This window comes from Musca domestica, unplaced genomic scaffold (assembly GCF_030504385.1).
Source record: "Musca domestica strain aabys unplaced genomic scaffold, Musca_domestica.polishedcontigs.V.1.1 5, whole genome shotgun sequence".
NCBI classification, from domain to species: domain Eukaryota; kingdom Metazoa; phylum Arthropoda; class Insecta; order Diptera; family Muscidae; genus Musca; species Musca domestica.
In genome coordinates this window covers 9728069-9872247 of record NW_026712346.1, presented here as the reverse complement: position 1 = coordinate 9872247, position 144179 = coordinate 9728069, and the positions used below count along the sequence as shown (strand labels likewise).

Here is a 144179-nt window from a genome sequence, read left to right as displayed (position 1 = left end):
GACACTCCCTTGAGGAACCCCACTGTTAACTGGACCTTGGATTGACTTGTCGTTTCTTATTTGTACAAAGAATTTACGATCGGAAAGGTAATTTTGTATTATTTTGATTAAAAATGGGTCCACACCCAGTTCAATGAGTTTATATACAATTGCTTTGTGGCACACGGAGTCAAAGGCTTTTTCTATGTCCAAGGATATGGCTACAGTACTGATACGGTTTTTCAAATTTGCTGTAGTGTCGTTGTGGAACTTTAAAAGCGCGTGCTGTGTTGAATGCTTTCGTTGGAAACCAAATTGAAAGTTAGATATATGATTTGTAATGAACTCATTTTCTATTTTTTCTTTTAGGACATGTTCAAAGATTTTACCGAGATTTGATAAGAGAGAGATCGGACGATAATCAGCAACACTTTCGCTATTGGCCTTTTTTTGGACTGGAACAATTTTTGCTAGCTTCCACATTTTGGGAAAGTAGCCATTATTGATGGAGTTATTACAAATGCATGTTATAATTCGCAGAGCAGTTTCAGGAAATTTGCGCATAACAAAATTTGAGATTCCATCAACTCCACTTGACTTTTTATTATTGGCCTTTTGCATAATTTCTTTGATTTTTTCAGGATTGGCGAAATGGTAATTATCTGTATTTGATATTGAGTTGAACTGTCTGTCGAATGAATATATACTTGGAGATATGGATGTGAGACAAGAAGAAATTCTAGATTGAAGAATATCCGTTGGAAGTCCAGTTATAGTTTCTTGAAAGGAAGACGTATAGTACTGGTGGAAATGATTTGCAATTTCAGAATTATAAAAAACAGTGGTGTTATTGACCTGCAATTGCTGGCAGAACGGGGATTTCTTTCTGCCGCTGAACTTATAAATCTCTTTAAAAGCAGATGGGCCAGGTTTAATATCTTGAAGACGATTGTTGAATGTGTCAGCTTGTTCGATGCTTATTGATTCTTTTATTACTACTTTCAGAAGCTGAATTTGTTTGGATAATATGCGGTAATCGCTGCTCATTCTATTTCCTGTTCTATGAAATATCTTTTTTAATTCTTTCTGCCATTGATGTTTTACTTTGTAAAGCCGTTTGGATCTCTCAGAGAGAGGAAAGAGGCCGTTGTTGATTGTGATTATCTGTGAGTGGGCATCGTGGATTGAGTTGAAACAGCTGTTGAAGGAGTCAACTAATCCATCAATATCTTCATTACTAAGATTAGTTTCTGCTGAAGGTAAGATGTGTTGAGAAGCGTTTTCAAGATCCCTACGGAAGTTCTCCCAATTTGTATTTTTGTAGGAAATATATGAAGGAGGAGCATTTAAAATCAAGTCGGTACAATCCATTTTTATTGACATTTTTAACGGGAAATGGTCCGAAAATGATGGTAATGAGGAAATTACGAAGTTTGGTGTTATGTTGTCCAACAGATTGGAGCTGACAAGAAAATGATCCAAATAGGAAGGGCCATTCGGATATGACGGTGACACATCGCATACTCGAACTACGTCTAATATGTTTGTTTGCAGCCAAGCTTTCAAAGATTTTCCGTTGGTATTCTCTGCAGAGTCACCCCAGTCTGGGTTTCTTGAATTTAAATCCCCACCAAAAATAAAGCCGTCATAACTTGCACACACTTGCATGAGTTTATCTAGATCAGCTTCCAGCTGCTGAGCAGGATAATTGCAAGGGACGTATAATGATCCCAACGCGATTTTTTTTCGAACTGAATTTTGTAGACATTCAATTTGAATCATGCATGTTTTTACGCCGACATCACTGATAACAATTTTTGTGTGTAATATGGACTTTTTTATTAAAACGGCTACGCCAATGGGTGAGTTATCATTAACAATATCATATCCATCTATTCTAACTTTCCTGCTTCTTCGTAGGTGGCACTCTTGGATAAATCCCACATCGATAACTCTCAGAGCAAAGGAAGCTATCTTTTAAATCATTGGTTACCTCAAATTTTGACTCCAAAGTCTTTCATTGTGACAACTGCTTTTTCAATACTTGTTGGTATCTGTGCGTACTACTACAAGAGCCAATACATGACTACGGGAATCAGTTGAGTGTATCTGAATTTACTGCAGCCGCCGACGACTACTTCGCTTCGGCATGCAACATTTCCATATTGTGGATTAATTGGATTTTCGTTATTTTAGTTTCTAGCGTAGGGGTGACGTTTAAACTACACTTCTCATTTGCACATTTTTCAATTAAACCATTATAAGCATTTAAATTAAGTAAATCGATGAATAGCGTATTTTTTAACTGTTGTTGGTGTCGTCGGTGTTAAATCTTTGTTTAATGTGTCTTGGTGACAATAGTTCACCAGGAATCAAACATCTAGCGTTTCGGATATGTTTTCAACTTACGATAAACCAGCTCATCTATTCGTAGAATGGAGGTATACTATTTATTCTTTGTTCTTTTTTATATTATTAGTCACAGATTGGTTGAGCTACCCTAATTTCGTAAATGTGATTCTATTTTAAGCTGAACATAGTTTTTAAATGTTGTTTTTGTAGCCAAGAAAACAATATTCTTATAAGTTTTGCAGTTGATTTTAACTTAATCGGTAATAAGTGAGTTATGTGAATCGTTAGTATATTCACATGAGAAATTGGTACTGACAGGAAGTCAATATATATTAATTTATAAAAATAAAACATATTAAAAAGTAATATCTTGAGTATATTTTTCTTCTCCATATACATGTTAAAAAAATTTAGGTACATATATATATCGTCACCAAAAATATCCAAAGGCGTGACCCACAAAACCATAACTACAGTAGAAGCAAAAAACAAAAACTGAAAGCTGATTTATAAAATACCGTGAATTTTTAGTATCATAATTTTAGACAGAAATAGATTTTTTATGTTTTCCTTTTTCGACTTTTTTATACCCTCCACCTTGGAAACGAGGGTATATTAACTTTGTAACATGTCTAAATATTCGTCGTAGACCCCATTATAATATATATATATATATATATATATATATATATATATATATATATATATATATATATATATATATATATATATGTCCGTCTTCCTGTCTGTCGGTTAAAATCACGATACAGGCCACATTATTTGACGTAGAGCGTCAACATTTAGCAGAATAATTTGTATTGTGTCTAGGATGGTTTGTATTGAAAATGAGATATATCGGTCCAAGTTTTGGTATAGTCCCCATATAAGGGTACCTCCCGATTTCGGTATTTTGATGATTTTTGCCGCATTTTTTCATGGATTTGTCTAAAAATTGGTATTTGTTGGTCATAGTGTGTTCTAGCTGCGGTGGCGAAACATTGCATGTATAGGTCCACGTTGTGATCAATATTCAGTATTTTGATGGTTTTTGTCACATTTTTTCACGGATTTGTCTAAAAATTGGAATTAGTTGGTCATAATAGGTTCTAGCTCCGAAACATTGTATGTATAGGTCCACGATATTCGGTATTTTGATGATTTTTGCCACATTTGAACACTTCGAAATTCGATAAATTTCATCTTCAGAGTAATGTTCTAAAATAAGAATAAACAAATATGCCGCAGTGATTCTTAATACTAAATTTTGGAGAAAAAATTAAATGATTTTCATAATTTCTGAAGCTGCGTGGGTTACATCTTCTGGTATTGTTTTTTTCTTTAATGTCAAAACATCTTCATATATGTTGAGTATTCATTTGAAGAAACTAGTGTGAATAAAAATTTATTTCAATTTACTACTGATCATATGCAGCCTTGATGAAGCCCTCATATATACTTCCCTCTCATTTTATGTAAATGATACACTACTTCTTTGTAGTTAGGTTTGATTTTGAATATGACCGACTAGAATACTGACAAGTTTTGAATAAATTGGATCGGTTATAGCCAACCTCTGATATATGTTCCGCCTGATTTTACATGAAAGTTCGTAGCATCCACTCTATAGCAATAATATTTGGTACAAAAGATCACATACAACATGAAAACCCATCCGTCAAATTTAGTGGAAAACAACTAAGATATAGATTTCGTATGTTAGTTCCATCCGAATTAAAATTTAAACCAAACTAAAGCCGTAACACGTAATCAATGCCGATAAAAGTTAATATGATTTACTTCACATAAATACTCAACATAAACGTTTATTCTACTAAATATGCATAGTGGTGTAGGGTATCACCACTTTTTCTTAGTTCTTTACTGATATTAAAATAGTTATAAAATTATCTGATATTTATATTGTTTGGGGACTTTTGATATCAGTAATCGACCGTCATAACTGAGAGAGGCAAATATCCATGGATCAACGTTGCTCCATTCCACACAATAGACTGAATCCTCGTGTTGTTCAAATGTCTGTAACAACCCATCTGATAGTACCCTCCCTGGGCACTCCCCTAACTCTGGGGCTTCTGAGCTTACTGAACTGGCGCAAGTAAGCAGAACTTTGCAGTCACTGGAGCTGCTCAGAACTAATTGGTCATGGAATGTATTGAAACGCACCGACCACACCCAATGGGAGTGATCATTCCTCATGAATACTGGTTCTTTTGGCATGCGACAATCCCAAATTTTTATGAAACCATCGTCGCCCCCCGTTACGAAATGACATTGTTTATTAGGATTACAGTCAATGTCTCGTACGAACTGTCCATGTGCGTCCTCTATGCTCCAGGCTAAATGTTGATCTCGTATATCATAAGCTTTCACACTGGTGTCATGTAGGGCAACGAATTGTTGACACTGATGATGATGGGACCATTTGCCCCCATTCAAGGGACTTATATGTTTTGTGGAGGTTCCTGTTGTAAGTTCAGCAATTTTACTTCCTCCGCCATTAACTCGATCGAATAAAATAATTTTATTGTCGACCACACAAGCCAGCTTTTCCTTTTGTGCGGGATGAAACTCAATGCATTTCACCTTATCTCCATACTTTAAGGTATTGAGGGTTTCGATAGTGTGCCATGACCGGTATTCAGACTTCAAGTTACCTGTGTCTTCAATATCGTCGCTATATTTCAACAAGGACGCCCTAGTTCTTATAGAGTTTCCATTCTGTTCATTGTAGCAGGTTGATATTTCATATATGTCATGAGGATTCGCTGTAATTTTCCATACTTCACCCATGGGATGTTCAAATATGTTAGCTTTAACATTGGATTGCTCTTCACTGTACTCCACTAAATGCACCTGATTTGTAGAGGGTTTTAGTGAATTTGTTGCAATGAAGAAACGAATTTCCTGTGTTTCTCCTAATTGAGATGCCAGGGACCGCGCCTGAAAATATTATTATACATAAATTGGCCATACTACAAATAAAAATTGCTACTTGAAGTTCCAGTCCATAAATTTGGCCATTAGATTCGTCCATTTATCCGCCAAGTTTACAACCCTAATCAGAAATATTATTTTATGGACTATTCAGCGAACTCCCTGTTATTGCAGAGAAACAGGTTGAGGATCCTATGGAAACAAGCCAGGTTGTAAGGCAGTGTTAGATATATTTACTTAACTAGAGGTGGAAAACCATTGAGTATCGATGCTTTATGCTAGGAACACAATTGGAGCGAACGACGAATTTCGCCCTACGAGGCGACAAAATGAGCCGCGAAAATTCGTCGTATGGAACACAATACCGACGAGATTATAAAACAGCTGATGAAGTTGTTTACTTTTTGCTCATTTGTTGACTACAATGAATTATACAAGAACACATAATTCTTTACGTTCTCTATTATAATTTCACTTATGTCCATCTTCTCTATTATAAATTCACTGATATCCATCTTCACTCAGGCGCAAGTACACAAATAAATAAACAAATTAATTATGTTTTTTTATACGAGTAACAGATAGTAGAGTGACCATAACAAATTTTAAAGTAAAAAGTAACTTTATTTACTAAAACACATAAAATTCGTACAAGTATGGCCACCTTGTACTGTTTTGTTCGCCGGTCGCCGGCGTATGAAATAGAAATAAAGCTAATGCTAGGAACACAATTGGAGCGAACGACGAATTTTTTCGCGGCGTATGTTCGTCGTCAAGTAAGTAAGTAAGTAAGTAATCGATTTATTGAGACTAATTTCATTTCGATAACAAGATATGTACAGAGAATGATTAGCTTAATTTAGAACTATTATTGTCTTATTCTAACACGTATGTATTGTGAGATGCTACTTGCAAAAGAGACATGTTAAAGTTATATATGTATAGAAACATGTACGAAAATGATTAAAGGCTTGCTCCCGGCCTGAACATTTGCTGACAGCGCTTCTGACGGCTGTCAAATAAATATTCTCTTAAAACTAAATAACAAAAACAATTCGAATGTGTCTGCTTTGCAATGGTAAACAGAGCGTTTACAATTATAAACATAAACAATTGTAAATAAATATAATAAATGAGTGATTAAAGTGTATATAGTAAAATAAGATAAATCACAGCGAATTCCAATTAAGCATAATTTGGATATTATAAAATATAAAAATTAATTTATCACAGTTATAACGAATTCTCACATGTGGAGACAACTCTAAGTTTTAAAAAATATTTTTTTTTGATTGTTAACCCCTATGGGTACCTGGTGTAGCTTTTATATAAAAATGTGGTGTTGTATTGCCTGGAACGGGCTCTATGTTTTCATTCAAGATTCCAATTGTTGACAGATACTGCGACGATGACCAAGAAATGTTTTTATCTCTGTCATAGATTTCATTCATCAATACGTTGTCGTGGTTGGGGAGTTTCTCAACAAATCTCTTTTGGATGTTTAGGGCGTATAGACAGATTGGTTCTATTCCTGAATTGCTATATATGTAAGTATTGGATAACATTTTCGTGGGATTTTTATATTTCTTATTTATGCATTTCCGTAGGATTTTTCGTTCGAAGATCTCCAATTCCTTCATGACCGATGGCGAGATGGAAAACCAAATTGGAAATCCATACAGCAGAATTGGACGAATGGCTGCCTTGTATAGTAGGAGTTTAGTCTTTTGTGGTAAGTACTTATTGTTAAATAAAAATGAAAATTGTCCAACTACTTTATTCGCTCTTTCTATGGTAGATCGAACGTGTGAATTAAATTTAAGCAGCATATTAAATGTTACTCCAAGGTACTGCATGTTTGCTTTAAAAGGGATTTCCACACCTTCTAACGCCGTTCGTAGCAGCTTACTTTCCGGTACCACATGTTTTGGACATTTTCCCGATGCGTTCCTTATGCAGATAGCTTGAGACTTGGCAGCATTAATGCATATACCCCATTTTTTATAATATTGGTGTATTATAAATAAGTGCTCCTCTACGTGACGTAGTGCATACTCCGGTGAAGCATTATGTGCATAAATTAGACAATCGTCAGCATAGAGAATTGCTTTTGAATGAGATGTTGAGTGAGGAAAGTCATTTAGAAATGTGTTGAACAGAAAAGGTGCTAAGACACTCCCTTGAGGAACCCCACTGTTAACTGGACCTTGGATTGACTTGTCGTTTCTTATTTGTACAAAGAATTTACGATCGGAAAGGTAATTTTGTATTATTTTGATTAAAAATGGGTCCACACCCAGTTCAATGAGTTTATATACAATTGCTTTGTGGCACACGGAGTCAAAGGCTTTTTCTATGTCCAAGGATATGGCTACAGTACTGATACGGTTTTTCAAATTTGCTGTAGTGTCGTTGTGGAACTTTAAAAGCGCGTGCTGTGTTGAATGCTTTCGTTGGAAACCAAATTGAAAGTTAGATATATGATTTGTAATGAACTCATTTTCTATTTTTTCTTTTAGGACATGTTCAAAGATTTTACCGAGATTTGATAAGAGAGAGATCGGACGATAATCAGCAACACTTTCGCTATTGGCCTTTTTTTGGACTGGAACAATTTTTGCTAGCTTCCACATTTTGGGAAAGTAGCCATTATTGATGGAGTTATTACAAATGCATGTTATAATTCGCAGAGCAGTTTCAGGAAATTTGCGCATAACAAAATTTGAGATTCCATCAACTCCACTTGACTTTTTATTATTGGCCTTTTGCATAATTTCTTTGATTTTTTCAGGATTGGCGAAATGGTAATTATCTGTATTTGATATTGAGTTGAACTGTCTGTCGAATGAATATATACTTGGAGATATGGATGTGAGACAAGAAGAAATTCTAGATTGAAGAATATCCGTTGGAAGTCCAGTTATAGTTTCTTGAAAGGAAGACGTATAGTACTGGTGGAAATGATTTGCAATTTCAGAATTATTAAAAACAGTGGTGTTATTGACCTGCAATTGCTGGCAGAACGGGGATTTCTTTCTGCCGCTGAACTTATAAATCTCTTTAAAAGCAGATGGGCCAGGTTTAATATCTTGAAGACGATTGTTGAATGTGTCAGCTTGTTCGATGCTTATTGATTCTTTTATTACTACTTTCAGAAGCTGAATTTGTTTGGATAATATGCGGTAATCGCTGCTCATTCTATTTCCTGTTCTATGAAATATCTTTTTTAATTCTTTCTGCCATTGATGTTTTACTTTGTAAAGCCGTTTGGATCTCTCAGAGAGAGGAAAGAGGCCGTTGTTGATTGTGATTATCTGTGAGTGGGCATCGTGGATTGAGTTGAAACAGCTGTTGAAGGAGTCAACTAATCCATCAATATCTTCATTACTAAGATTAGTTTCTGCTGAAGGTAAGATGTGTTGAGAAGCGTTTTCAAGATCCCTACGGAAGTTCTCCCAATTTGTATTTTTGTAGGAAATATATGAAGGAGGAGCATTTAAAATCAAGTCGGTACAATCCATTTTTATTGACATTTTTAACGGGAAATGGTCCGAAAATGATGGTAATGAGGAAATTACGAAGTTTGGTGTTATGTTGTCCAACAGATTGGAGCTGACAAGAAAATGATCCAAATAGGAAGGGCCATTCGGATATGACGGTGACACATCGCATACTCGAACTACGTCTAATATGTTTGTTTGCAGCCAAGCTTTCAAAGATTTTCCGTTGGTATTCTCTGCAGAGTCACCCCAGTCTGGGTTTCTTGAATTTAAATCCCCACCAAAAATAAAGCCGTCATAACTTGCACACACTTGCATGAGTTTATCTAGATCAGCTTCCAGCTGCTGAGCAGGATAATTGCAAGGGACGTATAATGATCCCAACGCGATTTTTTTTCGAACTGAATTTTGTAGACATTCAATTTGAATCATGCATGTTTTTACGCCGACATCACTGATAACAATTTTTGTGTGTAATATGGACTTTTTTATTAAAACGGCTACGCCAATGGGTGAGTTATCATTAACAATATCATATCCATCTATTCTAACTTTCCTGCTTCTTCGTAGGTGGCACTCTTGGATAAATCCCACATCGATGTTATTGGCCGAAAGCGTTCTTTGCAGGTCTATTTGTCTACTTTTGTCATTAATAGATCTAACATTGAATGTCAATAAATTAAACATTCTATGGATCATATTGCTGCTTGACTTTTTTAAGAATTCTAAGGAATTCTACTCTGGCTTTTGATTTTTCCATGTTTTTAAAATCTTTTAAAAATATAGAAATTTCTTGTTCAAGTGACATTTGTTCAGGTTCCAAAAAGTAATCAGCAAGTTTTAAGAAATCTGTCACTATTGGTGGTTTCTGAATGGTTGAGTTGTTTTCATTCTGTCTAAAATGACTAGCAAACGGTTTGTGTGGCGATGTATATGCCATACTAACGGCTTTAACATTTCTGATAGCTGTGGCTTTTTCTTCCTGCATTTTACTTATTTGAGTCTTTTTAGATGTAATATATTTTTTGTAAATTGGGCAACCCTTAAAATTCGCCGGGTGTCCAAAAGCTTGGCAATTTACGCAATATGGATCTGAAGATTCAGATCGTACTCTCTGGCAATTACCAGGCTCGTGGAGTTTGTCGCATTTAACGCATTTGAATTCAGAGTTGCAGTTACGCGAGATATGACCCCACCTCTGGCACCTGTGGCATTGGGTCTCGCTGTCTTTTCTGTTGGGTTTTTCCCAGTATAGGTCCTGGTACCAAATGCTTTCAATGTGATTAACATCTCCAGGTTTCTTTCCTGGCAACAATGACACTAAGAATAAACCTGTGTCAACTCCCTTTTTAACCGAAAGGGGAGTGGTGAAGTTTGTGACTGATGCCACAGTGTTTGGGACAAGTAAGTCTAACTCGGCTTTAATTTCATTTCCGTCCTTGTAACAATAAAGGCCTCTCAAAATTAAGCCAACCTGTTTTAATTCCTTTGGAGTAAATGAATACGAGTGAATACCTTTCTCTCTCAAGAGGGACATCATTGAAGTGTGCACCTTGTGGTCAGCAAAGTATAACTTGCTTTTGTTTTTGTTGACATTTTTCACTTTAAACCCAGATTCTGGGACTGATTCTTTGAGAGTATCAACTAGTGTTTTAATGTTGACGTTAAATACAAAAATGGGGGGACACCATTTTGTTTTTGGTTGTGGCTGTGGTTTTCCTTTTGGCGGGTTTGGTTTGATTTGTGTTTCATTGACAGTAGAGGAACCTTGTATATTGACATCAGCTAATACACTAAGGATGCCAAATCTGTTTTGGTCTAGAGGTTCGTGGTTAGTCAATTTTTCTTTCAGTTCAGAAATGTCGATGTTTAATGGTGAAATCTCGTTGTCAATTCGCATTCGTTTGCGTTCTTTTGCATTAACTAGGTTTGTTGTTGTTTTACCTGGCTGTGCCAAAAAATCAGTGTTGTTGGAAGTTGACGCCACCTCTTCCACCACGTCAAACTCCATATCTGGTAAAGATGTAGGCATCATTCATGCACAGGAGATGCAATTCTGATGCCCTAATGTTGAAATTTCAAAAAATTAATTTAATTTAAAATTTGATTTATTTTCCGCTTTAAAACAATGCGTCTGATTTGTTTAAGGGTTACCAGCTTTTTTTTTCGTTCGTCGTCAAAAATAAAACACATATGTGTATATGGAAGTGCACACAATCACGGCACCGGCGAAAATTTCGTCGGTCGCCGCGAACTCAATTAGCTTTATTTCTATTTCATACGCCGGCGACCGGCGAACAAAACAGTACAAGGTGGCCATACTTGTACGAATTTTATGTGTTTTAGTAAATAAAGTTACTTTTTACTTTAAAATGTGTTATGGTCACTCTACTATCTGTTACTCGTATAAAAAAAACATAATTAATTTGTTTATTTATTTGTGTACTTGCGCCTGAGTGAAGATGGATATCAGTGAATTTATAATAGAGAAGATGGACATAAGTGAAATTATAATAGAGAACGTAAAGAATTATGTGTTCTTGTATAATTCATTGTAGTCAACAAATGAGCAAAAAGTAAACAACTTCATCAGCTGTTTTATAATTACGTCAGTATTGTGTTCCATACGACGAATTTTCGCGGCTCATTTTGTCGCCGCGTAGGGCGAAATTCGTCGTTCGCTCCAATTGTGTTCCTAGCATAATTGAGTTCGCGGCGACCGACGAAATTTTCGCCGGTGCCGTGATTGTGTGCACTTCCATATACACATATGTGTTTTATTTTTGACGACGAACATACGCCGCGAAAAAATTCGTCGTTCGCTCCAATTGTGTTCCTAGCATTATGCTAGGAACACAATTGGAGCGAACGACGAATTTCGCCCTACGCGGCGACAAAATGAGCCGCGTAAATTTGTCATATCGAACACAATACCGACGAAATTATAAAACAGCTGATGAAGTGGTTTACTTTTTGCTCATTTGTTGACTACAATCATGGTAGAAGAATATAGGTAGACGCGTCGACACAGCTGCTGGGACAATGAACTGTCAAACCAATTTTGGAATTGAAAATGTTAAATGAAAAATTATTTAAATTTGCAAAAAATTTTGAAAAATCGCGAATTATAATAACCTCCTTTTGACTTAGAATAAGAAAACATATAAAAATCTACTTATATTTAAAAAAAACATTTCAATTTTTTGACATATCAATGCTCCCAAGCGTTGATGCATCTACCTGTATTCTTCTGCCATGACTAATGTGACCATTTATATTTTTCGTCAGAGCGGGACGCCTGCGGAATTTTGTAAAAAAAAAACAAATTATGCATTTAGAAACAAATTTTATTCAAAAACGGAGAGAATACGTATAAATCTAATTTATGAAATTAATCTTATGTCTAAGTATTTGTTTTATATTTGTCAGCAGAGCAAATTACTTTTAAAATATCGGGTCTAGTTTTCAAGTAGGAATGGAGCTGATTACATTGTTTGTTGATGTTAGTCTTAGTAATTAAAATAGCTTTTAAAACTGTCACACTTAACTGCGTTTTTTCACTTGTCCATATTTTATTCATTAGGGAAAAAACTCTTTCGACAGGTGCGTTACTTCCAGGCATACATAAAACATACTCAATAATTGTGCGAAAGTTTGTGCAGTTGAGATTATTAGCACGGAAGTGTTTAAACAGCTCCACCCAACGGCCTTCAGTAGCAACATTTTCATCGTTCCAGCTTTTGATTTTTTCAACTGTGACGTAACTGGAAATAAGCGAAAACTCATCGAACACCTCCGTATCTTGGCTACTGCTAAGAAATCTTTGTGTGATCAGCAAATCCGTCACATTCTGTACGTCTTCCTAAGTAGGGACTTTTCTCAAACTTGACCATTCAAATACTGCTAGTTGTGCATTGAACTGGCACCACTGTTCCAAGTATTCTTTACTTGTCTTATAAAAATCCGCTGCCGCAGTTTTCACATTCTGCTCATCAACAGCAACGTCAGTTTTTTTTTGTAATTTTACCAGTTGATTGCGGACGGAATGAGGAAGGAAAATCGAATTCTCTTTAAGTTCTAAGTTAACTCGGAGACGATTAATTTCATTCGCAGACTCTATTGCGGACACGTTTTGTCCCTCGATTTTCAACACGGCTTGATGAAAAATCGCTGTCTGTGCGTGCAAAAAATATAACGACAATTCAGAGCTGGGATTTTCGAAAAACTTTTTTAAAATAGTAGGGCATTTATCTATGCTCAGAAAATAGGTTTTCAAAGGCTGAAACATTTTTAAAATTCTTTCAAGCGCCGGCATTAAAGCAAGCCACCTTGTTTTACTGTAGCCCAACAGTTTCTGATACTCTGTGTCGGTGGAATCACAGAACTCTTAGAATTTCTACCCGAATGCTGTAGATGTAGAAGAATGAATAATTTTTCACAATGATGCATTCGAAGTCAGCAGGGAGACAATCTGCGGCTGTTTTGATAGCATTATGAATTATATGGGCTCCACACCCAATCCCAATGAGCTGCCTTCCGACGGATAGGTTAAATTTCGCGTAAACATTATTTATCCCTTTTCTATTCTTTCCTCCGAAATTGCAGTTTGTATTGTCTGCACAAAATGCCACAGTTTTCTTATTCAAATCATTGCAAGATAATACTTCTTTCAAATAATCCACAATTATATCAGATGATTCGCCTGGCTGCTTTTGAAACTCTAAAATCCTGACTCTCACGCCTTCGTATGGTACAAAATAGCGAACTAAAACAGGGAATAATTTTATTGAGCCATGATTGGAAGCATCGGTTAATAAAGATATGCAGTGGGCTTCGTGAAGGTGTTCTTTCAATTCGTCCATCGCCATAGGTGCCAGCACATTTACAACTATAGCTTGTGATTTTGTTCGGGCACATCTAAATTTTTGCTCAAAACATGTTTGTATTAGATTTGAAGCACAGTCATTCGAACGAAAACTGTGGTTTTCTTGCACTGTGTGGTACGCCCACGCACCCTCCGCTGCAGCTATATCCAAGTCTTTGGAAGTCGCCAAATTTGTTCTTTTAAAAAAAGAAAGCATTGACGAGCTTGAAGCGGCAGCTTGATCAGAAAGCTTGTGTTTTTCCGATTTTAAATGCTTCTCAATATCACTGGCACCACCATGTCTAACACTAAAATCAGTACGACATTTTTCACACGTAACGTCTGATTCACCACTTCTTTGTTTTATAAATGGATACTTATTTTGCAAAGAAATGTTAAAAGTACACTTGCGTTTAGGCATTATTGTAATGTTACAATCACTAACATTGAAAATAAATTGTTTGACCTTGCTCGCCTTCTCCGACTCCGCGATGAAAAGATACCAGAACAATTTAGAGCGTCTATGCTTAGGGTACTGACAGAGTGACAGAAACTTTTTCTGTTTTTATAAGCATTTTTAATTTGGTGATTTCCCTTGTTATGCTGGAGTTAATGTCAACGCCGTCGACGACGCCGAAAAAGTTGAAACAGATTGAACTTTTTCGGCATCGAATTTCTTACGGCGTTAAGATTAACTGCTCTCATAAAATTTCATACGATTCAATTTTGTTGACATTTGACGCCGTCGACGACGTCGACATTAACTCCAGCATTAGCATTATAAAATCTTTCGAGTTAATTTTAATGTTAATGTTGCTTGAAAAAAACTATGCAAATAAATTATATCTTCACTGGGAAAAAAATAACTCATGTATTTTTCATCAATATCAATATCCAGTATTTTCGAAAGCGGGACATTTTTGCTCTCGTTGGGGACAGCGGGACAGATAACCTCAAAGCGGGACGTATGGTCACGTTAGCCATGACTACAATGAATCAGAGAATTGTAAAGTTTATTAAAATTCTTAAAATGAGTAACATAATTTATATTATAGTAAGAGCTTATCTGCTGCCGATTTCCTCCCATACTTCCGTCTTTTTCTTGAACATTCTTGTAGTCTTTTGAGGCCAAATTATACAAGAACTCATGGCTTAACTCTAGTTTAGTAGAAACTCTTCAAATTTTTCGAAATTTTTTTCCAGTGGTAGGTATTTTTATAGGCAATATAGATATCGTTGAAAACAAGTGGTCATATGATGGGGTAAGATGTTACGGTTCGGAAGTTATAGTCAAATTATCGATTTTTTGGACCCGGATTTTTATAAAACCCCCAAAAAGTCAAAAAAGGGTCCATTATGGGGGACAACAAAATTGATGCCAAATTATAGCTGTCACTCTTACCTTTCAAAAATGCTAATCGAAGAAGAGTTTAGTAAGAACTAAACTAGAGTTGTTCCGAACTCATAATTCTTTACGTTCTCTATTATAATTTCACTGATATCCATCTTCACTCAGGCGCAAGTACGCAAATAAATAAACAAATTAATTATGTTTTTTTATACAACTAACAGATAGTAGAGTGACCATAACAACTTTTAAAGTAAAAGGTAACTTTATTTACCAAAAAAACACATAAAATTCGTGCAAGTATGGCCACCCTGTACTGTTTTGTTCGCCGTTCGGCGTATGAAATAGAAATAAAGCTAATTGAGTTCGCGGCGTCCGACGAAATTTTCGCCGGCGCCGTGATTGTGTGCATTTCCATATACACATATGTTTTTTATTTTTGACGACGAACATACCCCGCGAAAAATTCGTCCATGGTAGAGGAATATAGGTAGACGCATCGACACAGCTGTTGGGACAATGAACTGTCAAACCAATTTTGGAATGAAAAACGTTGAATGAAAAATTATTATTATTATAAATTATTTAAATTTGTAAAAATTGTTGAAAAACGCGTATTATAATAACCTCCGAGTGACGTCGTATAAGAAAACATATAAAAATCTACTTATATTTGAGAAAACATTTAAAATGTTTTAACATATGTCGTTCGCTCCAATTGTTTTCCTATCATTATGTGCGGAGAGAGTATCGATGAATAGTTTCACATATCGATATTATCGGGCGAAATGACAGTAATGCTATGGACCGATTTGCATTATTTTTTTATACAAACGTTCGCCATACCCCGATATAGGTTTTTCAAGAAAAAAATATATTTATCTAAATGATGAAGATATTGGTTTGAAAATTATTACATAAGATACTGTTGACTTTCCCTTAGTATTCATTTGGGGCTGAGGAAGTGACCACTACTATCTTTTTAATCTATATATATTAAAATCAATTGTTGTTCGTTAGTAACCAAATCAGCTAAGAACGGCTGGAAGAATTTGAATATTTTATAATGTTCGTCCTACCCCGATGTTGGATTTTATGCAAAGGAAAAGTGACCACTCCTACTTTTACGTCCATTTTTTCGATTTACCTAAAATCCTAATATTTGCCAAAATAATGAAGATATTTGTTCCATAGTTAGTATAAGACGTACTCTTGACTCTCCCTTCAACCCTAGGTATCTGTTTGGGGTCAGAGGAACTGGACACACATACTTCTTTAAATTTATATGCATACAATTTAAAAAATATAGTAACACATCAGTTGAGAACTGCTTGGCCGAATTGACTCAAATTTTCTTTTGGTTATTTGTAATTATAGTGGAAACGTCTTCACGAATGGAAATTTGAGAGAAGCCTCTAGAAAAGCGCGGAATTAAAAAAATTCTATACAATTTTGATTAAAAAATACTTCTCAAAGCATCAGAACATTTAAGACCCCAACGTACTTTAATATTGGGAATAGTAAATAGTTATTGTCGGTTTTGTTTTCACAATGCTAAGAGCTTTAAATTAAATTATAACAAAAAAAAAAACATACAAAAGGATGAATGTTTAGCGGTATTATTATAACTAAACGAAACAAATTTATTTTAACTTCATAGGAATATTGTATAAATGTTCAACAATTAACCTAAATATTTCGCCTTTATTGCGATTTTAACGAACGGCCACATTCACAGATGGATATAGATTAACTGACATAGGATTTTGAACAAACATGGTCTTCTAAAACTTACGAATTCAAAGTTACTTTTGATTTGGAAAATATTGCTAAGACCTTTATAATACTTTGAAGTTTGAGAATTTAATTAAATACGATAATATAGCGAATATAAAGAGGTACTGAAATAAATCATATAGTGTACTTTTCGTAATTTTTTTAACAAATGATTTATAACCTCGCAAATACTTTTGAGGCCTTCAAAATACCTCAAATCGGCAGGTTATATGGGAAATCGGTATTAAAGAACTACACTTAAGTGTACTGAAATCATAAAATGCCTCATTGGAGCACATGTAGTCGACGAATATTAAGAGATAATATTATACGAGGGCTATATCTAATTGAGAACAAATATATACCTTTCGTAACATCAATAATCCTAAGAATAACATGTGCTAAGTCTGAAAGACGCATATTAAGTTTGGTGAGCTCCATCGTAGTTGCAAATAGAGAACGGAGAGGCTAGGTTTTTATGCAACGAAAAAAGCGACCACGCCCAATTTTACGTCCATTTTTCGATTTACCTAAAACCCTATTTGCCAAAATAATGAAGATATCTGGTCCACAATTAGTATACAACGTAATCTTGACTCTCCCTGCAAGCCTAGGTATCTGTTTGGGTCAGAGGAGCTCCCACACCCACGTTTTTAGATCTATATGTAAAATTTTTTAAAAAAGCTTAGTAAAACTCCAGTTAAGGAATACTGGCCCGATTTAACTCATATTTTTTTAAATTATTTGTAATTAAACTGTAAACGTTTTCAAGAAAGAAAATTTTGAGAAAGGTCTCTAGAAAAATTGCAGAACTGTATTAACTGTTCTATTTGAATCTGGAATTTTGTGTAGAATTGTTTCAGAATGCCTTTTGGAATTGAAAATTCTTATTGAAAAAACCTGAGCAATGTTGCATATTTTGTGTACATGCCGTTATATGGTTGCAATAACAAAGTGTTCAATTACTTCTAGAAGCATCAAAACATTTAAAAACTCAACGTGCTTTTAAACTGTTATTGTCGGTATTGATTTCACAATACTCAAAATATTAAATGTCAAATTACAGTTCATTCGGTAGAAATTGGAACAAAAACATGCCATAATTTAATCGACAAAGATTTCTACTTTTTAACATAATATATGGGGTCCCTAACTTTTATAAACCAATGACACGTTATTTATGATAGTTAAATTAAAGTCATATTTCCAGGATTTCTATTAAGAAATTACTATCGATCTTGAGGTCGGAAACTCCAAACAATTGACTAGATATGGAAATAATCCATCCAATGCAAAAATCATTGGGACTGCAATCAGTGAACTACCGAATATGAAGAGGCAATGTAATATGCGTACTATACAAATAGTTGAGCGAATTGAAAATTTAGTAAGAAAAAGATTTATATTATCGGGAACTACGTGCTATCGTCAGTAATTACACAGCTTCCTTGACAATCATGAGGTTTTTCGGTTGGTAAATAAACATCCCAAAAGGTGGGGTTCCCGGGTCAAACTTTTTAGGGTCAATTTTATATAGCTTAGATATACACAAAGGGCCTCAAATATTTTCCTCTATACTCCGCAAAAGTTAAGATAGAGTTTTAAATTTGATGCAGTCCTATGGGTTACATAAAGAATCATTTGTGCAAAATATGTTTCAGGTTGGCCTGCATTGTGATATAGCCCTTTTTTAATTCCTTAAATGTTGGTTATTTGAGATTTAAGAAAGAACAAAACATTCTTCCAAATAATTATAGGTATAGGACCAAACCTTGGTATAACCCTTATATGAATTATATTGACATTTTTGAAATGCATATTAATTTTTCTTTAGTCAAGTCTGTGTGTAAAATTACAGACCGGCAACGCGGTCTGGGCCGAAAACCTCGTGTTTGTCTAGGGCGCTGTGTAATTACTGACGATAGTACATAGTCCCCGTATGACGTTACCTATGAGTTAAGGTTACGGGTTCGTTTAAAGGTTCGGAAGAATTTTCCGATAATATGAATTTTTTTCTTACTAAATTTTCAATTCGCTCAACTATTTTGTATAGTACGCATATTACATTACCTCTTCATATTCGGTAGTTCACTGATTGCAGTCGATTAAATTATGGCATGTTTTTGTTACAATTTCTACCGAATGAAATTTTCAATTCCAAAAGGCATTCGGAAACAATTCTACACAAAATTCCATATCCAAATAGAACAATTAATACAGTTCTACAATTTTTCTAGAGACTTTTCTCAAAATTTTCTTTCTTGAAAACGTTTTAAGTGTAATTACAAATGAAAAAAAAAATAATAATAAAAATACTAAGCTTTTTTAAAAAATTTTACATATAGATCTAAAAACGTGGGTGTGGGAGCTCCTCTGACCCACACAGACCTAGGCTTGCAGGGAGAGTCAAGATTACGTTGTATACTAACTGTGGAGCAGATATTTTCATTATTTTGGCAAATAGGGTTTTAGGTAAATCGAAAAATGGACGTAAAATTGGGCGTGGTCGCTTTTTTCGTTGCATAAAAACCTAACTCGTGGTAGGACGAACATTAAAAAAAATATCCCAATCGTTGCAGCCGTTCTCAACTGATTCAATTACCAACGAACAACAATTGATTATTTTATATATAGATTAGAAGTATGCGTGGTCAGTTCCTCAGCCCCCAAATAAATCCCTAGGGTTGGAGGGAAAGTCAACAGTATCTCGTGTAATAATTTCCAAATCGATCGTTCTCAACAGATTCTGTATAATTAAAATTATCCTAAAATATGGAATGTGTTCTTTCTTAGAATTTGCTCATCACTTACGCAAATGCAACTTTGTGTTTTCGCACAAAGTGAGTGATGTCAAATTCTAACGAATCACTTAGGTTTTTCCGCCACTTTGCAACACCTAGCGTACTCGTTGCTTTTTTCTTCCTTACTTTTTTTTACTTACTTGGCTTTGGACAAACAACTAAACGCTGTCCATCATCTCCACACTCATCATCCCTCATATTCATATTATTGATACAATTTTAAGGTGAGTACCGTCAATATAAAAGTGAGAATCCGCGAGTGTATTTTTTGTATTACTTAAAAAGAGAATATACCAGTGTTTTACACTTACGTCCGTCTTACAGCACCGTAGTTGTTGTTATTCTCTTCAAGAATAACTACAATTCATATTCTCGGTTTCGAAAAATATTAAAAATTGTTGGTGCCAGTATATTCTGTTTAAACTATTTACATTGTTGTTGGTGCTTTTTTAATTCATCGTCCAGTTGACGAAAAAGAAAAATAGAAAAAAAACACTAACAAATATACTGGCTAACCATCAGCACTGCTTGCTTGGATATCGTTGATCGTTTGATACAAGCACACATACATACATATCTTGTTAATATACTAGGTCCCCTCTGTAAGTTAATATACTTAGGGTGTGTGGAAAGTTTTTATTAAAAGTTCAATAATTTATATTATTATTTTTTGATTTTTTTTTTTGTAAAGCGGTAATCATTTTGAAGTTGATTAGTAGGATCAACTACGTTACACCCTACATTCGTCCCGAAAAGCGATTTCGAAAATTTTTTGCATATATATTAAAATCAAATATACAATTTTTATTTAATTTTTCCTAATTATATTTTGATTTGTTTGGAAATTTTGTTGTTGTTGTTGGACTGTAGAGTGCATTTTACAGTCCGTGCACCCTACATTCAGTCAAAATTGTTCTCCGTAAATAAATTCCTGGGTGTTTACCAAAACATTAAACAAAATCTGGTGATCTGAAAAAATTGTGCCTGTTCTGTAATACACTGGGAAAACATATTTTTTATATTCGACAGAGTTTTGCGAGTTTATTTTTACATACAATAAGATAAACCGTGGTTGTTTTTAGTACGGTTTTGTATATTCCGATTTTTTGCAATTTGTCTCCTTTAATTTTCACATATTACTAAAAGCTTAAAATTGATAATTATAACGAAAATTTTCTTGGAGTTTTTCTTTTTTTTTTTTTGATTTTTTTAAAAAAGAAACTAATTGGTGACAATTCCATTTCTTTATTCTTTTGCTCGGAGCGTTTTTATTGATTGTTATCATGTCGCTTACTCCGTTAGATTTTTTCATCAGAGCTGCAGATTCGCTTATTAAGTTTGAAGCCAATTTCATGTCTCTTCGAGAAGAAGACTTTGATATTTATGCACTTGTAGTTGTAGTTCAAGCCTATCGGAACAGGTGATGAAGCGAAAGATACCGTTTCAAAATTCCCTTAAACCATAAGAGTTTTAATTTAGCATGGAAGGCATTGAAGGCGACGTATGGCAATGTCCGCATACTTGTTCATAATCAATTGAGGTTGTTATTCAATATTCCTGTTCTATATAATGAGACTTGTTCCGGTTTAAAAAATATTCAACGAGTAGTAAATGGTTGTATTTCGGCAATGGCGATCTATAAGGTTTCGACAAAAGACTGGGATCCCATATTAGTTTTTATTTGCATTCAACGATTGCCTAAAAATACAGTGACTTTATGGGAACAAACAGTAAAAGATAAATCAGCATTGTCAACTTGGGAAGAATTGGATGTATTTCTTTCAGAGAGAATTCAGACACTTACGTGTCTCAAAGATATTCGGGGCATAGACTCATCTCAAAAGGTTGAAAAGAGGTTCGCTCCCACTTCTCCAAAATGATCTCTACTAAGACATGACGTTCCTCTGCGGGCAAAACTTGCATTCTTTGCCCTAAAATAGTTCACGCGTTGCGTTTGTGCCCCAAGTTTTTAAAATTATCAATTGAGAATGGTTATTCTGTACTTCGTCGATACAGTTGTTGCATGAACTGTTTAACTGTTGGACATGATGTGAAGAACTGTATAAGTAAGCACAGTTGTGGCATGTGTAACAAACGACATCACACGCTATTGCATCGTGAAAGGTCAAATTTCGAAACATCAGTAAGACACACGACTCCGTCTCAAACCCCTGCCAATGTGTCTGCCACAAGATCATCATCAGAACTTTATCCCAATATTCCCACAACTTCATCGGGAATTTCAAGTAGACAGGTCTTTCATGTTTCCCAGAATAGAAGTGTATTGCTAGGGACAGCAATTATACATATTATACATCATGGTGTCACATATCCAGCACGCGCCTTAATTGATCCAGCTTCTGAGGCTTCATTCATTACGGAAAAAATTCAGCGTCAACTAGGGATTTCGACCAATTCCACACTTGCTACGATCTCAGGTGTCAACCAGACTTTAACCACTACGTCGAGAAAAGTGTGTTCAATAAATATTGGTTCACCAATCAATGATTCCCTAAATTGCAATTAACTGCATTGGTAGTCTCCAATATCTCCGATAAGCTGCCATCATTTTCAGTGAGTTCAGACTTAATGTCCCGTCTACTCGATATTCGTCTGGCAGATACACAGTTATTCGACTGTAGACCAGTAGATATGCTGATAGGTGAAGACCTTTATCCAAAAATTATATTACCGGGTACGCATATCAATATCTTAGGTACTTTGGTTGCACAAAATACCATATTTGGGTGGATAGTTACAGGGCCACTTCCATATTCAAATGTCAGGGTATATTCTACGACCATAGCCTATTCGTACGCAGAAGATGTAGACAAAACTCTCCTTCGGTTTTGGGAAATAGAGGACTACCAAAGCGGACTATTCTGTCCCCTTCCGATAAGTTTTGTGAAGATAACTACAAATCTACGACAGTCCCGGACTCTGAAGGCAGGTATATTGTCACCCTGCCTGTTAAGCCAGAATATGTAAATCAGACTGCTTTGGGATATTCGCGAACAAATTGTTTGAAACAATTTCTTCGTAACGAGGCTTCACTTTTACGAAAGCCACATATCAAAAAAATTTACGATGGGGTGGTAAATAAATATTTAAACTTAGATCATATGAGGCCAGTTACGACTCCGTCAGCAAGCACAAATGTTTGCTACTTGCCTCATCATCCTGTAATAAATCCTGAGAAACCAACTACAAAGTTAAGGGTGGTTTTCAATGTCTCAAGTAAAACTTAATGTGGTAAAAGTCTTAACGACATTTTGTATGTGGGCCCTACTTTACAGTTAGACTTAGTTCCGCTTATATTAAGATGGAGGTTATTTAACTACGTGTTTAATTGTGATATAACACAGATGTATCGCCAAATTAGGGTTACTTCCAAACACACCCCTCTCCAAAGAATAGTTTTTAGGGATTCGCCCGATCAACCTGTTCAATATTATGAGCTCCAGACAGTTACTTTCGGTGTAAATTGTGCGCCATATTTGGCTATACGCACTTTGTTGCAACTAGCTGCTGATACAGAAAAAGAATTTCCTTTAGCTGCGCATATACTTAGAAGGTGTATGTATGTCGATGACGTGCTAGCAGGTTATCACGATTTATCCCTTGCTCAAAAGTCACGTGATGAATTAATAGAAGCATTATCGTTAGCTAAATTTGAATTGAGAAAATGGACATCGAATAATCGCACGATCTTAGAAAATTTGCCACTTGAACATTTGTATGACACCCAACTTCTTACCTTTGTAGAAGCCAGTAGCTCAAAGCCATTAGGAATTCGATGGAATGTTCTTTTTCAATGCAGACCCCCTTGTTCAAAAACCTAGTTATACTAAACGAGAAGTGTTATCCTGTATTGCTAAACTTTTTGACCCTGTTGGATGGTTGGGTCCCGTGATAATAGTAGCCAAAATCATAATGCAACGAATATGGCAGGATAAAATAGATTGTGACGAGTCACTACCGTCTGCGACGGCAAGTGAGTAGCAAAAGTTTGTTATAAGTTATAAAGATATCAATTCCATCCAAATTCCTCGTTGGGTTCGGTATGTTCAAACTGTCAGGTACAGCTTCACGTTTTTTTTGATGCCTCAGTAAAGGCATACGCGGGGGTAATATACATACGTGTTGTCGCTCCGAATGGGAACGTTTTCACTGATTTGCTTTCTTGTAAGACCAAGGTGGTTCCCCTTAAGTCGATTTCTTTTCCAAGGTTGGAACTCTGTGGGGCAGTTTTAGCGTCCGAGCTTTTAAAATCTATTATTTCTGAAATTGGAATAGAAGTGCATGTTGGACCGATTCCACGATTGTCCTCTCCTGGCTTAAAAAATCTCCTTCTACGTGGACATTTGTGGCTAATAGGGTGTGCAGAATACATGAGAACATACGTGAGGGAACCTGGTACCACGCGCGTTCGGAAGATAATCCAGCGGATTTAGGTAGTCGAGGGCTTTCGCCTGCTGAGTTGGCGATGTCTCAAATTTGGTGGCGTGGTCCTGAATGGCTTAGCGTAGACAGTTCCCATTGGAATCTTTCAGATTTATCCACCCTTGATACCGACTTAGAGATGCGCACCGTTAAGAGCCATGTAACACTTTTCTCTAACTATACGGATATTTAAGAAAGGTTTTCATCACTAAACACGGCGATACGTGTAGTTGGATATGTTTTTCGGTTTTTTTATAAAACCCACCCTCTGCATAAAGGCAAGCATAGTTTTGAAGAGAGAACTCTGTCAAGTTCTGAAATCAATAGGTTTAAATCACGTTTAGCGTTGTTATCCCAAAAGGTAGAATATAATTGTTTACTTAAAAATAGACAATTGGATTCTAAAAGTTCAATCTTGTCGTTAAATCCCTTTTTTGATGAGGTTGGAATTATGAGGTTAAATGGTCGTTTAGTAAGATCCCCTACTCTTTCCTATTCCGAACGTCATCCCATCTTGCTGCCGTATCACTGCAAATTTACTCATTTGCTAGTAAATGACGTTCACATAAGGTCCATTCATGGACAAAATCAACTAATGTTGCGAATTATTCGTAGTGAATATTGGATTCCTCGGCTAACGACTTTACTTCGAACTATAATCAGTAGATGTAAACGTTGCTCATTGTATAAAAATCGAGCTTGTACTCAAATTATGGCAGCTCTCCCCCCGGAGAGGACAAGCTTTACCAGGCCATTTGCTACGACCGGTGTAGACTTTGCTGGTCCAATTGAGATCAAATCCTTTACTGGTAGGTGCTGTAAGATAACCAAAGGTTTTGTATGCGTTTTCGTATGTTTTTCTACAAAAGCTATACATTTAGAAGCCGCTTCAGATTTGTCTACGACAACTTTCCTAGCTGCCTTCTACAGGTTTATTTCGCGTAGAGGCTGTCCTAAAACTTTTCTGATAACGGCACCAATTTCGTTGGAGCTTCTAGGAAATTAGAGAAAGATTTTAAAGTTATTTTGGAAGAAAGTCGTGAGCGTGAATGTTCCAAATTGCAATGTCAAGAGGTTTCATGGAATTTCATTGCTGCTGGGGCCCCACATATGGGCGGTGTGTGGGAGGCGGCCGTGAAGAGTTTCAAATTACATTTTAGGAAATGTGCTAATAACGCTAAATATACGTTCGAGGAGTTATCGACTCTTCTATCGAGAATTGAAGCATTCACAAGTGGCACTTACTCCAGGTCATTTTTTAATAGGCGCTCCGATTCTTGCTCCTCCGGAGCCATTGATAAACGAATGTCCCCTGCATATCGTGAATCGATTTAGAAAAATGAAAGCGTTAACTTAACAATTCTACCTCCGGTGGAAGGAAGAGTATTTAAAAAATCTTCATAAACGTTACAAATGGAAATTTCCGGAACACGATATACAGACGGATGATTTAGTGGTTATTCGTAATGAACAACTACCACCTACGTCGTGGAAACAATCGCGTGGCAGATATTCGCACAGAAAACGGTGTTGTAAGACGACCAATAGTAAAGTTGGTCATTCTGGCCAACGAATAGTTGTTTTTTGTAATTATTTTCGGCATCTCTCCCTTTTTCGCAGAATGGAAAACATGAGCAAGATTACCGCTACCCTCCCCAATATTGAGGACGAACTTTTAATGTCTGATGAGGAGAGGGACCTCCAAAACCAACTGGCTCCTGAAGCTAGCTCGGATACAAAGCCAATTAATAGTGATCAAATGGAGGCCACTCCTATCCGGGAGATTGCACAAAGCCCTCCTGTAGAAAATAGTGCCCTTCTGGCAAGTCGAGCCGAAGTGACTCCTATCCGGGAGATTGCACCCACACTTCGTGCCTCCAGTACAGTGGTAGAAGATACGGAAGCAGCTCCTATCCGGGAGATTGCACTTAAGTCTTCCGTTGAGGTTATTAATAATTCCGCATCCGCGGTTCAGAATAGGTCGACACCGTCGACCGCTCCGGCATGGAAAAACTCAGGTTCGAGTAGTAGCAATCAACGATGTGCCTTTTGCAATCAGGGCCATAAAATTCGGTACTGCCGTAAGTTCCGTAGACCACTTTTATAGAAATTGCCCAAGTCCTAGAAGATGTCAAATATGTCAGCGGGATCACCATACCCGTTTGCATCCTACCAACAATTCCCCAAATCCTGATCTTAGAAATCCAAACGGCAGACAAATTGTTCCTCATTGTTCCGTTCCCAATTCTTCCTCTGAAATGTCTCCGTTCCTTCCCTTTGACAATCCTATCTCCTTGTCCGTTCCTTTGTTTTCCTTTCAACCTACTGTAACATTAGCGCCCACCATTATATTAAATCTTCAATTGGGCAATAGAAAAATTCCTGTCCGAGCTCTGTTGGATACTTGCTCGGGGCATAGTAGAATTTGTCAGTCTCTTGTGCAGAAACTACAATTGGGTATGGTGCCAATGGGACAGGGAATGTTTTCCCAAATTAAAGTAGAGTCCAAGTATGAACGGACTCAAAACGTAATGCTGTTCGCTCAGATGATGCCATTACACCACATCGTAAAGCCTTCAGCGTCCGCACCGGAGAGCATTAAGGAACATTACGCGGGTCTGCAACTTGCGGTTGCTCACCATTTTTGGTTGCGTTATTATGGGCCCTTGTAGTATGTAGTCGTAGTTTTACCTTTAAGTCATATTGAGTCATCCTGACCAAGCTGTAGAAGGCAATTTTTCGTTGCCTGTGGCTCTCCGAGCCAATAGTATTAAGATACAATTGATTAATAAATGGATTTATAACGTACGCTCACTATTGACGGTTCTATCCTTGAATTTATTTTACACAGATAAAAATAGCTTATAAGTACTTCATAAGTTGCTGGATGTTCGAAGGCGGCCGGCAAATGTATAATTAAAATTATCCTAAAATATGGAATGTGTTCTTTCTTAGAATTTGCTCATCACTTGCGCAAATGCAACTTTGTGTTTTCGCACAAATTCTAACTAATCACTAAGGTTTTTCCGCCACTTTGCAACACCGTGCGTACTCGTTGCTTTTTTACTTACTTGGCTTTGGATATTCGTCCGCAAGAAACCACCACCAATTGTAATAAAGGTAAAAATATTGTTTTTCCGAACAATATTTGAATAAATTTTTTAAATTATTAGGAACAGTAAAACCTTTTGTTTTGTCTACGCAAACAGATATATATATATATATATATATATATATATATATATATATATATATATATATATATATATATATATATATATATATATATATATATATATATATATATATATATATATAAATAAGTTTGCCGAATTATATTGTAATCAGATTCAGATTTGGATATAGCTCCCATATATATTTTCGACCGATTTCGTTCATTTGATGCATCAAACACAATATGAATGTACGATTCCAATGAAATTTGGAATATGTGACGGGATTTTATCCGAAAATAAATTTGTCAAATTATATTGAAATCGGTTAAGATTTGGATATAGATCCTATATATATTTTCGGTCGATTTCAAGCATTTGATACACCAAACACGCTATGTATCCCCAATTTCAATGAAATTTGAAACGTGTGATAGATTTTAGCTAAAAAATTGATTTCCCAAATTATATTGAAATCGGTTCAGATTTCGATATAGCTCCCATATATATTTTCGACCGATTTCATGTATTTGATGCATCAAACACGCTATGTATCTCTAATTTCAATGAAATTTGGAATGTGTAGCGGAAATTAAAGCAAATATACATTTGTCAAATTATATTAAAATCGGTTCAGATTTGGATATAGCTCTCATATATATTTTCGAACGATTTCATGTATTTAATGCACCATACAGGATATGTATGTTCGATTCCAAAGAAATTTGGAATATGTAACGGGATTTTTATTAGAAAATAAATTAGTCAAATTATATTGAAATCGGTTCAGATTTGGATATATATATATAAATAAATATAAATATATATAAATATATATATATATATTTTCTGCCGATTTCAAGCATTTGATGCACCAAACACGATATGCATGTCGATTCCTATTAATTTTGAAATGTGTGACGGGATTTTGAGCAGAAAATAAATTAGTCTAATTATATACGGTTCAGATTTGGATATAGCTCCCATATATATTTTCGGTCGATTTCAGATATTTGATGCACCAAACACGATACGTATGTCCGATTCCAATGAAATTCGGCATGAGTGACTAAATTTGGAACAAAAATAAATTTGTCATCTATCTATACCTTCTATCTTCTTCTTCTATATATATAAAAATCAATTTTTGTTCGTTGGTAATGGAATCAGTTGGAAACGGCCGGACCGGTTTGCATTATTGCGATTTATCTAAAATCCTTATATTTGCCAAAATAATGAAGATTCCATCCAACCCTAAGTATTTATTTGGGGCAGAGGAACTGACCACGACTACTTTTTAATCTATATATATATATAAATCAATTGTTGTTCGTTAGTAATCAAATCAGATAAGAATGGCTGGACGGATTTGAATATTTTTTAAAATGTTCGTCCTACCCCGATGTTGGTTTTTATGCAAAGGAAAAATGACCACGCCTACTTTTACGTCCATGTTGCCAAAATAATGAAGATATTTGTTCCATAGTTAGTATATGACGTACTCTTGACTCACCCTTCAACCCTAGGTATCTGTTTGGTCAGAGGAACTGGCGTCACATACTTCTTTAAATTTATATGCATACAATTTAAAAATATAGTAACACATCAGTTGAGAACTGCTTGGCCGAATTGACTCAAATTTTCTTTTGGTTAGTTGTAATTATAGTGGAAACGTTTTCACGAATGAAAATTTTGAGCGAAGCCTCTAGAAAAGCGCGGAAGTAAAAAACTTGAATTTTCTATTTTGATAAGGAATTTTGTATAGAATTGTTTCAGAATGCCACATGAAATTGAAAATTCTTTTTGAAAAAAATCGAGGAATTTTGCATATTTTCTATACAATTTTGATTAAAAAATACTTCTCAAAGCATCAAAACATTTAAGACCCCAACGTACTTTAACATTGGGAATAGTAAATAGTCATTGCCGGTATTGTTTTCACAATGCTAAGAGCTTTAAATGTCAAATTACAGTTAATTCGGTAGAAATTATAACAGAAAAAAACATACAAAAGGATGAATGTTTAGTGGTACTGAAATAAATCATATAGTGGACTTTTCGTAAATTTTTTAACAAATGATTTATAACCTCGCAAATACTTTTGAGGCCTTCAAAATACCTCAAATCGGCAGGTTATATGGGAAATCAGTATTAAAGGACTACACTTAAGTGTACTGAAATCATAAAATGCCTCATGTGGCATTCTGAAACAATTCTATACAAAATTCCTTATCAAAATAGAAAATTCAAGTTTTTTACTTCCGCGCTTTTCTAGAGGCTTCGCTCAAAATTTTCATTCGTGAAAACGTTTCCACTATAATTACAACTAACCAAAAGAAAATTTGAGTCAATTCGGCCAAGCAGTTCTCAACTGATGTGTTACTATATTTTTAAATTGTATGCATATAAATTTAAAGAAGTATGTGACGCCAGTTCCTCTGACCAAACAGATACCTAGGGTTGAAGGGTGAGTCAAGAGTACGTCATATACTAACTATGGAACAAATATCTTCATTATTTTGGCAACATGGACGTAAAAGTAGGCGTGGTCATTTTTCCTTTGCATAAAAACCAACATCGGGGTAGGACGAACATTTTAAAAAATATTCAAATCCGTCCAGCCATTCTTATCTGATTTGATTACTAACGAACAACAATTGATTTATATATATATATAGATTAAAAAGTAGTCGTGGTCAGTTCCTCTGCCCCAAATAAATACTTAGGGTTGGATGGAATCTTCATTATTTTGGCAAATATAAGGATTTTAGATAAATCGCAATAATGCAAACCGGTCCGGCCGTTTCCAACTGATTCCATTACCAACGAACAAAAATTGATTTTTATATATATAGAAGAAGAAGATAGAAGGTATAGATAGATGACAAATTTATTTTTGTTCCAAATTTAGTCACTCATGCCGAATTTCATTGGAATCGGACATACGTATCGTGTTTGGTGCATCAAATATCTGAAATCGACCGAAAATATATATGGGAGCTATATCCAAATCTGAACCGTATATAATTAGACTAATTTATTTTCTGCTCAAAATCCCGTCACACATTTCAAAATTAATAGGAATCGACATGCATATCGTGTTTGGTGCATCAAATGCTTGAAATCGGCAGAAAATATATATATATATATTTATATATATTTATATTTATTTATATATATATATCCAAATCTGAACCGATTTCAATATAATTTGACTAATTTATTTTCTAATAAAAATCCCGTTACATATTCCAAATTTCTTTGGAATCGAACATACATATCCTGTATGGTGCATTAAATACATGAAATCGTTCGAAAATATATATGAGAGCTATATCCAAATCTGAACCGATTTTAATATAATTTGACAAATGTATATTTGTTTTAATTTCCGCTACACATTCCAAATTTCATTGAAATTAGAGATACATAGCGTGTTTGATGCATCAAATACATGAAATCGGTCGAAAATATATATGGGAGCTATATCCAAATCTGAACCGATTTCAATATAATTTGGGAAATCAATTTTTTAGCTAAAATCTATCACACGTTTCAAATTTCATTGAAATTGGGGATACATAGCGTGTTTGGTGTATCAAATGCTTGAAATCGACCGAAAATATATATAGGATCTATATCCAAATCTTAACCGATTTCAATATAATTTGACAAATTTATTTTCGGATAAAATCCCGTCACATATTCCAAATTTCATTGGAATCGTACATTCATATTGTGTTTGATGCATCAAATGAACGAAATCGGTCGAAAATATATATGGGAGCTATATCCAAATCTGAATCTGATTACAATATAATTCGGCAAACTTATTTTTGTTCCAAATTCCGTTACGTTTTCCAAATTTGGAGACTGTATCTGTAATCGATCAATATATATGTGTACATAAAATCTAAATTTTTGGGAGGTACCTCCGATTCTGATTCTATATCTCCAGTTCCAAGTGGAATTTCAAAAATATTTATAGCCTATGTTACTTTCATTCGATGTGGTATACTTGTAAATTTTCAGGAAAATCTAATCAGCAGTTTTCGAGTCCATAAATTACAAACATTTTCCTCTTTTATAGATATAGATACTGTTATTATTTCGATGAGTTACATACGGAATGACGAACTTAATATACCCTCCATACCATGTATGGTGGAGGGTATAATAAAGTGTAATTCATAGTAAAAACCAGCGTTCGAAAATAAACATTATGGTACAGTACCATAGTGTTCTGTACCGTACCGAGGTGGAGTGGTACACTACGATAGTGTACCGTACCGGAACACAACCCTTAAAAAATATTTTAGTGATACTGTACCGGAGCACAACGATAATCGTACTGTACCGCAGTCGGAGCACTAAAAAACGTAGTGTTCCGCAGTCGGAGCACTACAAAATCGTAGTGTTCCGCAGTCGGAGCACTACAAAATCGTAGTGTACCACATGGCGGAACATTAAAAAATAATGTACCGGTAGTGTACCACATGTGTGTTGTTTACGATTTGGGAAAAATTGAATGTTTGATGTTTTTATAATGTAAATATAAATAATACAATTCAATATTATGAAAATAATTGCTGGATTTATTTTCTTTGCGAAATTGAAGAAAGTATAAAAATATGAGATTAGGTAGAAAGGATAAAAAGGAAAATTAAATTGAAAATTTAAATTCTCCGTGAAAAAGGGTATTTTAGTGGTTGCCACAAGTCTTTATGGATACGCCTGAAATTCGGCCTATTGCGTTATATATGAACCAGTAAAAAGGTTCATTCATTTAAAAACAAAAATTCTACGAATGAATGCAAGAATATGGGAAATAAAAGTTAGTGCCATAAAATTGTATATTTTGGTAAAATGTCAAGTTTGTTTTATTATCTTAGGTGGGCCGCTAAATAAAATCAATGAATGGTTTTTATGCAGATTATGTACCTGTTACTTTGTGGTACCGAAAAATCAGTGAATGTAGGCGCAAAAAATTAAATATTTTTTAAAGTATGGCTGAGGGTTTAAAATCAGTTTTATGATTTAGCCTTAAATAAACCAAACATTGTACAGGTACCACATCAAAATATGTGCTGATATCCAGAATATAGTTTGCCACAATTTCGCATCGGAGTACAGGTAGTCTTTTATTATTAAGAACAATATTTGTTACAATATATGCAAAAAAGCCGATATCCTGCTGTTTAGTTCTTCTCAAACGTTCAGCAAATAATTACAAAAATGCAATACAAATGAATCAAACGAAGTTGTGTGTAATTTGCAAAGTTGTAAGAACAAGATTTTAAGTGTACATTCCGGAAATATAGAAAGACACTTAAAGAGATCACATCCTGAGCAATATGCAAACTATATTGAACAAAAACGTGCAATGAAATTACAAAATTGTGTTAACGAAGTATTACTGCGAAGAAATGTAAATCCGAGGAACATCGAACTAGCAATAGTGGAACTATTCACCAAAAATGGACGTCCTCTGCATATGGCCGAAGATAGGGCCTTCAAAATTCTTATGGAACCAGTTTTAAGTTTGCTCGGAATAACAGTCAATGAGCATAATATAATGGAGCGAATTATCGCATTTTCCACAAATATTAGAACGGAAATATCTAATGATTTAAAAGGGACATTGTTTTCTCTTAAGATTGATGTAGCAACCAGGTGGGATTTGAGCATGCTCGGTATAAATGTTCAATACATCAAAAATGGTAAAATCATTGTTAAAACATTGGCAGTAAAAGAGCTGAAATCAAGTCATACCGGTGAATATATAAAATCTATTATATTGGAAGTTCTAAGAGAATATGGTGTTGATGTACGCAACATTTTTACCATTACAACCGACAATGGATCTAACATGTTAAAAACGGTAAAAGTGCTGAATTCGGAGTTACAAATGCTTATGGAAGAGGAATCTCAGGATAGCGAAGAAGAAGTTGATTGTGAAATATCGATTTATGAAATTGAGTCAATCGACTTTAATGTATCCTCACACCATATTACTAACATTCGTTGTGGTGCCCATACGCTACAGCTGTGTGTAAATTATGTTCTAAAATAGCCTACAATAAAAGAAAAAACTGAAAACCTAAGACTCGTAGTGAAAAAACTTCGAAGTAAAACGTATATGAGTATTTTTAAAAATGGGCTCCACAAGAAACCTATAATTGACTGTATAACAAGATGGAATACAATATGATTGATATGACAACATACAATATGATTGAAAGACTGCTGGAAATAAGAGAAGTTGTAACTACATTAAGCAAGGATAATTCGAAATTCATTAGTTCTGCTGACTGGTCTTTCGCAAGTGAATTTATTGGAATATTTAAACCTATTTACACAGCTACAATGAAACTACAAACTGAACAGCTGTGTTATAGCGAACTATATATTGTAACAATGGATATTACATTCCAAATAGATGCTTTACCAAATACCGAAATGAAAGTGATACTGAAAGAATCATTGAAGACAGGAATGGATAAACTTTTTGATAACGAACTTTTCAACGCAGCCGTGTATTTGGATCCACGTATTAAAGTCTGTATGACAAGCGAACAGAAAACTAGAGCGCAGATGTACATAGTGTCGTTATATAAGCGAATATACTCAAAAGAAGGTACGTTTGCTATATTAATACCAAAAATACATACATATGTTTTTAACTATTACCCTTATTTCTTCAGATTCTACAACAGACAATACGGCCTGCACAATACTGGATGAAACTCCATCAACAAGTAATGCATGCACACCGAAATCCTTTTCCGATTACCTGCAAACTTTAGATCTTACCACGCCTACACAGAGTTCTTCAAACATTGATAATTTTGAATCCGATCTATCCACTTATGAAAGAAAATCTAGATTGCCACTAAATGCAAATGTTTTACAATATTGGGATTCTTCATTATTAGTGGCATTGCGAATATTTTACTGGCGATACCATCAACACAAGTAAGCGTGGAACGTTTATTTTCAGCTATGAAATATATGTTATCCGATCAGCGCAATCGATTGTCACCGTTAAATTTGGAGCATATATTAATGGTAAAAGCCAATGGGATTTTTAATTACCAATTGGGATCAGATTAATGTTCTTACTGGTGTACTTATATTTTTAGTTTATTACATTTCCTTTTTTACTTTCTATTTATATTATGTTTATTATATTTAACTTGTTTAATTAATTCAATTTTTATTAAAAAATACATTTATGTAATAACAATTAAATACTTATAAATAAATCAGTATTAAGTATGTTTCATTGACATATGACAGTACGTTGTTTTATTTGTTCTTTAATTTCCACTTATACAAAGAGTGATACTAACATCGAATTTTATGTAATTTTGCAAGGTTGGATAATCTTTAATTTCTTTTATTATAATCATTTTATTCATTTGCAATGCTACATACTAAAAAATCAAATCTTTAATATTATTTTCCCAAATCATAAAAAAGCGTATTGATGCCAGTACATTTTTTTAATGTGGTACACTACGATTTTTTAGTGCTCCGATTGCGGAACACTACGTTTTTTAGTGCTCCGACTCCGGAACACTACGATTTTTTAGTGCTCCGACTGCGGTACACTACGATTTTTTAGTGCTCCGACTGCGGTACAGTACGATTATCGTTGTGTTCCGGTACAGTATCACTAAAATATTTTTTAGTGGTAGTGTACCGGTACACTACCGCTAAAAATTTTTTTAGTGATACTGTACCGGTACAGTGCACTATGTTAGTGTACTGTTTATTTTCGAACGCTGGTAAAAACTGAATAAAAACTGGCCAGTAGTTACATGTATCACTATAGACTAAACATAATTGTTAACTGAGTTCATTCACAACCGGCAAAATGAGCGATCGCAATCAATCGCGTACGATCGTTTGTAATGTGTGCGCGAACATTTTGAGCACTGTGGAATAAAAAAAATGAGAAAATTAAATGAAATGCTAAATATTTCTTTTTAAATCACGTTCTATGTTTTTCTAAAGATTCATTTCGTCAGAAATGGTATGTCTTGTACATACATACTTTGTAATACGCATTTTGGTTAGAACTAAATTTTAATATTTTTTTTTTTAACAATTTACATATAATTGATAAGATCACAAACATAAAGCAGTGTTCTACCTTGATTCCATTGTACCATGGATACGAGGGCGATTCGGAAACTTCTTAGCCCACAACGAAAAAGAATAGTTTTTCAAAAATATTTGTACTTTTCAATATAATCTCCTGAAACGTCAATTTACTTAATCCAACGCTTTTCTAGCAAATTTATCCCTTGATTTAAATAGTTTTCCTCAAGGTCTTCAAAACAGTGGTTTATAACTGTGCTGCTGCGTTGTCTTAATGAAAAATATTTTTTTGTGTTGTAAGCCAGGGCATTTTTCTCGAATTTGTATTGATCCAAAGGCATTACTACTCTGAATTTATTGTTGTACCCTTTTGCAGATAGTCAATCAATAAAATACCTTTGAAGTCCCAAAAACCGTTTCCTGCCGATTGAATTGTTCCCAGATTGAAGGATTTCCCAAATCGAAACAAAACTTAACATGTGTTCATAACAGAGAGGGAAGTTTCCAAAACTCTTAACTTTTTTCTGTTTATACTGCGCGTTTTTTGCTAGGCTAGGAAGTTTCTGAACTGCCCTCGTAGATCATAAAAAATAACGGCCTAGGAATTTACATTGGAATTTATCTGAAAATAACTCAATAAACTTAAATCAACCAGTCACAATCGTAATGATGAAAAGGTGATGAAAATAGGGACTGGAAAAAGATCATTGATCAACAAGAATGAATCACTTACACTAGATTGGAAAGTATCCTCTGAGTGTTCCCTCTCGGATCACTGAAATATAGTTTTTATAGTAGAATGCATTAATCAGAAACCTCATAGAAACCCAATTGGGACAAATTTGATTCTTTATTTGAGATTCTACTTTATCAAGACTACACCGTTTGGGTGATTTGACTCGAACCTCAAACTTAGACGTAGACAACTGCTATTAGAATTGCTGTCCACTTACATACCTGGACACAATTAAAGGAGGGAGAGCAGACGATTATGTAATAGGCCTAACAAGACCAAACTGCGCACCTTTAACAAGCACAATTGTGAAGTCAAGAAGGCCCAGCGCAAGCCATGGATCTGCATCAATGAATTAAAAGAGAAGGTTAATTATGCTGCCAGATTCCGTAAAGTCCTTTCAAAGGATCCTTAATCTAAAGGAAGTATAAGCCGGATCGATGGCACGGCTGATTCCGGTCTAGAGACTCTTAAGGTGAGAATACATAAAACGCTTCTCTGACTGGCTTGAGTCAAAGGCTGGCTTTTCCGTAGAGGAATGAGTCTTAGGTTGACTTAGTTTGATTTAGGCCGTACACTCCTTTGTTCTTTTCCAAAGAAGCCATCCAATGACTTAAGCCATACAGAAGCGATAATCAATCGGCAACTTGATCGAATCGATCGCCATTGCACAGTGGAGTAAATCGATCTGATTGATACAATTATAAGCGTTCCCAAAATCAAGTGACCCACAGACACTTTCAAACCCCTTAAATAACCTGTCTACGCCTGCCGCACTTTCCGTAACATACATCCCTATTAGTCTCTCGTTGAAATCAAAGCTCAATTTCCTCCGATTCCCATCAGCACTGCTCAGCGTGTCTATATGAAAGGCAAATCTGTTGAGAGAGCGCAGCATGATGTCATGTATATTGCCTCCCACTGCCATCAGCACTGTTTGCTCAGCGTGCCTACATGAAATGCAAATCTGTTGAGAGAGCGCAGCATGATGTCATGGGCAGCTTTTCCCGATATTGAGGGACCCCTTAGCAATGTCACACTACATTCCATTTATAAATCCCTCTCAGAACTTGAGGTACCCAGCTCCTCGTAGAATAGATTCATGACATGATCAGTAGCAGGATAGACAATACGCACATTAAAGAGAGCTCTATTAGGAGATCGGTCTCCAGGGGAACATCGCAGGGCGGTGTTCTATCATCATAATTGTGGTTGATAGTCATCATGGATCTGGAACAAACTGAGACAAAGATCGTTGCTTATGCCGACGACGTTGTTCTATTGATTGAGTGGAAACTCTCCAAACAATTTCAGATTTAATTCAAGAAGCCTTCGTTAAACTATTAAGGTGGGCACTCAGCAATGGGCTAGACCATGGTATAATTATTACAGGTAGCAGCAAACAACAGCTTATTTGACTCCTTAGTGTCAAAATCCAATATGTCGTTTTGTGATTCAATTCCATTTCTTTATGTACAATAGGTATACATTTTTTGATATAAAATTTCACTCCAAGACAATGTGAGCATATTTTTTGAATAATAATAATAGAAACAATTGCTGTTGTACTAAAAAAATGCAAACGGCGGTGGTGCTGAAACTTTTTATTACTCTTATGGAACAGTGACTCCACACAAAATAATATAGTCGACTATTTCATGTTTTTTAACATTGTAAAATGTAGAATACTGTATAGAATGTATATATGCAGTTTGGTTTCAATTTGAATGGGATGTTGCTTTTTCATGAGAAAGCATTAAAATGAAATATTATAAGAACTATTCTTCTGCATTTTTAATTTAAAAATTCAATTTCCAAAAAATAACATATTTGGAATTAAAATAATTGATTGAAAATTAATTGTTTTGTTTACATTTTTGAACATATAACTCTGACACATGTATTATGTACAAAAACAAATATGTATGTGGTTGTTGTTACAATTGTTGTAGAACAACATTTGCTGTTACCTGTATTATTCTACCATGGGACTAGACCATGGCAGAAGAATGCAGGTAGATGCATCAACGCTTGGGAGCATTGATATGTATAAAAAAATTTAAATGTTTTTTTTTTTTCAAATATAACTAGATTTTTATATGTTTTCTTATACTACGTCATTCGGAGACAATTCGCGTTTTTCAACAATTTTAACAAATTTAAATAAATTTTCATTCAACATTTTCAACATTTCAGGAAAACTAATATTTTTCGTGCAAAAAACAAAAAGAGAAAATGTGGACCAAATGTCCAGCAATATAAATAATTATAGATGCGTAGCATCTGCTTTAAGATTTGGCATTCAAAACATTCCCCGTGAACAATATGGGATGCCTCTTTGAAAACGAAATACAGACGGCCGTGTAGCCAATGTTTATATGGGTTATTCACGTGGTAAATAAAAAGAATATGACGAAGTTAATATAATCGGTCGTTGACTAATATTTGCGTAGCAAGTAAAAATCAGAAGTGTAGGCGATGGAATCTTGAAGTTTTTTTATGGAAAAATAGCGTCCGAATGGAAAAATGTGAGCAGTAATGACTCGAAGTCCCCAGTCGTAATCTTATTTAAGAAGAATCCCTAAATAAAAGTTTGTAGATGGAAGTTAGACCATGGACCAGTAATGATCCAGTCGAAGACGGTGTTCCGTGCTATCAATGAACCTAACACATTTGTACAAGTAACCTGTAGCAGGATCTTCGGATAAATATCTGCACCTAGTAATAGGTCAACAGGACGGGAAGAAAAGGGATCAGGGTCGGCTAAACGAAGATTTGGCAATTGTGGAATGTTGTCACGTTTAATGGAAAATGATGGCAGATTTTCTGCAATCGTCGGCAGAATCAGAGCATTAGTTTCCATTGTCTGCGTAGCGTCCAATGGAGAAATGATATGAATGGGACATTGCTTATGGGAAATATGTGAAACGGACCCACAAACCCCCGTGATTGAAGCTTGAACGTTGTTCGCGCCTATACCCAATCGTTTTTGCATACGTTCAGAAACAAAAGATGCTTCTGAAGCAGGATCTATCAAGGCTCTAGCTGGGTACGAGTACCTTTGTGCAAAATATGCACCATAGCTGTGCCTAACAATATTTTTCTGCTCTTGGTGGAAGTATTGGTAGAATTACCTGATCTAGACTTCTAACATTTGAAGTCGTCGGAGACGATTGAGGCGTGGCCTCGATGTGTAAAGGGCTAAGTACATAAGAAGCTTGAAGTCATGGCTAGGCATAGTAATTTCAAATTATAATGGAAAACGACGGCTGGATTTTAGTGCGGCTCTGTAATCGCTTTGTGAAATGTCACAAAATATGCCTAGTCATGACTTCAAGCTTCTTATGTACTTAGCCCTTAACAGCGTGTGATGCCGTTTATTGCATATAGTGCAGTTGTAAATGCTTGTGCATTTTGAAGATTCACGCCCGTGAGACAAACAATTAAGACAACAGAAGTGTTGCTTAACTGTGCTGATTCTTTCAGAAAGTGAAAGTCTAAGGAATTTATGACAATCTCTTAGATGATGCCTTTGTCGTGAACAAAGCGCGCATGATTTTGGTGAGGATGTACGAGGTAACCTTAAGAAATGAGGGGCACTTTGGGTCGTGACGGAATTTGATGTATTCGTTGCACCATTCGTAGAAAGGGAACCTTAAGAAATGAGGGACACTTTGGGCCGTGACGGAATTTGATGTATTCGTTGCACCATTCGTAGAAAGGGAACATTTATCATTGTTTAGAGGTTCGACGTAATCGATGCCCCTAATGTCACGTAAGCAGGTCAGAGTTTGGATCCTTTCTGTAAGAAAGTGATCCAAATCATTCCACGAAGACAAAGTAGATTTGTTCTTTATGCTTTGTTCCCAAAGCACCACACAGTTCTTAGGTAACCTCTGAAGACACAGGTAAACTAGAATAGGATCCCAGTCTTTTGTCGACACATCATAATTAGACATGAAGGAAACACACCCGTTTATGCCTCTTTGTAATTTCTTTAACCCTGTTAGTTTCTTTGTCTAAAACTCGAAGGTCAAAGAGGAGCTTAAGTTGGTGGTTCACCAAAATTCGAGGGCATCACCACCAGTTTAATGGCATCACCACAAGTTTTGTTATTCAAATGACATAAACGCGCAATGTCGCTTATGCCGCTAGAACATTTAAAAAACATTTGTAGGCGACATCGTATTTGATGTCGGCGGCTGAAATGTCGTCCTCATTAGAATTTTTATCTTCATGTAGGTAATCGAGGCATTTTTAAAATTGGGATTTAACTTTATCCCATAGTGTCCTGACCTCAACTCCTTGTAATTCTAGGATGTAAACATCGAGCTCTTCGTCCCGTTGGGAACTGAAATTGGCATCAAATTTTACCAAAGCACTAGTAGCTCGGATGAATAAATCCAAAGGAGTGAGTGGCATTTTGAATGCGAATCAGAATCAAAACAAATGAATAATGTTTATTTAGACACGTAATGTCTTGTTTGAAAAACAAATGCAGGCGAAGAATACAAAACTGCAGCGAAAATACAAGAAATTGTAATTTAATTTGCACGAAAATGCGTAAAATATTTTTAGAACGACACGTAATGTCAAGAAATATTTATTTAATGAAAATACAGTGATTTTATAATAGTCGTGGACTATTCCCAATATTAATTGAGATTTAACGTGATTAAACCACAAGAAGTAAAATATTATTACACAAAAACTCGAAAATGTTAAATTTTTTCTTTCAGTGTATTTTATATTGTTTACAATGTATCGTAAAATACACACAGTGCGTGGTAGGGTATCATAAATACCACTTACCGACAAAAAAATCTAAAAGAAATGTGTAATAAGTCGAAAAACTCAAAAATGTGACGAAAATCACTTAAGCCGATGGTAGGGTGCACAGACCGTTAGTTGTACTCTTCCAATCGTTCAGAATAAAGTAGGAGACAAAACGGTTTGCAAATATAAATAGTAATATTTGCATTAAACGTTATTTAATAATATATTAATGTGCACATATATGTATGTATATACCGAATATAGGGTGTATTGTATCGGAGATACAAGCAACATTTTATTATTGGTTGATATTCGAAGAAATCAACACAAAATTTTATTGCAAATTGCACTTTCAATTTTTCAATAAATATATTATGATAAATGATCGTGAACACACCTATTGTATGGGATCAGCTATCATTTATCAGTGAGTGTCACTATTGTAATTTACACGAATATGTAAACAAAACGGAACCAACAATCAGCAGTGATGACAACTTTTACTCTTTTATATTGTTGTTGTTGTGTTTTACAAACTTACAAGAAGATGCAAAACACAAAAAGAACAATGAGAAAATAAAGTACAAATATAAAAGAAATATGACAAAAATTTAAAAGCTTTATTTTGTTTTACAAGCACAACAATAACAAAGTTTGGTATGTCACTTCAGAAGTAATTTAGAGTGTACATACCATTGCTGTGGCGGTTTAAATAAAATGAAAATTAAAATTATTTAGATGTGATGGTGGTGATCGCTGATCCCTTTGTTGTTGTTGACGACGAAGTCGTTGTATCCTCGCTGAGGCCAATAGACGGATCGTAGAATCCAATGTTTTTACTGCGAAACAGTCGTTCCTTTGTTGTTTTTCCTCGTGAAGGAATGAGACAGATCGTAAAATCCGGCTCGAAGGACCAATGTTTGCGTAGCAAAATGAAAATAAAGGAAATGGAAAAAAATAAAAACACAATCAATTAATATTTTTTTCCCACTGAGCAGTGGACTGTATATGTTTATAGGGTAGCTGTTCGTGGAACAATATTACCTTCGTACAAAGGGTTTTTAGCAGTAGGACGTAATCCTATGCTTCTTTGTACTCGTAGAGTCGGTAGAATACTGTAAAGGCGGCAATTACAAACGTCACTCCTTAGGAAATGTCATTACCTTTGATATTATGTACGAAGTACAAAGTCGTATTAAGAGGTAGTAGACATTACCTAAGGAGGAGAAAAATCACCCGTGTTACAAATATAAAATATTAACGCAATTTAATGAAAATTAAGTTTGAAATTAAACAGTTGTGTTACTATATCTTTTCAATTTTTTTACATATAAAGAAGTAGGTGGGCCAGTTCCTCTGACCCCAAACAGATGGCTAAGGTTGGAGGGAGAGTCAAGATTATGTCGTATACTAGCTGTGGAACAGATATCTTCATGATTTTGGCAAATATTAGGATTTTAGATAAATCGAAAAAACCTAAATCGGGGTAGGACGAACATTTAAAAAATATCCAAATAGTTCCAGCCGGTCCCAACTGATTCAATTACCAACGAACAAAAATTGGTTTATAAATAGATTAAAAACTAGGCTTGGTCTGTTCCTCAGCCCCCAAATAAATACTTAGGATTGGAGGGAAGGTCAACAGTATGTCGTGTAATAATTTCAAAACCTATATCTTCATTATTTGGCAAATATAAGGATTTTAGATAAGTCGCATTAGTGGGCGTTAAACTAGGGGTGGTCAATATTTTTAAAAACCTAACTCGGGGTATGAAGAGCGTTTGTACAAAAAATTATTCAAATCGGTTCTGCCGTTCTCAACTGATTCCATTTACAACGAACAACAATTGATTTTTATATATAGAGTAAGTGTACCAGTAGTCGGCACTTTTAGGATTTTCGCGTTTTTAATCGCTCACCATTCTGAGTGGAACTTTTCAATTATTACAATGTTAATTTATTCAGATTCGAAATTTTGTATAGTTTTTGCAATAATAAATAAAGTTTTAATAAGTTTTTATTAAATTTCATAAATTTGTAGTTTTATTAAAACAGTGTTTTTTTTGCCAGTAGTCGGCACCACTTGCCAATTGTCGGTATGGCATGTTCCAACAGTCGGCATACCATTTTTTTTTGTAAGAATAATCAAAATTAATAATAAATTAATTCATTAAAATATAATATTTTTGTTTAGTTAAACTGATTCGACGTCTTTATTGTACTTTTCTTAAGAATATGGATTGTTGAGGACCTTCACAGACAAAAATGTAATTTTTATTAGAATAAATCATCTTTTCTTAGTGAAATTGTACACAAAGATAGCTGACAATATATTTGAAGTAAGTTCTATTAATAGACAAGGCACGGTCAACGAAGGGGTTTTTGTTGTAACAGACAAAACCAACTTACATGGTTATGCTACTTCGTTCAGGTTGAACGAAAGCATAACAACGATCTCGTCACTTGGGTAAAAAAAAAATGTTTTTTGTCATAGAAGTTATTTTTAAAATAACTTCTGGGGAGAATATCCCAGACAAAAAACAAGGGAACTGATGAGGATTGGTGGCTCTTTCCGAAACCTAGGTATTCCCTGCCTTACCACCTGGTAAACTTTACCATCGTTCTCCACTAATAAACAAACGTTGTTTTTATAAAAACAACAATAAAGGGATAAAGCCTGACCATTTTGCAACAACAAAATACTACGGTATCCCGAACAAACAAGCCACACTGTTCTATTAATAGACATGGCACGGTCGACGAAGGGGTTTTTGTTGTAACAGACAAAACCACCTTACATGGTTATGCTACTTCGTTCAGGTTGAACGAAAGCATAACAAGTGGAGAAAGATGTAAATTTTTATAAGTGCGGTTGTAAGATTTAGAAGACTTTCCAAAAGAATTTTAGTTTTATTTAATTCTTTGGTTCCTCTTCTATTGAGTTTACGATCTCGTCACTTGGGTGAAAAAAAAAAAAATGTTTTTTGTCATAGAAGTTATTTTTAAAATAACTTCTGCGGAGAATATCCCAGACAAAAAACAAGGGAACTGATGAGGATTGGTGGCTCTTTCCGAAACCTAGGTATTCCCTGCCTTACCCCCTGGTAAACATTACCTTCGTTCTCCACTTGGCTGATTTGGGGGTAGAGAACCATTTTACATGGGGCTATTAAAAACAGTTAATGTCATGGTACAATGATATCAAGGTAGGACTATGATACCATATGATTTTAATTTTTTTATTTTCTTGGCTTAATATGTCATCTTTATTTGTTTATGTATGTGTTTTCTTTTCCATAACAAAAAAAATGTTCAGAAAACTTCAAATGCGGGTGTTTTCAAAATGTTTATTTCAACGTATGCATCGACAAAATCTAGAGTTTTTGTAGCGAAATAATCCTTTCATTCAATTATCGCGGTTTTAAAATATTTATTCAAAATCAATGCAACAAGTTGTATGCTTTTTTATTGTTTTGATACTAATTCTGACATTACAAGCCAAACAGGTAGACCTCTATACTTGCAATTTTTTCAAAGTTGACCTACCTTCTCTTCATTGTACCATGGTTAATGTATACTTTTTAATATATGTATGCAATTTTTTCAAAGTTGACCTATCTTCTCTTCATTGTACCATGGTTAATGTATACTTTTTAATATATGTAATTTATTATTAAGGTCTTTAACTCTCAAAGTAAAACCTCTGGCTGAAACATAGAGTCCATACCGTTGGATGTAGGATTTCAGACAAAAACAAATTGGTGAAGCTGCATTCAGACCTTCTAAGGCAATTTCTGGTATGGCAAATATGCAAAAATATCAAGTGATACCCCTAAATCTGCTTTGTTTTTATTTATTTTATTTACATTGCACAAAAACATTGCCGAACTTGACAAAACAGAAATTCGCCGCAATGTTATTCTGTCGAGGCGAAATACTTTTTTTTCGCCATAACAACTTTTGACAATATATGTAAGTAAAGAGTTGTATTTTTTTGCGAATTCGCTTTCTGGTCGACCTTATATTTGTTTTCTCATCGGAGAAAACCAAATTCGGCAGTTCACCACTTTCGGCCAAGCGAAGCAACTCTGTAGCTCTTTCTTTCTTTCTGTGTAAGTTCTTGCACTTTTTTGAATTTCAATGGCTTTACCCCGAGCTCATTTTTCAACATTTGCCGAATGGAATATTGCGATATGTTCAGCTCACGAGCCATTTTCCAGCCACTGCGACGCGGGTTCCGAGGAAGTCGCTTTTTAACTTTTCGAACCATTTCTGCTGATGTTGCTGTTTTCTTCCGTCCATTTTCTTGACGTCGAGCTACGCTACCAGTATCACAGTAAAGGGAGATGGTAAGAGACACAAAAGATTTATTCACATTTAAATGCTGCGGTGCTCAAACGATAGCAACTTGTGGTTTTTCAGCCAAATATAAAGAAATTGGTGTTGTTTCTATCATCCCAACATACCAAAATTTCTTGAGAATAATTTTGAAATAAACTTATGAACATAAGCCTTAAGCTTGAGAAAACATTGAGAAGCATCGATTTTGAATAAATAAACAAAAAAATCAAAAATTGAATGAAAAATTACAATTCCTTTTCAAGATCATGTTCTATATTTCTATTTCTCTAGAGATTTATTTCGCTATAAAAAGTGTAAATCTTGTCCATACATACATTGTAATACACATTCTGACTTTAAATATTTTCTCAAGAATTGTTCATATAATAGAAAAGAACACACACACGCAGTAAAGAAAGTCTTAAAGTCGGGCTGGACCCTACACCACTTTGCTAATTTAGTAAAGCTCCACAATTAAAAATTTTTATGGGAGAATTCAATCATACACGCTATGATTATAATTATAATTTAAATTCCAAAAGACTAAATATGCCGAAGCATTTGTATCATTTAAATTCGGACTTGTATTGCTCATTTGATATATATGGGAGCTATGTCCAAATCTGAACCGATCTTGATCAAATTTGGCAAAGATATTTCTGAGCTGTATTTCATATATTTCCCTTAATATCTTTGTTACGGAGGGCATATTACGGCTGTGGGTAACAAATATAACAAATCGGATGAACAATATATATGGGAGCTATAGCTATATCTGAACCGATCTTCACCAAATCTGACATACTAGCTTCTAGACTCAATTCGGTCGTAAGTGCCAAATTTCATTCCATTTGACGTTTAGACGTTTGGTGCACAATAAAATCGGAACCGATCTCGATAAAGTTAAGCAAAGGTATTTCTGAGCTGTATTTGATATATTTCCCCAAATATTTTTGTTACAGAATGCATATTACGGCTGCGGAGGACTAAAATTTTGGAAAAAGTACCAATATAAAACAATTAAAAGAATTAAGTGTGGAGTAAAAAAAAATTATTTGTTTTAACTTCCAATAACTGTAGGGGAAGTGACATCCACGATTATTAGAAGTAACACTGTATGCGCTATTTAGTTATGCTTAAAAACATCGCGGGCGTGGTTCATTTCTTCCCGAAGGATGCTCCTTGCGGGATGAAAAGCGATATCAAACGCGATGATGTTTATCGCTTAGGTGTGACTTCTAAGTTATTTTGGGGATATTTTTGCTTGCTGGGTTCCATGGAAACAAGTAAGCAAAATACAAGTGTAAGTACCCTGAAGGAACCCAACATACTAACATGGTTTGAGAATAACATTATTCTGATCTTAAGAAATTGAAACCTATTGTAAGACAGATATACTTTAGTTTGTGCTTTATTAATGTTTCTCAAGCATTGTTAAGAAAATGTTATGACAAACAATTTTCATATTATCTTCACGCTGTATTATCGTCCAATATGTTTTTGGTATGTTGGGAAACGTCAATGGTGAATAACTACTGACTTACTATTGACATTGTCAGCAGTACTACGGGCCAAGTGTAGACAATCAATGCATTTTCCTATAGACAATTTGTATGAGCTTGTCATTCGGAAGTCACTTGGAACATCGTCAGTAGTTCTTACTAAAGGCCTGCACAAGACGAATTGTATGAATTATGCTTTTTTCGATACACTGACTTTGTCTACTCAATCATGCGCTATGTATTTGATAGGCAATGACAACCAACAACATCCCCCATTTTGATTCATGTGTGCCATTGTCTAAGGTTCGATCGTGGCATGGCTGACTCGAATATTTGGATGGTGTTCTCCATAAATGCAGGGTGTCAACGATGACATCGAACCGTGTCATCGTCAAATTGTGTGCCATTTGTGTACGTGTGCTTAAATTGAGAGAGTGTGTGTGTGTTACTTTCGACGGTGAGGATGTGTTTTTGTGTGCGCTGTAATTTTGAAACACCGCGTAAATATAAAATTGAGTTCAATAACAAAATGTGCATAGACATCAACAAATGAATAGAAAAAATGAAATATTTACTGAACAATCCCAATTTATTGGTGATTATCATAAAATGTTGGTCATAAAAAAGAGGTAAATATTGTTTGCCTATTTTCTATCTACATAAAATGTTCTTTTAAAATTAAAGTTTGTGGGCAGAGATTTGACTCTTATTCAATAACAGAATATGCACAGAATTGAACAATGGAGGTATATAGTGTTGTTACGTGAATTACAGTAGCACTCATTCTCATTTACACATCACTACCGGAGGCAAACATTTACGAAATTATAATCAAAATAAGACATTTTTTCGGGAGATTATTGTTTTTTTTTATAAGGATTAACATTTTAGATTGTTTCGTCAATAACCACGAAATGTGAAAATTTTGTGTGGACCAATTAGAAGTACCTTCAATATTTTAGTATTTGCCAAGAAATTATTACAAAAAAATTATTCTTTCACATATCGGAAAAGCAGGTAGCGATTGCGCTTTGCCTTCATCACACGTGGGTCTTTTTCGTTGGCAGTTGTTTCATAATTGTTGTTGTTTTTTTGATAGAACATTTTTGTATGACACACTATTCAACATTCCCTTTTATTGGTCATTACATGTTATGACGATGGGTTTGAGTGTGACCGACATGACGAAACATCGAGCATTTGGTTGGATGTCACGTACTGTTATGCGTTTGATCAAACAGGGCACAACATGACGAGCGTTTTCTCTCCATGACATAAATAGAGAAAATTGTCACATTTGCAGCCCTTTAGTTCTTACCGCGAAATATGGAGATATTGGAACTAGTGTGTCATTCATGAGTGGTCATATGAAGACATTGGAATCAGGGAGTCAGCAGTCCTTGAGCGGTCATACGGAGATATTTGAGCCAGTGTTTAATGTTTAATCTGCATTCGAGAAACTATTTAGCGAATTTCATAACAAGTTGCATTGTATTGTGAAGTTACTTCAAGAATAGTTTTATAAATTTGATTCTGATAAGCCTTTCTCATGTTGAACTGCTAGCAACTTCTCCAAACATTTTTGAGAAGATACTGTTTCAATATGCTACCTTTTATTTTTTTCTTCCACCCTCTACCAATGTACTGGCATTGTTGGCATGTTTTTGAGCAACAAATCACAGGAACGGGGTAGTGCTTCTAAATTTCGTTTTCAGGTGCTAGTTATAATGAGAAGAACCTCTGCCAATTTTCTTTCGAATCCTATTTGAGATTTATGTCCATCAGTGTCGTAATATGAACTCTATAACAGCGATATTCCATACTAGGTGTCAGATACAGCTTAGAAATTCTTTCGACAAATTTGGTCGAAATCGGTCCAGCTTTTTTTGTAAATGATATACCAACCGTGCAACTTTTGTCCAATTAGGTTCCGTCAAAATTAAAATCTGTCATATTTGGACTAAATCAATTGCTTTATAGTTATAGCTCTCATATATATATTTCCTGCGATTTTATATCTAAGTCTTTTCAAAGTCATAATATACCCTCTGAAGCAAAGACATTTGGTACGAGAGGACACAACAGCATAAAAATATCCCCTTTAATATAGTGGAAAACAATTCAGATTAAGATGAGCTTCCTTATATAAATTTCATACGATTTATATCCATACGTTGCCGGCCCGTAGTTTTAATCTTTAATGCATAGTTTTAAAGCATAATAATTCACAAATCTGGCTCACATAAGTGACACCATTTTTAGTATAAATGATGACTCGATTAAATAGAAATAAATACGTCTTTCAAAAAACCTGATCCTATTTTTCAGTAAGAGGTTTTAGTTTGAGAGTTAAAAACCTAAATTATATAGCATATATATAAAAAAGTATACATTACCTTTAATTAAATATGCCCATGTAAGTTGGTTTTCTACCCTCAAAGTAGCCTAAACACACATTTTAAGTCAAATCGATTCGCAAATATAATCAAAACCCTCGAAATAGGTAAAATCAGGAGGTACTTTTATATGAGCCCTACTCCGAAACATGAAAAATTTCCGCGAAGAGGTCTTCTTATGGTTAAGCTATATAAAATGAACTCTAAAAAAGTTAGACCTGGGAACCCCTCTTTTGGAACTTTTTTACCAACCGAAAAATTTCCTAACCCGAAGATTGTCTGCGGCGCAGTGTAATTTTGACAATAGCGCATATTGCCCATAGAACGTTACCTATGATTTAAGGTTACTTTTAAGGGTTCGGAAGAATTTTCGGAGTATATGAATCCTTTTCTTACTATATTTTCAATTCACTCCACTATTTTGTATAGTCCGCATATTACAGAGCCTTACATATTCGGCATTTCACTGATTGCAGTCCCAATGAATTTTGCATTTTGATTTCTCATTGGACTTCTCAAAATTGAAAATTTGTGTATGGCAACCTTATAACAGCACGTATAGAAAATATGCAAACTTTGTCAATTGTTCGGTTTTTTAATAAAAATTTTCAATTCCAAAAGGAATTCTGAAACAATTCTACACAAAACTCCATATCATAATAGAACAGTAAATTTTTTCAGCTCCGCGATTTTTCTCAAAATTTTCTTTCATGACAACCTTTTCACTGTAATTACAAATAACCAAAAGAAAATTTGAGTCAAATCGGCCCAGCCCTTCACAGCAGATGTGTTACTATAACAGATATCTTCATGATTTTGGCAAATATTAGGATTTTAGATAATCGAAAAATGGGCGCAAAATTGGGCGTGGTCACTTTTTTGCATAAAACCCTAAATCGGAGTAGGGCGAACATTAAAACAAAAAATATCCAAATAGTTCCAGCCGATCTCAACTGATTCAATTACCAACGGACAACAATTGGTTTATATATAGATTAAAAAGTAGGCGTGGTCTATTCCTCAGCCCACAAATAAATACTTAGGATTGGAGGGAAAGTCTGCAGTATGTCGTGTAATAATTTTAAAACCGATATCTTCATTATTTGGCAAATATAAGGATTTTAGATAAATCGAAATAGTGGCGTGGTCAATATTTTTTCTTTAAAAACCTTATATATATATATATATATATATATATATATATATATATATATATATATATATATATATATATATATACATATATATAGATTGGGCATTCAATAAATATCATTGTTGACATTATTTACTTCAAACAATTACACAATATAAGCAATAGGTTTCTACCAGAACTCTGTCTGGAACCAAAAATACCTTTTTATAATACCTTCCATAATAGTATGGAGGGTATATTTAGTTTGTCATTCCGTTTGTAACACCTCGAAATATACATTTTAGACCCCACAAAGTATATAAATTCTTGATCAGCATAAAATTCTATGTCGATTTAACGATGTCCGTCCCTCTGTCCACCTGTGGAAATTACACTAGCTACCGAACGAAATGAAGTAGATTGATAAAATTTTACTGAAATGAATATTGTGTCTGCAGGACTTTTGGTATTGAAAACGGGCCATGGCCAAGTTTTGGTATAGTCCCCATATAACGGTACCTCCCGATATTCGGTATTTTGATGATTTTAGCGACATTATTCACAAGAATAGTTTCAAATTTGGCATTTGAAATTTATAATGGATACAACAGCTTATGACAGCAAATTGTCTGTGCAGTTCCACGTCCTCGTATAGCCTCGTATTTTGATGATTTTAGCGTCATTATTCACCGAAGTAGATTTAAATTACGTATTTAGAGTTCGTAATGGAAACTACTGTGACAGAAAATTGTCTATGCAAGTCTTCTTATAGGCCCCATAAATCAGTACCTCCCTATATTCGATTTTAGATACAATACTCACCGAAATTTTTTTACTGCTTTTTAACTTGTTATCTTTTAAAGAATACTTTTCGGTCCTTTGTTTCTTAGCCTCTTAGGGTTAGTTTGTACATAAATGTTATTAGTTAGCTTTTTCATTCTCATGTTTCATATTTGTCGACATTATGTAATTCAATATTGGTAAAATCTAGTCTATTACATTTGTGGGTTATCGCTGATTTTACAGCCAAATGTAACAAAAATATATGATTTTTTGGATTTTTTTTTTCGAAAAGGTGTAAACTATTTATTAAATAGTGCAAACTATTTACTAAAAATATGATAGAACGCTTTATTACTTTTCATCAAATGTATAATGTTTCTAAAAAGGTTCTACTCAAATGACACAAGAACGAATACAAAAACTATATTAACTATATTTTTTTTCTAATAGTAATATTGATTTAAATTCTTTTTCGCGTGTTTCCACTTGTTATTGTTAATAAAATGCAAACATTTTTTGTTTGGCACCAATAATAATATAAGGCTTGATTAAGTGTAAACTTTAGGAAACGGCGAAAAGAAAATATGGCATCTTTGACAACTTAGGGGCAAAATTTTATAAATTTTTTATTCAAACGACTTCAAAATATGATTTGTTGCCGGCTCCATAGTGCAATGTAAAGATTATGACAAAGTGCCATCCTTTGTAGTTGTAATAATCAGTAGTGTCTTCCTTGGATGGATGAACCTCCATGTGGCAACTGTCTGCAAACGTAAACTCTTATATAATATTCAATCAACTTTGCAGAACTCATCGAAATCCTAGGATTTAAAATTCTTGATTGAGTACTTCCATCTTCTTTTTAAATAAATTGGAGTTAGAATTTTCCAGACCTCATTACAAAATGCAAATAGTATTTGCAACCCGTGCTTTTTCAAAAGCCAAACATTGTGCTACACTCTGCAGAGGACCCCAAGGTATATAATCAACTCTTTTTATATCCTAGGGTTATATACCCTACCTTTCACATTCCGTTTGTAACACCACTAAATATTGGTCGTAGACCCCATCAAGTATATATATTCATGATGAGAATGAAATTCTAAGTCGACTTAAAGACTTAACGATCTGTTGAAATCACGATATAACACACATTATTTCAATAACATTTTACAGGACAATTTTTATTGTATCTAGGATGGTTGGTATTGAAAATGAGATATATCGGTATCATAATGGGCCCCCATATAACGGTACCAACGGATATTCAGAATTTTGATGATTTTTCTCATATTTTCCAACGGATTTGTCTAAAATTGGTATTTGTAGTTCACAAAGGGTTCAAGTTCCGGTGGGGGAACATTGAATATTTAGGGCCACGTTTTGCTTAATAAGTCTATGTTATTACCCTTTGCTAACACAATCGATCCATATAATGTTTTGATTTTCAAGGTCTTCAACACAGTTAAAAGCATAGATTTATATTTGAGTGACTTCAATATTTTCACCCAAACCCCTGAAACGGCTTAGACGACATCTGCGATGATAAGCGGTGTCTGTATATGCATTTGATAATGGAATATACAGACATCGGAATGCTATAAATTTATTTAAGATGTTGTGGTACATGTGAAAAAAGAGTTACTGCAAGATCAATTCGTATAAAGAGCATGGATGACGTGGACAAAATCTTAAAATCTGTTGTCCCCAAAAAAACAATTGTAACGAGAACTCGTGCTGCTGTGGTTTCCGATGAAGATGGTCTAAGTGATAATGATAATGTTGATGAGGAGGAGGAAGATGATGATGCTATTTTTTATCACCAAACGAATCTAAATATGTTTTCATTTTGTGCTTTATGTTTCAATATTACTTTTTTAAGGATTGAAATTATTTAAAAAAAAATAGAATTTTATAATTCTCAAATTCAGAGCATAAATCATATTCAGAGCCTAAAAAGCGTTTCTTCGATGACAATATTTAATAGATTTCTGAATGAAATAATAAATCTCCATAGACTTCCATCAGTAATAGCTGTCCAAGAGACTTGGTTTAGCAGTTAATTGTTAGTTTTGTATTCCATACAAGGGTTCAATGCAATTCATTATACTAGATATGATGCATTCGGTGGAACTACACTTTACATAAATTCAAATTTTAAAAATAAGAGTAATCATGCAGAGTAATCATGTTATCAATTTATTTCAAGGCTTTAATATGAAGTCTAGTCATAACCTAAATACAAGATCACAGAGAAAAGTATCCACAGACTGTGATGAGGTAGACTCCTAACCTCATCACAAAGCGGTGTAACTAACGAAAGAAAAAGAAAACGCCGCGAGATGATCTTTCTCGTTCCGTGGCTGGAAGGGAACTCAATTTATTTACAACATATTCTTAACACTAAGGCTTACATCTAATACATTAATACTTGCATTTTATTTACTAATGCACGCTGTGCATTAACGCACATATTACGTTGCGGGAGAAAACGAAACGTACCTAATTTGTGATCGACCCTTTCTTATCTTCTATTTATGGCCGTGACATTTATTACATTATTTATTACCGACCATAAACATAGCATATTTCACTAATTTACATTCTTCCGAAAAGACAAATAAAAATGAGATAAGAATTTAAAGAAGAATATTCTACTCACGAACTATATTTACAACATGATCTTAAGATTTTAAATTTTAAAAAATCTGAAAACTGATTAGCTCTTATAGATTAAAACAAGTAAAAAAGCTGTAAGTTCGGCCGGGCCAAACTTTGAATACCCTCCACCAATTGGAACAAGTTTGGCAATTCTCAACAACAATAAAACCCGTTAAAAATTCTGTTAAAATCTTAAAAATACCGAATGTAACTGTACATTAGGGTCTGTACGACGACATGGACCTGTATAGGTAACTTTTGTCATAAGCCATTACAATATTCAAATGCGAAACTTAGCTAAAATCATCAAAATACCGAATATCGGGAGGTACCGTTATATGGGGGCTATACCAAGACGTGGACATGCATAGGCAATTTTCTGTCTTAGGCTGTAGTATCCATTACGAACTTCACATAACAAATTTGAAACAATTCCAGTGAATAGTAGCAATAATCATCAATCATCAAAATACCGAATATCGGGAGGTAGCGTTATATGGGGGCTATTCCAAAACGTGGAACAACATGACCCATTTTCAATACCAAAAGTCCTGCAAACATAATATACACTTGTTAAATTCTATCAATCTACTTCAAATCGTTCGGAAGCTAGAGTAATTTCCACAGGCGGATAGACGGACAGACATCGCTAAATCATATACGTAGAATTTTATGTTGATCAAGAATATATATACTTTGTGGGGTCCAAAATGTATATTTCGAGGTGTTACAAACGGAATAACAAACTTAATATACCCTCCATACTATGGTGAAGGGTATAAAAAAGGATATTAAATAAATGATGGAAAAATCGGGATAAGACTTTTATAACAGAACAGTTGAAAAGAATCAGTAAAATCATAAAAATTTACAATAAAAGCTTGATTATAAGGTTAATATTAAAAAGCCATGGCAATTCCTAAATAAAAGGTTTGGTCGTACTAAAAATCGGGAAATTGAAATTATAATGGAAGACGGTAGACAGTTATCCACCGATTATGACAAAGACACTGTATTTCAACTATTCTGTACAGCAACTAAAGGATAATTTGCCCCAGTATCATGATAATATCAATATTTTTTCTACACTTCTTCCGGAACACAGTAATTTTTGTTTGCAAACTGTTGATTCGCCAAAAATACATGCAATTATTGAGTCTTTGGATGAAAGAAAAGGCTGTGGTTTCGACAATACATCGCCCAAAATGTTGATTTGTAACAAATCTGTTGTAGCAAACTGTCTAGCTGTTATTAAGGATAAAACCTTTGAAAAATTAATATTGAAGCAACTATCAGCATATTTATACGAAAATAATATTATATTTGAGAAACAGTTTGGGTTTAAGAAGGGTTCTGGCACCGAGGAGGAGGTTTTGAATGTTGTGGAGTACATATGTAGTAAGATTGATTTAGGTGCCAAAGCAGCTGCTGGAGTGTTTTTTGATCTGTCGAGAGCATTTGACTTGGTAGATCATCATATCTTGGTAAGAAAATTGCAAAACATAGGCATATGCGGTACGACTTTACAACTTTTAAGCGATTATTTGCGTAATAGAATTCAATATGTTGAAATTGTGGAGGCTAAAAGTTCTTCCAGTAAAGTGTGGTTTCCCCCAAGGCAGCGTATTAGGACCTCTTTTGTTCAAGATATATTTAAATGATCTTAAAAATTTGAAATTTTATGGTCAGTTGTTTCTATTTGCTGATAACATATGTCTCCTATACAGTTATAAATATTAGCAAGTAAAAAACATTAAGTTCGGCCGGGCTGAACTTTTAATACCCTCCCCCCTATGGTAATTGAAACACTAGAACCAATTATGACCCACAAATACCAATTTTTAGACATATTCGTGGGAAAGTGTGGCAAAAATCATCAAAATACCGAATATCGGGAGTTACAAAAACGTGGACCTATACATACAATATTTCGCCAACGAAGCTAGAACCTATTATGACCAACAAATTCCAATTTTTAGACAAATCCGTGATAAAATGTGACAAAAACCATCAAAATACTGAATATCGGAAGACGTCGTTATATGGAGCCTATACCAAAGCGTGGACCTATACATACAATGTTTCGCCACACGAACTAGGACCCATTATGACCTAAAAATACCAATTTTTAGACATATCCGTGGGAAAATGTGGAAAAATCATCAAAATACCGGAGGTACCATTATATGGGGGCTATTCCAAAACGTGGATCTATACATGCAAAGTTCCGCCACCGGAGCTAGAACCCATTATGACTAACAAATACCAATTTTGAGACAAATCCATAAAAAAATGTGGCAAAAGCTATCAAAATACCGAATATCGGGAGGTACCGTAATATGGGGGCTATACCAAAGCGTGGGCCTATACATGCAAAGTTTCGCCAGCAGAGTTAGAATATCGGGAGGTACCGTTATATGGGGGCTATACCAAAGCGTAGACCTGTACATACAATGTTTCGCCGCACGAACTAGGACCCATTATGACCTACAAATACCAAATTTCAGACAAATCCGTGAAAAGTGTGCAAAAATCATGAAAATACCGAATATCGGAATGTACTGTTATATGGGGACTATACCAAAACGTGGATCGATATATCTCATTTTCAATACCAACCATCCTAGACACAATACAAATTATTCTGCTAAATGTTGACGCTCTACGTCAAATAATGTGGCCTGTATCGTGATTTCAACAGACAGACAGACGGACAGACAGAAAGACGGACATCGTTAAATCGTCTTAGAATTGTATGCTGGTTATGAATACATAAGTCTGCTAAAATCGCAGCATCATATTCTATCTGCATTTGTTGGACTTTTTATACCCTCCACCTTAGAAAGGTATATATATATATATATATATATATATATATATATATATATATATATATATATCTATATATCTATATATATATATATATATATATATATATATATATATATATATATATATATATGTTTATTATGGGGTCTACGACGAATATTTAGGGATGTTACAAACGGAATGACAAAGTTAATATACACTCCTTTCCAAGGTGGAGGCTATAAAAAGTCCAACAAATGCAGACTTTGCAAAGGTCGACAAGTTAGTCATTAATCCGAATAAAACAAAGTTCGTTCGTTTTCAACCTCATAATTCAGACCTGCTAACGAAATGACAATGTGCGTTGAAAGTGCAAGAATTGCGGAGTCGCTTACTCACATTAATGTCATAAGAAAAAGGGTATCATCAGCTACATGGATTTTATATAAATTTAATTCTAAACTCAAAACGGAAAACGAAAAGAGTTGATTTATCATTCCCTTGTGCATTGGCATTTAACATACCTTCCGCTTACATATTCTTTTAAAAATAGCAATTCGTTGAAAATATTGCAGAGTGCTAAAAAAGCCCTTAAAGTTGTATATAATATCCCGATTAGATATCCAACTGTTTATAAAAACATCAACGGTTTATAAAAACGTTAAGTTCGGTCAGACTAAATCTTACCTCCTCCATTAGCTAAAGCATTTTATATAAAAGTATCTGGATGTAAACGTATTCCACTTTAAACTGCAAATGTCATTAAAATCGGTTGAAGAAAGCGGTAAAGTTTTCAAAAGACAATAAAGTGGGAGGAGTCGTTATATGGGGGCCATATCAAAACGGGAACCTATAAAGACAATTTTATGCCACAAATATTTTTTCTACTGCGAGTATAAATATCAAATTTGAAACAATTCCATCTGAAACCATTCTATGAAAACAATGGACGGAATATCGAGAGGTACTGTTATATGGGGGCTATACGAAAACGTGGACTATATATACAATGTTCCTTCGCCGGAACTAGAACCCATTTCGGGAAGTACCATTATATTAGGGACGTACGAAAGGTGTACCTATACATACAATGTTCCGCCAACGCAGTTTTAAATCGTCGCGAACTACAAATACCACTTTTTAGACAGAAACGTATTAAAAAGCGGCTATATCTTTTTCAATACCGAATATCGGGAGGTACCGTTATATGGAGGTTATTGTAAAACGTGGAACTATACAGCTAATGCTCTGCCACCGCAAGTAGAACCCGTTACAAACTCTTAACAATTCCATGGAAAATGTGGCAAAACTCATAAAAATACCCAATATCGAGAGGTATACCGAACATGGAGTCTACACCAAAACATGGACCGGTATATGGAGGGCTCACTGCTATACCGAACCAAGTCATGAAAAATAAAAAATGCCGAAATTAGTGCCAATGTCCCGTATATGGAAACTCTATTTACCCTGTAAAGCACAATGTCAAAAAGTATCTCGTTCCACAGATGACGGTAAAAAACCTAAGTCAACGACTGACAATATCGACTTTTTTCAAAGCAAAAATGAACCAAGTCAGTGTGTTTCACTTTGAATCAGTACTATTAGTGAGCACGTGTTTATTGTCGTTCAGTTTTCAGCAATATTAAAAGAATCAGTGTTGGAAAAATCAGAATGGATAGTAATAATAGCAGTGCTAGTGATTTTTCCAGTAATGAGGATGAGGAATATTTGCTAGCCCCAAAAATGATGAAGACGGATATGACGAATTTTTTATGTGTAAATATTTGTTAAAACCATTGTAAAATTAAGAAGGTAAAGTCATTTCAAATAAGCATATCCATCTCTGCATTTGTCTAATTTAATCTGTCAAATTTCTCTGCCTTGAAAGCAGGTTCCCATCTCTGATTTGTATGTACAATAGATTTATAAATATACATTTTGACAATGAGATGTTGTCAAATGCATAACTTTGAAAAAAAAAAACAAGTATGAAAGCTGTAAGTTCGGCCGGGCCGAACCATTTGGTACAAATTTGGCAATTTTCAAAAAATTAAAATCCATTAAAAATTCTGTTAAAATCAAAAAAATAAGGAATGTAGCCGTATATTAGAGGCTATACGAAGACGTGGACATGCACAGACAATTTGCCGTCATAGGCTGTAGTATTCATTACGAACTTCAAATACTAAATTTGAAATAGTTCCGGTAATAGTACCGGAGGTACCGTTATATGGGGGCTATACGAAGACGTGGACCTACATGGCCCATTTTCAATAGCAAAAGTCCTACAGACATAATACACATTTGAGTAAATGCTAGAGTGATTTCCACAGACGAACAGACGGACAGCCAGACGTACTTCGCTATAGAATTTTATGCTTATCAAGAATATATTATGGGTTCTAAAATGTATATTTCGAGGTATTACAAACGTAATATACCCTCCATACTCTGGTGGAGGGTACAAATGTAAACATATAATTGAATGTCTTTACCCTCTTATTTCCATCATAGTTGAAACCTTTAATTTTCCTTTGTCTTTGTTAACATTAATTTATTTAAAAAAAATGAATTTATTCTATTTTCCTAAAAATCACAATGATTGTCACTTACAATAGAAGCACCCACAGCTGCCAGCCGCCAAACCGAGACATGACTTAAAATAAAACTCCGAAACTAGTAGGAAATTAATCGCTAAAGTTAACTATATTTAGTCATATAACGAACACTTTATTTTATGCTTTTGACTTGGTTCGCTTTAGCTGTGAAACATTGAAATTTTATTCAGAGTAATAATGAACCAAAGTAGATTTTTTTGCTTTTGAATATTGTTTTAGTAATATATTTAATTTTTTTATTTTAAATTAATATCATTAGTTAATTTTGAATATAGACTTTTACATTTTCTTTTGGTAGACTAAAATATTCCTTCCAGAAATTAATGGCAGTGTATTTACTTTACCTCTAAATATCTTCGAATTATGTTTTTATGACTTAATTCGGTATAGCTGTGAGCCCTTCATATCTCATTTCCAATACCAACCATACTTTGCGCAATACAAACTATACAGACAGACAGGCGGTCATCGTTATATCGTTATGCTGATCATGAAAAATATAAATATGGGATCTACGACGAACATTTAAAGGTGTTACAAACGGAATGACAAATTTATTATACCCTCCTTTAAAAGGTGTAGGGCAAGGTGTATTTATAAGGTGTAAGCATCAGCTACAACAACTAACATTTTAAAAGAACAATATTGTTGTTATAGAAGCTATAAAGTCATGTTGACAAATAGATTCGAATTGAAAAACAAAACAAAAACTTTATTTTTAACATACAATTTGGAACAAATGCTGAATAAATTTGCATTAACATGTCACCAGGATCTCAATTCACAGCAATCAGCGTTACATCCACTGAGGTATATCATATGTTACGGCCAACATGTTCATCAAAATCAGTTTCAGGCGTCGATGTAGTGATGTCAGTCCGTCTGTTTGCTGGGGGGCATAATAACTATCAAGATCTAGGTACATTGAGTTTGGAGATGGACATTATCTGCCTAACTGTAATTTTCGAAGGGAGACCCGTATATGGCCCCTAGGTAATATCAGTCAACTACTCCTGGTACGGTCAGCATTTTATAGAAAAAGAATGTGATGCCCTATGTTTTAAACCATTGCATTCAGTAATATTTGAATCAGTTCCAGCTCATAGGCGAAATGGGGCTACTCCTTCCGGTAAAAACCCCAATAATAATAATGGCACAGGTCAATATTTGTTCAAATTAGTGTGAATGTGGGATATAAGGGCTGGAACATTTTGAATAACCACACTTCCCTTGAAACAAAAATGCTGTACTTTATACTTCCCTCTTTCAAATATTATATATCATCATTAGATTAGAGATCTGTTTTATTACCTTTTTGGTACCTTCCACACCAACTCCACACTCCGTCTGATACAGAATGCGTGTCTTGAGAAAATCCACATACACTACAACAAAAACAATTAAATTTGTATTCTTTTTCAACTTCTTATTTATTTATTCTAACATTGGAATTGTTATCCCTTTGTTTTAGGGCTAATCCTACTGAAATAGATGAAATAGGAAATAATCCAAAGCTCACTGTGCAACAAATGCGTAATTCTCAAAAACAATAAAATCCGTAAAAATTCTGGTAAAATCTTAAAAATACCGAATGTACTTGTTATACTATGGTCTATGCGATGAAATGGGCCTGCGTAGGTAACATTTGTCATAAGCCATTACAATATTCAAATGTGAAACTTAAAAAAAATTGGTGAATAATGTAGCTAAAATAATTAAAAAACCGAATATCGGGAGGTACCGTTATATGGGGGCTATACCATAACGTGGAATAGTTTCAAATTTGGTATTTGAATTTCTTAATGGATACTGCAGCCTAAGGCCGAAAAATTGTCTGTGCAGGTCCACATTTTGGTATAGCCCCCATATAATAATACCTCTCTATATTGATTATTTTAGCTACAATATTCACGGTTTTTTAAGATTCGCATTTGAATATTTTATTGGCTTATGACAAAAGTTGCCTGTGCCGGTCCACGTCGTCATTTAGACCCTAATTAACAGATTTTTTTTTTTTTGAAAATTGCCAAATTCGTTCCAAATGGTGGAGGGAATTCAAAGTTCGGCCCGGTCGAACTTACAGCTTTTTTAGCTTGTTATTATTAAAATCAACATTTTCTGATCCTTGTATATATTGTTCAGCATCACTTGTTGACTTTCCTGTCGATCGCAGCTTTGGAAAAAAAAACTTGATGTTAAACAACAATTCTTCCCATTTTCAAACAACTATTCTTAAGTAAATCTAGTCGATTAAAAATGACTAGTAAGCTTATACTTTTTCATATGCTTCAAAAGCAATGACAATAAACAAAGTTGCGTGCAAACCACTACTGCCACCGCCCTAAACAGCCATTGTAGCTACGGTAGCGATTTAAAGGAAAAATCACCCTGAGACATGGTACAATGAAATCAAGGTAGGACACTGCTACCAATCGATTTTAATTATTTTATTTGGCTGGACTAACATGTCAAATTAAGTTGTGCGTGTGTGTGTTCTTTTCAATTGTATGAAAACAGTTGAGAAAATATTCAAATTCAGTTGTAAACAAAATGCGTATTACAACGTATGTATGGAAAAACATATTTACACTTATTGTTAGCGAAATTAATCTTTAAAGAAATAAAGAAATTGATTTTGAAAAGAAATTTTAATCTTTTATTCAATTTTCTCGTTTTTTGTTTATTTGTTCATTATCAATGCAACAAGTTTAATTTTGTTTTTTGATTATAAACAACTTGTTGCATTAGTTTATAGTTTATATAAGCTTATACTTGTAATTGCAGAATAATATTATGTTAGTTTTATTTTTGTAACAGTTGCAGTTTTTACTTATTTTACACATTTCAGTTGTTACTGCTTCCTCTGGTTCCGTTACCTAGACGTTTTCTTTTGAGCTTCTGCATCTCTTCCATCAATACTACACTTTTATTGCGTTCCTGCAACTTTTTTGATGGCTCCAGTCTGTAACGTGGTTTTCTCGTCGGCTGAGGTAAGCTCAGCTGTATCCAGGTTCTCCATAAGGACCCACTAAACCTTATGAAATAATAAGAGTAGATTTCTCCCTTTCCTGGGGGTAAAAATCGGATGTTTTATTGATTAATTCTAAATTACAATCTACTCGGGTTGAAATACGATAAGATAAATATGGAATATAGGATGGCAAATGGACTTCGAAATGTTCGTGATTTCAAGGTACTGATGCTTAGTTGATGATAGGGAATTCGTTGTTTACTCGTATAGTAGGCAGGAGGGTGTACGACTCATGGACAATCGAGAACGATGATGTCGGGTGTACACAATGAGTACTCGGGTGGTTGATGTGAGGTGTGATTAGTCGACGACTTGAAGGCGATCGGATACTCGGGGATGGTCGTCGGAAATTGATTGTGGGGAAGATCTGGAATTACGGTGTTGCGTTCGGGTGACGCTTACGTTGACGATTTGAAGGTAATCGGGAACTTGTGTTCGTCGGTTGTCGATGATCAGGAATTACAATGATTGTGTTCGGTCGGTTGTCGACGATCAGGAATTACGATGTTGGTGTTCGGGTGATGAGGGTTGTTGACGATTAGAAGGTAATAGGTAGCAGCTGTCCAGGTCTTCGTGAGCGGATTGACATTCGTACTGGTTCGGCAGCTCGTTGAGGGTGGATTCGGCAACCGATGCGTTGGACGGGGCTCGTTCGTGTTCGGCAGCTCGTTGAGGGTAGATTCGGCAACCGATGCGTTACGCTGTGTAGATGGATCGTGGCTCGTTCGGCAGCTCGGGTTTTTGTTATTCGGGTCGGCTACAGGGGCGAGGTAACTAGCCGAGCTACTATTCTCTAACTACGTCTACTCCACTACCAACGTTTGACTATAATACGGAACAGCGAGCCGAAACTCCTGTGGAACAGCGAGCCGAAGCTCCTGTGGAACAGCGAACCGAAGTTCCTGTGGAACAGCGAGCCGAAGCTCCTGTGGAACAGCGAGCCGAAACTCCTGTGTAAATGAATTACCAGCCACTCAAATTAATGAGAGCCAGTCTTGGAAAAGTATTCTCGACTAACGCTTTTATTAGTCGGAGGACGTCCGATGATCTTTAGAAAATCACTAGCTACCCTTTGGCAAGCTCCTGCAATAGCGAGCCTTCCTTCATCGCACCTCAAACCGAAAACTATATGTGACCGGTTCTACCAAGTCATTGCGAATTTTTAGCCTTACGCTGTGAACAGCACACCACCGAAAACTACTTTGTTCACCACGCGCCCAATGAACGCTGCGTTTGCTGGCTAGTGCTGTTGTCGCCTTGCTGACTGCGTATGACCGAGTCGCGTGTGCATGGTGGTGGTGGTGGTTGGTTGGTGCTGTTAGCGTCGCACTTGCAGTGGTCGCTGTTGTTGTTCTCACTTGCAGTGGCCGCTGTTGTTGTTCTCACTTGCAGTGGCCGCTGTTGTTGTTCTCATTGTGTAATAGGTGCGGTTGTTTGTTCGTATAAATGTACGTGATGAAATCAGCAGGTTACATCCCCCCCTGCTTGGGAAAGTGATGCTTCACGGAGACAGTTGTGCTGGTTTTGTCGGGTTATTTGATAATGTGCTGGTGCTTCGGGCTGGCCAGCCTCGGTCGTGTGTTGTTGTGGATAGTTCTGCAAAAGTGGTTTAGATGGTGAATCCGTCTGTCTCTTCGATAAACTTGCTGGCGGGGACACCGATTTCGCTTTTATGGTGATTTGGTGTCTTGATTTCGGGGGTTTGCAAGTTCTAAGAAGCGATTGGACTGGAACTTCCAACAGCTTTGCCTTCGTAAAATCAGTGTGGTTGACTAATTTAGTATGAAATTGGACGGATCTTTGAGCTCTGGTGCGAAATCGTTGTATTTTTCATAGGCTCGTCGGTGAGGTAATGCTTCACTCTCGGATAACTTGTTCTTCTTTCGGGACGACAACACCTTGTCCGATATGCTGTGCAGGTAATGCGGACCGGAGCGATCACTAATCGCTGCCTTGGGGACGACCTTCCCGTCTAAGACGATATCCAGACCTCTCTTCAGCAGGAAATCCATCCCCAGAACTACAGGTTCGGCAAGCGTCGGTAGTACTGTCGCCTCTATCGCCACCGGGTATATCCTTCCACAGGTGGCCATATGTTGGTCGGCAAGCTGTACTCTTCGGGTTATCGTGATCGGTTTAATCCTTTTCATGTCCAAGAACTTGCCGACTGAGCTGTCGATGTAGGTAAGCGAAGCTCCGGTATCTACGAGAGCCCACAAACCTTTCCCATTGAGGGAGATCCAAATGTAATATCTCCCATGATGATCGGTGTCGACGGTCGTGTTCACTCGGCACTCGCATTTGCTGGATAATATACCCTCCTTGCCACAATGGGAGCAAAATAATTTTCCCTTTTCTTGGCACTGGTAGCGTATATGGCCTTGCTTGTTGCATCGCCAACAATGCGTTGACCTTTTATATCCTTCCGAGGTCTGCGATACCATGTGAGAGGTATGTGGACGTTCGACACGAGCTTCGTCATTCTTCAAGAGTTCGTAATCGTTTACCAGAGACATCAGTTCGTCTAAGTTCTGAAAATCTTTGCGACGAACATAATGGCGGTATTCGGGTCGGAGGCCGTCATAAATGCGGTCAAGATGGTCCATCTGTCGAAGGATGGGGTGTTGTTTTGCTGTAGTCAGCATTTGGAGGATAAAATCCTTTGCCTTTTCTCGATTATATTGTCGCCTGTTATAAAACGATTGTTCTAGTTGGGTTAAATGTCGATTTGATAAGAAAAATTTCTCGATCTCCCCCCGAAAGGAACTCCAGTTTGTAATATCCCCTTTCTTAACTCTGTACCATTGGAGGGCTTTACCTTCCAGCATACATGGCAGGGCGGATACGAGTCGGTCCAGGGGTATTCGGAAACACTCGGACAATTCTTCCAGTCGTTCCAAAAATTCCAGGAGATCCCCTCCGCCTCATGGTTTCGGAATCACACACCTCTCGGCGGGGAAGTCGCTCGGGAACATGCAGACATTCTTGGGTGATGACTGTTTTCTCTTCTGCCTTGACAGTACATCCTTCAGTCGGTATAGCTGCCGCCTGGCATTGTTCGACAAGTTGTTCCCTTCTCAGAAGGAAAATTCTTATCGTATTTCCGACTTGACTCGTCCTCGTTGGTGGATGTTTCGGTTTTGCCGCAGTGCGATTTCGAATCAGGTCCCTGCTCGGGCGCCATTTGTAACGTGGTTTTCTCGTCGACTGAGGTAAGCTCAGCTGTATCCAGGGTCTCCATAAGGACCCACTAAACCTTATGAAATAATAAGAGTACCACCTTTCCTGGGGGTAAAAATCGGATGTTTTATTGATCTTTAATTCTAAATTACAATCTACTCGGGTTGAAATACGATAAGATAAATATGGAATATAGGATGGCAAATGGACTTCGGAGATGTTAGTGATTTCAAGGTACTGATGCTTAGTTGATGATCGGGAATTCGTTGTTTACTCGTATAGTAGGCAGGAGGGTGTACGACTCATGGACAATCGAGAACGATGATGTCGGGTGTACACAATGAGTACTCGGGTGGTTGATGTGAGGTGTGATTAGTCGACGACTTGAAGGCGATTGGATACTCGGGGATGGCCGTTGGAAGTTGATTGTGGGAAAGATCTGGAATTACGGTGTTGCGTTCGGGTGACTCTTACGTTGACGATTTGAAGGTAATCGGGAACTTGTGTTCGTCGGTTGTCGACGATCAGGAATTACAATGATTGTGTTCGGGTGATGCGCTCTGTTGACGATTTGACGGTAATCGGGAACTTGTGGTCGTTGACGATTTGAAAATAATCGGGAACTTGTGGTCTTCGGTTGTCGACGATCGGGAATTTCGATGATTGAGTTCGGGTGATGACTGTTGTTGACGATTTGAAGGTAATCGGGAACTTGTGGTCTTCGGTTGTCGACGATCAGGAATTACGATGATTGTGTTCGGGTGATGCGTTCTGTTGACGGTAATCGGGAGCTCATGGTCGTTGACGATTTGAAGGTAATCGGGAACTTGTGGTCGTCGGTTGTCGACGATCAGGAATTACGATGTTGGTGTTAGGGTGGTGAGGGTTGTTGACGATTAGAAGGTAATAGGTAGCAGCTGTCCAGGTCTTCGTGAGCGGATGGACATTCGTACTGGTTCGGCAGCTCGTTGAGGGTAGATTCGGCAACCGATGCCTTGGACGGGGCTCGTTCGTGTTCGGCAGCTCGTTGAGGGTAGATTCGGCAACCGATGCGTTACGCTGTGTAGATGGATCGTGGCTCGTTCGGCAGCTCGGGTTTTTGTTATTCGGGTCGGCTACAGGGGCGAGGTACAGTGTGACCGCTGGAAATTTTCAAAAAGTATCACAAAAAGTATCATTTCTTGAAAAAAGTGGCACATATCATTTTAAATGGTGGCACATAAAGTGGCACAATCTATTTCACATTTTATTTAAAAAATAACAGTTTAGAACAAAACAACAAATTCATCTATATGTAATACTATATAGTAATAATATATGTATGTACATATTGCATATTTAACCAGTAAAGAAAGCCTTAAAGTCGAGCGGGGCCGACTTTCTGATACCCTACACCACTTTGCTAATTTAGTAGCGCTCCGCGTAACAATTAAAAGTTTTTATGGGAGTACTCAATCATACACGCTATGATTATTATTATAATTTAAAGTTCAAAGGACTAAATATGCCGAAGCATTTGTATCTTTTAAATTCGGACTTGTATTGCCCATTTGGTGCACAATTAATTTGAAATCGGATAAAGATATATGTGAGAGCTATATCCAAATCGGAACCGATCTCGACAAAAATTTGGCAAAGATATTTGTGAGCTGTATTTGATCTATTTCCCTGCATATCGTTGTTACAGAGTGAATATTACGGCTGCGGAGGACAAAAATAACAAATCGGATGAACAATATATATGGGAGGTATAGCTATATCTGAACCGATTTGGCATACTTAGTTTCAGGCTTAATTTGGCAGTATGTGCAAAATTCCATACTATTCGGGCCGATATTACACGTTTGGTGCACAATAAAAGGAAAATCGGACGAAGATATATATGGGAGCTATATCTAAATTTTGACCGATTATCTCCAATTTCAATAGAGTTAGTCCTTGGGCCAAACAAATGATGGGTGCAAAAATTCATCCAGATAGAGTAATAAATGCGAACTGTACTTTGTTTTCAAAAATACATGGACAGACAGACGGACGGACATGCATAAATCGACTCAGAATGTGATTCTATGCAGATCATCAAAAGGAACTATGGGTCTATCTAGTTTCCTTTTGCCTGTTACAAACAAATGCACAAAGACATAATACCCTGACCACCTTGTGGTGTAGGGTATAAAAAGTAAAAAAGTTGTAAGTTCGGCCGTATCCATTACGAACTTCAATTACAAAATTTGAAATAATTCCGGTAAATAATGCAGCTAAAATCAACAAAATACTGTATATCGGGGGTACAGTAATATGAGGGCTATACGAAGACGTGGACCTGCACGAACAATTTTCTGTCACAGGCTGTAATATCCATTTCGAACTTCAAATGCGAAAATTGAAACAATTCCGGTAAAAAATCATCAAAATACCGAATATCGGGGGGTACCGTTATATGAGGGCTATACGAAGACGTGGACCTGCACAGACAATTTTCTGTCATAGGTTGTAGTAAAGTAATTAAAAATTTCTCATAACAGTTGTTCCAGAAATAAATAAACAGAACAATGTTGACAAATTTGAGCATATGAAAACCACTTACAAACACCTAATATAAAAGCGTTCGCTCAGAAATTTGCTATCGCAAATTGGAAATGGCAGCGTACGACGCTTTTCATTGTTTCATTTCATTTCATTGTTTTAAATACAGCGTTTAGATTAAAATATATGTAGTTTAAAAAAAGGTGGCACAATGTATAAAAAAGTGGCACAAAAATTCCAAAAAGTGGCTCATTTTGGATCAAAATAAAAAAGTGGCACAAAGGTATCAAAGCCCAAAAAAGGTGGCAAAATTGATACTTTAGTGGCACAACGGTCACGCTGGCGAGGTAACTAGCCTAGCTACGATTCTCTAACTACGTCTACTCCACTACCAACGTTTGACTATAATACGGAACAGCGAGCCGAAACTCCTGTGGAACAGCGAGCCGAAGCTCCTGTGGAACAGCGAACCGAAGTTCCTGTGGAACAGCGAACCGAAGTTCCTGTGGAACAGCGAGCCGAAGCTCCTGTGGAACAGCGAGCCGAAACTCCTGTGTAAATGAATTACCAGCCACTCAAATTAATGAGAGCCAGTCTTGGAAAAGTATTCCCGACTAACGCTTTTATTAGTCGGAGGACGACCGATGATCTTTAGAAAATCACTAGCTACCCTTTGGCAAGCTCCTGCAATAGCGAGCCTTCCTTCATCGCACCTCAAACCGAACACTATATGTGACCGGTTCTACCAAGTCATTGCGAATTTTTAGCCTTACGCTGTGAACAGCACACCACCGAAAACTACTTTGTTCACCACGCGCCCAATGAACGCTGCGTTTGCTGGCTAGTGCTGTTGTCGCCTTGCTGACTGCGTATGACCGAGTCGTGTGTGCATGGTGGTGGTGGTGGTTGGTTGGTGCTGTTAGCGTCGCACTTGCAGTGGTCGCTGTTATTGTTCTCACTTGCAGTGGCCGCTGTTGTTGTTCTCACTTGCAGTGGCCGCTGTTGTTGTTCTCATTGTGTAATAGGTGCGGTTGTTTGTTCGTATAAATGTACGTGATGAAATCAGCACGTTACAAGTCTGAAATGCGATTGAAATAATTATTACCTTAAGAATTCGGTCCGGAAATGGGTTTGTGTAAGATAAATGCTTCTAAAGCATTTTTAAAAAAATTGTTATGATAAAATATTTTTGTTTTTATCGGTTAAGATCACTGATGTTTTCCTTGTCGTATGGGCATTTTCAAATCATTTCTATAAAGGTAAGGTCACATTGGGCAAATATTTGACGAAAAATGTGAAATATTTCTTTGTCACAATCTGACCACCAAATATTATTTGACGGTAAATACAAAAACAGCTGATTTTGGGAAAACAAAATTATTTGCTGGAAAACAAAAATTTGACCAATGTGTCCATAGTGTGAACATATATGATCAATTGTTTTCCTATTTTTTGGTCAAACATTTATTTGACGGTGCAAATGTTTTGTAAGGTCAAACAAGGGAAAATATCAGTTTAAAACATTGGGCAGCATTTTGCTTTAAGAACAGTAGCATTTGTAGCATGATGTTTAATGAATAGAAAAACAAACGAATACAATAAGTGGCTTTGTTTATTTGATATTTTTGAATTAACTGAATTTGAATGTTTAGTATAAAATGTTTATATTTGGTCTGTTCCAGAACTGCGAGAATGTAAGTGTTTTTACTAAAATAACCGATTTTCCCTTTATTATATCGAAGAAAATTGCGAAACTAGTAGATTCTTGCAGGTTCTGGAACAGGATATAGGTAGATGCATCAACGCTTGAAACAATGATATGTCAAAAATTTGGAAATGTTTTGACAAAAATAAGTAGATTTTTCTATGTTTTCCTATACGGCGAAAAATCGGAGGTTGCAATGATATATATTTTTCAACAATTTTTACAAATTTAAAAAATATTTCATTCATTTTTTTCAATTCCAAAATTGTTTTGACAGTTCATTGTCCCAGCAGCTATGTCGATGTGACTACCTGTATTCTTCTACCATGATACAAACAAAAATGCAAAAAAAATTGTTCTGACAATGAATTTATTTCACAACAGTTGGTCTTTTGCTTCCCTTCTCCAAATAAATTATACCCGAAACTCCATTTTCTTTATGTCTCTCTTTCACTCTCTCTGTCTATTTCTCCTCACAGTTTCCTCACAGTTTGATCAAACAATTTAATGGGTAAAATATATTTTACGAATGTGAACATGTGTCAAACATGTTTTCCCATAGCACTGTTTGACGCTGTTTGGTGACTGCTTGAACAAACAAAATCCGTCAAATATTTGACTGTAATGTGAACATCGAATCAACTCTGTATGAATTTCACATTTGTTCAGTCAAATATGGGAAAACAAATTTCGATCAAATATTTGTCCAGTGTGACCGTACCTTAAGAAGCACAATATTTTTGATCATTAAAGTAAATTACGCATACACACCCGCATCGCCAATTTTTATACCCTCCACCATTTTATGGAGGGTGTATTATCTTTGTCATTCCGTTTGTAACTCCTCGAAATACTCATGTTAGACCCAACAAAGCGTAAAATTCAAAGTAGATTTAGCGATGTCCGTCTGTTGTAATCACTCTATCTTTCGAATGAAATGAGATAGAAGACTAACATTTTGCACACATGTTTATTTTACCAGTAGGCAGGTTAAGTTCGTAAATGGACCATGTAGGTCCACGTTTACATATAGCCCCCATGTAACGGTACCTCCATATATTCGCTATTTTTATGATTTTTGCAACATTACTCACTAGAATTGTTTCAAATTTGGCATTCGAAGTTCGTAAGGAATACTACACCCTATGACGGAAAATGGACTATGTAGGTCCAGGTCTTCGTATAGCCCCCGTATAACGGTACCTCCACATTTTCGGTATTTTGATGATTTTAACGACATTATTTAACGGAATTGTTTCAAATTTGGCATTTGAAGTTCATAATGGATTCTACAGCTTATGACAGAAAATTGTTTGTTCAGGTCCACGTCTTCATATAGCTCCCATATAACGGTACCGCCCAATTTTCGGTATTTTGATGATTTTAGTGTCATTATTCACCGGAATTCTTTCAAATCACGTATTTAGAGTTCGCAATGGGAACTACAGCCTGTGACAGAAAATTGTCTGTGCAGGTCTAGGTCTTTGTATAGGCCCCATATACCAGAACCTCCCTACATTCGGTATTTTCACGATTTTAGTTACAATACTCACCCAAATTGTTTGAAATGTCGTATTTGAAGTTCGTAATGGATGCTACAGCGTGTGACAGAAAATTGTCTATGCTGGTCCAGGTCTTCGCATAGCTCCGATATAACGGTATCTTCCTATACACGGTATTTTGATGATGCTACATTATTCACCGTTTATAATACAGTAATTGGTTATAACAAACAATGCCTGTATAGGTCTACGTCGTATAAACGCCAATATAACGGCTATATTCGGAATTTTTAAGATCTTAACAGAATTTGTAACGGATTTTATTTTTTGAAAATTTCCAGATTCGTTTCAAATGGTGGAGGGTATTCAAAGTTCGGCCCGGCCAAACTTACTGCTTTTTTACTTGTTATACCCTACAACACTATGTGTTGGGGGTATTATAAGTTTGATTGGGCCAAATATTATGTAACACCTCGAAATATTTGTTTCCCACATAGGAAAGTATATATGGATCTTCCTATCTCGCCGAGCTGAGTCGATCTAGCTATGTATGTCCGTCTGTCCATGTTAATTTGTAATCACTCTACAGGTCGCAATTATGGCCCGATCTTCACGAAATTCAGAATGGAGGTGGGGTTAAGGTCAGAATAGAACCCTATTTCTTTTGGAGATGATAGCATAATATTTAGCGGTCGAAATGTAATAAAAACTGAAAAAATACTGATTTTGCAGTTGCTCTATAGGTCGCAATTATGGGCCTATCGACGCGGAAATTAGCATGGGGCTAGAGCTTAGGGCTGGGCAGAAGCCTTTCAATATTGATGGTTATCGGGTAATATTTAGTGGGTGAAATAGACTACAATATTTGTGTTAAATAAAAGTCAAATTTTCCATTAATCCGCGAATATTTTTACTGCCGGGAAACCACAAATAGACGAACTGGTCAATTCTGACCGTTACGTGGATGCCGATAGTAAATATATCGGATATATATAGAGAAATATATATATATATAATGTGTATAAACAAAGGAAGGGGATGGTAGCTAAAATGCTTATATCTCAAGATTGGCTGGACAGATTTTGACAAATTTTGTCAATTCTGAATGCCTTCCTGGCATAAAAGAATAAAATCTAAAAAAATCTCATTAAAAGATGCCAATAAAGAAGTTAATATAGATTTTGTAGTATTTTTTTCAATTTGACTTATAATATTGAGGTGTACATTTTGTAATATTTTTTCACTTTACAACACAGGTTGGGGCTATTATATATCACAAAATATATATTATGATCGCAAAATATTTAGGGATTCAAATGAACCAAAAATTGAAAAAATGAATGAAAACAAATGATCAAACAATTGAAGCCAATAAACACGCCAGAGAAGAAGCATGGCATCATGGCTAGACATATTAATGTCAAATTTTATGATATGTCACAAAATATGCCAAGCAACACTTCAAGCTGCTTAGGTACTTACACCTATAATTAGGTCCAACTTATGAGTGGGCATGCAAACATAACTCCTCTTTTTATCTTCCACCGTTAAATGCAATTACTATATTGGAATCAATATTTCAGACAGATCTTTGAACTACATTTACATTTACACCATTCCTAAGATGATTGATGTTGAAAAAGGAAAAATTCTTGAAACTTTGGGATGCGCATTATCATTTTTATGTCGTCCAAAGGTATCTATTGACATTGGGTGATTCCCTGCTCCTAGTAGCACACCATTTTTTTTGCCATTAAGATCTTACAATACGAAATTTGAAACGATTCCGGTAAATAATGTTGCTAAAAAAATTTTTGTCATAGACTATAGTACCCGTTACGAACTTCAAACACGAAATTCGAAATAATTCCGGTATATAATGTCGCTAAAATCATAAAAATACCGAATATCGGGAGGTACCGTTATATGGGGGCTATACGTAGACTTAGACCTGTGGCTCAAATCATCAAAATACCGAATATCGGGAGGTACCCTTATATGGGAGCTATACGAAAACGTGGACCTGCACAGACAATTCCGAATTCGTCTGAATAATTAATATCAAACCAGCGGCTCTTGAGTTATAAGCGTGTTAACTAACACAACTTTCTTTATATATAGATTCTCAATCTGTATTGTATTTTATGCCCTCCACCATACTATGGAGGTTATATTAACTTTGTCATTCCGTTTGTAACTCCTCGAAATACTCATGTCAGACCCTTGAAAGTATATATATTCTTGATCAGCGTAAAATTCTAAGTCGATTTAGCGATGGCCGTCTGTCTGTCCGTCTGTCTATTTTTCGAACGAATTGAGATAGAGGGCTAAAATTTTGCACACATGTTAATTTTGCCAGTAGGCAGGTTAAGTTCGTAAATGGACCATGTAGGTACACGTTTTCATATAGCCCCCATATAACGGTACCTCCCGATATTCGGTATTTTGATGATTTTAGCGACATTATTCACCGGAATTGTTTTAAATTTGGCATTTCAAGTTCGAAATAGATACTACAGCCTAAGACAGAAAATTGTCTGTACAGGTCCACGTCTTCGTATAGCCTCCATATAACGGTACCTCAATATATTCGATGTTTTATTGATTTTAGCGACATTATCCACCAATTTGTTTCAAATTTGGTATTTGAAGTTCAAAACGGATACTACAGCCTAAGCAAGAAAATTTTTTATGCAGGTCCTAGTCTTCATATAACCCCATATAATGGTACATCCATGTATTCGGTATTTTAATGATTTTAGCGACATTACTTACCGGAATTGTTTTTAGTTTGGTATTTGAAGTTCGTAATGGATACTACAGCTTATTGCAGAAAATTGACTGTGCAGGTCCATGTTTTGATATAGCCCCCATATAATGGTACCTCCCGATATTCGGTATTTTGATGATTTTAGGTACAATAGAAATGAATATGGTAATGGCTCACGACAACAATAACTATGTAGGTCCACGTCTTGTATACCCCAATATAATAGTTATATTCGGTATTTTTAAGCTTTTAAAATAGTTTTTAACGGATTTTGGAACATTTCCAAATTCGTTCAAATGGTGGAGGGTATTCAAAGTTCGGACAAAACTTACGGCTATTTAACTTGTTGTTTGTTGGGTTGGGTCTATGTAGTATTTTTTGTTTTTTGAATGATTGTTGAAATTTAAATTAATATTTACAGCTGTTGGGGAGAATAAATTATTGCGTTAAGGGAGAAAAATGATTGTAATCGTGTCAGGAAATCGATAACAAAAAAAAAAAAAAAAAAACAATTTGTTCCATTTGTTATACCCTCAGCCATTTGGCTAGGGTATATATATAATTTATGAAGATATGTAAATCCACCAACGTCTCCATTTTCTCCCTCCTTAATAACTACTGAGAATGTCACTGTGACTTCTGTTGTCCACGATGGCAACAATGTTGTTAATATTTTTTTTTTTTTGAATTTTGACATTATGTGGTACTTTTAATCGGCTTTTGTCGTAACGACAAAAACGTTTTGCAAGGAAAACAAGTAAACAAGAATATCGGGAGGTACCGTTATATGGTGGCTATACGAAGACCAAATTTGAAACATTTCCGGTGAATAATGTCGCTTAAAGCACCAAAATACCGAAAAAAGGGAGGCTAAAACCGTGGACCTCAATGCCCCTTTTTACAAATTCCAAAAGTCCTGAAGACATAATACATATTTGAGTAAAATTTTATCAACCTACTTCATTTCGTACGAAAGCTAGAGTGATTTCCACAAACGGACAGACGGACGGACAACTCTAAATCGGCATAGAATTTTATGCTGATCAAGAATATATATACTTAATGGGGTCTAAAATATATATTTCGAGATGTTACAAACGGAATGACAACCTTAATACACCCTCTATATTATGGTGGAAGGTATAAAAATATTGTTTGTCCACACTTGGTCAGTGGTATTGGCAAAAAAGCCAATAGCAAGTAGTGATTCACAGTCGACATTTTCTACAGGGACAACTATTGGGATTTCATCTGAAAAAAAATGAAATACGCACTGATATGAACAGAAGATATGATTTTCATTTCGAAGCTTTATTGTTCAGACACCTACAAAATTACACAAGGTAACCTCGTGCAAATATATGATATACATTTTTTTTTAAATTTCATTGACATTATTCAAATTTCCAAATTAAAAGTGAAGTTTTCTCATTTACGTACGCACATTTATTAATGAAGGCTCGGCTTGTGCTCAGCGCAAAAAATATTGTTAAAATTTAAATGTCGTCCTACTTTGAGTTAGGTTTTAAACAAAGAACAATTGACCACGATTGAAGATATCTGTTTGAAAGTTAGTATACGAGGCACTGTTGACTCTCCCTCTAACCCTAATTATGTCTTTTGGGACAGAGGAACTGGCCATGCCTACTTCTTAAAATCTATATGTATAAAAATGTATCAACTGAGAATTTGGCCTATTTGAATCAAATTTTCTTTCGGATAGAATTTAAATATAGAATCTTGTGTAGATTTGTTTCAGAATGCCTTTTGAAAATGAAAATTCTTATTGAAAAGTTCGGAAATCGCGAAATGTTGCATGTTTTCTATATATGCTGTTATGTGGTTGCAATACAAAAAAATATTCAATTTTGATTCGAAAATACTTCTAAACGCATCAAAACAATTAAAATATAAACGTACTTTTAAATGGCGGCTTTGATTAATTACCAATAGTAAACAGTTATTGCCGGTACAGATTTCACCAAGCTTAAAACTTTAAATGTAAAATTACAGTTCATTCGGTAGAAATTGTAACGAAAACAAGCAAAATGACGAATGTTTGGTGGAAGTATTATACCTAAACGAGACGGATATATCAAAGATTAGCCTAAATATTGCGACTTTATTGGCATTTTAACGGATGGCCGCACAAACAGTCGGATATGACATAGGATTTTATCCTGATCAAAATACATACCATGAGAAGGAGAGAACTAAACAGTTTATAACATGGTCTTCTAAAAGTTACGAATTCAAAATTACTTTTGATTTGTAAAATATTAGTGATGCCATGTTTACGTTAGAACTTTTTGCAGGGTTAACTATGGTAGAAGAATACAGGTAGTCACATCGATGCAGCTGCTGGGACAATGAACTGTAAAACCAATTGAAGATTTTGAATGAAAAATTATTCAAATTTGTAAAAATTGTATAAAAACGTATATCTTAACAACCTCCGATAGGCGTACTGTAAAAAAACATATAAAAATCTACTTATTTTTGAAAGAAAGACATTATTCTACCTACAGGTACAAGTAGTGCATATGACAATTTCAATACAAATCCATTGGGTTAACCCATTTATATGTAAAGGTACTGTACGACCTTTATAATACTAATATTTGTAGTTTGAAAATGTGATTAAATACGAGGATAAAACTAATATATATAAAAAAAATATATATATATATATATATATATATATATATATATTTATATATATATATATATATATATATATATATATATATATATATATATATATATATATATATATATATATATATATATATATATATATATATATATATACTAGCTGAACCCGGTGCGCTTCGCTACCCCTTTTGATTTTATATGCATTCAAAATTTTATTTACGTATATATGTTGGTTAAAAAAAAACAAATTTAAAAATTAAAAAAAAAATTTTTCACTACATTAATGCGTAAATAACCAAAACTATTAGAAAAGCAGTAACATGACATACATACACGAAGGGTTTGTCTTTCGGATTTATTTATTTCATAGCAAATACCAAGCGTGCAGTAAACTGCATTCTTTTGAAGTTGAGTGGCATTTCTATTGCAATTAGTGAATTCGAGATAGCAACATACTTCACCGTAATAAGCGTATTTCAAATCAATTGTTGTGTTGTTTTTTAGTGTTAGCCTAAGCCGGTGTGGGTCAATGGTTCTTTTTAAAATCATATCCCAATCTGATCCGATTTAAATATAATTTAAAAAAAAATACTTTTACACTAAACTCAGCCACACCTTTCATATTTCATTGAAATTGGTGCGTCAAATATGTGAAATCGGCCGATAATATATATATGGGAGCTATATCCAAATCTTAACTAATTTCCAATTAATTTGTCACATTTATTATTGTAACCAAATTCCGCCACACATTCTGAATTTCATTGGTATCGGTCATATATATCATGTTTGGTGCATAACATATATGAAATCGGCCGAAATATATATGTTAGCTATATCCAAACCTCAACTGATTTCAATATATTTTGGCAACTTTTTCTGGTGCCAGATTTTGTCTCTCTCGCTTTGGGTGCATCAAATATGTGAAATCGGCAGAGTATATATATGGGAGCTATAATCAAATCTGAGCGTATTTGAATATAATTTGTCAAATTTATTTTTGTACCAAATGCCGAATTTCATTGGAATCGGAAATACGTATCGTGTTTTGTGCATCAAATATGTGAAATCGGCGGAAAATATATATGGGAGCTATATCCAAATCTGAACCGATTTTAATATAATTTGGCTAATTTATTTTCTAATCAAAATCCCGTTACATATTCCAAATTTCTTTGGAATCGAACATACATATCGTGTATGGTGCATAAAATATATGAAATCGGTCGAAAATATATATGGGAGCTATATCTAAATCTGAACCGATTTCAATTTTATTTGACAAATTCATTTTGGCTCCCAATTCCGTTACTTATTTTAAATTTCATTACAATTGGAAATACATATCGTGTTTGGTCCACCAAATACATGAAATCGGCCGAAAATGTATATGGGAGCTATATCCAAATCTGAACCGATTTCAATATAATTTTGGAAATCAATTTTTTAGATAAAATCTATCACACGTTTCAAATTTCATTGAAATTGGGGATATATAGCGTGTTTGGCGCATCAAATGCTTGAAATCGGCCGAAAATATATATGGGAGCTATATCCAAATCTGAACCGATTTCAATATAATTTGACAAATTTATTTTCGGATTAAATTCCGTCACACATTCCAAATTTCATTGGAATCGAACATTTATATTGTGTTTGAGGCATCAAATGAACGAAATCGGTCGAAAATATATATGGGAGCTATATCCAAATCTGAGCCGATTACAATATAATTTGGCACACTTATTTTTGTTCCAAATTCCGTTACGTATTCCAAATTTGGAGACTGTATCTTCAACCAATCAATAGATATGTGCATATAAAATCTAAATTTTTGGGAGGTACCTCCGATTCTGATGATATATCTCCAGTTCCAAGTGGAAATTCAAAAATGTATATAGCCTATGTTACTTTCAGGCGATGTTGCAGTATATATGGAAATTTTCAGGAAAATCTATTCAGCGGTTTTCGAGTCTATAAATTACAAACAAACAAACAAACAAACAAACAAACAAACATACAAACATTTTCCTCTTTTATAGATATAGATATATATATATATATATATATCTGGTGAATATGAAACAAAATCATAAATTTTTTGGCAGAGAATTTTTAACCTCGAGAATGCTTTTGAATCCATCAGAATACCTCAAATAGGCAGGTACTCATATAACCTGCCGATTTGAGGTATTCTGATGGAACCAGTATTAAAAGACTAGATTTAACTGTCCTGAAATTATCAAATAAAGGATATTAGGCGATAATATTACATGAGATCTCTATCTAAATGGGTGCAAATATATACCTTTTGTAACATTAATCATCTTAGGAATAATATAAAAGTCTGTACAAAGTTTCAAAGAGACATATTGATTATGACGGCCTCCATTGCAATTACAAATAGCGAGAGGAGATTCACACGGGCATAATTTAATCGACATCATCATAAATACTGTACCCCTCAAGTAAATGTGTTGAAGAGAAAAAAGAATCAACCACAAAGCAAGGAAAACATCAATAAGCTTAAACAATGACAACTGGCAGATTTGTAGATTTTCTGCAGTTTTAAGCCAACATTTTTTATCTAAGTCTAGGCTTTTTCAAAGAGAAAATCAAAACGTTTAGAACTTATATTAGGTACTTTAAAATATGCATTGGACACTAATCTGACGTAAATAGTTAGGGAATCGTTTTAAAATTATCTGATAATGATGGATGAGTTCTAATTAAAGCAAGTTATGTTCGACCGGGCCAAACTTTTTATACCATCTACAATTTAGAAAGTAACTGATGTAAATTCTAGTATTCGAGGGGTATGCTTCACTTCTGTTATTAGGAACATTCAATTTAAATTTCAAGAAATGCTGTAAAAATTTGGCTTCAGTTTTAAAAATATTCAAAATACCCAATAACGGGAAGTACTTTTATATGGGGGATATAGGAAAACGTGGACATTTTTAGACAGTGTTTTGCTGCAGGATACAGAATCCAATATAACCTCTAAATATCAAATTTTAAGCTATACCGCTAGAAACTGAGCCTAGCCCATAAAAATACCGAATGTGGAAAGGTACAATTATATGAGGGCTATACGACAACGTTGACCAACGTAGCTCATCTTCGAATTTGACCTATATATACCCTCCATACTGTCCGTCTGTTGTAATCACACTAGAGTCCCAACGGCATGTGTTTCTTTTGTCTGCAGTCACGTTAAATTCGAAGATGAGCTTTGTTGGCCAACGTTGAAAAAACTGCAACCAAATTCAGACTGCTGTCATTTCTGAGCCACTCGTCCGACAGATGTTAAAATTATTCCAGTGAAAGCTCATTACATTGTATACAAGCGGACAAAAGTATTTTGGTGAGAATTTTCCAGGAAAAAAAGTTATTCGTGATTGAATTCAAGCGTGATAGTATGATTTCTTTATATTTGGCTGGAAACCACAAGTGGCTATCGTTAGAGCACTCCAGCATTTAAATGTGAATAAATCTTTTATGTCTCTTACCATCGCTCTTTACTCTGATACTGGTAGCGTGGCTCGACGTCAAGGAAATAAATGGAACAAAACCGCAACATCAGCAGAAATGGTTCGAAAAGTAAAGAAGCGACTTCATCGGAACCCGCATCGCAATGGCCGGAAAATTGGCTCGTGAGCTGAAAATAACGGAATATTCCATTCGGCAAATGTTTAAAAATGAGCTCTGGGTAAAGCCATTGAAATTCCAAAAAGTGTATGAACTTACACCGCAACAGAAAGAAAATTGTCTCCAAAGAGCTAAAGAGTTGCTTGGCTTGGAAGAAAGTGGTGAACTGCCGAATTTGGTTTTCTCCGATGAACATTCGTTGTCAACAGTTTGTAAACAAAGAAAATGAAAGAGGTCAGCTAAAAATGTGCACCTTGGGTTGGCCACCAAAACTCAAGCGCCGGCCATATATATATATTTTTCAATATTTTCTCTTTCCATTACCAATGAACAACAATTGATTTTTATATACATATATATATATATATATATATATATATATATATATATATATATATATATATATATATATATATATATATATATATATATATATATATATATATATATATATATATATATATATATATATATATATTATATATATATATATATATATATATATATATATATATATATATATATATATATATATATATATATATATATAGATTGTTGTTCGTTGGTAATGGAAAGAGAAAAAATTGAAAAAGAAAAAAAATATTGACCACGCCTACTTTTACGCCCACTATTTTCATTTATCTAAAATCCTTATATTTGCCAAAATAATGAAGATATCGGTTTTAAAATTATTACGCGACATACTGTTGAGTTTTAATCTATATATAAACCAATTGTTGTTCATTGGTATTTGAATCAGTTGAGACCGCCTTAGGTTTTTATGCAAAGAAAAAGTGAACACGCCCAATTTTGCGTCCATTTTTTCGATTTATCTAAAATCCTAATAGTTGCCAAATCATGAAGATATCTGTTTCACAGTTAGTATACGACGTAATCTTGATTCTCCCTCCAACCCTAGGCATCTTTTTGGGTCAGAGAAACTGGCCCCATCTACTTCTTTAAATTTATAAATATACAACTTAAAAAAAATATAGTAACACATCAGTTGAGAACTGCTGGGCCGATTTGACTCAAATTTTCTTTTGGTTATTTGTAAATTTTTTTAGAAAAATCGCGGAACTGAAAAAATTGACTGTTCTATTATAATATGGAATTTTGTGTAGAATTGTTTCAAAATGCCTTTTCGGGATTTAAAATTCTTATTGAAAAAACCGAAAAAGTCGAGTAATTTTGCATATTTTCTATACATGCCGTTATATAGTTTAAATTTTGATTAAAAAATACTTTTCAAAGCATCAAAACATTTAAAATCTCAATGTACTGTTATTGCCGGTATTGATTTCACAATACCGAAAACTTTAAATGTCAAAATACAGATAATTCGGTAGAAATTATAACAAAACATGCAAAAGGGCGATTTTTTAGTGGTATTATTATACCTAAGCGAACCAAAGATTAACCGAAATATTTCGCCTTCATTGCGACTTCAACGAACGGCCGCATACACAGACGGATATAATACATAAATACCTTACAACATGGTTTTCAAAATGTTGCAAATTTAAAATTATTTTTGATTTGGAAAATTTTGCTAAGACCTTTATAATACTGATAATTGAGGTTTGAAAATTCATGAAATACGATGATATAACGCTATAAAGGGGTACTGGGAAATAGAAAATAAATCATAAAGTGGACTTTTGTTGTGATTTTTTATTTTTTTTTATTTATGATAGTTAAATCAAAGTCATATTGCCAGGATTTCAATTTAGAAATTACTATTGATTCTGAGGTCAAAAACTCCAAAAAAAAAAAAAAAAAAAAAAATGACTAGATATGGAAATAATCCATTCAATGAGAACTCTAAATGCTAAATTCATTGGGACTGGAATCAGTGAAACACCGAATATGAAGAGGCACTGTAATATGCGGACTTTACAGAATAGTGGAGCGAATTGAAAATTTAGTAAGGATTCATATCCTCGGAAAATTCTTCCGAACCCTTAAAAGTACCCTTAACTCACATGCAACGTTATACGGGAACAATGCGCTATCGTCAGTAATTACACTGCGGGAAACTACACTTGGGAAATTGTCCGGTTGGTAGATAAAAATCCAAAAAGGGGATTTTCGGGTCATACGTTTATAGGGTCCATTTTATATAGCTTAACCATACACAAGGGACCTCAAATATTTTGCTCTATATTCAAAATACAAAAATTACGATAGAGTTTTAAATTTGATACAGTCCTAGAGGTTACATGAAGTATCATTTGTACAAAATATTTAACAGGTCGGTCTACATTGTGATATAGCCCCCTCAAATGATATAGCCCCTTTCAAATTCCTCAAATGTTGTTAATTTAAGATTTTAGAAAGAACAACACATTCATTCAAATAATAAGTATTGGACCACTCTTTGGTGTATCCCTTATATGAAGGTGTCCGCTGATTTCAGCTATTTCCAGGGTCTTAGTCACATTTTTCAATTGATTTTGCCCTTATTTGGCATCTTAGCTTCTAAAGGGGTAAAAGACCTATTCGTGGAAATTTTTCAATGTCAATGTTTCGGAGAAGTGCCTATATAAAAGTACCTCCTGATTTTCCAATTTCGAGGGTTTTGATTATATTTTTGAATCGATTTGGCTTACCATCTTACATGGGACTATTTTAAACAGTTGATGTATACTTTTTTTAGTATATGTGATTTGTTATTTAGGTTTTTAACTCTCAAATTAAAACCTCTGGCTTAAAAATAGGATCAGGTATTTGCGTGTATTTTGGCAATGTGTATTTATTTCTATTTAGTCGGGACATCATTTATACTAAAAATTTTACCACTAATGTGAATTATTATGCTCTAAAAACTATTCATTAAAAACTGAAACTATGGGCCAGAAACGCGGGCCGGGCCATCGATGTGGAGGGTATTAAAAGGATATCGATTTCGCTAATGAGACTAAGTTCTGATATGGTACATACAATCATCCATTTTTAGTGGTTTTTACCCCCCTTCCTTTGATGATAGAACTCATTGTGATCCTATTTAAATACAAAACATTGGTCGGAAATGAATCAAGTACCATGAGAACTTGAAATGAAGAAATAAGTTATCAATATGACCATTTTAAACATTATTCTCAATTTATTTGATTATTTACAGTTCGGCAGGCCTTCGAGCAACAACAACATTCTGATTTGTTGCAAAAGAAAACCGAGGCTCAGCGACCTCGCAATTTGCATAGTTAAAATGAGGGTGTGATATTTTCGTATTAGCGGAATATTTATTGAGCGAAAAGTGCAAAAGGTAAAATATTTAATAATTTAGAAACTGAAAGCTTTCAAGATATACAAAAATATTTGATTTCACTTATATGTATGTAATTTAATTTAATAGGTATATAATAAATTAAGGTATTTTATAAAAAACCGTATCTTAAGCTTAGAAAAATGTATGTAGGTATGTAAGTGTATTATATTTGGTTTAGGTCGTTTGTTGTTCTCTACAGTTAACTGTAGTGTATTATAGTTTCTTATTCTTTTTTATAAAAAGAGATACGTAATTTATTATCTACATAATTGTTTTTGTTAAAAAGTAAGTATTAAATTGCATAAAGAAAATTTGGTGAGTCCGGGTAAAACTTTTTATATTCGTGTAATATTGATTGTTTCATTTATTGATTCGCTCCGTAAAAGCTGTTTGGTATCATTTTCGATTTCTATGGGTGAAACACCGACGCTACCGTTATTCAGATATGAGTTATCTTCTTCGACTATTTTTTCTAATAAAATATCACCGGAAGTATTTATACCTGTAACGAGAGGAGAATTGCATATATTATACCATGCACTTCAATAAGAGCAGCGTAACATACAAGTCCTTCCATCTATGGACCCATTGGGAACATTTTCATTGACTGAACTGTTGACAAGTGCTACATCGGCAGCGTGTCCATTTTTCTGCAGTGCCACTGCTTTGCGAGCATGTCTTGTTGTTAGAACACCTGTTTCGACATCTCGCTCTAAGCGATGTCCTGATCGAGATCGTGTTAACTGCCGTTGAACGTAATCTTCCAAGTCCTCCTCTTCTTTGCGACTGATCAAACAATTTAGAATGAGTAAAAATAGACCAAGTCCCAAAGAAAAAAGTCCAGTGCAAGTAACTTCGTTCCACCAAGCTGAGCTTGAACCTGTTGAAGATATAATTATTCTAATTGTCAATTTACAACAATAAATAGAAAATAGAAGTGTTTACATTTAAAGGACAGAGATGTTTTTGGGTGGACATTTAAGAGTCCTTAATTTACCTTTTGACCAATTTCCATATGCAAATACGTTAATTAACATAGCTATACTCGCGTACGGTCTGTGAGAACGACTAATAGTGTTTTAAGTTTTTTTCATATGAACGAAGAGCGAAATGAAAAACTATAAGTCATAAATATTTTTTTTTCTGCAAAACTTTTGTTTACATTACTCAAAACATGTTTAAATAATTATTTTTTTAAACAAGTATAAGTTAAGAAGGCTCTGAAGATATCGGCCTGACAGACCGAGGGTGAGTATACGTGTTACATCCTTTGACGCGCGTATAGGAAGGTTAAAAAAAATTGTTGTACAAAACTCTTTGTACATACTGTTAAGTTCGGTTGAGGCGTTGGGAAAATGTAGCAATTAACAAGCAAAAAATAACCTAATAAGCTTCTTTTTTCTGTCATGAGCTGTAGTACCGATTCCGAACATCACACAAAAGACTGATCTGTGCAAATTTTAGCTTCCTATCTTAATTTGTTTTGACTCTAGCGTGATAACAACGGACGGACAGGGCTAAATCGTCTTAGAATTTTAAGCTGATCAAGAATATGTATAATTTGTTGGGCCTAAAATTATTATTTCGATTAGTTACAAATGGAATGATAAACTTAATATACCCTCCATATTATGTATGTAGAAACGAAGCTAAGGGCCGAACCTTTTATCCCCTACACCATTCGGAAAGAACTTAAAATATTTAAAAAAATCTGTCGAAAAATACCGTTCAAATAAAAATCTTTATATGGAAGCTATACGAAGACGTGGTGCTGGATAAGTAATTTTCTGTCATAGGCTGCAGTACCAATTCCGAACTTCAAATAAGAAATTCGAAAGAATTCTGGTGAATAATGTCTCTAATATCATCAAAATACCGAATAAGGTATCGTTATATAGGGGCTACACTAAGACATGGACCTGCATCGACAATTTCCGTCATAGGTTGAAATACCCATTACGAATTTCAAATTTGACGCAATTCCGGTGAATAATGTTGCGAAAATCCTGGAAATACCGAATATCTGGGGGTAGCGTTATATGGGTACTATACTAAAACGTATACCTATATAGGCAATTCTCTTCCAGGGTTAAAGTACTCAGAGAGAACTCCTTGTGTGGAAATACCCAATATAGGGACACCTTTGTATGGGGGCTTTACGATATCGTTGACTTATACAGAAAATTTCCTTTCAGGGGGGTAAAATATTCGTAGAGAACTTCCTGTGTTGATTTTAAGACAATGCCATTGAAAAATGTGACTAACATCATCAAAATACCGAATACAAGGAGGTACAGTTATATGGGAGATGTACGATGTCGTGGACCTATATAGACAATTTTTTTCAGGGGATAAAGTACTCACAGAGAACTCCTTGTGGAGAATTTTAGACATTTCCATTGAAAAATGTGCCTAAAATCATCAAAATACCGAATATGTGATGTCGCATAGACAAATGTAAATATAGACTCCGTTTATCTTCGAAAAAATCGGATCAGCAGATGTCGCCTATATTGTTTCAGGGGTTTGAGTGTGAATATTGAATTCACTCAATTCTTAAATGTTAAAAATAACAAAAAACTGTATTATTGTCAGTTGAAAATTTTTACATAATAAAATAAATGTGAAAAGTACGTGATGACATCAAAGAATTCCAGAATAATCAAGTGGAATCCTTGAACACGATAACATATGTGTTCGAAGTCGATTGGGTCGAACGCGTAAATCAGCATGTTGACTATGCAAAACATGATGAGAGTTTCCTGGATAAAAAGACAAAACTAACTTTTCGTTGTCTATATTTTAATTTGTCTATGCATACGATAATGTATGAGAGATCTGCTCAGTGGGTATGCAAGACCACTTGAATGAAAGGACAAGCAGCCCTGAAATGTTCCATATCAATATTAGAATAGTAAGAATAATTGTGTGGCTGGGATTAGACAAAGTTAGATTAGATTTGAGTTTAATCCACAGCCAAACGAAGCAGTTGTGTTCTTCTTTTGCATTCTTACATTTGGCGCTTCATGCCGGATAGAGAATCGAAACTACATTCAAAAATAATATTTTTCTCTCTTTTCTTACTTTCTACATTAATCCCTCAAGTCGAGAGAACAATTGTTAATCATTGAACGCGGACGGAGCTGCATGCAGAGGTGTTACACCAAGTAGATCCTCAATTCAATCTGGATTTTAAGGGCTTGTAAAAGAGTGGATAAATATGGACCGCTCGTCATCTAGTGCCGATAGAATATGCAACATTTGAAGAAGATCAGTGATTCAATTCGTATTTGATAGGAGTGGGTGGTATGTGTGGACATAATCCATTCACTGTCTGTGAGTTATCAAACTTTTATAAAAATACTTGAGTATAAAGATCACGTAAAGTGTCAAAAGGTACTATCTATTTCGATATTAGCTCTGGACACATGGTATTGAGCGTTTGAGGGGAAGTAGAACTTTAAATATACTATCAATTTTCTATATATAAAAAGTTGCGTGATAATGACCGACTGTTAATAAATGGTGTAGCTAGAATCTTACAAAGAGTCAAAAGTTTTAATATTCAGTTTTCTATAAAGTTCGCTCGTTGCAATTTTTCTTTACGGTACATTCTATCAGCATCCGCCAACTGACGGACTATGGTGTGGTTCCAAATTTGCTTAGTCGGGGCTACTATTTGCAGGAAATATCAAAATAGAAAATTATCCTACATATTAATGACATAATTCCTTAAGACCATAGAAAAACTCATCACTTCAACATTTGGAAAGAACTTCCAAAATCGTTAAAAAATGACCCTATAATTTGAAATATTCCGAATATCTTGAGGTACAGTTATATGGTGGCGGGAACGTGGGTCTCCACAGCCAATTATCTGTTAGAAAAGGTGGTGCCGTTCACGAACTCTAAACAAAATGTTTAAGATAACTCTGTTGAAAAATGTAGGTAAAATTATTAAAATACCGAATATAGTTGGGTCCTAGGACATAACAATATAGTAGGGATTGAAATGGCTGGTGAATTAGCTCGAGGCGCCAATTCCGTTACTTAAATGTACTTCTTTATGTCGTATATTAAAAACTATTTTCAATTGTCGATTCTGATAATTAGCTGTTATGTTATGTGTAGCAGATGGATTTATTGGTCAGTTAAACAAACATGATTTCAAATTTAACAACTTTCATTGCATAATTCATTAGATAACTCTAGTATCAAAATTTATGACTAATCTTCTACAAATTTAAAAGGCAGAACAAATGATTAAAAATCACTCCTTAACACACCGCAAACTCGTGAAATTTTTGAAAAATAAAGCAGTGGCATGCTTTGTGAATGAATCGAAAAAAAAGCAAGTAAAAGGCTTCATTTTGAATAATTTGTGGAAGATAGTATTTAACTTAAAAAGAAAATTACATTTGTTAAAAGGCGATTTAAAGTCAGATACATTTTCTAAAACTGCACAAATTCACAGGCAAGATAACTGCTTAAAAAACAAAACACACATATCTCATAGAGGATCTTGGTAGTAATATGAAACAAACATTCCAAGATTTCGAACTGATGCAACTAATGCTGAACAAGAACGAAAGTTTGCAATACCAGCTAGAAAATCAAACGGAATTGATAATACTACGTTGCGAAATGGGGGCCCCACAAGAAATCGAGCTTTGTAAGTTTTGGAAAAGCGTTGACAAAAATGATTATCAATATCTTAACGATATATCATATAAATGTGCATCATATTTTGCCTAACTCATATTTGCATATTTGCACTCCACACAGTTGAGGAGAACCTTATCAATAAGTGAAGCACTCTTAACTCTCTCACTTAATTTGTGAAAGTTATACATGATATGATGGGGTACGCCCTTCTAAAACTTTGAAGCGTTATATGTCCAGCATTGATTGTAAACACTAGAAATATTAGCAACATTTTTAAATTTCTTCATTAGGATGTGAAATGTATCACGAACAGGGTTTAAAATGCTATTGCCAAATTAGCAATAGCACAGAAAATATTCAGCTTTGCCTTCTAAAAATTTTTCAAAATATATTGCTCAACAATGAGCTACTCCAACAAATAGTAACACATTACAAAATAAGTAAAAATTCATTAAGCCGGACCGAACTCTTAATACCCTCCACTAATGGCGGAGGAAAGAAAACATTTTTATATAAAAGGATCTGGATTTAAACTGTTCAATTTTAAACTACAAACACCAGTAATACTGGTAAGAGATTGCAGTTAATGTTTAAAAAAACATTATGTTTGTTATTATTCAGGTTTGTTTTTTATTCGACCTTGTCCAATCTAATTTAAATAAATAAGTTTTCCTTTGAGCTTTAGGTATGCTCTTTTTAATTATTAATCTTCGGGGAAAACTACAAACATAGATATTGATTTTTATAAAATTAAATACAATTAAATTATAGAAGAACAATAAAAGAAAATAGAAAATGAATATTTACATATTGTACGATCTATTTTTCTGTGTGAGATGACGGTGGCAATAAAATGTGTTATCCCTGTGGCTCTTATAGTTTATTCTCTTTGTTGTTGATAGGTTATTAATTTGTAACATTTCTAACGTCAATCTCCTGTTGTAGTTATTCTCAGCGATGCCAACTTAGTACTTTTCGAGATATTTATGGTGCTTTTTATACCCCCCAAAACGCCAAAATAATAGGCATAGCGCGAAACGAAAAAAAAAACACTGCACGTACATGCTTTTAGCGGGTTTTAGATTTTAAATTGCATCTACTTATCGCAAGTTTTTTACTGCAAATTCTTTACGTGTCTTTCATTCCTGTCACATAGTAAACCAAAATAAAACGAAGAATTTTGTGTATTATAAATCAATTGAAGGAAAAGTAAAATGAACGAGAAAAACATGTAAGTTCATACATGGCTGCTTTGTTATACGAGTTTACAGAACTTCAACTGCATTTGAAGCTTTGGGTTTTATGGGTGAACATAATTGTTTGTAAAAATGTATATGTCTGTAAGTTTTAACCAAATGTAAAATGTTCCTAATATATCACATTTTTTAAAAATATGTATCCACTTATATACATGAAATATTTATATAACATGCGATCCCACTTTTTGAATAAAACAGAATTCCTAATTTGGCATGTTTTTTAAAAATATGTATGCGCTTATATACATGGAATGTTTATAAAAGATACGATCTAAATTTTTGAATAAAACAGTATTTAGTTTAAGAAAAGTGTTTTATTGACAATTTTGGCATTTTTGTTTGAAAAAAATACATAGCGCTTTTTAAGAAAAGTTTTTTGCCATTTACGCTTTTCTGGTTTTTAATTACGCTTTTCTGGTTTTTAATTATGCTTCTAGCTCTCAAAATGTTGGCAACACTGGTTATTCTCTGTTTAGAGTATTTTAATGTTTTCTAAGTTTAGTATGTGGTTATTTCTCTTGCAATGCTCAGAAAGAGCTGTCTATTTTGTCGCATTTTCGATTTGATGTCTGATTTGTGGGCAGACGCTCTCGTTTTTATACCCTCCACCATACTATGGAGGGTATATCAACTTTGTCATTCCGTTTGTAACTCCTCGAAATACTCATGTCAGACCCAACAAAGTATTTATATTCTTGATCAGCTTAAAATTCTAAGTCGATTTAGCGATGTGCGTCTGCCTGTCTGTATGTCTGTCTGTTGTAATCACGCTATCTTTCGAACGAATTGAGATACTAAAATTTTGCATACATGTTTATTTTTACAGTAGGCAGGTTAAGTTCGTAAATGGGCCATGTAGGTCCACGTTTTCATATAGCCCCCATATAACGGTACCTCCCGATATTCGGTATTTTGATGATTTTAGCGACATTATTCACCGGAATTGTTTCAACTTTAGTATTTGAAGCTCGAAATGGACACACATAGACAGAAAATTGTCTATGCAGGTCCACGTCTTCGTACAGCCCCCATATAACTGTACCTCCCGATATTTGGTATTTTGTTGATTTTAGCGACAATATTAATCGGAATTGTTCAAAATTTGGTATTTGAAGTTCGCAATGGATACTACAGCCTAAGACAGAAAATTGTCTGTGCAGGTCCACATCTTCGTATAGCCCCCACATAACGGTAAATCCCTATATTCGGTATTTTGGTGATTTTAGCGTCTTTATTCACCAAAATTTTTTCAAATTACGCATTTAGAGTTCGTAATGGAAACTCCAGTCTGTGACAGAAAATTGTCTATGCAGGTCCAGGTCTTCGTATAGGCCCCATATACCAGTATCTCCCTATATTCGGTATTTTGACGAGTTTAGGTACAATACTCACCGAAATTGTTTGAAATGTCGTATTTGAAGTTCGTAATGGATGCTACAGCCTATGACAAAAAATTGTCTACGCATGGTTCAGATCTTCGCAAAGCTCCGATATAACGGTACCTCCCTATATTCTATATTTTGATGATTTTAGCCACATTATTAACCGTTTATTTCAAGTTCCGAATTTGAATTTGGTAATGACTTATGACAAATAATGCCTGTGTGGGTCCACGTCGTATAGGCACCAATATAACGGTATTTTTAAAATTTTAACAAAGTTTTTTCAGGACTTTATTTCCAAATTCGTTCCAAATGGAACGTTCGGCCCCGCCGAACTTACTGCTTTTCAACTTGTTAGTCTGTTTTCTGGTCGTACCAACGTACAGTTTCCCACATCTTTTGTTGTTGTTTACCACGCACTCCATCTGGTAAATTACGTCGTGTTTGTCTTCGGCGTTTATTTTGTTTTTAGTGTCGCTGTTTAATTTTAGGAAACTTTCTCACATGTGTGGTATGTAAATCATCGACTTGCATGTTTTTCCTCTTTTTCCTGCTTTGGTCTTGTGCGTCTATATTCAATGAAGTTGTTGATCATGTTCATTGGAAAATTATTTATTGTCAGCATTTCTCTGATTTTTATACCCTCCATCATACTATGGAGGGTATATTAACATTGTCATTCCGTTTGTAACTAATCGAAATACTCATGTCAGACCAAACAACGTAAAATTCTAAGTCGATTTACCGATGTCCGTCTTTCTGTTGTAATCACGCTATCTTTCGAACGAATTGAGATAGAAGGCACACATGTTTATTTTTCCAGTAGGCAGGTTAAGTTCGTAAATGGACCATGTAGGTCCACGTTTACATATAGCCCCATATAGCGGTACCTCCCGATATTCGGTATTTTGATGATTTTAGCGACATTATTCACCGGAATAGTTTCAAATTTAGTATTTCAAGTTCGAAATGGATACTACAGCCTAAGACAGAAAATTGTCTGTGCAGGTCCATGTCCTTGTACAGCCCCCATATAACGGTACCTCCCGATATTAGGTATTTTGTTGATTCTAGCGACATTATTCACCGGAATTGTTTCAATTTTGGTATTTAAAGTTCGTAATGGATACTACAGCGTCTGACAGAAAATTGTGTGCAGGTCACGTCTTCGTATATCCCCCATATAACGGTACCTCCCAATATTCGGTATTTTGATGATTTTAGCGTCATTATTCACCGGACTTGTTTCAAATTACGTATTTACAGTTCGCAATGGAAACTACAGTCTGTGACAGAAAATTGTCTATGCTGGTCAAGGTCTTCGTATATGCCAATATATCAGTACCTCTCTATATTCGATATTTTGACGAGTTTAGGTACAATACCCACCGAAATTGTTTGAGATGTCGTATTTGAAGTTCGTAATGGATCCTATAGCCTGTGACAGAAAATTGTCTATGCTGGTCCAGGTCTTCGCACAGCTCCGATATAATGGTACCTCCCTATATACGATATTTTGATGATTTTAGCTACTTTATTCACCGTTTATTTCAAGTTTCGAATTTGAATATGGTAATGGCTTTAAGACAAACAATGCCCATGTAGGTCCACGTCGTATGGACCCCTATATAACGGCTATAGTCCAGGTCTTCGCACAGCTCCGATATAATGGTACCTCCCTATATACGATATTTTGATGATTTTAGCTACATTATTCACCGTTTATTTCAAGTTTCGAATTTAAATATGGTAATGGCTTTAAGACAAACAATGCCTATGTAGGTCCACGTCGTATGGACCCCTATATAACGGCTATATTCGGTATTTTTAAAATTTTAAAGGATGTTTTTAAGGATTTTTTTTAAATTTCCAAATTCGTTCAAAATGGTAGAGGGTAATCAAAGTTCGGCCCGGCCGAACTTACTGCTTTTTAACTGGTTCTTTTTTTATTTGTGAAAATTTTCTTCACTTATATTCAATACTCTGTGTACAAAAGTTTTAATTATCATTTGTTTCGGATGCTTTGAATAGAAATTTATTATTCTACCGGAAGCTGTCGGTTTTTGGTACCAATATAATTCTTTTTTCTCGCTGTTCCTACACACGATTGTGTCCAAATAGGGTAAGCTTCCATGTAATTCTTCTTCTATTTTTTGATTTGATATTGATATTCAAGCTGTTTAACACTGTCAATGTGTCTTGTATTGCACTTGTTTCAAGAATCACAAAAATATCGTCGTCATACTTCGTCAGAATCGTCGGTTGTGTTGTATGTTTTTCCCTGAAGATGCAATGCAATCCATTACGAAATACCGGATAATAATAAAGGAAATATAAGACCTAAAGCTCAAAGAAAAACTTATTTATTAACATTACTGTTGTTTTTATAAAAACAACCAACCAATGGTTATGCTATTTCGTTCAGAAAGCACAACAAGTGGAGAGAGATGTAAATGTCTATAAGTGCGGTTGCAAGATTTGGAGGAAATGCAAAAAATAATTTTGGTTTAATTTTATTCTTTGGATCCTCTTCTATTGATTGACGAGATCGTAACGTCACTTGGCTAAAAAAAGTTTTTGTCATAGAAGTTATTTTAAAATAACTTCTGGGGAGAATATTTCCAGGAAAAACCAAGGGAACTGATGAGGATTGGTGTCTCACCCTGCCTTACACCCTGGAAAACATTACCATCTTTCTTCAAACGTCTTTTTTATAAAAACAATAATAATGGGATTAAGCCTAACTATTTTTCAACAACAAAATACTACGGTATCCCGAACAAGCATGTCAAAACTGTTCTGTTTTTAACAAACAATAAAGTGTCTGGACCCGTTGTATGTGGGTTAATTCAAGACGGGAACTTATATAGACAATTTTATAATACAAGAATTGTTATCAATTGCGGGTCTTAAATACCAAATTTGAAACAATTTCGTGACATGGAAAATGTGCAAAATGTTTTGACATTGTTAGTGGTACCCATTATGAACCTCAAATACCAAATTTCACACAACTCCGTTAGAAAATGTGGCTTAAATCGTCAAAATACAGAACATCTGAAGATACCGTTTTATGCATGGTTGAATTAAAAAGGCAAAGTCATGCAATCATAAATTTATTTATTTTATTTTTCAAAAATATACGTATATAGAGTATGTTAAAGAGTACAAATCTTTGTCGATTAAATTATGTCCGTGAGCCTCTCCGTTCTCTATTTTCAATTACGATAGAGCTCACCAAATGTAATATGCGTCTTTCGGACTTAGCAGATATTATTCTTAGGGTTATTGATGTTACAAAAGGTATATATTTGTTATCATAATGAGGGCTATATCTACCCTCATATAATATTATCTCCTAATATTCGTGGACTAAATGTGCTCCAATGAGGCATTTTATGATTTCAGTACACTTAAGTGTAGTCCTTTAATACTGATTTCCCATATAACCTGCCGATTTGAGGTATTTTCAAGGCCTCAAAAGCATTTCCGAGGTTATAGAACATTTGTTAAAAAAATTACGAAAAGTCTAGTTTATGATTTATTTCCTATTCATCAGTACCCCTTTATACTCGTTATATCATCGTATTTAATTAAATTTTGAAACCTCAATTGTCAGTATTATAAAGGTCTTACCAATATTTTCCAAATCAAAAGTAGGTTCTAATTCGTAAGTTTTAGAAGACCATGTTTGTGCAATCGTATGTCAATAAATCTATATCCGTCTGTGTATGTGGCCGTTCGTTAAAATCGCAATAAAGTCGAAATATTTAGGTTAATCTTTGAACATTTATACAATATTCCTAGGAAGTTAGAATATATACGTTTCCTTAAGCTCTAATATTACCGCTTAACATTCGACCTTTGGTATGTTTTCGTTATAATTTCTACCGAATTAACTGTATTTTGGCATTTAAAGTTTTCAGTATTGTGAAATCAATCAAAATTATATGATTTTTTTTCTAAACAAAATTATATGAATGTATGAAAAATTTCTCGATTTTGTTTTTTTTTTCAACTTATGTGTTACTATTTTTTTTAAATTCTATATATATATATATTTAAAGAGGTATTTGTGGCCAGTTCCTCTGACCCCAAGCAGATACCTAGGTTTAGGGGGAGAGTCAAGAGTACGTCATGTGCTAACTATTTAACAAATATCTTCATTATTTTTGGCAAATATTAGGATTTTAGGTAAATCGAAAAAATGAGCGTAAAAGTAGGCGTGGTCACTTTTTTTTTTTGCATAAAAACCAAACTCGGGGTAGGACTAACATTTTAAAAAAAATATTCAAATCCGTCCAGCCGTTCTTAGCTGATTCGATTACCAACGAACAACAATTGATTTCTATATATATAGATTAAAAAGTTGTCGTAGTCAGTTCTTCTGCCACAAAAAAATACTAAGGGTTGGATGGAAAGTCAACAGTATCTCGTGTAATAATTTTCAAACCGATATCTTCATTATATTGGCAAATATAAGGATTTTAGATAAATCGAAATAGTGGGCGTAAAAGTAGGCGTGATTCCATTACCTACGAACAACAATTGATTTTTATACCCTCCACCATACATAGTATGGAGGGTATATTAAGTTCGTCATTCCGTTTGTAACTCATCGAAATAATCATTTTAGACCCAACAAATTACATATATTCTCGATCAGCGTAAAATTCTAAGACGATTTAGCCATGCCCGTCCGTCTGTCCGTCTTCTGTAACCACGCTACAGTCAAAACGAATTAAAATAGGAAGCTAAAATTTTGCACAGATCTGTATTTTGTCTGCAGGCAGGTCCCGATATTCGGTGTTTTGATGATTTTAGACACTTTTTAACGAAATTGTCTGAAAATCCACACTAGGAGTTCCTTGCGGGTACTTTATTGCTTGGAAACAGAGACAGAGAATTCTCTTTATAGGTTAACGATATCGTATATCCCCCATATAACGGTACTCCCGATATTGGGTATTTTGATGATTTAAGCCACATTTTCCAATGTTATTGTCTGAAAATGGAGGATTTTCTTTTGAGTACTTTATCCCCTGGAAGAAAATTATCTATATAGGTCCACGATATGGTACAGCCCCAATATAACGGTACCCCTCGATATTCGGTATTTTGATGATTTTAGCTACATTTTTTAATGGGGTTGTCTGAAATTCCACACAAGGAGTCCCTTCTGAGTACCCCCAGACATAGATTTGTCTATATAGGTCCACAATATCGTATATCCCCCATATATCGGCACTTTCCGATATTAGGTATCTTAAAGATTTTAACTGAATTTTTAATGGATTTTATTTTTTTTATAAAGTTTTCTAATTCGTTTCAAATGGTGGAGGGTATTCAAAGTTCGGCCCGGCCGAACTTACTGCTTTTTTACTTGTTATATATATAGATTGGGACTATGACCTATATATAGAGATGTTACAAACGGGTATAAAAATTTTTTTTTTGGTATTTTCATATATAAACAATGCGCAAATGTTATTATGCCTGTCAATTAAAATTTATTTTAGTTTTTTGAGATATTCAATAAATTTAGAAAAAATATTGCTAAGTTACTATTCAAAAATAAACTTAGATTAGCTGATGAGCTCGAAAGTATGTGAAATACCTGAGAATGTGCTACTTTAGTCGTGGCTATCTTGTAAGGCTAAGGCCATCTAGCCGTTGATCTCAAGGAGATTAACAAGCTCTCTTCTATCACTTGGTAAGTCTGCTCTAAGAATCGTGATGAACATACTGACTCGTCATTGGAGTATCAGATATTTGACTTCAAGATGGGACATGGATGATTAGGATGGAACATCTACTTTGCACTTGTCTCATCTTATCAAACAACGGACATATGCTGTTTGTCAGGTGGGAGATAGAAACTCTAATGTTCTTCCCAGACATAGATCCCATCATTCACAAATTTGCCAAAGCCATTCCCTGGCTAGGCAAATCACCCTAATAACTTCACTTCTCTCAATAAATCTTTCCTTCTTCTACACCTCGCATATCCCCAAATTTCTCGTTTCTTTCTTAGTTATATGGGGACCAAACAAAAACATAGACCTTCATACACAGTTCTGTGCAAAGTTTTATTGTAACAAATTTTACAATACTATGGGGGGTATATTAACTTTGTCATTCCGTTTGTAACTCCTCGAAATATTCATGTCAGACCCAATGATTTTAGCGTCATTATTCACCGGTGTAGTTTCAAATTACCTATTTAGAGATCGTAATGGGAACTACAGTCTGTGACAGAAAATTGTCTATGCTGGTCCAGGTCTTCGTATAGGCCCTATATATTAGTACCCCCCTATATTCGGTATTCTGACGATTTTAGGTATAATACTCACTAAAATTGTTTGAGATGTCGTATTTGAAGTTCGTAATGGATGCTTCAGCCTGTGACAGAAAATTGTTTATGCAGGTCCAGGTCTTCGAATAGCTCCTATATAATGGTACCTCCCTATATATGGTATTTTGATGATTTTAGCTACATTATTCACCGTTTATTTCAAGTTTCGAATTTAAATATGGTAATGGCTTATAACTAGCAATGCCTATGTAAGTCCACGTCGTATAGACCCCAACATAACGGCTATATTCGGTATTTTTAAGATTTTAACAGAATTTTTAAAGGATCTTATTTTATGAAATTTTTCTAAATTCGTTCAAATGGTGAAGGGTATTCCATGCTCAGCCCGGCCGAACTTACTGCTTTTTTATATACTTGCAAAACAAACAAACAAAATATTCGATTATACTATGCTGTTAGCTTTAGATAGGGGACGCTCTGATCGAAAAATCTATGTATGTATGTACTTTACTATCACACAATATATGTAACTCTTATATATGGAATATTAAGTTATAAACGTGTGCCGTTTGATAGCATTTTATGTAAAATTACAATATTTCCTAGCATTCACAGTCTGTTTTTGTAACAATATTTTTCCCATTAGTTTGCAAATTTGTCGACTAAAAAAGTATTTGGGTTTTTGGCCAATTGTTTTTATGGCAGACGAAAGTACTTCCCATTGTATTTTTCGTATTTACAAGCCAAACCTATCCCGAAAGTTACTCCGAAGTCACATCTAAGCGGTTGATATCGCTTTCTCATTTCGGAAATTGCATCGTTCGGCAAGAAATGAATTGTTATTGTGCTTTTTCCAATGTATGCTTGCATAGAACTTGTATCTGAAATACACACACTACTTCTTTTAAAATGGGATGTCTGACTTAGGAATCGAACCCAGCTGTTCAGAGAAGAAAGCGAGCATGCTTACCACTGCGCAATATATATATATATATATATATATATATATATATATATTCTCGGCCGATTTCGATTTCGTTTATGTCCGATTCCAATGAAATTTGGCATATATATATATATATATATACTAGCTGGCCCGGTCCGCGTTGCCGGCCCGTAGTTTTAGTCTTTAATGCAAATTTTGCATAGCATAATATTTCACAAATCTAGCTCATAAAGGTGAACAAATTTTAATGTAAATATTGATTCGACTAAATAGAAATAAATAACTATGGAAGGAGGGCAAAATAATTTCTGAATAGTCAAAGTTAATTACGCTTTTACACCCATTACCATAGCACCTTAAATTGCGCATTAGAGTCATAAACGAAATCGAAATCGGCCGAGAATATATATATATATATATGACTAATTTTGGTACAAAAATAAGTTCGCCAAATTATGTTAAAATATATATATATATATATATATATATATATATATATATATATATATATATATATATATATATATATATATATATATATATATATATATATATATATATATATATATATTTTAACATAATTTGGCGAACTTATTTTTGTACCAAAATTAGTCATATATATATATATATTCTCGGCCGATTTCGATTTCGTTTATGTCCGATTCCAATGAAATTTGGCATATATATATATATACTAGCTGGCCCGGTCCGCGTTGCCGGCCCGTAGTTTTAGTCTTTAATGCAAATTTTGCATAGCATAATATTTCACAAATCTAGCTCATAAAGGTGAACAAATTTTAATATAAATATTGATTCGACTAAATAGAAATAAATAACTATGGAAGGAGGGCAAAATAATTTCTGAATAGTCAAAGTTAATTACGCTTTTACACCCATTACCATAGCACCTTAAATTGCGCATTAGAGTCTCCAAAAAGTCTATGTTCTTGTTCATAGAAAAATGCAATGACGATTAAACAATACCCGCGTTGTTGTCCATCAATCGGTAAACATCACTATAGATCGGCGGGCCTGGGGACTATATGGGGACTGTACCAAAATATTTACGTATGTTGACATTTTTCTGTAAGATGGTTCTCTACTCACAAAGTAGCCTAAATACAGCAAATAACAGCCAAAATAGTTGAAAAATCAGGGATACATTTATATAAGGGTTATACCAAAACGTGGCTCAACCAATATTCTCTTGGGGGTTACAAATTCAATAGAAAACAAAATTTTCTTTTCTGACCACCAATTAGATGTGAAAGTGGACTTGGAGATACTCCAATATGGGGACTTTACTTAAATAAATTCCTATGTGGCAATTATCTGTATGGTGGTTCCCTACCCCAGAGTAGCATAAATACAATTATTAACCAAATCAATTAATGAATGTGGTCAAGACCAAAATGGGCCCTACTCTGAAAATTTCAGTCTTTATGCGAAAAGGTTCTCTACCTCCTTAGAAACAAAGATGCCAAATAATGGCCAAAATATTTAAAAAGTGACCAAGACACCAAAAATAGCTTAAATCATACGATGGTTATATAAATATGAAATCGGGTTGTACCCTTATCCGTGAGTTATGATCGATATCATGACCTGCAAAAGCGATTTAAGCGATTTGGGAAGATTTTCTGGAAGGATAGAAATCCTTTTCTTACTAAGAGTCCCATTCGTTCTACTATTTTCCACCCTTTATATTTGGTATTTTTCTGATTGTACATTGGACGGATTATTGTGACAGGAAAGAAGTAGTTCCACGCTTTGAAATGAGCCCCATTAGGCTTTTTCGGTAATTTTTGTTTGTTCAAATGTGTTCACATCTTCCAGCTGAACCACGATGTCGGCCCTGGAGTTGAAAGGTAGATGTCAGTTAACATCTTATTTCCCACTTATTTCATTTTTTGGTGAAAATTTGTATATAGTGAAAAATTATTCTTTATTTTGTTCACAAAAAATTTACTGAATTCAATTAGATAATACAAATTGAAAAAATTGACAAAATAAGAATAACACAATGAAAAAATCTTCAACTTGTTCGCTGATTTTTTACAGCAAATGTTTAAAGATCCTTATATAGTTTGTCAATAGAATGTACTTCTATTTTAAAATTCGATTCCATTAAATTATTTCGACATCATCTATTCCGTTTCGCCACCACATAATTCGGTACTACACTTCCATGTAACTCGCCATCAATTTCATTTCTCAAGAAATCAAGTCAATTAAATAAATTGGTATTAATATTTGAATTCAAAAATAAAATATAAAAAAACACTACAAATGTACATTAGAAAAAAGTAAGTCAAAATGGAAAAAATCATGCAAAATAAAACATTACTGTTGTACATTTCAAAAGTCAAAATGAAAATGTTAGTATATCACATTTTTACGCGATTTTTTTGGATATTATCCTTTTCGGAGAGAAGACAATTCCGAATTTGTATGAATCGTTAAAATCAGTCCAGCGGTTCTTAAGTTATTAGCGTAGTAACTAACACCACTTTCCTTTATATAATAGAGAGATAGATATAGATTAAAAAGTACTGACAACGACAGTTCCTCAGCCCCAAATAAATACTTAGAGGGGGATGAAAAGTCAACAGTATCTCGTGTAATAATTTTCAAACCGATATCTCCTCTATATAGGCAAATATAAGGATTTTAGATAAATCAAAATTGTGGGCGCAAAAGTGGGCGTGGTCTATATTTTTTTCTTTAAAAACCTAACTCGGGGTATGACGAAAGTTTTTACAAAAAATTATGCAAATCGGTCCAGCCGTTTTCAACTGATTCCGTTACCAACAAACAACAATTGATTTTTATAAATATATAAATAAATAAAATAAATAAATTTATATATATATATATATATATATATATATATATATATATATATATATATATATATATATATATATATATATACTAGCTGAACCCGGTGTGCTTCGCTACCCCTTTTAATTTTATATGCATTCAAAATTTTATTTACGAATATATGTTGGTTAAAAAAAAACAAATTTCAAAATTAAAGAAAAAATTATTGCACTACTTTTATGCGTAAATAACCAAAACCATTAGAAAAGCAGTAACATGACATACATACACGAAGGGTTTGTCCTTCGGATTTATTTATTTATGTAACTGCAATCTTTTGAAGTTGAGTGGCATTACTATTGCAATTAGTGAATTCGAGATAGCAACATACTTCGCCGTAATAAGCGTATTTCAAATCAATTGTTGTGTTGTTTTTTAGTGTTAGCCTAAGGCGTTGTGGGTCAATGGTTGTTATTAAAATCATATCCCAATCTGATCCGATTTAAATATAATTTAAAAAAATTACTTTTACACCAAACTCCGCCACACCTTTCATATTTCATTGAAATTGGTGCGTCAAATATGTGAAATCGGCCGATAATATATATATGGGAGCTTTATCCAAATCTTAACTAATTTCCAATTAATTTGTCACATTTATTATTGTAGTCAAATTCCGTTACACATTCTGAATTTCATTGGTATCGGTCGTATATATCATGTTTGGTGCATAACATGTATGAAATCGGCCGAAATATATATGTTAGCTATATCCAAACCTCAACTGATTTCAATATAATTTGGAATATGTAACGGGATTTTGTCTCTCTCGCTTTGGGTGCATCAAATATGTGAAATCGGCTTAGTATATATATGGGAGCTATAATCAAATCTGAGCGTATTTGAATATAATTTGTCAAATTTATTTTTGTACCAAATTTAGCCACTCATGCAAATTTAGCCACTCATATCCAAATCTGAACCGATTTTAATATAATTTGACTAATTTATTTTCTAATCAAAATCCCGTTACATATTCCAAATTTCTTTGGAATCGAACATACATATCGTGTTTGGTGCATAAAATACATGAAATCGGTCGAAAATATATATGAGAGCTATATCCAAATCTAAACCGATTTTAATATAATTTGACAAATGTATATTTGTTTTAATTTCCGCTACAACTTCCAAATTTTATTGAAATTAGAGATACATAGCGCGTTTGGTGCATCAAATACATGAAATCGGTCGAAAATATATATGGGAGCTATATCCAAATCTGAACCGATTTCAATTTAATTTGACAAATTCATTTTGGCTCCCGATTCCGTTACTTATTTTAAATTTCATTACAATTGGAAATACATACCGTGTTTGGTCCACCAAATACATGAAATCGGCCGAAAATGTATATGGGAGCTATATCCAAATCTGAACCGATTTCAATATAATTTAGGAAATCAATTTTTTAGATAAAATCTATCACACGTTTCAAATTTCATTGAAATTGGGGATACATAGCGTGTTTGGTGCATCAAATGCTTGAAATCGGCCGAAAATATATATGGGAGCTATATCCAAATCTGAACCGATTTCAATATAATTTGACAAATTTATTTTCGGATTAAATCCCGTCACACATTCCAAATTTCATTGGAATCGAACCTTCATATTGTGTTTGAGACATCAAATGAACGAAATCGGTCGAAAATATATATGGAAGCTATATCCAAATCTGAACCGATTACAATATAATTTGGCAAACTTATTTTTGTTCCGAATTCCGTTACGTATTCCAAATTTGGAGACTGTATCTTCAACCAATCAATATATATGTGCATATAAAATCTAAATTTTTGGGAGGTACCTCCGATTCTGATGCTATATCTCCAGTTCCAAGTGGAAATTCAAAAATGTATATAGCCTATGTTACTTTCAGGCGATGTTGCAGTATATATGGAAATTTTCAGGAAAATCTATTCAGCGGTTTTCGAGTCCATAAATTACAAACAAACAAAGAAACAAACAAACATACAAACATTTTCCTCTTTTATAGATATATATATATATATATATATATATATATATATATATATATTTGAACATAATTTGACAAACTTATTTTTGTACCAAAATTATTCACTCATGCCAAATTTCATTGGAATCGGACATATGTGTCGTGATTGGTACTTCAAATCTATCTATAATCTATCTATATATATAAAAAAATCAATTGTTTTTCGTTGGCAAGAATCAATCCATGATTTGAATATTTTTAAATGTTCGTCCTACCACGACTTAGGTTTTATGCAAAGAAAAAGTGACCACGCCTAATTTTACGCCCATTTCCTTAGATTTACCTAAAATCCTAATATTTGCCAAAATCATGAAGATATCTGTTCCACAGTTAGTATACGATGTAATCTTGACTTGGGTCAGAGGAACTGGCCACACCTACTACTTTAAATCTATATGTAAAAAATTAAATAAGTATAGTAAAACATCAGTAGAGAACGGCTGGACCGATTTGACTCAATTTTTCTTTTGATTATTTGTAATTAATGGAGGCGTTTTCATGAAAAAAGTTGAGAAAAGTATCCGGAATAGTCGCGGAACTGAAAAAATGTACTGTTCTATTTTGATATGGAATTTTTTTTTGAATTGTTTCAGAAAGCCTTTTGGAATTCAAAATTCTTATTAAAAAAACAACCGAAAAAATTGAGAAATTTGGCATATTTTCTATAGATGCTGTTATATGGTTGCCATACCAAAATTTTCAATTTTGATTAAGAAATACTTCTCAAAGCACCAAACATTTAGAATCTCAACGTTCTTTTAAATTGAGGCTATGCCTAAAAGTTTAAATGTCAAATTACAGTTCATTTGGTAGAAATTGTAAAAAAACATGTAAAAGGACGAAATTTAAGTGGTATTAAAGTTCAAAGATTAATTTAAATATTAATTGGCATAGGATATTACACTGGTAAAAAAATAAATAACTTACAACATGGTATTCTAAAAGTTACGAATTCAAAACTTTTGATTTGGAAAATATTGCTAAACCCTTTATAACACTGATAATTGAGGTTTGAAAATTTTATTAAACACGATGATATAACGAGTATAAAGTGGTATTGGGGAATAGAAAATAAATCGTAATGTGGAATTTTGTTATAATTTTTTACAAATGATTAAGCTCGAAAATGCTTTTGAGATCTTTAAAGTACCTCAAAACGGCCAAATTAGAGCACATTTGGTCGACGAATATTAGGAGATAATATTATATGAGGGCAAATATATACCTTTTGTAACATCAATCGTCCTAAGAATAATATTAAAGCCTGTGCAAAGGTTGAAAGAGGCATATTAAATTTGGTGACCTCTGTTGTAATTGCAAATGATGAACGGAGAGGCTCACGGACATAATTTGATCGACAAAGATTGCTACTCTTTAACATACTTTATGGAGTCCCTAGCTTTTATGTTATTTAGGTTTTTAACTGTCAAATTAAAACCTCTAAAAAATGGGATCAGGTTTTTAAAGGTTTTCAGGTTTTTTGAAAACACTACAAGTCGCCCGGTACGTGAACCTGTATTGACATTTATGCGATGCGTATTTATTTCAATTTAGCCGAATCATCATTTTTACTACAAATTATGCCACTTATTTGAGCCAGATCTGTGAATTATTATGCTTTAAAAACTATGCATTAAAGACAAAAACTACGGACCGGCAACGCGGACTGGGCCAGCTAGTATGTTTATAAAAACATAAATTCAAACGAATACCTTTGAATGCGAACAATTCGAATAAAAGTTTTTTTTTACAAAAAAGGCTGTCGTGCAAGTGTCAGTTCAAAAAAAAAAAAAAAAAAAAAAAAAAAAAAAAAAAAAAAATATATATATATATATATATATATATATATATATATATATATATATATATATATATATATATATATATTTGCAAAAACTCTACTGACAGATTTGCTCCCATTCGTGAGTAGCAATAGGCAAATAGACCGAAAACGTCAAAATATGCAATTGAATAGCTTCGCAAGCTTGTACTTACTGAATACGTTCCAAGACATGGTTTCATCTGGAATGATGCCAGCTCCACATAAAAATACTCCGAATACGATGAAGACGATGCCAATATGCAGCATTCCAATACTAGTGACAACCTACAGAAGATACAATAGAAGCAATAGACATATTCAGTGAAGCAACATTACATGCTAATATACAACCTGACTATCGATCATCCCTGGTCCAGCTTTGGCGGCATTGTGAGTGTGATGGTACTTGCGTCGGACAGATCCACTTGGAGAATGGAACGTTTCACCACTTTCCGAGCTTTGTGTACTATAACGTCTTTCGCGAGCTCGTTTTTGTTCATCACGCCGTCGTCGTTGGCGTTTTATTGCCATGGCAGAATGGATACCCACGGCGTGCATCTTTGAAGCTAATGAAGAAATTAACAAAAAGTACTGAGTTAATGTTACGATTAGGGATACGTGATTTGTTATAGAGAACTGCGATGAGTTGAAAAAATCAGTCATGGGTAGTATTTGAGTCGATTTTTTGATGCAATCGTATGATCATTTTATGTCTGACCATTCGATTGGGTTTGATTGGATTTCTAAAACAGACGGTAACAGACATTGTAGATGTAAAATACACGATTGAAATACATATTTTCATTTGACAAACATAAGTTGTGTTCCAGAATATGTACTACAGTGCTACCATTGCATGAAAGGTATATTAAGTTTGTCATTCCGTTTGTATATATTTTCTTGATCAGTATAAAATTCTCCTTCGATTTTATTTCTGTTTGTCTGTCGAAATCACCCTAGCTTCGGAACGAAATGAAGTAGGTTGATTAAGTATTGCTCAGATGTATTTCATGTGAATTTTTTAATAAATTTTAACCCGAATTTGCTGTAAATTGGAAATTTGTGTTCCCAGCATGTAAGCAACATCCTTTCATAGAACTGTCTATATAGGCCCATTTGGAGTTCGTAATACCCGCTGCTTTTCCTAACAGATAAGTGGCTATAGAGGTCCACGTTTTCGTATAGCTGCCTAACAGTGTTGCCAGATTAGTGAATTTGTTTTGCCAGAATTGTTTCAAATTTGGTATTTGTAGTTGTTAATGGGTACTACCTCACATTACAGAAAATTGTCCATACAGGTCTACATCTGCATATAGCTCCCACCATAGTATGAAGGGTATATTAAGTTTGTCATTCCGTTTGTAACGCCTCGAAATATACACTTTATACCCCACAAAGTATATATATATATATATATATATATATATATATATATATATATATATATATATATATATATATATAATAGCATAAAATTCTATGTCGATTTATCAATGGCCGTCCGTCAATCACTCTAGCTTCCGAACGAAATGAAGTAAGTTGATAAAAATTTACTCAAATGTGTTATGTTTGCAGGACTTTTGGTATTGAAAATGGGCTATGTAGCTCCACGTCTTCGTATAGCCCCCCATGTAACCGATATTCGGTATTTTGGTGATTTTAGCGACATTATTTAGAATTATTTCAAATTTGGTATTTGAAGTTAGTAATGGATACTACAGCCTCAGACAACAAAAATGAGCCATGTGGGTCCACGTCTTCGTATAGCCCCCATATAACGGTACCCCCGATATTCGGTAGTTTGATGATTTAAGCTTTAAGTTTGTCATTCTGTTTGTAACCCATTGAAATAATCGTTTTAGATTCAACAAAGTATACATATTTAGTCATGTCCGTCCGTGCGGCTGTCTCGCTAGAGTCAACCGGCATGTGATATGAAGCTAAAATTTTGCATAGCGTTGTCTTTTGTCTGCAGTCAGCTCAAGTTCAAAGATGAGCTATATCGCTTAAAGTTTTCGTATAGGCCGCATTCGATATTGTGACGATTTTAGTCACACCTTCTGAGGGAATAGTTTATAATTCGGTATTTACAGTTCATAATATGTTATTCTGTCCACGTTTTCCTATACGAATCTAGGCTCAGTTTCAAGTGGGATTGCTTAAAATTCAATATTTGAAGTTCATATTGGATTGTTTATCCTGTAGCAGAACACTGTCTAAATAGGTCCACGTTTTCCTATAGGTCCCATATAAAGGTACTTCCGATATTCGGTGATGACTGAAGCAAATTGTTTTTTACAGAATTGTTTGAAAATTAGGTTGGATGTTTCCAATAACAGAAGTGACGAATACTGGAATATCGGTATTTATATGAGTTATTTTCCTAATTGTAGACGGTTCGGCCCTGCTAACCTTAACCGCTTCTTTACTTGTTCTCTCTAAATTGATTGTCGTCTATTTTCTTTTAACTAGAGGAATTTAGGGTATTTGAAAGCGTAACCGAGGCTTTAATGAACCTGGAGAATTTTTCCTCTGCCATTTTGTCTAAAAATTTTGAATTGAAAATTGAGCAAACAGTGAATTTACTATGAATACTTTTTCCTTGGCTTAATTAATGTTGTAATTTCCAAATTAATTTGTAAGTATTAACATAAATTGGAATTGCTTGTAGATTTTTCATAACTTCTACTACTCAGGGTAATGACCAATGTTCTCTTTAACAATATATTGTCATTTGATTGCGTATTTGATTGTGACGGATTGACGGACTCTAAAATTTTTCCAAGAGTAGGGTAAAGTAGTATTGAATCCATTATTGGGGATCTGCTTAAGGTTCCAGCATCAGTTTTCATATTGTTAAATAACCTAAATATCGCTCAAAAATTACCAAAAAGGGAAATAATAATCTTTGTTATGTTAAATGTTAGAAACGGATTAAATTTTTAAGAAAAATACTATTTAATTTAAAGATCAAACAAACTATCGTCTGTGTTTTTTAGGATAGTGCCCTATCTCATTATCTCAATAGCTTGAAACAATATATTTTTAGATCAATTTTAATTGATTTTTGTTTAGTGGAGTTTACATAAACTTCTTTTGAAAATCAAAAAAGAGTATTTAAAAGAAACGTGTAATCTGTGAATACCGCAAAAGAAATCAATTAAAACACATTTTTGGATGGCAACAACGATCTCATTTTATGTGGTGTCCGTTGGAATTGCAATTTTCGAATTTCGAAAATAGGAAAGTTGTGCTGAATTGTGCTAGGTTTGTGCTCAATTCTGCCGAATTCTTTTTTTCGAAATTCGAAACAATATCTGAGATATTAGAAAAAAGATTTTTTTCTAAAAAATCTGAGAGAATTGCAATTTTCGAATTTCGAAAAAGAATCGAAAAACTAAAAGTTGTGCTGATTTGTGCTAACCTAGCACAATTGTTCGTCCATCTCAATATTTGAATTTTTACCAAAATTGCAGCAATTTTTCTGAAAAATACTGTTTTTTTCGAAATTGCCATATCTTGAAAACGGTTAAGGATATTGAGAAAAAATAAACGACACAAGTTAGCACAAATCAAGCACAACCCAGCACAATTCTTATTTGTTCGAAATTCGAAAATTGCAATTCTGACATACATTCGAAATTGTCGTTTTTTTCGAAATTGGTAAGAGATATCGAAAAAAATTTAACGGCACAAATGGGCACAAACCGAGTACGACTCAGCACAACTTTAATTTATTCGAAATTCGAAAATTGCAATTCTCATATTTTTTCGAAAAAAAATTGTTTTTCAAATATCCCAGAAATTTTTTCGAATTTCGAAAAAAATTCGGCACAATTGAGCACAAACCTAGCTTGGGCTATCCTACTGTTCGGACGTGTTTATAACTCGCTCTCAAAAAAACGATAAATTTCTTGTCTAAATTGCCATTGATAAACTAAATAATCGGAACTACTAAGCTTTCCCAGTGTTTCCTTTTCGAATTGTGTGCATAAATTGGCAGTTTTTCGGCGCCAAAGAATTGTTTTTTGCAAAACAAATAAAAGGAATAACCATTTTTCTTTTTCTCCTGGTCTTCATTTTGCTGTGTGATTCGTATAAGCATCATAGTGTCAAAAAGCTTTAGCTTACAATCCGTCATACTACAATTTCTCTAACATTGTTGACATTCTGACAAGTGTGCTAATTAATCTCTGAAGCTTTTTAGAACACTACCTGTTTAAATTGGTTGCTGTATTTGCTATAAGCATAATTACGTTTGAAACATCAATTTGCTGCATCGATTACTAAGCGGTTGTTGTACTTGTTAAAGTCATAATCTAAATCACAATAATGAATTGTTCTATGATCAATTGTAAACAATTAGTTTCCGATGAACCAATGGTATCCTGTTGGCTATATCTGGATTCTTATCACGTGAGGTGTATCAAACTATCACCACGAACCGCTGATAATTTAAGGGAAAATAAGGGTCTACGCTGGTGCTGCACCAAAAGTAGGGCATTAGATGCCGAATTTTACAAATTCTTCAAGAAAACTCGTACCGAATTACAAGATATAAGCACTGAATTCCGCTCAATGGCTGATAGATTTGAAAAATACAAGTAAATGTTAGATCAAACAACCAACTTAGATCAGTTCTTGCAGTCTCCGCCTGATTCTCTACGAAAAAGGAAGAAACCGACAGAAGCTAATGTAACTTCGATGAATGAAATTATTACGCAGAAAATTCAGCTGATTACCATCCAAGAAACACCATCCAAAACTGCTTAGTCATCAATTTGTAATCAGAATCGTGCAGTAGTAACTGAGTTAACACCGTCCAAAATCCCTTCTACATCAAAATCTGCACCACTTTCAATACCTACGTCCGAACTAACTCCGTCTGTGTCAAAAAAGTTTTTCTCTCCTCAAATCACGCCAAAATCGCCAAATATAATGAGTACTCCTAATACTCCAAGTCCCCCCAATCTAAAAGTAGTTTTGCCTAAACGTACAGTATTCGCTGCAAGGTTTGCTGCTTCAACGTCTGAGGATGATGTCATATCATTTATAAAGAGCAAAATAAATGTCGATGCTGAAATAAAAGTTTATAAATTCAAATATGCGGAAAAACGAAATAAAGCTTCTTTTAGAATTCATGTTCCTGAGGATATTTTTGAAATAATAGTTAACCCATCCTTTTGGCCTGCAAAAGCCGTTATACACGAATATATTTATAGAGAAGTTCCAAAATCATATATTGTATATTTTCCAACATCTCAATCAAAAAACTAAATATTGTTCCTACTGTTGATAATTTTAATCTAGTTTATCAGAATGTTAGAGGTTACACACTAAACTATCTTCCTTATTTATAAACAGTTATATTCTGAATTATCAGGTTATCGCGTTTACCGAAACTTGGCTTTCAAGCAATATCTACGACGTAGAAATTTTATGTTCCGAATTTCAGATTTTTAGACGTGATCGTACCGATAGTTTAAAAAGTAGAGGCGGTGGAGTCCTTATCGCCGTTTCTTCTCAACTACCTGCTGTCGAAATGTTCTTCTCTACACCGCTGGATATTGAAATAGTTGCTGTAAATTCGCCTTAATCATCTAACAATCTACATTACTTGTTCATATATCCCACCATGCGCAAGTATTGATACATATATTAAGCATGTTTCGTTTATTCTTTATGCCTTTCGGCATGCAAAATCCAAAGATTTATTGATTACTCTTGGAGACTTCAATCTTCCTAACTTAAAGTGGATTGAAAATGAGGATAATAAAGAATATTTACCAGCAGAATTGAATGAAAATTCAAAACAATTTATTGCTCCATTAATTAGTAGTGGTTTTTCACAAATTAATAAAATTAGCAACATATTTGGAAGAACCCTTGACCTTATATTTGTCAATAATCCTTCAGATATTTTACTCTCCAGTTGCAATCCCATAACCCTTCCTGAAGACAAGCATCACCCTACCTTAAACATCAGAATCCCATTATCCACTCTTTCCACAAACCATAAGAAATCCTACCACACTAAATCCACATATTGCTTCTCAAAGACGAATTATGTACGCCTAAATTCACATCTGAGTTCATTAGATTGGCCTACGTTGTTTTCACTAAGTTCTTTAGTTCTTTATTCCAAAAACCGCAGCTTTTAAGAATATTGGTCCTCCGTGGAATACACCGCTTTTATCTAAATTGAAGAATAAAAAGAATAAACTCTACGCAAAGTTTAAGAGAAGTGGTTCACATCTAGATTTTAAAAACTATTCTGTCATAAGATCGCAATATATGGTCTTAAATAAGCAGCTTTATAATAATTATATAAGTAAAATGAAGAATGAAATGCTTTCAAATCCCAAATCCTTCTACGGTTTTATAAATAATAAGCGCCGATATAATGGATTTCCAAAAACGTTAAAATTTGGTCACATTATTGCAGAGGATGATATTGAAATCTCAAATATATTTGCATCTTTTTTTGAAACTACATATTCCACGAAATCGCACAACGATAATTACATATACCCTTACTTAGTTTCAGAATTTTCATCAATTTATGTTCCCAGTTTCAATGTACAGACTGTGTTAAATAACTTAAAAGTGCTAAAGAGAACGACTGTTCCCGGCCCTGATGGAATTCCAGCATGTATACTAAAAAATTGTGCCGAAAATTTAGCATTGCCTCTCTGTATGTTGTTTAATAAGTCGTTAGGTTCTAGTTATTTTCCTGAATTGTGGAAGGAATCCTATATTGTGCCCTTGTTTAAAACAGGTAATAGAATTGATAACACAAATTATAGAGGTATTGCAAAGCTTACTGCCATACCAAAACTTTTTGTAAAGTTAGTTACTGATATAATATCATTTCAAGTATCGTCTATCATATCAAAATTTCAGCATGGTTTTAGAAAGCATCGCTCAACTGTTACAAACATTTTGGAACTTACTACTGTTGTAAATGAAGGATTTAGAATGAAATGCCAAACAGACTGTATTTATACTGATTTCAGTAAGGCATTCGATAAAGTAAACCATAAGTTACTGTTATATAAGTTGCATAGCATGGGTTTTAGTGCCTCATTATTAGACTGGATAAAATGTTATTTAACAGGTAGATCACAAAGGGTGAAATTTGGCAACATAATTTCGAATAAAATTAATGTAAGTTTTGGTGTACCACAAGGAAGCCATCTTGGACCTGTTCTCTTTACACTATTTATAAACGACTTACCTAACGTAATATGCCATTCTAAAGTCCTAATGTATGCGGATGACGTGAAAATATTTCTTCCATTTAATGTTGAATCGAATCAACAGCTTTTACAGTCTGATCTCAACAACTTTTACCAGTGGTGTATAGATAACCTTTTGGAATTAAACATTAAAAAAATGCAAACATATGTCATTTTTTAGAGTTAAGAAAATCGCGTCGAGTTACTATTTTAATAATTGTCTAATCGACTCTGTAACATGTATGAATGATCTTGGAATCTATTTGGATCATAGACTTGACTTCCGAGAGTATATTTCTTTGACTATTAATAAAGCATATAAAAGTTTGGGCTTTATAAAAAGATGGAGTAAAGCATTCTTGGATCCATTAGTTTGTAAACAACTTTACATTTATTTTGTGCGCTGCATCTTAGAGTATGGGTCTTTAATATGGGATCCAGGATACGTCATTCATTCTAATTTGTTAGAGTCCGTTCAAAAGCAATTTTTATTATTTTGTCTTCGTCGTCATAGTTGGACCCAACAAAAATTGCCAAGTTATGAACATAGGTTAAACCTAAGAAAGCTACCTACTTTGAAAAGCCGCCGTACTATGCTAAATGTAACTTTTTTATTAATGGTCATTCATGGGAAGATATTGTCAGATGTTATTCTAGATAAACTTCACATAAACGTACCATACAGACCAACGCGAAACTATCAATTGCTTCATATAAATTATTATTCTACAAACTATGCCAATATTGATCCTTTACGTCGTCTCTTCCTTGAATTTAATAAATTTTATAATTTAATTGATCTAACAGAGAGTCGCGATTCTTTAAAACGGAAATTGACTTTGCACTTAAACAGAGTTTAGTTTCTAAACCTCTACATTTTTTTTTTCTTTTATAAAAATAAAAAAAAATTTAATTGTATATAGCAATTTAGTTTTTAATTTAGTCTGTAAGGATTTGTAATCTAGACTTAAGAAAAATAATAAAAAAAAATTCAGCACAACTTCCCTTTTTTCGAAATTCGAAAATTGCAATTCCAACGGACACTACATGCCTTGCCTGCAAAAAATTCTTTAAAATATGTTGCCTTTCAATGAGGAAAGCCATCGAACAGCAACCCATTACAAAAAATTAGCAATTTATTGCTATTTGAAATCAGCCCTAACATCAAAATAGCTCAGCACCAAAATAGCAACACGGCGGCTACTGCTTAGCAAGGCTTTCAGCCAATAAAAACAAATATTTATTATTGAGTTCAGTGTTGTTTATAAAAAAGTTATACTGTATGAAATGCTATAAAAATCACGATTTTATACATATGGTATTTTCATATATAGACAATATGCAAATGTTATTAAAGCCTATCAATTTAAATTTTGTTCTACTTTTATGAGATATTAGCTGGCCCAGTCCACGTTGCCGACCCTTAGTTTTAGTCTTGGTTCACATGAGTGGCACAATTTTTTGTATGAATGATGACTCGATTAAATAGAAATAAATACGTCTTTCAAAAAACCCGATCCTTTTTTTCAGTAAGAGGTTTTAGTTTGAGAGTTAAAAACCTAAATAATATAGCATATATATTAAAAAGTATTTATTAACTGTTTATAATAGGTCCATGTACGATGGTTCTCTACCCCCTAAAGTAGCCTAAACACACATGTGAAGTCAAATCGATTCGAAAATATAAGCAAAACTCTCGAAATAGGTAAAATCCGGAGGTACGTTTATATGAGCCCTACTTCAAAACATTGACATTGAAAAATTTCCGCGAAGATTACTTCTACCAGAAGCTAGATGCCAAATAAGGGCAAAATCAATTGAAAAATGTGACCAAGACCCTGGTAATAGCTAAAATTAACGGATACCTTCACATAAGAGTTATAATGAAGCATGGTTCTATACTTATAATTATTTGAAATTTGAATTTGTTTTTCTTTCTAAAATCTCAAATTACCAACATTTGAGGAATTTGATAGGGGCTATATCACAATGTAGACCAAACTGACACATATTTTGTACAAATGATTTGATTGCGGTGTATAGGGCAAAATATTTGCGGCCCTTTGTGTATGGTTAAGCTATATAAAATGTACTCTAAAAAAGTTAGATCCGGGAACCCCCCTCTTAGGATTTTACCTATGATTTAAGGTTACTTTTAAGGGTTCAGAAGAATTTTCCGAGTTTATGAATCCTTTTCTTACTATATTTTCAATTACTCCACTATTTTGTATAGGCAGCATATTAGAGTGTCTTTTCATATTCGGTATTACACTGATTGAAGTCCCAATGAATTTTGCATTTTGAGTTCTCATTGGATGAAATCTTTCCATATCTAATCAAAATGGAAAATTTGGTTATGGCAACCATATAACAGCATGTATAGAAAATATGCATTCTTTCTCGATTTTTTCGTTGTTTTTTTTTCAATAAAAATTTTCAATTCCAAAAGGAAGTCTGAAACAATTCTACACAAAATTCCATATTATGATAGAACAGTCATTTTTTTCAGTTCCGCGATTTTTTTCAAAATTTTTACTGTAACTACAAGTAACCAAAAGAAAATTTGAGTCAAATCGGCCTAGCCGTTCTCAACAGATGTGTTACTAATTTTTTTCCTATTTTTTACAAATAAATTTAAAGAAGTAGGTGTGGCCAGTTCCTCTAAAACAAAAAAATACCTAGGGTTGGGAGGAGGGGAGTATACTACGTATACTAACTGTGGAACAGATATCTTCATGATTTTGGTAAATATTAGGATTCGATTAAGATCTAAAAAAATGGGCGCGGTTGGGCGTGGTAACTTTTTCTTTGCATAAAACATAAATCGGGGCAGGACGAACATTTAAAAAATATCCAAATAGTTCCAGCCGGTCTTAACTGATCCAATTACCAACGAACAACAATTGGTTTATATATAGATTAGAAAGTAGGCGTGGTCAGTTCGTCAGCCCACAAATAAATACTTAGGATTGGGGGCAAAGTCAACAGTATGTCGCGTAATAATTTTAAAACCGATATCTTCATTATTTGGCAAATATAATGATTTTAGATAAATCAAAATAGTGGGCGTAAAAGTAGGCGTTGTCAATAATTTTTTCTTTAAAAACCAAACTAGGGGTATGACGAACGTTTGTAAAAAATATAATGCAAATCGGTCCAGTCGTTCTCAACTGATTCCATTACCAACGAACAAAAATTGATTTATATATATATATATATATATATATATATATATATATATATATATATATATATATATATATATATATATATATATATATATATATTAGTATTATAAAGGTCTTAGCAATATTTTCCAAGTCAAAAGTAATTTTAGAATTCGTAACTTTTAGAAGATCATGTTATAAGGTATTTAGTTTTTACCAGTCGATTAAACTATGTCTGTCTGTGTATGCGGGCATTCGTTGAAATTGCAATAAAGGCGAAATATTTAGTTTAATCTTTGAACTACAATATTCCTAGGAAGTTAGAATATATCAGTTTCGTTTAGGTATAATAATACCACTAAAAATTCGTCCTTTTGCTTGTTTTCGTTACAATTTCTACCGAATTATCTGTAACTTGACATTTCAAGTTTTCGGTATTGTGAAATCAATACCGGAAATATCTGGCTACTATTGGTTCTCCATTAGACATAGCCTCCATTTAAAAGTACGTTGAGATTATTAATGTTTTGATGCTTTAAAAATTATTTTTTAGTCAAAATTGAAAATTTTGGTTTGTCAACCATACAAGGGCATGTACAGAAAATAAGCAACATTTCTCGATTTTTTCGGTTTTTTTTTTCAAATAAGAATTTTAAATTCCAAAAGGCATTTTGAAACAATTCTACAAATAACTCCATATCAAAATAGAAAAATTAATTTTTTTAGTTCCGCGATCTTTATAGAGGCTTTTCTCAACATTTTCTTTCATGAAAATGTTTCTACTATAATTACAAATAACCAAAAGAAAATTTGAGTCAAATCGGCCCAGCCGTTCTCAACTAATGTGTTACTATACTTTTTTAAATTTTTTACATACAGATTTAAAGAAGTAGGTGTGGGCAGTTCCTCTGACCACAAATAGATACCTAAGGTTGGAGGGAGAGCCAAGATTACGTCATATACTAACTGTGGGACAGATATCTTCATGATTTTGGCAAATATTAGGATTTCAGGTAAATTAAAAAAGGCGTAAGATTGGGCGTGGTCACTTTTTCTGTGAATAAAAACATAACTCGGGGTAGAACCAATATTTAAAAAAAATTATCCATATCCATATATATAGATTAAAAAGTAGACGTGGCCAGTTCCCCAGCGGCCAAATAAATACCTAGGACTGGATGGAAGGTCAACAGTATCTCATATAATAGTTTTCTAGCCGATATCTTTATTATTTGGCAAATATAAGGATTTTTTTTTTCTTTAAAAACCTAACTCGGGGTATGACGAACGTTTGTACAAAAAATTATGCAAATCGGCCCAGCCGTTCTCATCTTATTCCATTACCAACGAACGTAGTTTCAGTTTTTAATGAATAGTTTTTAAAGTATAATAATTCACAGATCTGGTTTACATAAGTGGCACAATTTTTAGTATAAATGATGGCCCGACTAAATAGATATAAATACACATTGCCAAAACACACGCAAATACCTGATCCTATTTTTCAACCAGAGTTTTTAATTTGAGAGTTAAAAACCTAAATAAAAAATCACATATATTAAAAAAAAATATGCATCAACTGTTTAAAATAGTCCCATGTAAGATGGTAAGCCAAATCGATTCAAAAATATAATCAAAACCCTCGAAATTGGAAAATCAGGAGGTACTTTTATATGGGCGCTTCTCCGAAACATTGACATTGAAAACCTTCCGCGAATAGGTCTTTTACCCCTTTAGAAGCTAAGATGCCAATTAAGGGTAAAATCAATTGAAAAATGTGACTAAGACCCTGGAATTAGCTGAAATCAGCGGACACCTTCATATAAGGGATACACCAAAGCGTGGTCCAATACTTATTATTTGAATGAATGTGTTGTTCTTTCTAAAATCTTAAATTAACAATATAGGTACACTTTGTCATTTTACTTTATTGCTTCTATTAAATCGCAATAATTGGCAAGAGAATCATCATCATTGACATCACCCCTTACTGTAACGTAATGGGGTGGGTCTATGTGACTGGTTACTGCATCTAAGAACTGTATAATGACGCTGTTAGAACAATCTCAACAACTTCAATCCCAACTATGGTTGCTTGAGATTGGTCAAGGCCCTGGGCCAGGGAGCATTTGGTGAGGTCTATCAAGCCCTGTATCGTCATCGTGACGGCGATGCCGTAGAAATGCCGGTGGCCGTCAAGACCCTACCCGAAATGTCCACACGCCAGGCGGAGGAGGACTTTTTAATGGAGGCTGCCATAATGGCGAAATTCAATCATCCCAACATGGTCCATCTGATAGGTGTTTGCTTTGATCGCCATCCACGTTTCATTGTTTTGGAGCTGTTGGCTGGTGGTGATTTGAAAAACATTTTACGCGAGGGACGCCACAAACCGGAAAGACCCTCTCCCTTGACCATGAAAGATTTGGTATTTTGCGCCTTGGATGTGGCCAAGGGTTGCCGTTACATGGAGAGTAAACGTTTCATACATCGCGATATAGCGGCCCGCAATTGTTTGCTGAGCAGTAAGGGTCCCGGTCGAGTGGTAAAAATTGCCGATTTCGGTATGGCCAGAGATATTTATCGCAGCGATTATTATCGCAAGGGTGGCAAGGCTATGCTGCCCATCAAATGGATGCCACCCGAGGCATTTTTGGATGGCATTTTTACGTCCAAAACGGATGTTTGGTCGTTTGGAGTTTTATTGTGGGAGGTCTTTAGCTTGGGCTTAATGCCCTATACCGGCCTCCCAAATTCCGAGGTAATGCAATTGGTTACTAACGGTGGCCGTTTGGGCACACCACCCGGTTGTCCACCGGTCATCTATAAAATCATGGCCGATTGCTGGAATCCCACACCAGAAGATCGTCCAACATTTTCTAGTCTCCTGGAGCGCCTCAAGGCCGTAACAGAGGATCCCACTGTTATGAATGCTCCATTGCCCCACATATTACGCCCGCCCTCTAATGAACGCGATCAAACCATTATACGGCCGCAGGGTGTCGATGATGTTTGCCTGCAGGTACCAACCACATCCGATTACTTGATACCCCTGCCGGGTATCACACATCTACATCAACAGCAACAACAGTTGCAACAAGCCACTCAGCAACAACAACACGACATAATCGATCCTAGCTGTCCCATGGCTATATCGACTGGAACCAATATCTGTACACCGCCCGGCGTGTCATCACCCTCGGCACCACAGCACACGCAGCTGCTGAAAGAGGACGAGCACACCAATGCCACCAACGAGGGATGCTGGGAGACATAATTTATTTTACCCAACTCGAAAAGTGATCAGCCACTGCTCAACAACAACAATTCGAGTGGATCGCAGAAGAGCATCAACACCGCTTCCATTGGGGCCCAAGGCCCGGGCAATACGAGCGGTTACAGCAGCAGTAGTCAGCGATCGCCCGTCTCGAATGGCCTAAGGACAATACAATCTTCTTCAGCAACGCCGGCCCACGAGGATGAGGAGACGAAACTCATCAGCTCAGATACGCCACAGCCAACACCAACCACAATACAGCCAGGAGCAGCTTTGGAAAGCGATTATTTTCTTTAAACATCTCAAAGGACTATAAATCTGTGGAAGCGATTGAAAGAATCTAGGTGAAAGAATTGTCTGCAATTAAGAATTTTGAACAAAATTGAGAAACAGCCACAATTGCAGAAATCTGTTTTGTGTCCTGGATATAGAATATGAACATGCAAATTTGTACTTATTTGGAATCCTATCGATTAACGATTGTATCAACAGTATATAATTTAAATCTGCAATCAATTATTCGCGCCTGGTTGGAATCCTGCAAGTTATTATGGTCTTTATAAGCAATCTGGCATTCATAACAACAATAAACCATTCGTAAGTTTGCAGAATTTGGAGATGTGCTGAATTGTATTCCTTACTCTCTGTATCTATTATTTGGATTAGTATTTTAGTAATTATTTTTAACATTTCTTCTGTTATTGTTCCATAATTTTTTTTCCATTTCTTTATTGTTGTGTAAACTCCTTCCCCGAAGCATCATCATGCTAAGATCACCTCAACGAGCAGATGGTCGGGTTTCGAGCGAAAATGATACATCGGATAGTAATGCCACGTTAGACACTAATCCAAACGCACAATCGGTGTTATCAAATAGTTCTAATATGACAGGTCAATCGAATAGGTTTGAGGTTTCTGCTGCTTCTATAAAATTGCCGGGGTTTTGAACAAATTGTCCGGAGGCATGGTTCGTTCATGCTGAAATGCAATTCGCAACTAAAGGGATATCTTTGGATAAGACGAAGTACGAATATGTGGTTACAGCTTTACCTCAGGAGGTTATTATGTCTGTTTTGGATGTCATTAAGAATCCAACAAATAACAACATCTATGAAGATTTAAAAAGTGTGTTGATAAAACGACATTTTTTGAGCGATAGCCAACGTATAGATAGGATGTTAGCTGATTCTGAAATGGGAGATCAGAAGCCATCAGAATTTTACAGATCCATGTTATTAACGGCTGAAACTCAGTTTAGTCAGGATGTTTTAAGAAGACTCCGGTTACGAAGGTTGCCAAAAAATCTCAATGTTGCATTAATGGGATCAAATTTGTCTGACATGAACCAGCTGATTCAGTTAGCGGATAATATTTGGGAGGTACTTCAGAAAGAGGAGTTATCTGCGCTAGGAGTATCCGCTGCATCGGGAAATGCATCGCAAGTTCCAGACATGGGTAAGGTAGTAGAAGGCTTGGTTCAGGCTACGAGTAACATTTGCCAAGGGTTTGACAAACTTTCGTTTGAGGTTTCCACAATGAAGCGTCAATTTGAAGAATTGCAACATCGCGGTAGAAGAGAGGGATTTAGAGGAAACAGGCCACGATCGGAAAGTAGGAAAAGAGGTTGGTTGTGTAGATTCCATTACAGATTCGGCAAAGATGCAAGAAATTGTGAGCAGCCTTGTTCGTATGTTGAAAATAATGATTCAAAAAATTAGTCAAGCCCGTTGTGAAAACGACTAGCAATGGGTGCGCAAAGATATCAACACGTCGCTTATTTGTGTATGACAGATATATGATATATCGATTTTGCCGGCATCAAAATTTAGAAATGAAAAGAGAGTCTCCGATGTGGTGTTGACGGCTGCGAACGGTTCAACGATTCGGACATATGGGAAAAAATTATTGAAAGTGGATTTAGGATTACGCCGTGACTTTCAATTCGGGTTTACATTAGCGAATATAAGTAGGCCGATAATAGGAGCGGATTTCCTTCATAAATACGGATTGTTGGAAGATGTTAGAAATAAAAGCTTGGTGGATCCTTTGACAAATTTGAAAGTATCCACATGTTTGCAACTATGTTCCATTCAGTTGCCTAGGATTTTTGCTTACGAAGATCAATATACGAATTTACTAAAGGAGTTCCCCTCATTGACATCAGAGCCCGACTATACAAAGCCGGTCAAACATTCGACTGTGCATAAGATTATAACTAATGGGACGTTACCCTACACAAAACCCAGGCGGTTGGATCATATGAAGTATAAAGTGGCTAAGTCTGAATTTGAGTATCTAGTTAAATGCGGTGTTTGCCGACCTTCTGATTCGAGCGTGGCTTCTGCTCTGCATTTGGTCCCCAAGAAGGACCCTAATGATTGACGTCCTTGTGGTAACTTTAGACAATTAAACGCCGTCACAGTCCCAGATATATATCCTATACCACATATACACGACTTAAACATGAACTTAAACGGGAGACGAGTGTTTTCAACTATAGATTTAGTTCGGGCTTATCATCAAATTCCAATGGCTCCAGAAGATGTACACAAGACAGCAATTACGACACCATTCGATATGTTTGAATTTGTTCGAATGCCCTTTGGGTTGAGAAACTCGTCTCAAACTTTCCAGCGCTTCATAAATGAGGTTTTCAAGGGCCTAGATTTTGTATTTGTTTACATTGACGATGTATTAGTTTTTAGTGAAAAAGAAGAGGAACACTTAAAGCATCTGAGTGTGGTATTTAGTAGGCTACAGGAATACGGATTGAATATCAAGCCAGGCAAACGTGTATTCGGAGCAACATATGTCGATTTTTTAGGAAACAATGTTTCAGAAGAGGGAATTAGGCCACCAGACGAGAAGGTCTCAGCCATTCGCGATTTTGAGAAACCAAATACAGTTAAATTAATGCAGAAATTCATGGGTATGATCAATTATTATCACAGGTATATTTCCGGATTGGCGGAATTGTCTAGTCCTATACATGATATGATAAATAATGCATTGAATAATAAGAAGAAAATTATTACGTGGAATGATAGAGCTGAGAAAGCATTCGTCGACATAAAGAAAGCCTTCGCATCACGAATAATGTTGAGTCATTTTGATGGTAAATCGAGACTAACATTGACGGTCGATGCATCAGGCACTGCCATAGGAGGGGTTTTACAACAAGAACGTGGTAGTGTTACGGAGCCTTTAGCATTCTTCTCAAGGAAATTGTCCGATACAGAAGCAAAGTATAGTGCGTTTGATCGCGAGTTACTGGCGATTCATGACAATATAAAACATTTTCGCTATATACTTGAAGGAAGATATTTTACTGTGTATACTGACCATAAGCCATTGACACGTGTTTTGGAGTCAAAACAGAGAGGAGTCCTAGACAGATCCGACAATTATAATACATTTCCCAATTTACGAATGATATTCAATATGTGCGGGGGACCTCCAACGTAGTAGCTGATACACTTTCAAGGACATTTGATATAGGTGCATTGAATAGCTCCGATTTGAATTTACAATTATTGTGTGCTGAGCAGCAAAAAGATGACAATCTGGCACAGATTACGCGAAACAAGGAGAAATATCATAATTTGAAGTTGATTGAAATTCCGTTATTTAACGTCAATGTTTGGTGCGAAGTGTCGCAAGGGACACCGCGACCATACATACCACTAGCGATGCGTAGAATTATATTCGATAAGATGCATTCTGTTTCCCACCCAGGTGCTAGAGGTACCCGTCGGATGATTTGTAAGAGGTATTATTGGCCAGGCATGAGCAAGGAAATAAACGTTTGGGCAAAGGAGTGTATAAGTTGTCAGAAATCGAAGATTACTAGCCATACAAAATCGTCAGTGACAAAAATTGATATTCCGAAGGGTAGGTTTGAACATACGGAACGGTCGATCTTTACAGCATCCATATGAAGGACCGTATAAAGTAGTAGAAACAGATAAGAAATGTTTCAAACTAGAAATTGACGGGAATATTAGAACTATATCGATAGATAGGATTAAACCGGCCTGTGTCGAACCGGCCTTTGTCGAGAATACTGAAACTCAGAATGAGATTAAAAAAGTCAAGCGAGTTACCTTTAATTTGTTGAAGATTAATGCTTCAGGAGAGGGAGTAGTGTAGGTACACTTTGTCATTTTACTTTACATTTAGTTAATTATATGCATGCTAGTTCACATTGTTTCAATTTTTACATTTGTTTAGTTTGTAAAAACATTTTCATTCATTTCAATTTTGAACTTAAATAAAATATTATTCATTTTTATATAAAACAAATTGTGTCACCACAGAACTATCCGATGTATCATTAGTGTCTAACGGGCCATTACTATCCGATGTATCATTTTCGCTCGAAACCCGACCATCTGCTCGTTGAGGTGATCTTAACATGATGATGCTTCGGGGAAGGAGTTTACACAACAATAAAGAAATGAAAAAAAAATTATGGAACAATAACAGAAGAAATGTTAACAAGTAAAAAAGCTGTAAGTTCAGCCGGGCCAAACTTTTAATACCCTCCACCATTTGGTACAAATTTGGCAATTTCCAAAAAAAAAATAAAATAAATAAATAAATAAAAAAAATCCTTTAAAAATTCTGTTAAAATCTTAAAAATACCGAATGTCTATACGACGACGTATACCTGTATAGGCAACTTTTGTCATAAGTTATTACAACATTTAAATGCGAAACTTGAAGAAAAATTTGTTTATAATGTAGCTAAAATCATCAAAATACCGAATATAGGGGGTACCGTTATATGGGGGCTATACGAAGACGTGGACCTGCACAGACAATTTTCTGGCATGGGCTGAAGTATTCATTACGAACTTCAAATGCGAAGTTTAAAACAATCCCGGTAAATAATGTCGCTAAAATCATCAAAATACTGAATATCGGGGGGTACGGTATATGGGGCCTATACGAAGACGTGGACCTACATGGTCCATTTTCTGTTTTCTGCTGCAGTATCTATTACGAACTTCAAATACCAAATTTGGAACGGTTCCGTTAAATAATGTCGCAAAAATCATCAAAATACCGAATATCGGGGTGGGGGGGGGGGGGGGGGGGTACGGTATATGGGGGCTATAGGAAGACGTGGACCTACATGGCTCATTTTTTGACTTAGGATGTAGTATCCATTACGAACTTCAAATACCAAATTTGGAACGGTTCCGTTAAATAATGTCGCTAAAATCATCAAAATACCGAATATCGGGGGGTACCGTTATATGGGGGCTATACGAAGACGTGGACCTGCACAGATAATTTTCTGTCTTAGGCTTTAGTATCCATTACGAACTTCAAATGCCAAATTTGAAACAATTCCGGTGAATAATGTCGCTAAAATCATCAAAATACCGAATATCGAGAGTTACCGTTATATGGGGGCTATATGAAAACTTGGACCTACATGACCCATTTACGAACTTAACCTACTGGCAAAATATACATGTGTGCAAAATTTTAGCCTTCTCTCTCAATTTGTTCGAAAGATAGCGTGATTACAACAGACAGACAGACAGACTTACAGACGGACAGACAGACAGACACACAGACAGACGGACATGGCTAAATCGTCTTAGAATTTTACGCTGATCAAGAATATATATACTTTGTTGGGTCTGACGTGAGTATTTCGAGGAGTTACAAACGGAATGACAAAATTAATATACCCTCCATAGTATGGTGGAGGGTATAAAAATAATTACTAAAATACTAATCCAAATAATAGATATAGAGAGTAAGGAATACAATTCAGCACATCTCCGAATTCTGCAAACTTACGAATGGTTTATTGTTGTTATGAATGCCAGATTGCTTATAAAGACCATAATAACTTGCGTGATTCCAACCAGGCGCGAATAATTGATTGCAGATTTAAATTCTATACTGTTGATACAATCGTTAATCGATAGGATTCCAAATAGATACAAATTTGCATATTCATATTCTATATCCAGGACACAAAACAGATTTCTGCAATTGTGGCTGTTTCTTAATTTTATTCAAAATTCTTAATTGCAGACAATTCTTTCAACTAGATTCTTTCAATCGCTTCCACAGATTTGTAGTCCTTTAAGATGTTTAAAGAAAATAATCGCTTTCCAAAGCTGCTCCTGGCAGGATTGCCAATTGTGGTGACACAATTTGTTTTATATAAAAATGAATAATATTTATTTAAGTTCAAAATTGGAATGAATGAAAATGTTTTTTACAAACTAAACTAATGTAAAAATTGAAACAATGTAAACTGGGATGCATATAATTAACTAAATGTAAAGTAAAATGACAATGAGGAATTTGAAAGGGGCTATATCATTTGAGGGGGGCTATATCACAATGTAGACCGACCTGCTACATATTTTGTACAAATGATACTTTGTGTAACCTCTAGGACTGTATCAAATTTAAAACTCTATCGTAATTTTTGTATTTTGAATATAGAGCCAAATATTTGAGGTCCCTTGTGTATGGTTAAACTATATAAAATGGACCCTATAAACGTATGACCCGAAAATCCCCTTTTTGGATTTTTATCTACCATTCGGACAATTTCCCAAGTGTAGTTTCCCGCAGTGTAATTACTGACGGTAGCGCATTGTTCCCGTATAACGTTGCATGTGAGTTAAGGGTACTTTTAAGGGTTCGGAAGAATTTTCCGAGGATATGAATCCTTACTAAATTTTCAATTCGCTCCACTATTTTGTAAAGTCCGCATATTACAGAGCCTCTTCATATTCGGTGTTTCATTGATTGCAGTCCCAATAAATTTAGCATTTAGAGTTCTCATTGAATGGATTATTTCCATATCTAGTCAATTTTTTTGGAGTTTTTGACCTCAGAATCGATAGTAATTTCTAAATTGAAATCCTGGCAATATGACTTTAATTTAAATATCATAAATAAAAGAAATAAAAAATCACAACAAAAGTCCACTTTATGATTTATTTTCTATTTCCCAGTACCCCTTTATATGCGTTATATCATCGTATTTCATGGATTTTCAAACCTCAATTATCAGTATTATAAAGGTCTTAGCAAAATTTTCCAAATCAGAAGTAATTTTAAATTCGCAACATTTTGAAAATCATGTTGTAAGGTATTTATGTCAATTTAACTATATCCGTCTGTGTACGTGGCCGTTCTGTGAAGTCGCAATGAAGGCGAAATATTTCGGTTAATCTTTGGTTCGTTTAGGTATAATAATACCACTAAAAAATCGCCCTTTTGCATGTTTTTGTTATAATTTCTACCGAATTATCTGTAATTTGAAATTTAAAGTTTTCGGTATTGTGAAATCAATACCGGCAATAACAGCACGTTAAGATTTTAAATGTTTTGATGCTTTGAAAAGTATTTTCTAATCAAAATATAAAATTTTGGTATGCCAACCATATAACGGCATGTATAGAAAATATGCAAAATTACTCGACTTTTTCGGTTTTTCCAATAAGAATTTTAAATTCCAAAAAGGCATTATGAAACAATTCTACACAAAATTCCATATCATAATAGAACAGTCAGTTATTCCAGTTCCGCGATTCTTCTAAAAAAAAATTACAAATAACCAAAAGAAAATTTGAGTCAAATCGGCCGAGCAGTTCTCAACTGATGTGTTACTATATTTTTTTTAAGTTGTATATTTATAAATTTAAAGAAGTAGGTGTGGCCAGTTCCTCTGACCACAAACAGATGCCTAGGGTTGGTGGGAGAATCAAGATTACGTCGTATACTAACTGTGAAACAGATATCTTCATGATTTTGGCAACTATTAAGATTTTAGCTAAATCGAAAAAATGGACGCAAAATTGGGCGTAGTCACATTTTCTTTGCATAAAAACCTAAATCGGGGTAGCACGAACATTTAAAAAAATATCCAAATACTTTCAGCCAGTCTCAACTGATTCAATTACCAGCGAACAACAATTGGTTTATATATAGATTAAAAAGTAGGCGTGGTCAGTTCCTAAGCCCACAAATAAATACTTAGGATGGGGGCAAAGTCAACAGTATGTCGTGCAATAATTTTAAAACCGATATCTTCACTATTTTGGCAAATATAAGGATTTTAGATAAATCAAATAGTGGGCGTAAAAGTAGGCGTGGTCAATATTTTTTTTTCTTTAAAAACCTAACTTGGGTTATGACGAACGTTTGTAAAAAATATAATTCAAATCGGTCCAGTCATTCTCAACTGATTCCATTACCAACGAACAACATTTGATTTTTATATATATAGATTATTCAATAAATTTAGATAAAATATTGGTAAGTTACAATCAAAAATAAACATAGATTAGCTGACGAGCTCGAAACATATTTTCGTGTTTTATTAATTTGTACGTTGACAACGCACAACCATAAAAATATGTTTTCGTCTGCTCATTCGGCTAAAACTAAAATAGCAGCAGCCGAAATCAGAGCTATTGTTTATTTTGTGTGCTGAAATTTTGACTTTATTGTCGGTTAGGGCTAAATAGCTATTCGCTTAGCTAAATAGCTGATCATGTGCTATTTAATAGCAGTTGCACTAAAAGGCTGACATTTCTTGACCTACTTATGTGGTGTCCGTTGGTGTTTTTCAAAAAAATCGTTGTAATTTTTGTAAACATTCAAATATCAAGATGCATTGCATAACTTTTGTAAAATGTGAAATTTTTGAAACCTGCAAAACTGTTGTGCTGAATTGTGCTCACATAGCACAAATATTTTGCCATTTATTGAAAATTTGTATCTCTACTCGTTACCCGTTAAAATCAATAACGTATATTTAGAAATAATTCTCTTATATCTTTTTTTGAATTAGCAGTGTACGCAACATTGCCCACAATAAAAGAAACGATAGCATCTGCGCTGCCGACGTGAACATGAAAGCGTTTTTAGCGGGAGTCAATAATCGGCGAGTGATTGATTTATTTCTTTCATATTTTCCTCTACATCGTTGTCCTTATTGTAATGTAAACTATATTATCACAAACTATAAGATAAATCACAAAAAGATACATTCAACTAGCTGGCCCAGTCCACGTTGCTGGTCCCTAGTTATACCTTCCACCATAGATAGGAGGGTATATTAAATTAGCAATTCGGTTTGTAACACCTATTGTACAAAATACTTTGTACATACTTTTGAGTGCGGTTGAGGCGCTGGGAAAAACTAGCAATAAACAATCAATATTCAAAAATTACATATTTCCCAGCCGCCATAAAATACCACATGTGAACAATTCGGTGATCTTGTGCGCTGACGCATACGATAATGTGTCAGATAATAAAGGTTATGACCCACACGCACAGATATCGATGCGCTCAGTAGATGCACAAGATCACTTGAATGAAATGTAAAGCAGCCCTGCAATGTTCTCCATTCAATATTAGAATAGATAAGAACAATTGTGTGGCTGCGACTAGGTTAAGTTAGATTAGTTTCAGTAGTACGTAAGGAAAATATTTTTGAAATAAAACTAGAATTGAAACTACATCCAAAGAATAAGGTTGTTCTTTCCTTTCTCATTCACCTATAAATATTCGTTGTTAAAGATATCCTTCTGAAATCACGATACAGTCCACATTTTGTGACGTAGAGCTTTGAGATTTGGAACTCTAGTTTTTATTGTGTCTAGGATGGTTGGTATTGAAAATAATTGAAATGATATATCGGCCCACGTTTTCGTATAGCCCCCCTATAACAGTACATTCCGATATTTTTGTCATTTTAGCTAAGTTTTCTTCACGAAAAATTTTTTAATTTAGTATTTACAGTTTGTATCGGTTTTAAACTTCTGTGGCATATCAATGTCTATATAGATCCACGATTTCCTATGGGTCCCATATGACCGTACCTGTTGGTTTTACCTAAAGGTGGAGGGTATTGAAAGTTCGGTGAAAGTTTGTTGTTTAAAGCTTATTTTTAAGAAAATCATTATCATGGCACAATTACAGAAGGTAGAACAATGCTACCTCCTAAAAACATTTTTTTTCTTTTGGTGCCCCTATTATCTCAAAACATGTTCACAGTTTGTATGTGTGTGAATGGATCTATATCTATAAAAGAGGAAAATGTTTGTATGTTTGTTTGTTTGTAATTTATGGACTCGAAAACCGCTGAACAGATTTTCCTGAAAATTTACATGTATACTTCAACATCGCCTGAAAGTAACATAGGCTATATACATTTTTGAAATTCCACTTGGAAGTGGAGATATAGCATCAGAATCGGAGGTACCTCCCAGAAATTTAGATTTTGTATGCACATATCTATTGATCGATTACAGATACAGTCTCCAAATGTGGAATGCGTAATGGAATTTGGAACAAAAATAAATTTGCCAAATTATATTGAAATCGGTTCAGATTTGGATATAGCTCCCATATACATTTTCGGCCGATTTCATGTATTTGGTGCACCAAATACGATATGTATGTCCAATTTTAATGAAATTTAAAATAAGTAACGAAATTGGGAGCAAAAATGAATTTGTCAAATTATATTGAAATCTGTTCAGATTTGGATATAGCTCCCATATATATCTTCAACCGATTTCGTTTATTTGATGCACAAAACACGATATGTACGTTCGATTCCAATGAAATTGGGAATGTGTGACGGGATTTTGATTTGAAGATAAATTAGTTTTAGTTAGATTCCAATGAATTTCGCCATGAGTGACTAAATTTGGTACAAAAATAAATTTCACGAATTATATGAAAATTCGCTCAGATTTGATTATAGCTCCCATATATATTCTAGGCCGATTTCAAATATTTGATGCACCCAAAGCGAGAGAGACGAAATCTGGCACCAGAAAAAAATTGCCAAATTATACTGAAATCGGTTGAGGTTTGGGTATAGCTAACATATATATTTCGGCCGACTTCATACATGTTATGTACCAAACACGATATATATGATATATATATGCAGTTTCCTGCACGCTTGGTATTTGCTATTTAAATAAATAAATCCAAAGGACAAACCCTTCGTGTATGCATGTCATGTTACAGCTTTTCTAATGGTTTTATTTATTAACGCATTTAAGTAGTGCAATATTTTTTTTTTAATTTTTAAATTTGTTTTTTTTTGTCCAACATATATTTGTAAATAAAATTTTTAATTCATATAAAATCAAAAGGGGTAGCGAAGCACACCGGGTTCAGCTAGTGATTATTATATATTAGTAATACTAATAATACCATTAATGGTAGTAATACCATTTCTGACATACAATATACATTTTTCACTGTTATACTTAACAAAACAACATCGCGGTTAAGGAACAGCAATACAACATTACATAAAATAGTCGTATATTTCATGTTGCCTAAAATTGCAAAATGTAGTAAAGTATTCTGCTTATATGCAGTTTGGCCTGTCCATTTGCCTTTCGTTTGTTGCCTTTCCCACGATTTTCTAGCGATTGCTTGAATTGTTAAATGATTTGGACCTACAGCTAACAACTATATATTCAGGGGAATGATATTCAAGCATACCCCATAAAGTATATATATATTCATGATCAGCATCAGCAATTCTAAGTTGATTTAACGATGTCCGCCTGCCCGTCAGTCTGTCTGTCTGTTGAAATTACGATAAAGCCCACATTATTTGACGTAGACCTTTAAAATTTCGCAGAATTGTATTGGTATTTTGATGGATTTCGCCATATTTTTCTACGAATTTGTCTAAAAGTTGGTATTTGTTGGTCATAATGAATTCTAGCTCCGGTGGCGAAACTTTGAGTCAATGTTTGGGTCCTGTACTTACCGATATTCGGTATTTTCATGATTTTGTCACATTTTCCACGGATTTCTCTAAGAGAAAGGTTATAATGGGTTCTAGCTCCGGTGGGGAGATGGTATGTATAGGTCCACGTTTTCCTATAGCGCACATATAACGATACCCACCGATATGTGTGATATTTGTTTAAATTTTTGGACGTATAACTCTGACACTTGTACAACGTACAACACTTGCTGTTATCTGTATACTACCATGGTGTGTGTGTATAGTTTTGTACAAAAAATAAAATAATTTAAAATTATTTCAAATGTATATGGAAGAGATATGCATATTTTCCACGTAACGGGCAAAGAAATGTATAATTGAATAAATGTAAACAACTTGTTACATGCAAATTTGACAGGAAGCGGTCATTGCTTCAGGGATGTATTTCTGTAGTTTTACGAAGCTGTTCTACCTCCTTATTGTACCATGGTTATTATATTTTTCGGATAGATGAAAAAATGATGTTGTCGGACAGTAAAATCGTTTTTCATTATAACAAGTTTCATTTAAATAAGAACTGGCCGATAAGCAAAAGGTCAGACCATCTTCCCTTTATCTTTTAAAGTAAAGTTTATTGAATTCATGTTTTCGTATTTTATATTGATAATATGGCAATACCAGAAAAATGTATTGAAATAAAACAAGTTAAAAAGCAGAAAGATCGGCCGGGCCGAACTTTGGATACCCTCCAACATTTGGAACCAATTTGGAAATTTAAAAAAATAAAATCCGTTAAAAAATCTGTTATAAATAAAAAATACCGAATATAGCCGTTATATTGGGCTCTCTACGTCGTGAACCTACATATGCATTACGAACTTTAAATACGACATCTCAAACAATTTTTCTGAGTATTATACCTAAAATCATCAAAATACCGAATATCGGGAGGTACGGTTATATGGGGGCTATAGGAAGACGCGGATCTGTACAGACAATTTTCTGTCTTAGGCGGTAGTATCTATTTTGAACTTCAAATAAAATATTTGAAACAATTCCGGTGGATAATGTCGCTAAAATCAACAAAATACCGAATATATGGAGGTACCGTTATATGGGCGCAATACGAAGACGCGGATCTGCACAGACAATTTCCTGTCTTAGGCGGTAGTATTCATTTTGAACTTCAAATACAATATTTGAACCAATTCCGGTGGATAATGTCGCAAAATCATCAAAATATCGAGTATAGGGAGTACCGTTACATGGGGGCTATACAGAGATGATGAACTTCGAATACCAAAGTTGAAACACTTCCGGTGAATATTGTCGCCAAAATTCCGAATATCCGGAGGTAACAGATATATATATATATATATATATATATATATATATATCCGGAGGTAACAGATATATATATATATATATATATATCTATATATATATATATATATATATATATATATATATATATATATATATATATATATATTTATATATATATATATATATATATATATATATATATGCGGTCCACGTTTCATATATATATATATATATATATATATATATATATATATATATATATATATATATATATGAAAACGTGGACCGACATGGTCCATTCACGATCTTAACCTGCCTACTGGCAAAATAAACATGTGTGCAAAATTTTAGCCTTCTACCTCAATTCATTCGAAAGATAGCGTGTTTACAACAGACAGACAGTCGGACATCGCCTTTTTCGCTGATTTGAGTTGTTGAGTATTTTGAGGAGTTACAAACGGAATGACAAAGTTAAAATAACCTCCATAATATGGTGGAGGGTATAAAAATGCATAACGCAAATAGTTTATTTTATGTTAAAGAACTAAATTGAAGTTTTATTTCAGGAAATTAATCCGTTTTGTTTATTCATTTTAAACACAAAATGAAGATACCATTGTTAAAAAAATGCTGAGACTACCAAATGATTACTAATTTTATTGCCATATCTCTGAAAAAATGCATTTATTTTAAGGGAAAGGTGTAATAATGAGAACCCGATAATGTGAACTACTTTTCTTAAAGTAAGGGATAACAAAAATAAACTATAAACAAAATACATGTAAACGGCATATTCGTATATGTGTGTACATATAACGTTATCCATTCAAATGGACTGTAATTTTGAATCCGTAAAGTTTAGAGATCAAGCTGCAAGGTGATTGAGTGCATTAAGAGGACAGTCCAACTTGATTTATCTCTTATGGCCACGAACCCATGAGATGGGGGTAAATTTTGTTGCCATCAGTTTATCACATAAAAAAATATTCTTTGGGGCACAGAGAGTAGAATTCCACGTCGATAAAACTTTGTCCACTTGTTCCTTGTGATTATAAGCGAAGTCCAATGCCTAAGATATATTCTAAAAAGTAATTCCTTTACCCGTTTAGTTATAGGTCTCATATAATTCTACCATCTGGTACTCGTCATTTTGCATGTTTCTGCCACAATTTCCGACCGAAACAGCTCATATATCCAGTTTCGTATTACCATTTTCCCCAATAATAGTACAATATTGGTTCACTGACGTAGCCAAATATGCCTTCCGCAACAATTTTTATGGGTCCAAAATAAACCTATATTTTTCAAATTGTTCTGAAACTACAAAAAAAAAAAAAAAAAAAAAAAAAAACTAGTTGACTATGTCAGGGTGCGGTGTCCATAAATCGGCACCTGCAGTTTTTAAGTTGTTTGATGCTTTGAGATCATTTTCCAATAATAAGGTTGCTGTTGGAGTGTTGGTTTGGGTTATGTAGGACGTTTTGGAAATTCGTACTTATCTGTCCTATGTTTTCTGTTTATTTTTTGATCGTTCCCACCGTCACTCTTACCCGCCCCTGCCGATCAAGGGGGCCACCTCCCAATAACGCAAGGAGAGCGTACACGCCATATTAGGGGTTAGTAATGTTAGGGAACTCCGGCTACAGTAAATACATAAGCCGGTTTAAACAAATGCCATGTTAATTAAAAAATTAAAAATAATTGACAATGCAAATGCTACACAGTAACACAATACGATTCTGACAAAGCAATACGATTGTACAGGTTGTTATATATTTCAAATAATGATCTGAGTGGATTACTTAGCTCATAATTGGATTTTACTAGAGGCAGATTAAGAGGCATTTAATTACGAGTAAAACGAGAGGACACGTTAAAATTCTTTTCACTGATTAAAAATGTTGAGTCAATAGAACCACATAAAAGTCTTATTAGAAACATTGCTCTAAATATTAAACGTCTCCGTTCTAAAGAAAGCAGATCAACAACCAAGGCAACCCCTGAGAGCAAATAAGAGAATTTGTGTTTGAACAGATTCAATTTTATTTGAAAAGCATTTATAAAATGAGTTCCATAATACACAATCATATTTTAATGTAGGCCGAACCAGACTGACAATCAAGCGTTTAGCCACCTGCGGATCGTTGAATTCATTAGACCAGCGTTTAATAAACCCTAACAATCATTTCGCTTTATTGACACAAGTCTCGATCAGCAAATTACCAATATTTTCTACAGAAGCATTACAATGGAGTCTAGATATAAATATAGTTATGCTAGGAGCAACTATTAGGAAATGAACATTTAATTGTGTATTTGTCATTAAGACAATATTTTTATTACTTAAGTGTTTTAAAGTCACAAGTTTCCATAAAAATACAATTTCACTTGCAAAATCAAAAGTGGTTTCAAACCGAAAAATTTTTGCGTTTTAAGTTTTCTGAAGAAGCTAAATACGAAATTAAAAACACTTTCGTACCGAATTCGTTCCTGTGACATGCCTGAACTAATGCCTGTACTAAATATGGTATTGGGTGAAGGAATGGAGCTTAAATCCTGAATTCGATTTGGATGTCACTGTTGGCGTCTGCGAATTGGAACTTATTATTATTATTTTTTCGCGACTTAGGGGGCACAGGAATTTATATATAGCATTTTCAGATTAAATGAAACCTTTTGCAATTCAAATGAAACTTTTTGAAGCGGGAATGAAACATTTTGCAGTGGAATTGAAACCTTTTGCAGTGGAAATGAAACCTTTTGCAGCGGGAATGAAACCTTTTGCAACCGAAATGAAACCTTTTGCAACCGAAATGAAACTTTTTGCAAATCAAATGAAACTTTTAGATTTTTAGAAGGAAAAATAACAAAACATTTTTATTTTTAGTAGGTTTAAAATTAAATCAACTAATTATAACTAATATATAGTTAAAGAGGAATCTTTATTGATTATTAATATCTATGTTTTTATAATTTTTTTTCTTAAAGCTTCCATAAAACACAAGTTTAGATGCAGAATGATTGAAAAAAGTTTTTCATCGTATTTTTTTTCAAAGGCCCCAATTAGGTACCTTTTTATAATCTCCTCCATGAAAAGGAGGATATATTAAATTTGTCATTCGGTTTGTAACACCTCTAAATATTCGTCGTAGACCCCATAAAGTATATACAATCATGATCATAGTTGATTTAATGATTTCCACTTATCTGTCTATTGAAATCTCGACTGCTCTATCTCCATAATCAATAAAGCTGCGAAGCGAGAATCCTTTATTAGGTAAGATTAATAGTATACTACAACTATAAAAAATTGTGGTAAAGCTTTATTTCACATTTCAGTCCTGGCCATACCTATAAAGGCCAAAATTTGTTTTTTAGCGTTAAGCATTTGAATTTAATAATATGGAAGCATTTTATATCAAATCAATAAAGAATCATTTGTTATTACAATAATTGAAAATTTAAGAAATAATATAAATAAATGTAGATATTTATAATCAATAAAAAAGCCTCTTTGTCAAAATATTAGTTATAATTAATTGATTTAATTTAAAAACTAATAAAAATAAAAATGTTTTGTTATTTTTCCTTCTATAAATTTAAAAGTTTCATTTGATTTGCAAAAAGTTTAATTTCGGTTGTAAATGGTTTCATTTCGGTTGCAAAAGGTTTCATTTCCGCTGCAAAAGGTTTCATTTCCACTGCAAAAGGTTTCATTTCCACTGCAAAAGGTTTCAATTCCACTGCAAAAGTTTTCATTTCCGCTGCAAAAAGTTTCATTTGAATAGCAAAAGGTTTCATTTAATCTGAAAATGCTATATAAACTTTGTTTAAAAAAAAAAACACAAAACATTGAAAATTTTGTAGTAGTCGATGTAGTCCAAATCTAACACGTTGTAATATGTATATCAGACTGATGGACAATATTGGCCCACTTCTTCGGAACTTCCCCCATAAAGGGTCAACAATTTGAATAAACATAACACAAGGCTGTCTACAAAACTGACCGATACTACTTAACTTCTTTAAGAATACATTAATCGAAGTAAATACATTATTCACGGATTTTTTTGCAAGTTTCGTATTTCAATATTGCAATACTGCTTTTTTACTTGTTTAACTCTTCTATCATAGTTTGCTGCATTTTTCCGCAATTATTGAAAACTTAAATTTGTCGCACAGTACTATGAAAGCGATGTGGTTCAGTTTGGTTTAGGGACCTGCACCGTATTTTTTCATTCGAGCTATTATATTATTATGGTCGATTTTGGAACTTGTGGCGTTCAAACAGTGTTTTTATTTTTGATCAAGTCCTTAAAAATCTTCTGCATTGTAAACAGCCGCTATCGTTTTTGTAAAAATAAGTATGGTTATAATCAAAGATGTGGGTAAATGACAAGGTGGAAAAAGAAAGTACGCCTTTCTAATTTTTCCTACTACACATACATGGCAATTGGGACGATGTACTTGGTACAGGTGCTTCCCAACCAAATTCACATATATTGCAACAAGAATTTTACACAAATCCGAAAAATCAACATACATACATACAATTGCTGTAAATTTTATTCATTTTATTTAAATACTTAATCTTAACTGCGTCTTATAAGTAAGAACATTGGACCATTTGGATAAGGTCAGAAACATATTTTTCTATAAAAATTTTGTTATTGTTAAATTGTTGCTTGTTATAATTCATGAATATACCACATAACAATTTACCTTGACTCAAAAATCGACAAAACTGACTTAAACCTGCAAAATACAGTAATTACGCGAAATATTTTGTGTCCAGAAATTCTAATGTTCTGTCGAATTGAGTGAAATATTCTTTGCAATGCTTTAACCAATTTCGCTCTTTTGTTCGATTTTACGAGCAGTAAAACCACTTTTTCAGAAAGATATTTATGTATGAAAAGTGTAAAATGTTAAACAAATTTTTGTAGTTAGATTCATGCGTCAGTAATTAAAAAAAACAACTCCCTCCCCCTTAAAATATCCCCCTCCTTACCAGCGAGGTAGAGAGACATTTTTGAAACTCATAAATAATAAATGAAAAGTAGTGATGATGAATTATAGCTAATATATGTAACCGTTACACTAAATATAAAAAACATGGTTTGCATGCACAATCTTGACTTTACATATGTGTAAACTTGACTGTTCAAAATTTCGAACACTGGTTTCTGGAAAAAACGAAAAATTTGAGATTTTTTCTGAGTTAATTTTTGACATCAGTGGGGTCAAATTATGCTAAAAAAGTAAATTTTTTCAAAAACAAAAAAATTAAATCTCGGAACGAAATAGATAATTAATTTACCGAAATATGTGTTACACCAACACGAGAGCACATATTGCCAATTTCCATATATCTAATCGCAAGGTAGTTTTATGTATTGGTTTAATGAAATCAGATCTTGAAGCTTTTTGAAGCTGAAATTAATAGTACCTCCTGTACCATTACAAAATCTGAGCTTTTACTTACATTCCTGGAAATTTGCATCTAAACACATCAATATACATGGTTCAAGTTCAAAAATATGGACATTTATTTTGGTTTTTGAACAACCAAAGGAGCAGCCCCTATATACATTTTTTTGGTGTTCGCATTTCAAAAAATATGTGAGTAACTGCTTATTGTCTGTATTTTACAAGTTTTGGGGACCAGAATTTACACACTCCATATAACATCGGTTTGGATGTTGGACTTAGGATGTACCGTTACATAAGGTCTAACCCATAATGTCTAGAGGAAACACGGGCATAAAATTAAAAAAAAAAATTGCTTGAAAATTAAAAAGTCTTTTGAATGGTTTGCATTGGAAATATCTCAATTCTGTATCTCAAATTTTAAGAATATCCACCAAGTCACGATATATCAAACAAGTCATGATGGCATATCGCTCTTCCAACAATAACTTTGAATTTCATGTATGTTAAAGTCAACCAATTTTTAGTCAAAAGTTTATCTACACAAAGTTCGTTCAGCATAACGTCGTTTTGTTTGCTTTCTGTTTACAAAAGAATATTAAATTTTGAACAGTGCCAAGAAATAACAGTTCTTTTAATTGTTTTGAAATGGGACACATGCTAACAACGCATGAGCATACTAAAATCTTAAATATTACATATCTCGTCTTCAAAAACTTGGCTGAGAAACTGTATGCTAGGTAATCATCTGATGGTGTCTCTAACAATGGCCGCTGAAAATTTGGTCTTACTACTCCGATTTCGAAAATCTTGCCTATATAAGCAAAGCCTGGTCATGAATGAGAACAATGTCCACAAAGAAATACAACATTTGGTGAAATATTATTTTTTATGAGCGAGTTATTAAAATGTATATACTTGCTTGCACATGCATGCATGTACTTGAGTTTAGCTCGCAATTTGTGACGTGCAAAATCGTAAAATGTGCTGTATTTATACTTGACCTATATTTGGAAAGTATTATTTGTTAAAAAATAGATTACCACGCCCTGTTTAAAAAATCAATGCGAGCACTTCATGGCATGTACACCAAACTCTTCAACAGGTACGTGCCCAAATTCAAGCCCTGTGAATTTAGATTATTCGACAAAAATGCCTGATACTGTTTATTTTTGGGTCAGACACACACATACTATACACATAAATATATAACTTACTCTTACGCATTGCTGAATACATGCATAAATTCTTGTTATACATACATACAAATTTATGTGTTTAATGTATATGTGTATGTGTGTTAATACATGTCTTCTCTTTGTCACAAGTTTGGCTAATACATTTTTCTTACCTTATTTGGGTTCTCGGATTGTTTAATAACTACAATAGATTGATACGAATTATTGGAACACAAACATTTGCACTATTCTCAGTGTTGTTCATTCTTCACACAATCATTTTTGGAGAAAATATTTTTTCCCATTACTATTTCGCTTTTGATTATCTTTACGAACATTAAGATTTAGTTAGGTTCTCAAACCAGCGGAGTGTGTTGTATTGATTTTTTGTTTACCGTGCAAATAGAACGAAGGAATGCACATCCTTTTTATGGAGATAATTTTAAACTTTTTTTGCGAAGAACTTCTAAAAGAATGGCATTCTTGACGAAAAATGTATTTGTTTCACTTCGTTTGTTAACGTTGTTTGAAATTTACTTATTTATTGTTTTCATTTGTCGAGCATGAGCTACGAGTTGTTTGTGTGTAAGTGACGTCCTATTCCCGAATATTTTTGTTATCCTCAAACAGATGTCAAGTGCTGTCAAAATAAAAAGCTTACAACTTAAAGCTTCACCCTAGTTCGGCCAAAAACCTTTTGCAACAGTAATTTGATGTAAACAAATGTAAGTGGGTGTGTTCCAATACTTAGAGAAATTGTTTGAGATGTCGTATTTTAATAGCCTGTTCACAGAACTTTTGTGTAAGGCAGACAAACAATTGCTACCCAGACAATCAAGTTTTTATTTTAGTTCATTTACTTTTTTCGTCTGGGAAAAAAGCTCTTTTTACTTATTGCCCTTCTGTCAAAAATTTGTTTATGTTTCCAAAAAGAAAATTTGTTTATATTTTTTCAAAATGATTGCCTCCGTTGGTTTTGGACTTTCCATTTTAAATAAAAGTATGAATAGGGGTGACGGAAATATCAATCTTTTTCGTCAATTGCGCGATGCCACAAACGTATTGGAACTTCCAGAAGAAAGGTAAGTGTTTGGATGGATCCAGGACAGCGGATGAAATGGACCATAACTTTTGTTGTTTGTTTCAGATTTATTGCCAATTTTCGAGTAAGTAAGGATGTGTTTTTGATGCTGTTGGGTGAAATGGAGCCACAAATGAAACGGAATACCAGGAGCAGCAGTGTTCCACCAATCGTAAAAGTTTCAACATTTTTAAAATTTTTGGCAAGTGGTGGCTACCAATTTTGTGTTGGAAATGAGAGTGTCTCATATATGTCAAAGGCCAAAGTTTCGGAGGTGATAAGCGAATGCTTGAACATTGTGGAGCAGCACATATGTGCTAAATGGATTCGTTTACAAAAAACATTAGGTGAGGAAGACGAATGTAAACAAAGCTTTTTCAACAGCGCTGGTGTACCAGGAGTTGTAGGATGCATAGACGGCTCCCATGTTCGAATAAAGTCCCCTGGGCAACAACAACAGCATTTATATTATAACCGTAAAGGTTACTACAGCATAAATGTAATGGTGGTAAGTTTTTTTCAAAGCTATGTAATGAAAATATGCTATTAATTTGTATTATTCATTACAGATATGCGATCATAATATGGTAATAAATTACGTAGATGCTAGACATCCAGGTGCAAATCACGATGCATTTGTGTGGGACCAGAGCGATGCACATGATCATTTTAAAAATAATTTTATTCGAGGCAAGAGGAATACATGGCTGTTAGGTATTTATAGTTGCCTTTTTTAATACACACATATACCAAAATATATTGTTTCCTAAAATTCACTTGAAGGGGACTCTGGATACAAACTTCAGCCCTATATGATGACGCCATACCGGAATCCTTCAAATGCCACCGAAAGGAACTACAACAAGAAACATTCAAAAACTCGAAATGTTGTAGAACGGTGTTTTGGTGTTCTAAAGAATAGGTTTAGGTGCATCATAGGATCGAGAGGGTTGCATTACAGTCCCGCCAAAGCAACACAAATTATAAACACGTGTTGTGCTTTGCACAACATATGTATATTTTATAAGAACCATTTGTTACCAAGTGATGCTATGTTCCAAAATGAAAATGAAGATTTTGGTAGTTTTTCCTCTGGCGATGAAACGGCAGCTATTACAATTAGAGACGAAATAGCTTTAAATCTGTTAAATTAAATAGTTAAAAATAATTAAATAAATAAACATAAATAATAAAAATGTAATTAAGCTCTTTTTTATTAAAATTAAATTAATAGGGAAACAATAAAATTGATTATTTGATTAAAAAATGTCTTAACACAATTATTTTCATTCAGTTTTTAAAAAAAGTTAACATTTCTTGCAAGACATGTTGAATGCCTTGGAGAGAATTGGCCAGCGAGTTGAGTGTTTTTGTTTGCACCTTCATCTCTTCTACCAAAGCATTATTCTGCTCCAATTGTAATTTTAAAAGTTTTATTTCTGCCCCTTGTTCCTTTTCTGCGATCTTTCGTTTCTGTTGGTTTTTGCAAAGGTTTGCTTTCGGCATAACTTTGATAGGGGTTGATGTCGCTTGTGCTGTATTTGAATATTGGTCTGAAGTTGTGGGAGTAACAACAGCAACGATAGTTGAAGGTCTGGGTGGCGTAAGTTCCAAAACAAGAGGCTCTTTCCTATTTGTACCGAAGGTTATTCCATCAGGTGATGCGGCTTTTGATAGCTGGCATATCCTATCGATATCCCTTTCGAGATCTGTCAACGAATTTTGATAGGAAGGTCTTCCGCCTGTGCCTTTCATTTGCTTTATATTTTCAGTTATTTTGGCCTTCGTTCTACATTTCATATCTGCCCATATCTAAAACCTAAGCGTTTTAAATACTGTTGTAAAACAAATGGCTGTTAGTGTACCCTTTTCCAATCAGAACCACTTCGCATTGGAGGTCCAACCGAATTTATTTTTTGTGCCACAACATCCCATTTGGATTCAATTTCGACTTCCCAAATATCGGGCTTGAAGTTGCTAGCTCTGGGAATTCGTCAATAGATTCCACCAAGATGCGAAACTGACCAGGAGTTGTTTTTTTAATTCTAAAAGATTGAAATTTCCTTATAAATTAATGTTTATAATGTAATAACTTGGAAATACTTACATTTTTTTAGTATAAATATCCATTTTACATCCAATATCTTCAATTTTTAAAACTTTTGTGAATAGACGATTGGTATTTTTTGATTGCCTACTTTGACATTTCGTTTTGTTTGTGTTGGAGTTTGGTGAACCAAAAATTGCCTATTGAAAAAAGCTCTTTTTGTTTACTTACATACAAAAACCAAAAATTCTAATCGTCTGCCATTTGCCGAGCAATTGGAAGAAAAATAAGTTTGCTGAACAGGCTATAAGTTCGTAGTTAATGCTACAGCCTGTACCGTTATTTCAAGTTTCGAATTTGAATATGGTAATGGCTTATAAGAAACAATGTCTATGTAGACATCAACGTCGTATAGACCCCCAAAATAACGGATATATTCGATAGTTTTAAGATTTTAACAGAATTTTTAATGGATTTTATTTTTTGAAAATTTCCTAATTCGTTCCATATGGTGGAGGGTATTCAAAGTTCGGCCCGGCCGAACATACTGCTTTTTAACTTGTTACTTGTTTAATTTGGTAATGCACAACAAAGTATATACAAAGTAAATATATTCTTGATTAGCATAAAGTTATATGTTGATTTAGCGATGTCCGTCCGTCTGTGGAAATCACTCTAGCTTCTGAAATCAAGTAGATTGATAAAATTTTACTCAATGTATATTATGTCTGCAGGACTTTTGGTATTGAAAATGATCATGTAGGTTAACGTTTTGGTATAACCCTCATATAACGGTACCTCCATATTTTCGGTATTTTGATGATGATTTTTGAAGTTAGAGATGGATACTACAGTCTAAGACCGAAAATTGTCTGTGCAGGTCCACGTCTTAGTATAGCCCCCATATAACGGTGTCTCCCGTTAATCGGTATTTTGATGGTTTTAGCGACGCTATTCACTGGAATTTTTTAAAATTAGGTGTTTAAAGTTCGTAATGATAACTATAGTCTGTGACAAAAAATTGTGTGGGTAGGTCCACATGTTCCTATAGCCCCCTTATAACGGTACCTCCCGATATTCGGTATTTTGATGATTTTAGCGACATTATTCACCGGAATTGTTTCAAGTTTGCTATTTGAAGTTCGTAATGGATACTACAGACCATGGTACAATGAAGAGAAGGTAGGTCAACTCTGAAAAAATTGCAAGTATAGAGGTCTACGTGTTTGGCTTGTAATGTCAGAATTACTATCAAAACAATAAAAAAGCAAACAACTTGTTGCATTGATTTTGAATAAATAATTTAAAACCGCGAAAACTGAATGAATGGTCAAAATTTCTTTTCAATATCATGTTCTACATATCTCTTATGGTTTCTTTCGCAACAAAAACTGTAGATTTTGTCGATGCATTCGTTGCAATAAGCATTTTGAAAACACCCGAATTTGAATATTTTCTGAACAATTTTTTTGTTATTGAAAAGAAAACACATACATAAGCAAATAAAGATGACATATTAAGCCAAGAAAATAAAAAAATTGTAATCATATGGTATCATAGCCCTACCTTGATATCATTGTACCATGCTACAGCCTATGAGAGGAGATCGGTTCCTCCCGATATTCGGTATTTTGATGATTTTAGCGACATTATTCATCGGAATTTTTTGAAATTTGGTATTTGAAGTTCGTATTGGATACTGCAGCCTAAGGCAGAAAATTGTCTATGCAACTCCACATTGTTGTATAGCCCCCATATAATAGTACTTCCTTGTATTGATGATTTTAGCTACATTATTTACCGATTTTTTTTTCAAGTCTCGCATTTGAATATTTTAATGGCTTATGACAAAAATTGCCTATGCATGTCCACGTCATCGTTTAGACCCTAATATGACGGCTACATTTGATATTTTTTAGATTTTAACAGAATTTTTAACGGATTTTATTATTTTTTGAGTGTGCCCGACTTCTGTGTATTTATTTATAATTTCAAAATCAATGATTGAAAGACGCATAAATTGCGAGAAGGACATGAAAGCTATTCACCAGTTTTGAAATGGAATTGAAAGATAGAAATTTGTAGATATTATTTTTGAAAGAAAATCCCGCAGTTTAATTGATTTTAAAAATTAGGAAAAATATTGAATAAATGAAAACAACTTATTTGCAAACAAATTTGACAGGAAGCGGGCGCAGCCTCAGAGCTGTATTTCTGTAGTTTTACGAAGCTGTTCTACCTCCGTATTGTACCATGTTCTACCTCTTAATCGCTTTTATCTATACAAATGTTATGGAATTATAGAGTTATACCTTCATTATTTACAGCTATTATGGTTGGGACTCTTTTTATACACATTTTATTCTTTCCACGCTCAAATCATATATTCAATTTAGCATTAATGCGCACCAAGTAGGAACATTTAATCATTAATTTAGAATCTTTGTATATCAACATGGTGCAAAAATGTATAGTAAATCATCAATTGAGACCGAAAATACCGATAATAATGCGGAAGTTGGTATGTTATAGCATGCTGTTAGTTACTACATTTATAACTGAAGATTGTGAAAATTCGATTCAATTTGGAATGGTCTATTGACAGAAAAGGATAAAATCGGAAAAATAACATAAAGGTACGTCATCGAAAATGACAATAATATTGTTACATTTTGTCCATGGTATAATTATTACAGGTAACAGCAAGTCCCAGATGATTTGACTCTATGAAATACTAGTGTCAAACTAGATATGACGTTTTGTGATATAATTCCTTGATATGCAATAGGTTTACATTTTTGACACATAACTCTGACACTTGTATTACGATTGTTGTACAACAACACTTGCTGTTACCTGTATTATTTTACCATGCATTTTGTCATATGTTTTTATTTCATTACATTTGTTTTAAATTGACTTTCTATATTAAATTGTACATTTTATAATACTTTTGTTTTTAACATTAACATAACAATACCAAACCAAAATGCTAAACTGCAGCCCATTTGGTTGGAAATTGGGATTGAGATTTGTGAAAAGC

At 34.3% G+C, this 144179-nt stretch overlaps 5 protein-coding genes and 2 long non-coding RNA genes across 10 annotated transcripts in view; 3 read left to right on the top strand and 4 right to left on the bottom strand.

The window, feature by feature from the left end:
* LOC131805120 (uncharacterized) overlaps positions 1-2697 on the top strand; it is a 3991-nt gene extending 1294 nt beyond the window's left edge. For 2 of the 4 annotated variants that reach the window (XR_009343518.1, XR_009343516.1), the window contains 3 exons: positions 1-1238; positions 1304-1841; positions 1900-2697. The exon at positions 1-1238 is cut by the window's left edge and continues 373 nt beyond it. This is a non-coding gene — a long non-coding RNA (uncharacterized LOC131805120). The remainder of the gene's footprint in view (positions 1239-1303; positions 1842-1899) is intronic. The other 2 variants (XR_009343519.1, XR_009343517.1) reach the window with 2 other exon arrangements.
* Positions 2698-4123: 1426 nt separating this feature from the next.
* On the bottom strand, positions 4124-5813 carry LOC101892240 (EARP-interacting protein homolog). Its single transcript, XM_005189668.4, has 2 exons — positions 5345-5813; positions 4124-5292 (listed from the first exon to the last, which is right to left on the bottom strand). Exons 1-2 carry the CDS (start codon positions 5384-5386, stop codon positions 4228-4230), a joined length of 1107 nt encoding a protein of 368 aa, XP_005189725.1. The 5' UTR covers positions 5387-5813; the 3' UTR covers positions 4124-4227.
* Positions 5814-12057: 6244 nt separating this feature from the next.
* Positions 12058-15189, bottom strand: LOC131804864 (uncharacterized). The gene is made up of 2 exons (XM_059128115.1): positions 15053-15189; positions 12058-14636 (listed from the first exon to the last, which is right to left on the bottom strand). Exon 2 carries the CDS (start codon positions 14069-14071, stop codon positions 13163-13165), a length of 909 nt encoding a protein of 302 aa, XP_058984098.1. The 5' UTR covers positions 14072-14636; positions 15053-15189; the 3' UTR covers positions 12058-13162.
* Positions 15190-83179: 67990 nt separating this feature from the next.
* Positions 83180-138630, bottom strand: LOC101889783 (uncharacterized). The gene is made up of 5 exons (XM_059128127.1): positions 138182-138630; positions 104986-105200; positions 104808-104919; positions 83907-84221; positions 83180-83843 (listed from the first exon to the last, which is right to left on the bottom strand). Exons 2-5 carry the CDS (start codon positions 105190-105192, stop codon positions 83677-83679), a joined length of 801 nt encoding a protein of 266 aa, XP_058984110.1. The 5' UTR covers positions 105193-105200; positions 138182-138630; the 3' UTR covers positions 83180-83676.
* Positions 117040-118613, top strand: LOC131804929 (leukocyte tyrosine kinase receptor-like). Its single transcript, XM_059128161.1, is given in 2 exon segments — positions 117040-117048; positions 117099-118613. Coding segments are annotated over 2 exon segments (1524 nt in total).
* A 148-nt stretch (positions 138631-138778) lies between the features above and the next one.
* On the top strand, positions 138779-140290 carry LOC131804877 (putative nuclease HARBI1). The gene is made up of 4 exons (XM_059128126.1): positions 138779-139090; positions 139156-139597; positions 139659-139803; positions 139873-140290. The coding sequence occupies exons 1-4, from the start codon at positions 138966-138968 to the stop codon at positions 140241-140243; spliced, it is 1083 nt and encodes a 360-aa protein (XP_058984109.1). The 5' UTR covers positions 138779-138965; the 3' UTR covers positions 140244-140290.
* On the bottom strand, positions 140277-141441 carry LOC131804878 (uncharacterized). The gene is made up of 2 exons (XR_009343376.1): positions 141197-141441; positions 140277-141134 (listed from the first exon to the last, which is right to left on the bottom strand). It is a non-coding gene; the product is annotated as an uncharacterized LOC131804878 (long non-coding RNA).
* Positions 141442-144179: the final 2738 nt, after the last annotated feature.

Excerpts from the sequence above, each read along its gene's own strand:
- LOC101892240 (XM_005189668.4), bottom strand. The coding sequence starts at position 5,386 with ATGGACGAATCTAATGGCCAAATTTATGGACTGGAACTTCAA. Across the intron at positions 5,293-5,344 it reads TTTATGGACTGGAACTTCAA|GCGCGGTCCCTGGCATCTCA; the intron begins GTAGCAATTTTT and ends TAATATTTTCAG.
- LOC131804877 (XM_059128126.1), top strand. The coding sequence starts at position 138,966 with ATGATTGCCTCCGTTGGTTTTGGACTTTCCATTTTAAATAAAAGTATG. Across the intron at positions 139,598-139,658 it reads ACAGCATAAATGTAATGGTG|ATATGCGATCATAATATGGT; the intron begins GTAAGTTTTTTT and ends TATTCATTACAG. Across the intron at positions 139,804-139,872 it reads GAGGAATACATGGCTGTTAG|GGGACTCTGGATACAAACTT; the intron begins GTATTTATAGTT and ends ATTCACTTGAAG.
- LOC131804864 (XM_059128115.1), bottom strand. The coding sequence starts at position 14,071 with ATGCCTAAACGCAAGTGTACTTTTAACATTTCTTTGCAAAATAAGTAT.
- LOC101889783 (XM_059128127.1), bottom strand. The coding sequence starts at position 105,192 with ATGCACGCCGTGGGTATCCATTCTGCCATGGCAATAAAACGCCAACGA. Across the intron at positions 84,222-104,807 it reads CATGTCTTGGAACGTATTCA|GTTCAAGCTCAGCTTGGTGG; the intron begins GTAAGTACAAGC and ends TATCTTCAACAG. Across the intron at positions 83,844-83,906 it reads GTCCATAGATGGAAGGACTT|GTATAAATACTTCCGGTGAT; the intron begins GTATGTTACGCT and ends CTCTCGTTACAG.